The sequence below is a fragment of the Nicotiana tomentosiformis genome, chromosome 8, assembly GCF_000390325.3.
Source record: "Nicotiana tomentosiformis chromosome 8, ASM39032v3, whole genome shotgun sequence".
NCBI lineage: Eukaryota > Viridiplantae > Streptophyta > Magnoliopsida > Solanales > Solanaceae > Nicotiana > Nicotiana tomentosiformis.
The window spans coordinates 126,344,009-126,488,187 of record NC_090819.1 but is presented as its reverse complement, the minus strand read 5'-3'; the positions used below and the strand labels follow the sequence as shown (position 1 = coordinate 126,488,187).

The 144,179-nt window shown below is 36.9% G+C and overlaps 6 protein-coding genes across 6 annotated transcripts; 1 reads left to right on the top strand and 5 right to left on the bottom strand.

The window, feature by feature from the left end:
* Positions 1-18,337: 18,337 nt before the first annotated feature.
* Positions 18,338-20,835, bottom strand: LOC104112154 (bifunctional dTDP-4-dehydrorhamnose 3,5-epimerase/dTDP-4-dehydrorhamnose reductase). The gene is made up of 2 exons (XM_009621997.4): positions 20,180-20,835; positions 18,338-19,061 (listed from the first exon to the last, which is right to left on the bottom strand). The coding sequence occupies exons 1-2, from the start codon at positions 20,621-20,623 to the stop codon at positions 18,609-18,611; spliced, it is 897 nt and encodes a 298-aa protein (XP_009620292.1). The 5' UTR covers positions 20,624-20,835; the 3' UTR covers positions 18,338-18,608.
* A 40,988-nt stretch (positions 20,836-61,823) lies between these two features.
* Positions 61,824-68,537, bottom strand: LOC104089914 (phospholipase D beta 1-like). The gene is made up of 10 exons (XM_009594930.4): positions 66,925-68,537; positions 66,322-66,438; positions 65,009-65,203; positions 64,548-64,796; positions 64,402-64,470; positions 64,162-64,309; positions 63,692-63,840; positions 62,794-62,967; positions 62,481-62,678; positions 61,824-62,347 (listed from the first exon to the last, which is right to left on the bottom strand). The coding sequence occupies exons 1-10, from the start codon at positions 67,873-67,875 to the stop codon at positions 62,054-62,056; spliced, it is 2,544 nt and encodes an 847-aa protein (XP_009593225.1). The 5' UTR covers positions 67,876-68,537; the 3' UTR covers positions 61,824-62,053.
* Positions 68,538-79,134: 10,597 nt separating this feature from the next.
* LOC104110066 (homeobox protein HD1) lies at positions 79,135-85,406 on the bottom strand. The gene is made up of 5 exons (XM_009619487.4): positions 84,468-85,406; positions 84,086-84,206; positions 81,017-81,207; positions 79,731-79,862; positions 79,135-79,633 (listed from the first exon to the last, which is right to left on the bottom strand). The coding sequence occupies exons 1-5, from the start codon at positions 84,783-84,785 to the stop codon at positions 79,493-79,495; spliced, it is 903 nt and encodes a 300-aa protein (XP_009617782.1). The 5' UTR covers positions 84,786-85,406; the 3' UTR covers positions 79,135-79,492.
* Positions 85,407-91,561: 6,155 nt separating this feature from the next.
* LOC104110065 (uncharacterized) lies at positions 91,562-103,622 on the bottom strand. Its single transcript, XM_009619486.4, has 12 exons — positions 103,280-103,622; positions 98,419-98,537; positions 98,187-98,293; positions 97,954-98,041; positions 96,528-97,545; positions 96,273-96,327; positions 96,087-96,168; positions 95,867-95,947; positions 92,930-93,034; positions 92,797-92,846; positions 92,038-92,167; positions 91,562-91,847 (listed from the first exon to the last, which is right to left on the bottom strand). The coding sequence occupies exons 1-12, from the start codon at positions 103,440-103,442 to the stop codon at positions 91,770-91,772; spliced, it is 2,076 nt and encodes a 691-aa protein (XP_009617781.1). The 5' UTR covers positions 103,443-103,622; the 3' UTR covers positions 91,562-91,769.
* Positions 103,623-108,443: 4,821 nt separating this feature from the next.
* LOC117280014 (uncharacterized) lies at positions 108,444-113,078 on the top strand. The gene is made up of 2 exons (XM_033659670.2): positions 108,444-109,581; positions 112,774-113,078. The coding sequence occupies exons 1-2, from the start codon at positions 108,478-108,480 to the stop codon at positions 112,807-112,809; spliced, it is 1,140 nt and encodes a 379-aa protein (XP_033515561.1). The 5' UTR covers positions 108,444-108,477; the 3' UTR covers positions 112,810-113,078.
* Positions 113,079-137,095: 24,017 nt separating this feature from the next.
* On the bottom strand, positions 137,096-138,274 carry LOC138898113 (uncharacterized). The gene is made up of 2 exons (XM_070184150.1): positions 137,905-138,274; positions 137,096-137,295 (listed from the first exon to the last, which is right to left on the bottom strand). Exons 1-2 carry the CDS (start codon positions 138,272-138,274, stop codon positions 137,096-137,098), a joined length of 570 nt encoding a protein of 189 aa, XP_070040251.1.
* Positions 138,275-144,179: the final 5,905 nt, after the last annotated feature.

The following is a 144,179-nucleotide window of genomic DNA, read 5'->3' as shown; positions in this document are numbered from 1 at the left end:
TTGGGCGATTCTTTGTGGGTTTTTCAAGCAAATCAATTGAGTAAGTGTTCTTCACCTAGAATTTATTATATTCCATGATTCTATCTTTATTTTTATCATTAAATTAGTATTTTGAGTGAGGAAAAAAGGGGATTTTGAAGAAAACATTCAAAATGTAAAATGATGATTTAAGGGACGAAATGGTATCAGAATTTGATAATTTTAGTATGGTTGAAATTATATAATAATGGGTGTTTGGGTTTTGTAAAATTTATCGAGTTCCGAGGTGCGGGCCCGGGGGTCGATTTTTGGGTTGATTTTTAGTTTTTGATAAAGATTGAAGCTTTATTATCCGGAATAGTGTCTTATGAATTTTATTTATGCCTTGAAGTTATTTTGGCTAGATTTGAGCCGTCCGGAGGTTATTGTACTCGAGGAGTTCATTTTAGAGTAATGGTCTATCTTCTTTGAGGTAAGTATCTTATCTAACTTTGTGTGGGGGAACTACCCCTTATGATTTGAGTCTTTGGTGCTAATTGTGTCATGTGAAGTCCGTGTGCGCGAGGTGACGAGTACGTGCTCGGACTTATTTGTGAAAAGTTGACCTTTTAGGGCTCGTAGGTCCTTATGTCCACTAGATATGAAGTTGCTTTGTTATGTTAAGTTCCCCATTACTAGCTTCACCTCTACGTGTTTTTATTGCAATTTATTTGCTTTATGTTCCCCCTTATTTCCTATTTGACTCTTGTGTGCCTTAATGGAAGTTGTTGCCTCTTCAAGTGCCATGCTATCCTTGTCCTAACTGCTTATCCTTAACTGAAATTATGGTTATCCCTCTTATAATTGTTCATCCTTAATCGAGGTTATGATTATCCTTCCGCTGCTTACCCTTAATTCAATTTGTTGTATCTCTTTTGTAATTGCTCAACCTTAAAAGAAGTTTAGTTGTCCTATATCTTAGTTGACTTATCCTGATTTGGAATTATTGACTCGTGTTATCTCCCTTGCTTTTGAACTGCACTTTGTGGGATCGTTGTTACATATTGTTGCTCCCTTGTTGAGCTATTCTTATTATGACTTGTATTCTCTATTATGTTTATTCTTTGTGAACTCATTTTACCATTTCCTTGTGATCGGAAGCTCTTGAGTTGATTTACTTGACGTACTTTTGTGTTATTGTCATTGTTGCTTTTGTACTCAGTGTTGTGTTGCTTGAGGTGTCTGCCATGCGCTTGTTGTTGTGTTGCACGAGGTTTCTGCCGTGCTATTATTACTATGGATATATGTACATGCGGCGTGACAAGGTGGACTATATATGTGGGTTGTGCATGTGGCGAGACAATGTGGGAATATCATTATGCACATGTGGCGAAATAAGGTGGGAATATCATTATGCACGTGTGGCGTGACAAGGCGGACATTTACTTTATTATTGTGCACGTGGAGAGACAAGATTTGCTATGTCGGGGATTGATTTGTGGTTACTTGAGATGGCCTGAGAGCATTGTTGTTGTTGTTGTTGTTATTGTTGATATTTGTGTTGTGGCAAGCTAATTTTTGTGAGTTTTACCTTGTGCAAATTGTGGGGATCGTTTCTTATATGTCATTCATTTCCCTCAACTCTTACTCGTTGGCCTGTGCTGTGTTAGAACACTTGCACAAGCATACACACAATTAATCATCCTTATCCGTTTGAGAAGATGTTTCCTGATATTATTGAGCATTTATACACGCAATTGTCTACTTGTCTTCTATGTGAAAATGGTTCTATTGGCACGTGCATCGTCTGTACGGTTACTAGTTGAAATGGGGGCACAAGATGCCAAGTGTTTTGGGTTCACAAGGTGGGACCCATGACTTGTGGATATTCTGAGGGTTGGTACGTCGTGGTGATTATTGGATAAAACCTGATGTGAAAGTGGTTATTCTCATGTAGTTGCTACATGTCTTTCTTTAAATTGTGTTTATAGGATTTAGACTGTGTTCAGCTTACTCTATTGTGCTATTACGTATTGTGTTCCGCTGCTAATTGTTGTTTCTATTTCTTATTGCAAGTACTATATTATCATTGTCATTATGGGTAGTATTATAGAGACATCGTATTCTATTAGTTCTACACTTATAGTTGTTAAGGTTAGCTAGTCCAGTATGTATCTTGACCGCCTCGTCACTACTCCACTGAGGTTAGTCTTGATACTTACTGGGTACCGCTGTAATGTACTCATACTACACTTCTGCACATTTTTGTGCAGATCCAGGTAAATTCAGAGTCAGTCGATCGTTAGCTAGTTGTACAGATCTTGCTGTGGAGACTCAAGGTAGATCATTAGCTAGTTGTACACTTCTGCACATTTTTGCTCTATTGTTGTACATGCACTATTTTATCTCTATTTCAAAATAGTTGTATTTATAGGTTTATGTAACAAACGTTGTAGAGCTTATGACTTGTACTGCCGGATTTTGGATCGTAAATTGTATAGAGATTTCTATTCCTTATTGTCAGATATCGGTGAAATATTGTTATTAATTCAGTTAATGTTAGGCTTACCTAGTCCCTAAGACTAGGTGCCATCACAATATCCTACGGAGGAAATTTGGGTCGTGACATGTATATATAAAATAGACTCCAAGGTCTAGACCTGGTAACTCCGAGGAAGTGGAGCTTACCAACTGAGTTGTTGTTTGGCTCGGTCTACTGGGAAGGTCTATCCAACTGTCTATCAGGACCTGCAGGCATGAAATGCAGCGTCCCCGGCAAAAGGAACGCCAATATGAAATAATGTACCGAGTATGTAAGGCAACAGAATAACTGAAAGCTGAAACTAAACTGATAATATAATAACTGAAAGTAACTAGGAGTCAAAGACAATCTGAAGATATGCTTACCTGTTGATACTAACTCAACTCTCTTAATATAGTAAGTAAAATAGTTGTCCGGCCCTATAAGGCTCAGTATGTGTAACTGCTCTGCCGTAGTAGACTCGCTCACAGGCGCCGACCATACTAGGCTCTGTATCTCGGCCATTCTGGGCTTTCTCATAGGCACTCGGCCACAGTAGACTCGGTATATAACTTAGCAATTGATCAGAAGTTACCCAATAGGAGCCTGCCCACCGATTATAGCTCGGTGGTGGTGAAAATACTACAATACTTTATATATATAGACCATCTATTCTCTTGACAGAAAGAAGACAATACTTAACTGAATAGATAGTCCTAATAAGGGAGAATACTGTAACTTATGATACTAGGATAAAGTGAATAAATTTAGGAATACGAACTTCTCTTTATGTCTCGTTACCAAACACATATAGTTACGAGATCATGCTAAAATGAAGGGAAGGTTTAGCCTTAACATACCTTAACTCCGTTGAGTCTTAGTACCTTCCAAGCAACTCTTCAAAAAACCCAACTCAATCTACCATAGCATAAGGAGATTCAAAATCAGTGTTGAGTAAAGGCTAAGTCCGTAACTTAAGCTATTAGCTCGTTAACGTAAATTCGGTAGCATCTTCCCCTTGTAATAAGGGCCTCCTCCAATATCATATACCAATAATAACTACCAGAGCAATACAATAAGAACAACATCAATAATAGGGTACAAAATAATTCATTAATAAGTCATCAACATATCACGACGAGCGGCAAACTCGGATTAAATCCCTTTAGCACCCTTCAACCCCATTATCATTCATTATTAAACTCATTAATATATACAGTATAATAACCAATATATTTTAAAGGATTTCCAACCTTGTACTCAATTTTAAGTTACCCGAAAAGGCCCGATACAAGATAATATCACTGTCGACAACTTCTAGGTGCTTTATAGCCATTTCCTTTTCTAGTTACCAATTTCCTTAAGAAGATTGACATATAAACCAACATAATCATAATAACAATATCATAGCCAACGTATTTTCCATAATTTTTAGCCACTTAAAGTTCATAAGAGCAACTTTCAAATCATTCCATCAAGAACAATAACGTCTCAAGCTAATCTAAGTATCATCTTGTAGTTTATCATTCAAAATACTTAACAAACATATAAGAAATCTTAAGAACAATTAGTAGGTTTTTATACCCACCTTAGACAGTAGCAACAACTTGAAATTTCAGCCAAACACAGCCCACAATTATCCTCAATGACAACACAACCTCAGAGAGGTGTTGTTTTTCGCTAGAACTAACTTTTGATGTTGAAATATGGTGTAATCACTTCAAAACCTTATGGTATATGTTTAGGAGAGTTAGGAGGAGTATAGGGACGAGTTTGGGTCCAAAAATGAGAAATAAAGATTGTCCAAATCATTTTTAAAGTGAAGTAGGTCAACCACCGCCTAAGTGGATCCCATTGGGAGCTACTGCGTAGTCTCGTAAAAATGCGAATATCTCTCTACTCCGATGTCGTATTGACAAACAGTTTAATGCATTAGAAACTTGACTTTTAGATCTTCAATTTAGTAGATGAAACATCTCGTAATTCCAAGTATATTGAGAGAAAATCTCTACTTTATTTGACCTAATTTTCAGCACATTTATGAATGTAACTTGTGATGACCTTTGTCAACTTTTCTTCCACAACTTGCTTGACTTCAAAACATAACACTCGACTATCATTTGAATAAAGTAAATCATAAAATAACCTCCTTGTCATGTTAAGCACCCTATTATCACCCCAAAAGTACATGTTATAATATTCCCAACTTGTCGACCTTCGGCGAAACGTATCTTCTTCAATTTGTTTAGCTTCTAAGCCTTCCAACCCTTTTGGTACTTGTTATCTATGATCTTAACTATTTGTAACTTCCAATGTAACATTATTCACTTACTTTATGTACTTTTAAGGGCGATCTAATTTCTGGGCTTTCATTAATTTGCTTACGACGTACGAAAACATAGGGTGTAACAATTTATTTCTTTTTTAGGTACTACCACTACGTTATCTAACTAATTTGGGTATTTAACTTCCCGAATAAAACCTATTTTTTGAAGTTTGGATACCTCATCCTTGATGAACGCGTATTTGATCTCGGACTGTGGCCTTCTCTTCTGCTTGACCGGATGGAACTTTAGATCCAAACTCAACTTGTGAGTGGTTACCTCCGGCGGGATCCCTGTCATGTCTAGATGGGACCAGGCAAAATAATCGGCGTTAGCTTTAAGAAAATCAATAAGTTTTTTCTTGAGATAAGGGGTTAACCCCCGTGCCCAGGTATACCTTTCGATCTGGTAGATGCTCGATTAATATAATTTGCTCCAACTCCTCGACCGTTGATTTGGTGGCGTCGATGTCATCGGGGTGCTATGAATGATCTCGGAACACTGTAATCATCCTCATCGCCCTCTCCTTGTTCTTCCTGTTTCTCCGGTTCGGCTAAGGCCGGTACCATTAATTACTATTTAGTTTCTTCTATTTTGGTCGATTCCGTGCTTCTTGATGTTGAGACCGCGGGCACCGGGATCACTTCATCGACAACAAACATTTTCCTTGAGGTCGGCTGACTCCGTAGACCGTTTTGACTCCCTCCGGCATGGAAAATTTCAGCGCCTGGTGTAAGGTCAAAGGTACCGCCCTCATATTGTGGACCCATGGCCTTTCGAACTAAGCGTTGTACCTCATATCCCCTTTGATTACGTAGAACTTCATTTCTTGGGTTGTCCCAGCAGTGTTTACCGGCAAAATTATCTCTCCTTTCGTGGTCTCACAAGCCATATTGAACCCATTCAATACCTAGACTGTCAGTACGATTTGATCCTGTAACCACAGTTGCTCTACGACACTTGATCTGATGATGTTGGCTGAGCTACCTCGATCAATCAATACACGTTTAACCCGAGATTTATTGGTAAGTACAAATATTACGAGCGCATCATTATGGGGTTGTACGATGCCCTCGGCATCTTCGTGGCTAAACGAGATAGCTCCCTTCGGAACGTAATCCCGGGTGCGTTTTTCCCTCGTAATAGACACTTTGGTGCATTTTATCATTGGCCCTTGGGGGACATCAACTCCCCCAATGATCATGTTGATTACGTGCTGAGGCTCCTCTTGTTCGACCTGCTTGTTGGCGTCCCTGTTTCAAAAATGGTTTTTGGCTCACTCGCTTAGGAATTCTCAGAGGTGTCCATTGTTGAACAATCGAGCAACGTCTTCTCTTAACTGGCGCCAATCTTCGGTCATATGACCGTGAGTGTCGTGATACATACATATCAAATTAGGATCTCTCTGGGCAGGGTCGGAATGCAATGGTCGGGAAGCATCAAATTATGACCGACATGATGCTTGTAGCGTCCATGTTGAAATTGTACTTCAATAATCTTGGTGCTTCCCTACTCCCGAGCGACCTGTCAAACCCGCTCTTGCTCATCAGGCCCCGACCGCTCGGCCCTCGATCACTTCTCTTCTCATTCCTTGTTGAGTGACAACCGGATCTGTTTCCTTTCCTATCCGCGCTATATGGTTGATATCGATCTCGGACCGGCCTTGGCTCTTGATCAATGGCTTTCTTAGATCTATCATCGGTTCTGATGGGGTAAAAAGATCCAGAAGGACCCCGAGTTGGTCGTCTTCGACCCTAATCTTCGATTGGTACCTGTTGTGGACGTCAGCCTAGGTTACCGCTGGGTACTCCACCAAATTTTGTTTTAGCTGTTGAGAGGCTACCGAACTTCGGGGGTTGAGCCCTTGAGAGAATGTCTGAACGGCCCAATCATCCGCAACTAGTGGCAGATCCATCTGTTCCATCTGGAATCTTGACTCGAACTCCCTAAACAATAAGCATCTTGTTATCCCTTTGTTTGACTTTGAAAAGATCCGACTTTCTGGTCTCGACCTTGATAATTTTAGTCGTCGTACAAGTCTAAGAAAGGTAAAAAATTTCTTTTTTCGGTAATTGTTGATCTATAATTGATACTGAACGGGATTCGCTCGTAATATCCGGTTGAGGGCAGATATTTCGGCTCCATATACTTAGTTTGGGGTGCGTCACTTTACCGTGTCCGATCTCAGATACATCGTTTATTCTTCTTGGGTTTCGATACAAGGGGTTCCCGGCCTCGATTATAATCACGTCGAGCCGTGCTTCCCCTTCGTGCTCTCATCGAAAAATCGGGGAAAATTTTACCCCCAATTTTTCACGTACAGGAGGTTCTTTGCCCAAAGAGAGGAGGGTGGACAAGCAGTGTTCTGTTTATACAGTGTCATCCTTTTTTTTTAATTCTTCTTAATATTACTATTTAAAGTTCTCACACCGGGTATGTTATTTTTGATATATCGATATTTAAAGTTCATTAACTCGGTTAATGTGAATCCATATGGGGTAGGCGCACCATGGAAAGTAAAAGTACTCCGTACCTAAAAAAATAATTCCATTATCAGAACTTAAACTCAAGATTGTGGGAACTGGGATCCCAACAACTCATAATGTGAATTTCATGGACTAAACGCAAGTAGACAGAAATTGGCGATACAAATATGTGGCTCGTACAGCAATTAGTTTGATAATTTTCCTTTCTTTCCTATAATTCATATTATCTGTTTTTTTTATTAAAAAAAATCACAGTCCTTAAAATAGACACTCAATAGACTTAATAGTAAGAATATTTGTCAAATTATATTTTATCTTTCTCTTAAATGTCGGACTTGATGAACACTCCACCAATTTAAGCAGGAAAGATAAATTTGAAAAAGAAAGGTAGTAATAGAAACTTCTTTTATAAAAATGAGAAATACTTTGGAATAAATTTAATTTGTCAAAATGACAAAAATATGAACGGAATATAGTATCTTTTTACATATTTCTGTAAGAGAATTCATGATAAGGGAAAAGAGAAGAATGTTGACGAGGGTTGATGAACTCATGATGTTTAATACTCCCTTCGGTTTGGCCTTTTTTTTTTGTGATCCAAAACAGTGATTTTTATAGATTTCAAGAATGAAAGAATTATTTTTTTCTTGAAGTAAATAATATTGGAGTATGTGTTAGGGGTGTTTATGTGAAGAGATAGTAAATGTTAATATGGTCAATTTCATTGCTAATTACTGTTAAAATGTGAATTTCTTAATCTGTGTGAAAATATTAAAAAAAAACAACTAATGTGGACAGAAGAGAATATGTTATATACTTCGTTAGATACTCTTAAATTAAATATGGTCATGAGATGCAAAATTTTCAGCTCTTTTTAACGCTTAATTACCATTTTGACCTCGTTTCTGTGTTCTGGCACTTCAATTTCGATTGTCTTCTTTGCTCATTTCAATTTACAGCTGGGTACACCAATTATTATTCAAAGCGGAGCTATAATCGGCGAACTAGGGTCAATTGAATACCCTTTTTCAGAAAATTATATTCACATATTACTTGTTCGACCTAAATATTAAATTTTGAACACTCTAAGTTAAAATCTTAATATTGCTGGTGATGTACCAAATATGTATCTTAGGCCTCATTTGTTTGCATTTAATGGTGGTCTGAATTTTAATTATTTTGATCTCAGATATTAAGTGCATTTATTTTTAAAGTCTGAATCTTAATTATTCAGATCTTAATCGTTAAGTGTTTTTTTTTTTACTTCACAACCACTTAATAAGTCTGAATATACTGTATGATTAAGATCTATAACAGAGACTTAATTTCATTAAGATGTTATCATCCATATTTATTATTAATTGTCGTCATCACCTACCATTATCAACTACCACCATGCCACCCACCACCACCACTATCATCCTCATCATAGCTGCCATCATTGTCGACTACCACTACCCACCATCAGAGGCGGAGCCAAGATTTGAACCTTGTGGGTTCAGAATTATAATCTTTTTAAATTACTGGGTTCTAAATTAATAAGTTGTACATAATCAATAAAATTCTTAAGACAAATACATGGTTTGAACAAAAGCTACTGGGTTCGGCCAAACCCACACTCTGCACTCTGCCTCCGTCCACCATCCCCACCACTCCCAACACCATTATTCTCAACAACAACCAACACTCATCCACTTCAACTACCATAACTAACCACCCATCACCATCAACAACTATAGCTGGCACTGCCCATTATTATAAACTACCACCACCCACCACCATCACTCGCTATTATTAACGATCAACACCCACCACCACCATCCTTAATCATAATAGCTACCACTACCAATCACCACTAGCTACTACCCTAAACTACCACCATCAACCAAATCTACCACCAATCACCGCTTTTGGTCGGCATTCACAAGCACTATCATTAGCCATCACCACCAGCAACTATCATATTTTAAAAAATTATATATTTTATTGCTGGAATATTAGATTAATTAGTATTTTATTTGAATTTTATGCTTATTAATTTTCAAATAAAGGTAAATTTTATACATTCAAATGTTAAAAATGAAACAGTCTTAATCATTTAGTATTCAGATCTTAATACACATCTTAACATTCAGATGTGTATTCAAATTCAGATGTCTTAATCTTAATACACATCTTGATATTCAGACGTGCATTCAGATTGAGACATCTTAATCTTTAAAAAAAATGAGGCCTTAGTGACCTTGTAGCATGAAATTCCCTCGAAAGTATTTAAACATTTAAATCTTCAATTTTTGCTAATTTGTTTTCCTATGTAATTTACGAGAAGGGGAGCCTCAGAGTAATAGTATTGTCTCCGTATGACTTATAGATTACGAGTTCGAACCGTAGGGTCAACCATTGATGATTGCATCAGGGTAGACTGCCTACATCACACCCCTGGGTGTAGGGGTGTTCAAACCGAACTGAAAAATCGCACCAAATTGGAAAATCAAACCAAACCGATTAAAAAACCCGACTAGGTTTGGTTTGACTTGGTCTGGTATTGAGCAAAAAAATCCGAACCAAACCGACATATAAATATATATATATATATATATATATATAAATATTAAGACTTTATATTGAATTTTCTTTTAAAATGTTAAAATATTTGGGATCCTCTCATGTGTTAACCTTGAAAGCGTACATTAACGAAAATTATTATTACGCGACTAAGAAAATAACTATCATGTGTTACTAAAAATATTCTCTCATTAGAATATTTTAATAAATCATATATTTGTCAATTTTTTTAATATTTACTAAACATATATTCATTTATCAAAACTTTATCTATAACTTTAACAAAGTAAGATTGGAATAAAATTCATGTAACAAAAAAAATCTAAAAACCCGAAAAATCTGACAAAACCTAACCAATTCAAGCCGATATAGTTAGTTTGGTTTGATTTTGATAAAAATCGAACCAACACGGTTCATGTACACCCCTACCTGGGTGTGTGGTCCTTCTCCGAACCCTATATGAATGCGGGATATTCCGTGCATCGAACTATTTTTTCTATTTATCTGTTAAGGGGAAAATTCGATAACACTGATCACTTGGTCAGTAACAGCAGGGGCGGAGGTAGCACGCTGATTATGGATTCGGCTGAACCCGGTAACTTTGGTCAAAATTTGTATTTATTTAAAGAAATCTATTAAAATATATAAATTATTAATTTAGAATCTAGTAACTTAAAAATTCTACAATCCTGAACCCATAAGTTTCAAATCATGGTTCTATCTTTGAGTAACAGTGCAAATACTACATTGGTCATCAGTCAACCCCTGCATGCATTTAGTTTGTGTAGCAATCCCAAACTAATTTCATTTGAATTTTTAGGCCCAAATTATTCCCTTTACCCATGAGCTTTTTAAAAGATGACCCAAACTTTGTCCTATGACCATAACATTATTATCCAATGCATTGACCCGATGCAACAAAAGATCACGTTTGGACATTAAACAACTGCTGATTTCAATATATCAAGTTTGATATGCAACAAAATAATCACAACTTAAGTATTATATCTTTACTTCCGTAGGCCGATCAATAATCTGAAAAGAGTTTAAAGTAACATTACTTATTAAGTGGTCAAATATTTATAACGAATATGAAAATAATGTTGGTTCAATGATTGATTATGAGATATTATCAACTTGTAGATGGTTAAAAGTTAAAACCATTGTTAAACCTTAAGTGCGCGAAACGTTTAATTGGTCAAAGTCCATTTAGTTTAAACAAATGAGCCATGCGGTTGGACGAGTCAATGAATTCTATTTTAAACCCATATTTATCATCTGGGTTACAATTGGGCCTGGTTCGGGTCAACTTCTCATAAGCCATGCCTAATACTACTAGTATATAGGGATCCATCTAAACTCTTTTCTATTTATTGTTTTATCTCTCCAAAATATTGTTACACAATCAAATTAATTAAATCATGTAACTATCTTTTTACACAATCACATTAATGAAAAGATGTAACTATTATTGGTTACTTAGAAAAGATGGTAGGTGACATGCTTCGAAAGGTCAAATAATATTGAACGTGCAACTAAGAAGTATTGGGAAGGGGTGATTAGACAAGACATGACGATGTTTCAGCTCACCGAGGACATGACCCTTGATAAGAGGGTTTGAAGGTCGAGAAATAGGGTAGAGAGTTAATAGATAGTTGTGCGCTTTTTTCTTTTCAGTACTAGTAGTATTAGGTTAGTATTGTATTTTCTTATTCGTAAATTTCTATTATTACTTTTTTTTGCTTTGGTCTTTTACCAAAGAAAATCGACAAACCGTACCAAACCGATAATCCGAATCAAACAGAGGATAAAAAAACCTAACTATGGTTTGGTTTGACTTGATTTGGTGTTGGGAAAAAAAATCCGACCATAATTGGTTTGGTTTGGTTTATCTAAAAAAAGTCAAACCGAACCAAACCAACATTACATGTATAGAAGTTTTACATATATTTAATACATAATTCTTTTTATTGTTGTGTAGTTTATAAATATTTCTTAAACATTTTCATAATTTTATTTTTTAACGTATCATTTTAAACTTAGACTTATAATTTTTGAGTGCTACAATAAGTTTTATAGTCAATATTAATGCTAATAAAAGACATTCAACTAAATTGTACTAGGAATGACATTAGAGTTGGATATCTATTTTTTTTTAGTTTTTTCATGGTTTAGGTAAAATGCACAACTGATTTTTTTTAGTGTTTAGTCATGTAAAAATAGTACTTGCTAGTCGTACTTATTTTAGTAACTTGGTAATTTTAGATTATGTTTATTTTCATTATGGCATATTAATAATATTTTTTTGTAGTGTTTAGTCATGAAAAAATAGTACTTATTAGTCGTACTTATTTTAGCAACTTAGTAATTTTAGATTATGTTTATTTTTATTATGCCATATTAATAATATTTATTTTATGTAATTTTATTATTTTTATTGTTGAATAGTTTGGTACAATGTCATAGCTCATCTAATATTTTATGTTATTTTTTAGAAAACACCTTATATAGTTATGTGTTACTAGGATCAAATAAATATTTGGAGCACAAATTCTACGTTTTGTGCTATGAAGACTTTATAAAAAAAAGCCCCGAAATAACCCGAAAATTCAGAAAAATCGAGATTAAAAAACTCGACTTTTATTAGTTTGGTTTGGTCTTTAAATTTAATAATCTAATATAATTGGTTTGGCTTGGTAATTGAAAATTCTGAACCAACACGACCTATGTATACCCCTAATTGAATGTATAACATTAGTTACGTGTCAGTGGAGATAGAAGCTACGGATAGCTAGCTACACATAAGTTTTACGAAAAAGGGCCAGCAATACCCCTAACGCATTGAAAATGGCTAAAAAATACCCTCCGTTAACTTTTTGGTCCGCAAATGCCCCTAACATTTATTTTTGGGCTCAAACTTACCCATATATCTAACAGAAGGGCCAACAATACCCCTAACGTATTGAAAATGGCTCAAAATTTTTCTCCGTTAACCTTTTGGTCCGCAAATACCCCTAACGTTTGTTTTTGGGCTCAAACTTATCCCTATATCTAACAGAACTAACCTGGTCAATTTTTTGACTTTAACTTCGCCATGTGGTATTTTCTTAATCTGCCACGTATATTATATGTATTAAATAAACCCACCTATATATTTTAAAATACCCAACGACCCTGACCCGCTCCTATATATTTGGACGGTCGGCTAAAATTAATTATATTCGCTAGTTAAATATAAAAAAAAATACATGGATTATATATATATATATATATATATATATATATATATATATATATATATATATATATATATATATATATATATTATACATTAATGTTTTAATGTATTGAATTTTACAAGACTGTTGGTGGAGGTAAAAATAGGTGATCAGTTTTCGGAGATAGTCTATTTCAAGAGTGAGAAAGGGACAATTGTAGAACAAAAGGTTACATATAACTGGAAACCTTCTGTGTGTGATGTGTGCAGTAAGTATGGGCATACAGGGAAAAATGCAGGAGGAACAAGGCTAAAGAGATCGGGAAACCTACACAAGAGAATGACAGAATGAGGGTAGTTCAAGTGGAAGGAATTACAGGTAGTCCAAGCAGGCAGGCAGAACAGTTAGCTCAAACAGAGCTACAAAAGCAAACTGAAATAGGCAGGGATAACAAAAATGGTAAAGCTACACAAAACCCAGTGATGCAGGGTGATGGGAGAAATAGGAAACAACATGGTACAAGGTGGAATCAGCCACAGAAACATGCTAATGTTCCTATAGTTATTAAGGATGTGGTGACTGTTACTAATACATTCCAAGCATTGGAGAAAGTTCGAGAGGAGAAGGAAAAAGAAAGTCAGGGAAATGTGGGTAGCCAAACACCTCTCCATGTGAGAGATGGTTAATATCTTTAGTTGGAATGTTAGGGGACTAAATGGCCCTACAAAACAAAAGGAGGTCAAACTTCTCTGCAATGAGCTGAATGTGGGATTAATTGGTCTATTTGAGACTAGAATTAAGCATAATAAAGTAGAAGAAGTAGTTAATAAAATGTTTGGTGGATGGCAGTTTCATTCAAATCATGCCTCACACTACAATGGTAGGATTTTGATACTATGGAGAGCAGACTACTATAAACTTAAGTATCCTCAGTGAGAATGCTCAGGTTGTCACATGTACAGTAATATTTGTGCCAATGCAAATGGAATTTCTAGCAATATTTGTGTATGCCTACAACTTAAGGGAAGAAAGAGGAGAGTTATGGGAATATCTCTGTCATATATCTGGAATGGGGCACAAGCCATGGATGACTATGGGAGACTTCAACTTTGTACTACATATAGAGGATAGATAAGGAGGCAATCCAGTCATACTTAATGAAGTAATTGATTTCCAGTCATGTTTGGATGTAACAAGTTTAACTGAATTGCCAAATAATGGATGCTCATACACCTGGAATTATAAGCATGAGAGTGAAAGAATTTTCTCTAGAATTGATTGGGTGCTTGTAAATAGTGAATGGATGGACAATGTGGTAGACTGTAGAGCAAAAATTCTGCCTGAAGGAGTGAGTGATCATAGTCCTATTCAGATCACAATAGCACAGACTAACAACCAAGCAAGGAAAACATTCAGATTTTGTAACATGTGAAGTACTCATCCAAAGTTTAAGGAAATTGTGGAAAATGTTTGGTCTCAGAGTATTGAGGGGTATAAAATGTTCCAAGTAGTTAAGAAGTTAAATCTGCTTAAACAACAATTGAAGACCATACATATGAGCCATTTTAGTAACATTGTGGAAGAGGTAGCAAAGGATAAAGTCAATCTACTGAGAAGTCAGGAGGAACTTCAAAAGTTCCCATTGAACACTACTCTGCAGCTAGAAGAGAAGGCTATGGGGGCAAAATTCAAAAGGTCGAGCCATTTAGCAGAGATATTCCTTCAGCAGAGAAGTAAAGCAACTTGGATTAGGGCAGGGGATAGAAACACCAGATACTTCTTCTCAGTAATTAAGCACAGAAAGCTAATGCATACAGTCACACAATTACAAGATGATCAAATGCAGTATGAACCAGATACAATAGCAAACATTTTTGTTGATTACTATAAGAAGTTATTGGGTGAACAGGGAGAATGTAGAGGAGGTATAGTCCGCTGGTTCTTGGAGAATGGGTACAGGTTAACTGCCACTCAACAAATGCAACTGTTGGGATCCTATACAGATAAAGAAGTAAAAGAAGCTATGTGGGGCATCAATGTGAATACAAGTCCAGGACTAGATGGTTTTGGAAGTAGTTTTTTCAAGGAAGCTTGGGATATTGTGGGCTCAGATGTGACTGAGGCAGTATTAGAGTTTCTTAGAAATGGGAAACTCCTCAAGCAAATAAATGCTACTATAATTACATTGATCCCAAAGGTTGCCAATCCTTTAAATGTTGGCCAGTTCAGGCCCATCTCATGCTATAATGTAGTATATAAGTGCATTTAAAAGATATTATGCAAAATATTAAAGCAAGTACTGCCACACCTAGTCACTGAATCACAGGCTGTATTTGTGCAAGCTTCTGTCTTAATGAAGATAGACCTAAGGAAGGCCTATGACATGGTTAGATGGGATTTCTTAGCAGAGATGATGCTAGGATTTGGTTTTCCGAGAAGTTTCACACAGCTAGTTATGACATGTGTAACAACTACTACTTTTTCAGTCAAAGTGAATGGTATAGGGCATGGGTATTTTGAAGGGAAGAAGGGCATGCGTCAAAAAGACCCAATCTCTCTATTGTTATTTGTCATGGTCATGGAGTACCTCTCAAGAATTCTAAATAGGATGAGCCAGCTACCAGACTTCAAATGTCACCTAATGTGTAAAAGACAGAAGCTTTCACATTTGATTTTTGCTAATGATCTAATAATCTTCTGTAAAGCAAATGATAGCTCAGTGAAGAGGGTCATGGAAGCATTGCACCACTTTTCAGAGGCATATGGGCTAGTGGCCAACATTGACAAATCACACATATTCATAGCAGGAGTTGACAAGGAGACAAAAGCAAGAATAGTTCAAATGATTGGCTTCATCCTGGGAAATTTTCCTATCAGATACCTGGGCCTTCCCCTATCCCCCCAAAAGTGGAATAAAATGGAGTGTCACCAATTGATTGTCAAGATCACAGAGAAAATTAGGGCAACTTCTGCAAGACATCTATCCTATGCTGGGAAGCTACAGGTAATAAACTCTGTGCTATTCTCAGTTCATAATTTTTGGGGTGCAGTATTTGTGTTGCCTCAAAGTGTGTTGAACGAGGTAGATAGGAAGTGCATGGAGTTTTTATGGGGAAGCTCAGAAGAGAAGAAGAAATTGTCTTTAGTTGCATGGGAGAAAATTTGCAAACCTAAGAAGCAAGGTGGTTTAAATGCAAAAGGATGTAAGAACTGGATTAAAGCTTCTGTAGGTAAAATGATTAGGTTGATTATGAAAAAAGTTGATAATCTATGGGTAAAATGGGTACATGGTCTCTATATGAACAATAGAGTGGATTTATGGAATCACATACCTTAGGCTGATAGTAGTTGGTATTGGAAGAGGCTACGCAAACTGAAGTTGTGCATGGTGAATTGGTATAGGGATGGAAGATATAGTCTGAATGCAAATGGTAAATATTCAATCATGCAAGGATACCTAAAACTGATTGGGGACACACCAAAAATAGAAATTGCAGAGTTAGTGTGGAACAAAATCAGTCTACCAAGGTTCATCCTGTGGTTAACTGTTCAAGGTAGGCTATTGACAAAAGAAAGGATGTTGACAATGGGACTACAATGTGAAAATACTACATGTATACTGTGTGATGGAGCTGGAATGGAGAATGCTATACATCTTTTTTCTAATTATGTATGGTTTACGCAACTATGAGAGATGTTGAACCAATGGAGTAGTACCAGACTTCAGTAGCAAGATGCTCTACAATCCTTAAGCAAAATACAGGGTAGGAGATGGGGTGTGATGAAGAAGAGCATTATCGCAGCAGTGTATGAAGCAGGCTTATACCAGATTTGGCAGGCAAGAAACTGGAAGATGTTTAGGGACTCTACTGTACAGAGCAATATCATAGTGCAACAGATTCAAAGTGAAATTAGAGAAAGAGTGGACATGATAAAGAATTCAAAACGAGTTAGGAAGGCTAAATACATAATAAATAGGCTATATAGCTAGTGATAAATACTAGATGTCGTAGATGAATTAATTTGTTTGATTTTTTTCTTTTACTGAGGCTTTTCCTGGAATCACCAGGTAAAATGCTCTCTCTTTGTAAATCTGAATTTGTTTGACGGACCGGTAATACAATTTCACATTTATTACTCCCCAAAAAATTAATATATATTTTACATGATATTATTTTTAGGAGAAATTATACAGTAGTTTTCCCTTCAAATTTTGCAGATCTTAACAAGTTTAACAAATATAAATTTTAATTTGCAAACATAAAAATGATAATGTTCTATTTATATGATTCTAAAGAAGAAGCACAGAAACTTATGGAAAGAAAATCATTTAAAACCTTTAATTATATACATATCCAACTGCTTAGCACATTAATGGACTTCACATGATCTTTTCATTGGGAACTAATAGTGTTTTAATATATAACGATAGAGCTAAAATATTAGCAAAAACTGTCGTTCCATTGTCAGATTTGCTTAATAAATTTGAGTTGTAGATCATAATTAATAGGGAAAACTACACCATATAATTTCTCCTAAAAATAATATCATGTAAATATTAATGTATAATAATACATAATTTTATATATAATCAATGTATTTTTTTATATATATTTATATAATTATTTTTAGCCGACCGTCCAACTATATAAGAGCGGGTCAAGTTCGTTGGATATTTTAAAAGATACATGTGAGTTTTATTTAATACAAATAATACACGTGGCGGGTTAAGAAAATGTCACATGGCGAAGTTAAAGTAAAAAAATTGATCAGGTTAGTTCTGTTAGATATAAGGGTAAGTTTGAGCCCAAAAACACACGTTAGGGGCATTTGAGGACCAAAAGGTTAACATAGGGTATATTTGAACCATTTTCAATACATTAGGGGTATTGTTGACCCTTCTATTAGATATAGGGGTAAGTTTGAGCCTAAAAACAAACGTTAGGAGCATTTGCGGACCAAAAGGTTAACGGAGGATATTTTTGAGCCATTTTAAATACGTTAGAGGTATTGTTGGCCCTTTTCCGCAAGTTTTATGGTGTGCCTCACACAACTAACATTAGTTGTGTGAGACCTCTTTTTATCTCACAAATGTGGACCCATATCTTATACTTTTGGGTCCACAAAACTTTGATATAAAAAAGAGGCCTCAGACAACTAATGTTAGTTATGTGAGACACAAAATAATTTTTTTCCCTTGGCCCGTATAAGAGTAACTAATTTGTACAAAAAGACGACAAACTACAAAGTATATTCTTTGCAACATTTAATCATCCAATTGGCATATCATTTTCAATTTATTCGTGAAATAAATACCATTACAGCATTCAATACAACAAAAAAGGAAAAGAAAAGAAACAGGAAAAGGTTGCACCTCCACCTCCTATGATAGGGAGTTCACATCTTCCCAAAGAAACTCAAATCAGAAAATGACAAGACAAAAGACAAGCCAACCCCCAGAGCTATTAGAACTGAAACATAGTTGATTCATTCAACAAGGCAAAACAAAAAATAAAATGGAGTTTTTCTCTAAGTTTCAAGCTACTAGTGTTTTCCTATTCGGCTTGAAAACATACTCAATGAGGGATTCCTTAATTGACTTCATTTCAGGGAATTCCTTGCTCAGTTTTGAAGCATCAAGCTCATTGTTACTCCTAGGAGCAACAATGACCTTTGCTTGCTCCTCAAGAGTGAAATTCTTCCAGCTAAAGCTCGGGTCGATATAGTCACGGTACATTTCAAGAATCTCATTATGGCTAACTACTCCGGGATTTGTGAAGTTCCATATGCCAGTCAAGTTTCTCTTTGCCATCTCGAGGGATATCGGGAGAAGTTCATCTAAGATTGTCATTGAGTTTGGGATGTCGACTACCTTCTCATATCGAGTGATCTTGGTGATGAAGTTTCGGGGGTTGGTCAAGTCAGCAGAGATGGGCATCCTGACTCGTAAAGTACAGACGTTGTCGTAGTTCTTCAGCAATTCCTCCACCTGAAATGATGATCAGCCGAAATAAGAATAAGGTTGAAGGTTTTAATCACACTCCAAATAGGTACAATAGCTGGTGAATCATCAAGACTGGATATCTTTTTCCAGGATGAACAAGACACACATTAACGACCAAAAACATAATATTTCCAACAAGCTAAGTAGCACAAACATTGACACAGCCCTAGGTCAAAAAGTTCCAAGAATTACCAAAGGAAGGTTGTAGACCAGGATATGAAACAACCCGAATGGAGCTCAAAGACAGAGAATGAATCAATGACATAAGAAAGCATTAAACAAGAGAACAAAAACAAATACTGCAACATCATATAAGAACAATGTCTAGTAAAAGGTTGCGTTTGGAATTCAACTCTGCCAAATTAATCATCTTTCCTCTCCAAATCCAGAGCAACATGCACAAGCATAACTACACATCTAGAACATAATTCAATGTTTTTTATCTAATCAGTAATAGCAAGAATAACTGCAAGAAACTGCTTTAACACATTATCGCACACCTAAATTTAGCAAGTAGGTTCATCACAACAAAAACATGCATTCCATATAGGATCTGGCCCCAGCATGTATAATACTAAACAAAAGCTCTAATCTTTTTATTATGTATTGGCACTCTACACTCAAAGAATCAAGACCTACTTCTACTTCTCTTAGATTAGGGAAAACACTACCTATATGCAGTAGATCATTAATTCAACAATCAAATAATTACGTCTCAGCTCCAAATAAGTTGAGTCAGCTACATGAATCCACACAATATCCATTCTGCTCTCTTCATATCCATTTCATTCCAATGCCAAATAATTTGCTCGCCAACACGGTAACTAGCTTAGCTCCAAGAAGTTGGTATCACCCATATGGATCCACATTAGATCATTAATTATTGCATTACACAAATTTAAACAATCAGGTCATTAACTCATACAGTACTTAATAAGCATTCATTAGTAACCAACAATAAATGGTAAGTAACATGCTATTAAGAGGTTAAATCAGTGCATATAACTTAAATCCATTAGATCCATACAAGAAAATGCAATAGCTAATAGATCTCAAAAAGCACAATAAGATCAAAACAAGAAATGTAACACCAGTGACTTCACCATAGCTTTAGTCTTGGAATAATAAGATCCAGTGAAATTAGGAGTATCCTCTTCCTTGAACCCGATACCCGACCCTAACGGATGACCCGCATCGTATTCAAATATACATCCAGTAGCATAGTTGATAAGGATCAAGCCCTTCTCTCTACAAACATCAGCAAGCGTTAAGGTACCGACCACATTAGTTCTGATGGTCTCCACCTTATGGGATTCGCACCAGTCAACGTTAGGCCGGCCAGTGACTCCAGCTGCGTTGAATACATGGGTCGGTTTGACGGTGGATATGTCGGATTCCAAAGAGCTCCGGTTTTCTAACCGACCCGACCCGTATACGTAGTCTATACCTTGAGCTTCACAGAGCTTGCCGAGTATGCCACCAATCCAGCCGGTTCGGCCATAGATCAAGAACTTGAATGGCTTTTCGCTGTTAGCTGGGAAACCCATAATATATGGAGAAAAAGAGAGAAGAGTGAAGTGAATCTTGAAAGAGAAATAAGAGAGAGGAGCGATTCAAAGGAAGGAAGAACGGTGTTAAAATGGAGTATTTATATGCAGACAAACATATGTTAGGAGTACAGATTACATACAAGAAACAGGTGGATGGACGGAATAGAGACAAAACTACTACTTGGTACGTGGTTAAAGTTGTGGAGAGCAAGTTTACTACTATTAATACCCGTATATTATAGGTAAAAATTTATGACCAAATAAATAGATATATGATATATATTTGTATTTATAGACTTTTCTCATTTAATGTATCTTCTTTTACTTTAATAAACCACTTAACCATGAAGCTAATATAGTTTTAGATAAAATTTGAGCTTGAGACTATAGATGCATATACATTTACCGTTCATATAGTGGAACCGGATATGAATCCACATCTATCAAGTATTTATATCAAATCAATAAATATTAAAAGTAGAATAATCTCGTAGACACTTGTACTTATACCACTTTGATATCCTGATCTCTTTATTTTGTGAAGTTTCATCTAAGTACCTGTACTTATCCAAATAGAGTATTTTAAATACATCTGACCATTGACTGAGCTTATGTGTCATTTATATGGCTGAGTTGGACAAAGCACGTGATTTATACACACATATGATACGTGAATTCACTGAATTGGTAATTCTACTTCAATGAGAATAAGAAAAAGACAAAACCAAAAAATAAACAAAAGAAAAAAGGAAAAATACAATCCCCTCCCTTATCCTCCTCCTCTAGTTTTTCATCAGATCTATCCCCACCCCCTCCCCTTTCTCTTAATGTTTCTTTATTTCTTTCTTCCATAAGATTTTCTTCTTTGTACATACAACTTTGCATTCAATCTCTTCAAATCAATATGTACTCCAACAAAATTGTCAATACATTTAACCCTTCAAGAACACCAAAACAGTTTGTAATATATAAGAAGGGAAGTTCAATTTTTAACATGTTCAGAAAGAGAAGTACTAGCAAAGGCATTTGATCAACAATTTAAATAATTTGTAATATTCTTCTAAATTGAATTTATGGGATAGGTTGGAGGAAGATTTGGCTTGTCCAATTTCTTTAGCCTCAACAGAGTTTCTAGAACGATACACGCCAACATTATTGTACCGAAAAGAAATTTGTAACCTTCCCCTTCCACTTTTTCCATCAATTCGTCTCCAACCATCTTCTTCCCCTTTCCCCTTTCTATGGTTCCACCATTTTTTTCAGTGGTTAAAGTTTCTAAATCAAAACTTTTCTTCTACCAATATTCTCCAAAACAAAAATATATTAAAATAAATAAATAAATAAATTGTATTTGAGTTTCAATACTTCTTAATACTAAGCTTGTTGGGTATCTTTTCTGGCGAGTGAAGCATTTCAAAAATTTGGGCTTGATGGTTATCTTCTATGGCTACTATTTTCTTATTGCCGGCGGAAGGAGTGGTGTCGTGATGGTCACTAGTGGTTCTAAAAATGGGTAAGACTGGTGAAAGTTGTCTGTGAGCGGTGAAGTAATTGTGAATTTGTGTGTGAGTATCAATTAAAATTTTGTAAGTTCTGTCTGTTTGGATTTGGGGAAAATGTGCAAATGAGCCATTGTTTCCGGTGGGTTGACTAAAACATGGTTTAAAGGAACCAAAAATGGGGGAGAGCACGTGAAACTAGGGGTTTTAATTTTAGTTTTTCAAATAGAATTTTTAATTGTCAAAGATAAAAAATGACGTGGCAAGTGATGTGGATCTGACGTGTCATTCCTGTCAAGCAAGTGAGAAACATGTATCATAGTCATTACAAGGAGGTGTTTAAAATACTCTATTTGAATACGTACAAGTTCTTAGATGAAACTTCGCAAAGTAGAGGGACCGGGATATCAAAGCGGTATAAGTACAAGTGTATACCAGGCTATTCTACCAATATTAAATATGCATCTTGCTTCAACATATTTATCACTTAATTGATATTTATAATTAGGACTATCATTTTAATTTTAATTCTACAATTAAATTTACCTGATTTGGTATAAATAATTCAATTAGTGTGCATGTAAATATATGTAAGTAATAGACAAGAGTAGGGGTGGCAACTGGGCCGGGCCCGGTCCTAAGTGGGCTTCGCGGGCCCGGTCCTAAGTGGGCCGGTCCTATACGGTCCGGTCCTAAACGGTCCTGGGCCTCGCGGGTTTATTGCTGTAACCGGCCCGGGCCCGGGACCATGAACTAACGGGCCTGGGTTTAGTGGGCCGGTCCCGGTCCGGTTCCGGGCCTAAACGGGCCCAACAGAAACTTTTTATTTTTAATTTTTTTTTATAGAAGTTAGAGAAAAAAATAGTAATAAAGATATATAAGCTATATTCGATTTATATACTATATATACATCTTAATATATATATATATATATATATAGTAAGATTAATATATATATATACACATAGTATACATCTTAAGATATACTATATATATATAGTATAGTATAGTAGATCTTAATATATATATATATACATCTTAAGATATATATATATATATATATATATATATATATATATATATATATATATATATATATATATAGTAAGATGTATATATAGTATATCTTAATATATATCTACTATATATATCTAGTAGACTATGTATATATAGTATATCTTAAGATGTATATGTAGTATAGTATATATATTATATCTTAAGATGTATATATAGTATAGTATATATATATATCTTAATATGTATATATATTATATCGAATATAGTTTATATATCTTATGAGATGTATATATAGTATAGTATAAATATAAGCTTATATATATATGTGTGTGTATACTATACTATATTATACTATATATACATGTATATCTATTATATATATATCTAGTATATCTAGTATACTATGTATATATAGTATATTTTAAGATGTATATATAGTATATCTTAATATGTATATATAGTATAGTAGATCTTAATATGTATATATATAGTATAGTATATATAGTATATCTTAAGATGTATATATAGTATATCGAATATAGTTTATATATCTTATGAGATGTATATATAGTATAGACTATAGTATAGTATAAATATAAGCTTATATATATATATATATATATGTATACTATACTATATGTATAGTTTAAGATATACTTTATATACATGTATATCTACTATATATATCTAGTATACTATGTATATATAGTATATCTTAAGATGTATATGTAGTATAGTATATATAGTATATCTTAATATGTATATATAGTATAGTATATATAGTATATCTTAAGATGTATATATAGTATATCGAATATAGTTTATATATCTTATGAGATGTATATATAGTATAGACTATAGTATAGTATAAATATAAGCTTATATATATATATATACTATACTATATTATACTATATGTATAGCTTAAGATATACTATATATACATGTATATCTATTATATATATCTAGTATATCTAGTATACTATGTATATATAGTATATCTTAAGATGTATATATAGTATAGTATATATAGTATATCTTAAGATGTATATATCTACTGTATATATCTAGTATACTTAGTATATCTTAAGATATATATATAGTATATCTTAGTATACTTAGTATATAAGCTACATTCGATTTATATACTATATATACATCTTAAAATATACTATATATACATGTATATCTACTATATATATCTAGTATATCTAGTATACTTAGTATATCTTAAGATGTATATGTAGTATAGTATATATAGTATATCTTAAGATGTATATATAGTATAGTATATCTACTATATATGTCTAGTATACTCTATATATATAGTATATCTTAAGATGTATATATAGTATATCTTAAGATGTATATATAGTATAGTATATATAGTATATCTTAAGATGTATATATAGTATAGTATATATAGTATATCTTAATATGTATATATAGTATAGTATATCTACTATATATATCTAGTATACTATGTATATATAGTATATCTTAAGATGTATATATAGTATATCTTAAGATGTATATATAGTATAGTATATATAGTATATCTTAAGATGTATATATAGTATACTATATATACTATATCTTAAGATGTATATGTAGTATAGTATATCTTAAGATGTATATATAGTATATCTTAGTATAGACTATAGTATAGTATATATATATATATGTATACTATATATAAGCTATATTCGATTTATATACTATATATACATCTTAAGATATACTATATATACATGTATATCTACTATATATATCTAGTATACTATGTATACTATATGTATACTATACTATATGTATATTATATCTAGTATACTATGTATATATAGTATATTTTAAGATGTATATGTAGTATAGAGATATTCAAATCAATGCGTTATATTTTTATTATAGCATTAAAAATCATGGCAATATCTTTCTTAGTCTTCCTCCCCCTTATGGAATGAGTACAACAAGGTGCTAATACCACCATTGAGAACAAAAAGAAACTAATCAAGATGTGCCAAAATACAAGTTACATATTAATTTACATGGTATCTCTTACAAATTTCATAAATCCTTCAAGGTTCGGAGGAATTTCCGTTGGTGGTGGCGGAAATGAAGCTTGCTCATCACCGCTTCCAGGCGAAGCATCATCCTCCGCAAGTTCAGCTAGCATTTCTTCATAAGCTTCGTCTACCTCTGGTTGTGATTCAGCAAGTCCAAAATTTCTTCTTTCCGAACGGATCCAATCTCTGAAAAGTACTGATTTTTCCAAGCTCTCCCTCATAGACGCTCTATAATCACCGAGTTGAAGTCTTGCTTGACTGAAAGCGCTCTCTGATGCCACTGTTGAAGCTTGGATAGTTAAAATATCTAGGGCCATCCTTGAAAGAATTGGAAAGTGTTTTTCTTTGTCCTTCCACCATTCCAAAATATTAAAGGAGCCGTCGGGATTCACTTCCTCAATTCCCTGTGACAAATAAACTTCAAGCTCATTTAGTTGTGAAAAATCACTAGTACTAAAACCTTGAGAACCCCTGAACCCTGCCCAAGCACTAAGTGCTCTTACTCCCGCAGTTCTTTTAGATGATTGAGAACTAGAAGAAGAAGGAGTTGGAACATTTGGTCTAGCATGATCTAATACAACTTGATAAGCATTATAAATAGTTTGAACATTTATTTTAATTGAGGTTATTGCGTTCGGAAGTTTAGACAACTCCTCATCTTCAAGTGCTAAACCATTATAAACAGTTTCATACCAAAATTGAGGACCTCCTAATTTCATAGTAGGATTTAACAATGCAGCAATACCATAAATAGGGGGAATAGGGAAAAAATATTTTTTAAACTTTTTTCTCATGGAATCAATAGCAAGTTGATAAATTTCTCCCCCATCTGAAAAATGATCAAATAAATTTGCAAGTTCTGCAATATAAACTAAACAATTAGAAATAGTAGGATAATATTGCCCAGAAAATTTATTTGTAGCAATATGAAATTTTTCTAAAAAATCTACAAGCATTTTAACATTAGCCCAATCCGCATTTGTAAGGTGCTCATCATCATCACTTACATGAGCATTAAACGTTGAGTTTATGGGGTTTCTATATTCATATGCAATAACTAAACTTTCATACATGTAATTCCATCTAGTTGGACAAGGTTTAGGAACCTTTCTTTCTCTTAGGCCAAATTCATCGCATCTTTTAAAATATTCTCTAAGTCTACTTCTACGATTTGAATAAAAAAGCCAATTAAGAGCCATTTTAACTTTTTCCAATTTCAACATTTAAAATTCGCATGCCATCACCCACAATTAAATGGTAAATATGACAAATACATCTAACATGAAAAATATTACTAAATACAGGACTTAGTATCGTGGTAAGCAAGGCTACAACATTTGTGTTACTAGTAGCATTATCCATTGAAACTGATATTATTTTATCACTAATGTAAAAATATCTACAAATATCCGCAATCGTGCTAGAAATAAACTGCCATGTGTGACGTGAATTAATTATTCTATAAGCAATAATGCGCTTTTGTATTATCCAATGCTCATCAATCCAATGACTGGTAACAGTAAGGTAATCACAGTCATTACCACTTCTACCAATATCAGTTGTAATAGCAAGACGACAATTTATATGAGTAAATAAATAGCGCAAATATTGTTCATATTCATGTTTATATTTATAAATATCACTCTTTACGGTTGTGCGAGGAAAACCTTTATAAGTAGGATTAAATTTTTTTCTAATATAATGCACAAAGTGGGGGTTAGAAGGAAAACTATAGGGTAAGCACATAACAATGACCATTTTTGCCAATTCTTCCCGATCTTTTTTTGGATCATAATATAAAATACCACCGGTAACAGTGTTAATTCCCGGTTGAAATTGATTTGACCCGGTAGTAAGGTCAGCCTGACTAGGTGTACTTGTCCCCTCAGCCAAAGTTTTCATACAAAAATATCTAGTTTTATCTTGAGGGTGTAGCAATATATGTCTAGCCAAACTTCCCGTACCCCCCGACTTCCAACATATTGAAAAACTAACTCTTTGCCACAAGTTTTACACTTAGCCTCATTTTTTTCTCTTAGTTGAGTAAAAAATTGCCAAACAAGAGATGTTTCTGCCCGTTTAGGATGTTGTCTAGAAAAAGTAGGGGCACTAATAGGAGGGTCAGATGGGAGATCATCTAGATTATTATTAGTTGGGTTAACTTCAGGAGCAGGACTAGTGGGTGTATCATCATCCGGTTGCGTTTCATCAAAATCTATTTCTTCATCATCATTTTCATTAATAGTTGGATTACCATAAAGAGCATTCATATATTCATGGTTTAATTGTTCACCGGGTACTATATTATGGAAAAATTGACTCTCGGTAAATTGTAATAAACTATTATCGCTATCAAGAATAGGAGGTGTAGGACGGGTAACATGTTTGGGTCGTGGAGCCGGGGGAAGTGGAGGAGGAACATATTGGCCACTAGATTCACCACTCTTCGATTTTCCCTTATTTTTACTAAACATATTTTTTAAGGAATAAGCCATCTTAATTAATCAAGCAAAGTAAATAAAACAAACAAAATTATAATATTAAAACTTAAGAGTTGGAACGAGTTTACCGAATTGACGAACAACTTGTTGGAAATTGATTATCGTTGAAGACTTCAATTCACCAACTTCACAATTGTTTCACAAATTGTAACAATAAAGTAAGCAATAGTAGAAGTAAATTAGAGAGAGATTGATGATTTTGTAAGAAAAAATGAAATAATGATGGGGTATTTATAGTTGAAAATAGGGAAAAAGTGTAATTATAAAAAGTTTGGGATTAAAACAAAGTTGAGGGATTAAATGGCTATTTCATAAATAGCCAACGGCTATTTTTTTTACAGTCAAACGTTTTAAAAAAATAAAAAATAAAAAAAAATAAAAAAAATAGCCATTGGGCCCGCTAAGGGGACCGGGCCGGTCCCGGGCCCTGGCGGGCCAAGCGGTCCTGGGCCTGCGGGCCAAATCAGAGGACCAGGCCCACTAAAACCGGACCAAACGGTCCTGGCCCGTTTAACCATTTGGCCCGCGGTCCTGGGCCGGTCCCGGGCCTGGACCGGCCCACTTGCCAGGCCTAGACAAGAGGGTTTGGGTGGAGTAAAATAATTTTGTATGTAAATATGGGAATAGACGTAAGAAATAAACAAAGACCAAGATTGGATCTATGAATATAGGGAGGCGGTCACTGAGATGCTTGCTTGTAGGGGAGGGGTGTGTGAGTGGGTAGGCAGTGGGAGTCATACGTTTTCATTTGAAAAATGGATGCGTGGGCGAGACATGAGCACTAGTCTTTAGAAAATTTTATATGTAAGAAAATATTTGAGTATTCAATTTTGATTCGTAGAATTCTATGAGCATCTTACTCTTGCTAATAAACCCAGCGAAGGAGTTAACAAAATTTGCATAATTATTGTTTTAAAAAAGAAGAAGAGAAAATGAAGTCGATATCAATGGTAAAAAAACAGTCTTGTGTACAAGGTATCATGAGTTAACGCCGAAATCTACCCTAATGCAAATATTAATGATTATTTTTACGGTTCGTATCCGTGGAGAAAATTTTACTTTTACTCCAAGGCTCCCCTTCACGATATCAATTGTAATTTTATAAATTAAAAGAAAACAACTAAAATGTTGTTGGCTAGTTTTATCAAAGATTGTGAGCCCCAATTAGGTAATCAATTGTAGTAGGCTCATAAAGATCAATGAGAGAAGAAATAATATAAATAAAACATGAAGTCCAAATTGGCAAGAATGAAAAGTCAAAAGTTCAGAAATTTAAAAACCAAAAACAAAGAAGTTTAGAAAAAAGAATTCTGCACCATTTTTCAGTGAAAGTAGTTTATCATTGTTGGATAACGTCATTCAGCTAAAAATATGCGTGAGAGAAGATGTTTGCATTTTGTGAAAAGTAAAGGATGACTTGTATTTGTTCGATTATTACAAGAGGAAGTCTGCCAATGTGATCTTAGTCTTCCTTTTTTCTTTTCAGCCTACTTCATTTGTGCTGATCAATTTACTTTCTAACTTCGAACTACATGTTGGTGCGGTCCGACGAATTTTGTGGTCTAAAGCTAAATTTTATGAGGGCTCTTAATTTTTTTTAAAATAAAATTATTATTTTTTATTTGAAATCTATTTTTCTACCTTCTTTTAGATACAAAGTTATTAATAATTTTCTTATAATTAAATTTTCTTAATAAGTCTTTCTCAATTGATAGTATATCTAATCCATTTAACCTCTCTTGATACATTGTTGATTTTAATGTAATATTTTATCAATTTTAATTTAAAAAAATTTCTTTCCACTAAAGCAACTGTAACATGAGTTATTAACATTATTTTATAAGGAATATAGGCATTTGAAAAAAACTAATTTTTTTATTTGTTGGAGTATATCAATTAAACTGTTATCTTCTAATTATACTATTTTTCTTAACACCTTTAATTCAGAAAATAAACTAAACCATCAATATCAGATTGATTATTATGATTTTCTGAACATTCAAGATTAAGTTAATATTTTTTCAAATTTTCTTCAACTAGTGATCTAAGTTGTTTACGCTAAAAGAAAATAAAAAATATTGTCATATGCTTCGAGTTGTTCAAATTAATTTTGAAGTGAAAAAAAACAGTCTTGTCTATTATGTATAAAAAGTAATCAACTCTAAAGGACACTTCGAGAGATTTTGAGATATCATTCTCATCAAATTATTTGTTCTTATACATCACACGTTTCTTACGAAATTTGGGTTCAATATTCATTTCAAATGCAATTTCTTTGGCAGAAACCTTAACAGTTGCAAATCTTTCTTCTTTATATTTTTAAAGAAAGAAATCAAACTTTTCCACACAAAACTTTTTTTCTAAACTTATATATAACCTATTAAGTATAACAAAAAATAGGACCCCCATAAATGTGGGGCCTAAAATAGTTGTTTTACTTGCTTTACGGAAGAGCCTCCTCATACTGCATGTTAACAATTGTGATTGCCCAAATAAAGCAAAGATGATTACTCTTATTGACTTAGATATCAATTTTTATTTTTATTTTCTAAATTTATTAGTATTTGATATTTATATCAAATTAAGTAATTTAGCTTTAAAAGTCAATTCGAAAGTTAACCTTTGTCAAAGAATCGTACATACATTACTATATAATAATATTAGTACTAGAATTATTATCAAAAAAATTGTGAAAGATGAATTTTTTTCTTTTTCTTTCTAAACATACCAAAGACGTAAGTATTGCAAAAATAAATAAAAAAAACAGTGAACACTTCTTTATAATTAACCGAATTATATTGTCCCTTCTTATTTGGTTGTTTAGATTTTAGTCGATTATACAATGACGAGAAATAAAAGGAATTCAGGTATATGAATTGGGAGAATGATTTTTGGGATATGGCAGTATGATAAGATATTAGAAAGTTAAAACTCCTAGAAATTTTATTAAAAGAATAAGAATTCGTATATTTTATTTCATGAATTTTAAACAACTGATTTTATATTATTGCACAGATCTCTAGAGATTCTTTTTCCTTTGAGTAATATATTAACATCATTTTTCTATTCTAGTTCATCCAATCCTAAGCAATGCATTTAAAACTTCTTCTTGTCTGGTTTTTGTTTTTGGCTGAACAAACACATCATGAATTAAATGTCGGTCAAGAGATGATAAATCTGAAAAATAATTTACTACTACTACTACGAATAAAAACCAACTCCGAGTTTTTGTTTCTCTTAAGAAATTTGTCCTTGGCAGACCAGCTAACAATACATGACTACTACTTAAAAGTCTTAGAATACTTTCACGGTAAAGTTTTTTTTTGTGACCAAGTTACGGGTGTGAATAGAGGTGGCAAATGGGCAGGTCGGGTTTAATATGGGCGGGTAGAAAACGGGTAATGCAAAAAATAAATAAATTATCCGACCCGACCCTTGTTTAATACGGATAAAAAACAGGTTAACCGACGGATAATATGAATATACATATTATCCATGGCTTCTTGAATATAATCATTTTTTGGAGAATTACTAGTCTCCTAAACTTGAGAAACTCCCAATTTGAGGCTTTACAAATGTAAAAGTTAACCCCATTAGTTATCCATTGGTTATCCATTGGTTATCCATTTTCTAAATGGATAATATGGTTCTTATCTATATGTGACCCGTTTTTAAAAAGTTCATTATCCAACCCATTTTCTAAAGGATAATATGGGCGGATTACTGTTTTCTTTTAACTATTTTGCCATCACTAGGTGCGAACCTTAGAAGCAACGACTAATGCTTACGTTATGGTAGATTGTCTACATCACACTCCTTCGGGTTTGGCTCTTCCCAGATCATACGTGAATACAGAATGCTTTTGTGCATATGACTGCCTTTTTTTAAGAACACTTTTGTGTACGGGTAAAGCCGAGCCTATTGCATGACTCGTCTCCCCGATAAGCCAATTGGAGCAGGAACATAATCGTATTGTATCAGAGTCAGAACGAAGAACCTCTCGTATTAGGGCTCGGGCAGGACACTTGCACTCGGGGATATCGGGGGCATATCCTCTAGGGCCGATCTGAAGATTGAAGACTTCGGAGAACATTACCAAGTAGATGCGCACGACTAACAAAGGGTCGTGATGTCCGTGCCCAACCGGATATCACGACGCGAATCTCGGCTCGTATCATTGACCGGCAAAACGAAAGATTTTTACCTTTTATAAAATTGTACTTGGGATAAAACTCTCTTACTATATAAAAAAGGAAAGATTATTATTCATAGGGACACATTGTAACACGCATATCAAGGCAATATACTCTTATTTTCTATGTTATTCAAAGTTCTTACTTTTGTTCATCAGTTCTTCATTATCGTGAGCCCAGGATCGAAGGTAGGCATTTCATTGAGCTGTTACTGAGTCCGGGATCACTCCCCTTATTTGGTTTGACAATTTATTGCATCCTTTATCTGTTTAATCTAACGTTATTTATCATTTGTAATGAATTAATCCGCAAATCCTTAAAACCAAATATAAATTCAATTGCTATCCGTTTTTTAGGGTAAACAGTTTGGCGACCACCATGGGGCTAAGGATAATAGTGGCAATTTGATACAAATTTCCATAACACACTTTATTTTACAATTGTTCTTTGAGCTTTTAATATCATGTCAAATTAAAAATGTCAAACTCCCAATCTGCCCATTTGAACGTTGATGCTGAGTCCGGCCACCATGGCGAGAATAACAACGTGGTCTCCAGCGGCGAGGTGCCCCTTGTTGACCCCAACGGAGTCCTAGTCGCGGATCCAATCAATGCTAACTCACACGTGGCTATTGAAGCAAACTTGCCTACTGACACCAAAATCGGTATTCGCGGGGGAGCCCGGAGTACACATGATGGCGAAGGTGATGGGTTCAACTTGCGGGTGATCTTCAAAATGTTACAGGCTCAACAGGCAGTGATAGCCCACATGCAGAACCAAAGTCGCTCCCCCAACAGAGTTGAGCCTGGACCATCCTAGGAAAACGCTAGCAGAAATGAACCGAACACAGAAAGGCCGGGTGAAGCAGAACCGAGGACCAACCCCGAGATAATAAAAATGCTTGAGGAACTGACAAAATGGGTGGAATCGGGAGAAAAAAAAATCGAAGCCAACGATAATAAAGTGGAGACCTATAACTCTAGGGTCGATCAAATCCCAGGAGCACCACCTATACTGAAGGGCCTGTATTCCAAGAAATTTGTCCAAAAGCCTTTCCCTCTGAGCGCAGATCCGAAGCGGATCCCAAAGAAGATTTGTATCCCCGAAATTCCGAAGTATAATGGAACAACTTATCCAAATGAACATGTGACCTCCTATACGTGCGCAATCAAGGGTAACGGCTTGGAAGATGACGAAATCGAATCCGTTCAGCTGAAAGAGTTCGGAGAGACCTTATCAAAAGGAGCTATTATATGGTATCAAAACTTACCCCCTAATTCTATTGACTCATTTGCTATGCTTGCAGATGCCTTTGTGGAAGCGCACACCGGGGCAATCAAGGTCAAGACCAGGAAGTCAGACCTTTTCAAAGTAAAGCAAAGAGATAACGAGATGCTCATGGAATTCGTGTCGAGGTTTCAAATGGAACGGATGGATCTACCTCCGGTAGCAGACGATTGGGCCGTTCAGGCATTCACCAAAGGACTCAACCCCCAAAGCTCATTGGCTTCGTAGCAGTTGAAACAAAATTTGATAGAATACCCGATGGTAACTTGGGACGACGTCCATAATAGGTACCAATCAAAAATTAGGGTCGAAGACAATCAGTTTGGGCCCCTTCCGGGTTTGTTTATCCCGTCAGAACTAGTGACAAATCCAAAAGAGCCATCGTTCATGAACCAAGAGCGTATAGAGATTGATATCAACCATACAATAGAGATCGAATGGGTAATGGGTCCGGACACAACCCTACGATGAGTGAAAGAAGAAACGATCGAGGTCATAATAACTGGGGACACATGAGAAAAAATGGTTTTGACATACCCATCGGGTCTAAGGAGACACCAAGGTTTTTGGAGTATAACTTCAACGTCGATGTTGTCAGCATTATATAAGCCATCAGACGCATCAAAGATACTAAGTGGCCTTGACCATTGCAATCCGATCCTGCCCTAAGGGACCCTAACCTAATGTGTAAGTATCATGGTACTCACGACCACAGAACCAAATACTGACGAGAACTGAGAGAAGAAGTAGCCCGGTTATTCAATATCGGATACCTCCAAGAATTTCTGAGTGATCGAGCCAAAAATCACTTCAGGAATAGGGACTCCAACAAGCAGATCGAGCAAGAGGAACTTCATCACATCATTAACATGATCATTGGTGGAGTTTACGTCCCCCAATGGTCGATGTTAATGCGCACTAAGGCGTCAATTACAATGAAAAAATAGACTCGAGATTATGTACCAGAGGGAACCGTATATTTCAATGACGAGGACTCTAAAGGCATCGTGCAACCACATAATGATACACTGGTAATATTTATATTCATAAATAAATCTCGAGTTAAGCATGTGTTAATTGATCCAGGTAGCTCGGCCAATATCATTAGATCGAGGGTCGTGGAACAACTGGGTCTATAAGACCAAATATTGTCTGCAGTCCGAGTTTTAAATGGATTTAACATGGCATACGAGACTACTAAAGGGAAGATAACCTTTCCGGTAAACACTGTCGGAACCGTTCAGGAAACAAAGTTCTATGTGATCGAAGGAGATATGAGATACAATGCTCTATTCGGAAGGCCAGGAATTCACAACATAAGGGCAGTACCCTCGACACTACATCGGGCATTGAAATTCCCCACACCGGGAGGGATCAAGACTGTTTACAGAGAATAGCCGGTCGCAAAAGAAATGTTTGTTGTCGATGAGGTGACCCCGATATCCGCATTCTCGACATCAAAGAACCCGAGTTCGACTACTAAGGAAGAAACCAAATAGCAATCACCGACACTGGCCCTGACCGAACCAAAAAAAGCAGGAGACATGCGAGGATGATGATTAAGGAGTCCGAGGTCTTTCATAGCCCCTGCCAATTCTGATGCCACCAAGTCAACGGTTGAGGAGTTGGAGCAAGTCAAACTGAACAAGCACTTGCCCGATCGGAAGGTATACCTGGGCACGGGGCTAACTCCCGAGCTTAGGAAGAAACTCATTGAATTCCTTATAGCTAACATAGATTATTTTGCTGGGTCCCACCCTGATATAACAAGGATCCCGCCAGAAATAAGCACTCACAAGCTGAGCTTGGACCCGAAGTTCCACCCAATTAAACAGAAGATGAGGCCTCAGTACGAAGTCAAGCATGCATTCATCAAAGATGAGGTATCCAAACTCCTTAAAATAGGTTCCATTCGGGAAGTTAAGCACTTTAATTGGTTAGCAAACATAGTAGTAGTGGCTGAAAAAGGAAATAAATTAAGAATGTGTGTAGACTACAAAGGCTTGAATAAGGCATGCCCTAAGGACTCTTTTCCTTTGCTTAACATCGACCGCATGATCGATGCGACATCAAGCCACGAGATACTCAGCTTTCTCGTCGCCTATTCCGGGTACAACCAAATCTGGATGAACTCGGGCGACCAAGAAAAGACTACCTTCATCACTAAATATGACACATATTGTTTTAATGTAATGCCGTTCGGACTAAAGAACGTCGGTGCCACTTACCAGCGCCTAGTAAACTGGATGTTTGATCACGTCCAAAGCACACCTTAAAAGAGATATGAACGGTCGTATGCAATAATAAAAACCCAACTAAGAGTCGGGGTCGAATCCACATGGAGCTAAGATGGGAGTTAGGGGTATATATTTCGAATTGGGCAATTGGATTATCTAGATTGCACTTCCGCAATAAGGAATTATTTTCTATTTCTATTTTTACTCTAATGATTACAAATATAAAGACAGAAGACTAGAGATAATTATTTTTAAGGTTTTTCCAAATAGATAAAAAGCCTAGGGTTGTGACCATAACCTAGGTATTTGCTTAATGGGATAAAGACTTTAATGCTTGTTTTGTTGATTGAGGTTTATTATAGCTATCAACTCTAAATTATCCACTCAATACCTCTCGGTCAGAGAGTGATTTTGTCCAATTTGGTTTTCTCAAGACCAAATGGGTATCACCCAATATAGTTGATAAGAGCTCAAGTTGGGTTATTACTATCTCTAGGTTGAACCCTTTAATTGGGTTAATCAATATCTCGATTGACCCAATTCCTCGTTATCCTAGACTATGTCCCTCTTTCTCATGTAGAGACTAAGTCAAATAGGTATGAATTAATATTTGCAACCATTAATTCTACAATTAAATAATTAACTAAGCTAAATAATCAATACATACTCATAAACAAGCACTACATTAGATACCCATAAGGTTTACACACTAGGGCTGGGTCACAACCCTAGTAAAAGACAGCTACTCATAATGGGGTTTGAAGAAAACATGGAAGAAAAACTAACTAAACTCATAATGGAAGCTTAAAATGATTAAATCTATTGTAAATACACCAATGCAAAGTAAAACCTCCTAAAATAGTAAAGAAAAACAGCTACAACAACTTCAGAGGTTCAAACTTGACCTAATTTTGTGAAACTCGTCTATTTATACAAGGCTAACAATTCCGAACAAAAATACCCCTCGGGAGGTTCTGCGGCCGCACAATTCCATGTGCGGTCCGCATATTTCCTCATATGGCAGGAGCTGGAGTTCTGCGGTCGCACATTTCTGAATTACGCCCGAGATGCATTCTTCTACGGTCACTCATTTCTGGACTGCAGTTGCAAGGAAACTCTTTCGCGGTCCGCAGATTTAGGACTGCGGTCGCACAATTCTTATGCGGTCTGCAATTCACAGAGGCTCCTGGACTTGGTCTTTTTGCATACTCTCTGATCTTCGACTCTTAGCCCAACTTTGCGGCCGCACAATTCATGTACGGTCCGTATTTTGTGCAAATGTCTGCTAGATTCTTCCTCTTTGTTTGCGGCTGCAGATGGAATTCTACAGTCTGCAATTTCTTCTGCGGACCGCACATTTGTGCTTCTGCGTCCTTTATTGCCTTATGCTTTGAACTACTCCTTTTTGAGTCGAATTTCATCTCGGGAGGCCAACTTCCAGAATTCCTGCAATTTTACATAATTTCATTAGTTTCGGGAACACAATTCAATGCTTTTAGACTAAAACTAAAGCTAAAAAGAGTTAATAAGCAGTCAAAATCCTCACTTATCAACTCTCCCAAACTTAAGTCTTTGTTTGTCCTCAATAAAATAAATTGGTTCCCACCTCCAAACGTTAAGGATCATTTCAAAAAGGCGACAAGTTAAACATTCATGAACATATAGTTCTAATATGACATTTGAGCTTCACGAATTGACCTTACTCATCAAGGACTCTTGCTCTATCATGTAGGTCATGGTGGACTTCAAACTCTCCCTCTTTTACTATCCATTTGCCTAGATTACTCAAGAAATTTAGCACTCAATTCAAAGATTTATGAAAGGTTCACTCATCTATCTCAAGAGAATGTCGTAAGTACGGCTTCAAGTACCATAGGCTCGCCCCTTATGTAGATTGCCACTAATATAAGCTCACTCGGCTTGAAATCAAGTAGGACTTCTTTCGGTATGTAATGAAGGATTTTGTATTAAGGTTGGAAACAGTATGGGTTAGTGGTTACACCTTTCCTTAAGCACTCCATTTTTTATTTCTCAGCTCACACTTCGCCAATTCTTTGAGGCACTTTCTTTTCCTTGGGGAACTAGAGGGACTTAACATCACTCGTTCTTGATAATTACACTTATTTTCTACCTCTTTGATTTCTTCATGTTAGGGATCATCACCTCTCTTTGAATCCCTTCAACTCTTCTACTTATTCATTTTTTCGCATTTTTCTTTTTGTTCTATTCTTTTCTTGCCTTTCCTTCTCATCATTTTTTGTGTGCCTTGGTACCCTTTTCAAGTTCCTCTTCTCTCCCCCAAACTTACGTTTTTAGCCATTTGTTTCACAAGAGTGTTAAGGAAAGCTCGGTTTCCAAGAGAGGGCCACGACAAAACGGGTCAAGGCTTGTAACATGATTGTCAAATGAGAAAGGCTCGAGGCTCAAAGGGGTTGACTAGGGATAACGACATTGGTAGACAATAAAAAACTCAAACGGGCCAAGAAAAGCCTACAATCACTTCTCAAGCCAAGCAAAACTTAAGATTTCTCCTTAAAATACATTCAGGGCAAGTTCTAGACCTTTCGCACGGGTACTTTGACTAGCAAAAAAATATCTCACCCTTCACGCAACTAGATTGTTAAAGAGGATAGAGTCGAGGGACCACAACGACCACATTCAAGATTGAAAATTACTATGGTTAAATTAAACCACTCGATGGTTGCTAAAGTCAACACAAGAGTCACAAAGTCACTAACTAGAGTTATTTCTTTCAAAAACCTTATTTCTAACCATAAGCATGTAGTTAAGTGTGTTGGTATCAATTGAAGCATGTTTGACTCTTTGAGCATGACTTAATTAGGTCTTTTTATTCATTACTACTACTACTATTACCTAAATACTAAAAACGGACTCATTCCCTTAAGGAGGTTGTCACATCATCCATTGTTGGGACGAGTCACCCGGTTCACACAACAACTACCTTTGGAAAGAACCGTGGCATTAAGAAAACCAAAGTCTTATTATATACTAAAACATAAAAAGAAGCTACTAAATCAAACAAAGAAGCTACTGAATCAAACTAAGAACTAACAAAGGAACAAAAATAAAGAAGTTAATAAACAAAAACTACTGAATACACATAATGATAGAAAAAGAGAATATATACAGAATAAGAAAGAAAAAGAAAATAATATCAAGTTATTACAGGCCAAATGTCTCAGAATGTACCAAATATAATTAAAATAAAATCCATCCCCTGAATAAAGATAAACATTGTCACAATGCTTAACAAAATAAGAGTAAAGGAGGGGAAAAAGTGAAGAAAACTCCCTAGGGATTCTTGGACATCTTTGTGTCCTCACCAATGTCACCGCCCTCAGTCTGATCCAACTGAATCTCATCATCCTCAACTCTGGGTGTGACTGGGTTGGTGAACATCTGAAGCACTGTCTCGGCAGTGTCGGCAATAGAGTCTGGCTCCTCAGACCCAGCTGGTGTCACCGGTGCTGCAGGAACTGGGTCTGAATGGTGTGGGACGATCAACATGTCAAAGGGGATATCTCCAGTTGCAACAAGCTTGGTCACCTGTCTCTGGAGCTAGTCCACTGAATTCTTGCTGGACAGGGACTTTCTTATCTTCTTTACTTCTTTTCCTAGCTCTTCGATCACTGACCCGTGTTGTGCCAAGGTAGCCATGATGGTGTTCTGGTTCTCTAAGATCTTCTTCAATGTCTCATCCATTGTCGGGAGAAACTGATATTACACCCCATGTTTTCGTACGTGAAAGTAAGCCATAACTAAATTGATGGAAGCTCGGAAATGAGATGTTACATCCCGCATTTTCGTACGTTAAAGTTTCAGCGTAAGTTAATCGACATAAATTTGGGAATGAGATTATTTTGGGATTATAAGTATTACGCTATTTCAAACAAGTGATGAGTAAATTCATGAAGGTGAGATGGAAAGAAAATCAAAGAAAATGAATTTCATCAAAATTTGACATTTTGGGACAAAATACGATCTAAGCTATAATACCCGGTAATTATGGACTAGTGTCATACAATGTACCACATGACCATGATAGTGAAGTGTATAAGGTGTGCTAAAAATGAGCAATATTTTAAGCAATTTAAGATAATTCTTAATTATGTGGACAATTGGTTAATTATTAAATTAGTGGGGGATAAATAAACTAATTAAGGAAAGGGGTGAATTATTTTGGATAACTTGATAAATTTAAACCCCCCCTCCCCCCCAAACGTGGCTGGTCGAAGAGGCCATGATAATGAGTCTTTAACTCACAAGACAAGATGGCACATTTTGGAGGAGCTTTTGGCTTAGTCATCTTTTCAAAGTGGGGTCCACACCTAAGGATTTAATACTTCTCTAATTCACTTTGTCTACAAGGTAATATTGGAAAGCTTCGGCAAGGATAAACTTTGCAATAACAACGTTATCAATTGTTCATCTCATAAGAAAAAACTTCAAGCAAAATCAAAGTGGGGTCCACACCTAAGGATTTAATACTTCTCTAATTCACTTTATCTATAAGGTAATAATGGATGAGCTAATACGTGGCAGCACAAAGAGGCTATGATAGTGAGTCTTAACTCACAAAGAAAGGTGGCATAATTAAGATGACTATGTGGCTTAGTCATACAAAGAGTGGGGCCCATTCTCTTTAATAAAGACTTCAACATAATTCATTAAAATACATATGATACATTTGCACATTTTCAATTCTGTATGTATTGAATTGAAGGCAAACGGATGGAGCTCACAACATTTAAATATCTCTTTACTTCATTAAAGAGAGGTATCTACTTATTTTCAATTCATATAAACGTGACTACTTAATGATTTGCTTCAAAATTTCAACATTCTAGTAAAGAGATGTATCATACAAAGAGAGGTATCATACTGATAACCTCGTTTTCTTCAACAAATTCATACGGGACTCCGTATTATAATAGCAACGAGATTTTGCGATTCTAAGAGAGTACGGTATAATATTTCTCAAGAATATCATACGAATTTTCCCTACTCCAAGTATTTTAAGGCTATCCCTTCTCTCTTTTTGGCATGATCAATACGATACAAACGAAACGAGCAAATGCACAATTCCATAAATGACTCTATTCATAGAAGAACTAGGAGTTTCTATATTCTTGATTACCCATGTGAATTATTATTATATCTTCTGTTCATGGGTCTCAGAAAAATACGTATTTGATAAAGTTTATCCGAAAGGCATATTAATTTTATGACATTCCGAGAAATCTTATTAACGTATTTCTTATGTATTTCATGCATTTATACATGTACATTGACCCATGACCAGATGGAGTTATATACGCGTATATTATATGTATATGGGATATGGGAAAAGGTTATGGCATTATATACGCACCACCACCTGATCAGCTGGTATACGTTGATGAATTGCCCACAGTGGCTGAGATGATATGATGGGATGCCCTCAGAGGCTTGATGATGTTATGAATGCATATACCTATGCATGGTATGACATTTATACGCATATGCATGGCATTGTAAATATTAATGATTCACAGAGTTATTCAGACATACATGTCGAGTCTTTTACTCCATGTTTTTCTCATGCCTATTGTTTACTGATTTTTATTCCTTACCAACTCGGTGCATTATTTGTATTGACGTTCCTTTTGCCTGGGGATGCTCCATTTCATGCCCGCAGGTCCCGTTAGACAGGTTGAGAGTCCTCAAAGTAGACTATCAGCTCAGCAGAAGATATCGGTGCGCTCCATTTGCTCCGGAGTTGCTTGTTTTGTCGGTATGATTTAGACGTGTATTGTTTGGTATGGCGGGGCTCTGTCCCAACCTTTATGACAATTATGTATTCTTAGAGGCTTGTAGACAGATTTCATGTACGTAAAAGATTGTATGGCCTTCTCAGCCTATGTTTAGTGTACGAGTGATTATTTTGGTCTTATAGGCCCGTATATCTTATGTATAAGTTGGTATTACATGTTGTATTCTACTTATCTCACGACAGCCTCTCCGACTCAGTTATCTATGACAGTCTGATACAAAAAGATACGTTATATTAGTACTCAGTTGAGTAAGGTACCGGGTGCCCATCGCGGCCCATCGGTTTGGGTCGTGACAAATGAGGTGCCTGAACAGTAAACTATGTTGCAACAACACTGGATAAGTCAGACAACTTTGCAGTTGCTATCTGCATCCAGTTGTTGAGTCTCCCCAATGTTTGGGAGACTCGCAATGCAAAAAGTGGAGCAGTTGGCATGGGCACCGGCTTCGAAACCGAAGTGGAAATTGTTGCAGGAGTTGCAGAACAGGTTGTGGATGATGGTGTAGCATAGTTGTGGCACTAAAGGAAGGCTCGACCAAAGTGGATGGAACATCAACTGCCTTTGCAACTACCATAGTTGGCTCATCAGACTGGCCTGTGGTGGTAGACGACTGACCTTTTCTCTTTGGGTTGTTCGCATCCATAAGTGAGTACCATCAGAAAGTCTTCTTTGACCTCACATTTTTATAAAAATCTCTTGGTTCCACCCCCGCATCCATAAGATACTCTGTAATGATGTTGAGGTCCGAGTAGGAAGAGTCAACCTGCCAGGCGATCACTGAGATGTTGGCCGACATCACGACACCCACATTGATAGGGTACCTGGCCATAATAGAGGCAACTAAGACTGCCCTAGGAATCGGCAAGTGAGTCTCATTTTGACTTGGGTCCAGTCTGCTGCAGACAAATGATTGCCACCCTTTTGCTTCGAAGCTTAGTGTGCTCCGGTGGATAGGAACCCCATCAGTGATCCATGGTGGTCCTGGTGCAGCTAGAATCTCCTAACCAAGGACGAACTGTATCCCCAAGTGCATACTTTTCCAGGTATTCTTTTGGCCCAACATCATCAAAGCCCAAGTACATGTTCAGTGTGTGCTGATCAAATCTCACTTTGAGGTTTCTCACTTTTGTCACCTTTGTTCCCTTTTTTATATGCGCAACATTGGCGTAGAATTCCCGAACAAGGTATTCCTTAACATCCACCACACTTTGGGTAAACCACGTCCACCATTTGCGTTCTTTAAACTACCTCATCACGGCCAGGTTGTACCTCTGTAAATCTGTCAGTAAGAACTGTCGCTCATGTGTTAGCGACCTCGCCGTCCACCATGTATGGAAACTAGTGAAAATTTCTATGTCTATGAATCGGTCCTCCCAAAACTCTTTCTTATTTTTTCTTTCAATCCCAACAGTTGTGGCATCTCCCCCTCTACCATAATCGGGTATGTCTTGAATGGGTGTATCCTTTATCATAGGGACTGGTGCTACCGAAGGCTCAGAAGCCTGACTAGCTCTTTTCGATCCCTCGAAAGTGCTTTGTGATGAGGATGGCTCGTCCCTAAGTTAAAATCTCTATGATGGCCTGGACTATACTGCATGTTGTTCCCGAACAGAGGCTGAGTTGCCCTCTGATATATTCCTAGACAAGGCGTATGAACTCGTCTCGGAAAGATCTGCACCTCTGCCTCTCCCGGTTGTTGTCTTTTCCCAAGAAGGTTCACCCCTCCCTTTGGAAGTGTCGCCTATGCCTCTAGATCAAACCATTTTCTATATCTAGCAAAGACGGTTGTTATTTGCAATTCAATGTTAAGGCATACATAGGAGATAGGCAAGAATACACCAAAAAACACAGTGAGGGTCACATACACAGTATGTTTGCATGGTAAGGATCTGCGGAACACACAAATTTATTGTGGCCGCAAATGAGGCCTTGCAGACCGCATACGTTAGCTTTGTGACCGCAAAAGTGAAGTGTGGTCCGCACAATTTCACTTGCGATCGCATCTTAAAAACCCAAAATATGCCAATTCTCTGATGACAGAGAATTGGCTGATGTGTGGCCGCAACATGATTTCTACGGTCCGCACAATTAGATATACAGCCGCACATTTGAGTCGCACAATGCAGACTCTCTGATAACAGTGAAAAGTCTATTCTGCGGCCGCAATGGGAATTATGCGGTCTGCACAATTTCAGATGCGGCCGTAGAATTCAAAATATACGAATAGTCCAGTATTTCAATCTAGGGCTTGCAATTTTTGTGCAAATTTTGACACTGTAACAACATAAAGGCATGAAATATGTTAACCCAGTCCCCATAGAACATGTACTAGTTAACCCACTATAGATTTACCCCCACATAAATGCATAATTGAATTCTATTGACAAATGGCCTTAAAATAAACTACAAATTAAACTAAAAAAAAGAAAAATTCTAACAAGGAATTTAAGCATACCACATATGAATGAGTGCAAAGGATGAGTGATCACAATTATTGGGCGCGTGGGCAGATGATTCACCAAGAAATTTCAATATAGTACAAGTTTTGTGATCAGAGAGGAAAAAGTGTAACGGTTGCCCTGGTCCTCTATTTATACTATTGAATTTCTAAGGGAAGGAGGAACGAGTGCGGCCGCATAGTTTTAGTTGTGGTTCGCACTCTATTACCTGGTGGTCTTAAGTTGGTACCTTGTTTGCGGTCAGCAGAATTTTGCGTGTGGCCGCAGATTCCTTGTTGCGGCCGCAGATTTCCTGTTGCGACCGTAGATTGGCTATTTTTTTGATAGACCAACTTCAGAGAGTTGGCATTTTGAATCCTCCATTTGTGCGGTTCTCAAGGTAATTACGCAGCCGCAATGCTCTTTTGCTACAAAACTCTAGATTGTGCGGTCCGCACAAATTAACTGCGGTCCACACTTCTTTAAATACTTAGCCTCATTTTTTCCACCGTTCATGTAAGTCACACTCAGCCTTGTAGCACACTTCAAATCAAGTTAGCACAAAAATAACACCTAACTACAGAAGAAAAAAAGAAAAAAAACATGGGTTGCCTCCCAAGAAGGCTTGATTTAATGTCGCGGCACGATGCATAATATCATCACTTGAAATGAATGACCGCCACGACGTAGCTATCTCCAACTTTTCCCAAATAGGGCTTCACTCGGCGACCATTGACTCGGAATACTTCATCGTTTTTGTTTTTCAAGTCCAATGCACCAAAAGGTGTCTCACCCACAATTTCAAAGGGACCACTCCATTTAGACTTTAGCTTTCTGGGGAACATCCTCAACCTTGAGTTGAACAACAATACGAGATCGCCCACCTTGAACTCTTTGTTCCAAATGTATTTCTCATGAAGATATTTCATATTTTCTTTGTACAAGGACGAACTTGTGTAGGCATGGTACCATAATTCATCCAATTTATTCAAATGTGCAACCCTCAAGTTAGTGACTACATCCCAATCAGCATTCAAGTTCTTTAGATCCCACATAGCCTTGTGCTCAAGTTCAACTGAAAGATGACAATCTTTTCCGAACACCAACCGGTACGGCGACATTCCAATGGGTGTTTTGTAAGCCGTCCGATAAGCCCATAATGCATCATCAAGCTTCTTGGACCAATCCGTCCAGTTAGAATTCACTATTTTAGACAAAATACTCTTTATCTCCCAGTTGGAGACTTCCACTTGACCGCTAGCTTGTGGATGATTGGGAGTTGTGACTTTATGAGTAACACCACACTTGATAAGTAAAGTGTCAAAAGCCTTGTTACAAAAATGTGACCACCCATCTCTTATAATAGCCCGTGGAGTACCAAACCTTGTGAAAATATTCTTCTTCAAGAACACCACCATACTTCTCACTTCATTGTTGGGTAGAACAACGGCCTCCACCCATGTGGACACATAATCCACCGCGACCAAGATGTAGGTGTTTCTGCAAGAACTCACAAAAGGACCCATGAACTCAATACCCCACACATAGAAAATATCAATCTCCAAAATGGTGGTGAGGGGTATTTCATTTTTTTTTTACATTCATCACATATTTTCACTAGCTCACTAGCATCCTTGTAAAGAGTGGGCCAATAGAACCCGCAACTTAGCACTTTATCCGTTGATCTTGTTCCACCATGGTGACCACTATATGCCGAAGAATGAGAAGCCCCAAGAATTTCACCTTGCTCTTATTCCGGTACACATCTTCTAATCACCCCATCCATACAAATCCGGAAAAGTTATAGTTCATCCCAATAATAATCTTGACAATCCCATTTGAGCTTCTTCTTTTGGTTTGAAGAGAACTCATCCGGGATGATTCTACATACAAGGAAATTTGATAGATCCGCGAACCATGGAACCTATTTTATTGAAATAGCCAAGAGTTGCTCATCGGGAAATGAGTCATTGATTTCAAGGTCATCTTGCGGCCTCCCCTCCTCCTCCAAACAAGACAAGTGGTCCGCCACTTAATTTTCACTCCCTTTTCTATCTTGTATGTCAATATCAAACTCTTGCAACAAAAGCACCCATCTCATCAACCGAGCTTTGGAATCTTTCTTGCTAATAAGATAACGAAGTGTCGCATGATCTATGTGGACAATAACTTTTGCACCCATCAAGTATAGGCGGAACTTCTCAATTGCAAACACAATGGCAATGAGCTCTTTCTCCGTAACGGTATAGTTGACTTGGGCACCGTTCATGGTCTTACTAGAATAGTATATCATATGAAAAATCTTGTTTATGCGTTGCCCCAAAATAGCCCCAACTGCTACGTCACTTGCATCACACATGAGTTCAAAAGGGACAGTCCAATTTGGAGCGGGGATGAGGGGAGTAGTTGCCAACTTGAACTTTAATAATTCAAAGGCTCTCATACAATCATGATTGAAGTTAAACTTAGCATCTCTCTCAAGAAGCTTGCACAAAAGGTTTACCACCTTAGAGAAATCTTTGATGAAACACGGTTATAACCCCACGTGGCCTAAGAAACTCCGCACACCCTTCACCGAAGTTGGAGGTGGAAGTATAGAAATCACCTCAATCTTTGCCTTGTCAACCTCAATTCCATTCTTTGATATTTTGTGTCCAATGACAATGCCTTCCTCGACCATAAAATGACACTTCTCCAAATTGAGCACCAAATTTGTTGCTTCACATCTTGCCAAAACTTTATCTAAATTTACAAGACAATCATCAAAAGAATCTCCAACCACCAAGAAGTCATCCATGAAAACTTCAAGATAGTCCTCCACCATGTTCGTGAAGATAGCCATCATACACCTTTGAAAGGTCATCAGTGCATTGCATAAACCAAATGGCATCCGCTTGAAGGCGAAAGTACCATAGGGACATGTAAAGGTTATTTTATCTTGGTCCTCCGGAGCAATGAGGATTTGGTTGTAGCCCGAATTCCCATCAAGAAAGCAATAAAAAACATGACCGACCAATCTAACAAGCATTTGATCTAAGAAAGGATGTGGGAAATGATCATTCCTAGTGACTTTGTTGAGCTTGTGATAGTCCATACACACTCTCCAACCGGTCACCGTTCTTGTAGGAATCAACTCATTCTTTTCATTTGTGACCATCATCATGCCCCCCTTCTTTGGGACACAATGAACCGGAGAAGTCCACGAACTATCATAAATGGGGTAGACAACCTCGACATCCAACCACTTGATAATCTCCTTTTTGACAACTTCTTGCCTAGCCTCATTGAGTCTTATTTGATGTTCAATAGATAGTTTGGAGACTTCCTCCAAGTTGATCTTATACATGCAAAATACGGGGCTTATCCCCTGAATATCCGCCAATGTCCACCCAATAGCCTTCTTTCTCTTATGTAGCACCACCAATGTAGAATCTACCTGCACGTTAGTCAAATAAGAGGAAAGAATAACCGGTAAAGTAGAACAAGGGCCAAGAAATTCATACCGATGATGTGGAGGCAATGGCTTCAACTCCAAGATAAGAGGCTCTTCAATGGAAGGCTTTGTGGGAGGAGTTGTCCAATTTTCAAGATCCAAAGATAGTTTCTGGGGTGCATAATTGTACGACCCCATTCCTTGCAATGAGTTCACACATTCCATGAAGCCATCCATCTTGTCATCATCAAAATTGAGCAAGACAGCCTCTAACATATCATCAACATTAATTGTGGTAATTGTATCATCAACAATAACATCGGTCACCAAGTCCACAAAAGAGCACACCTCGTTGCTATTTGGTTGTCGCATGGACTAACACACATGGAATACTATTTTTTCATCACCCACCCAAAAAGTGAGTTCTACGGCTTCAACATCACAAAGAGCCTTTCCCATAGCAAGGAAAGGTCTTCCAATAATAATCGGTACCTCATAATAAACTTCACAATCTAGAATGACAAAATCCGCCGGAAGAATGAATTTGTCAACACGAACCAAAACATCTTCAATCACTCCCAAAGGTCTCTTCATGGTACGATCGACCATTTGCAATCTCATAGAGGTGGGTCTTGGTTGACCAATTCCCAAGGTCTTGAAAATCGAATGAGGCATCAAATTGATACTTACCCCAAGATCTATCACAAAGAGCTTTAGTAAACTCGGCACTTCCAATTGTACAAGGATTCGTGAAAGCACTAGAATCCTCCAACTTATGAGCCATTAAATTCACAATTACATTCACTTGATGAGTGGCTTTGATAGTTTCAAAATTTATTGACCACTTCTTCGTCACGAGATCCTTCATAAACTTTGCATAACCGGGCATTTGGCCAAAATCTTTAACTAATGGCACACTGATTGAGAGACTCTTCATCATTTGAATGAACTTTTTGAATTTATTCTCGCCATTTTGTTTGGCAAGTCTTTAAGGGTAAATAGGTGGAGGCTTAGGCAACGGTGCCTTAGCCTTTTGCACTACCAGCTCCGGTATGTCAATAATATGATCCCTAGACGGGTTCACCTCCTCTTGAGTCTCTTCCACACTATCATCAATATCAATCCGAACTTCATCATTTGATTGCACCACATTTTTCGAGACCTCTTCTTCTTGTACCACTTGCTCATCATCCACAAGTTACTTTTGAATTAGGGTGGGTGCATTCTCACCTCTTCAACTTCTTGTAGTAACGGCCATGTCATGCCCCGTATTGTTTTCACCCTTTGGGTTTACCACCGTGTCACTTGGTAGTGCCCCTTTAGGACAAAAATTTAGAGCTTGGGAGATTTGCCCTATTTGAACTTCTAAGTTGCGGATGGATGTGTTATGTGAGGCAAGTTGGTCATCCGAATCGACATTCTTTTCCATCATTTGCTTGAACATGTTCTCAATATGCCCCATTTTATTATTTGGTGAAGTAGGACTATAGGAAGGATAAGGAGATGGGTTGCTCAGTTGTTGATACATCAGGGGCCTTTGAAAATCCGACCCCCGGTTGCCTTGATTATTGTTCCATCTGCCTTGATTGTTACCCCCTAATTTCCTTGATTATTGCCACTCCAATTTCCTTGATTGCTATTGTTATGCCAATTCCCTTGATTGTTTCCACCACTCCAATTTTCTTGGTTGTTAGAATTACAATTGTCGTGATTGTTTTGAGGTCTCCATTATTGTTGGTTTGGGCCTTGGAAGTTGTTTCGTTGCCTTTGAAAATTGTTCACAAATTACACTTTCTCCTCTTATTCATTGTAAGAATCGTCTTGATCAAAACCACTATCCTCTTGCACATACGTTTCCACTTGATGTTGCACTTGCGGACCCTTGGTCCTCCTTTTGTTTACCATCATGTTCACTCCCTCCATGACATTGACTTGTTTAGGATTTTGCACTTGTTGAAGTTGAGCCTTTGATAATTGATTCATAGTGGTTGTCAATTCGGCGATGGCTTGCCTAAGGTCATGAAACTCTTTGTGAAGGTGGATCACGTTGGGATCACCTTGTGGAACATTAGCTCGGGATTGCCATGCCGATGATATTTCCAGGATTTCATCTAAAATCTCACACGCCTCCGCATAAGGCGTAGTCATGAAGTTCCCACCGACAAATTGATTCACTACACATTGGTTGGTTGTGTTGATCCCACGATAGAAAGTTTGTTGAATCATATTCTCCATCATACCGTTGTTGGGACATTTCTTAACCATTGTTCTATAGCGTTTCCATATCTCGTGTAGTGGTTCATTTGGCTATTGATTGAATGCCAAAATCTCATCCCGAAGTATAGCCATATGCCCCGGAGAGAAGAACTTAGAAATAAACTTTTCCGCTAACTCATCCCAAGTGTGAATGGAATGGTTCGGCAAATATTCCAACCAATCTAAAGCTTTCCCCCATAGAGAGAAGGGAAAAATCCTTAGCCTCAATGCATCCTCGGAGACATTTGTTTGTTTGTTTCCCCAACAAGTGTCCATAAACCCCTTCAAATGTTTGTATGCATTTTTACTTGGAACACCGGTAAAGAAACCTTGTTGCTTTAGCAAAGTGAGCATCACATTGGTGATTTGAAATTTGCCGCCCTAATATAGGGAGGGACTATTGCACTAGCATATCCTTCATTGGGTAACACCCGGTGTGGATCCGCTCATGGTGGAGGTGGGAGTGGAGCGGGAAAATTGTCATAAGGCACTAGGCCTCTTATATTGGCTTGAGGTAAAAGAGGAACCTTATCAATTTGCTCATCCTCGAAGTCCACATCCCCCAAAGCAACATTTCCAACCTTATCCATGATTGTACATACGATTTCTCAAACAAGTTAGTAACACGGAAAGAAAAGAAGATATTCCAAAAACACACCCAAATATATATCTAACACAATTTTTAACTCCCCGGCAACGACGCCAAAAATTGATCACGTCCAAAGCACACCTTAAAAGAGATATGAAATGTTTGTATGCAGTAATAGAAACCTAACTAAGAGTCAGGGTCGAGTCCACAGGGAGCTAAGATGGGAGTTAGGGGTATATATTTCGAATTGAGCAATTGGATTATCTAGATTGCACTTCCACAATAAGGGTTTATTTTCTATTTCTAATTTTACTATAATGATTGCAAATATAAATAAAGAAGACTAGAGATAATTATATTTAAGGTTTTTCCAAATAGATAAAAGGCCTAGGGTTGTGACCATGACCTAGGTGTTTGCCTAATGGGATAAAGACTTTAATGCTTGTTTTGTTGATTGGGGTGTATTATAGATATCAACTCTAAATTACCCACTCAATACCTCTCGGTCAAAGAGTGGTTTTGCCTAATTTGGCTTTCTCAAGACCAAATGGGTATCACCCAATATAGTTGATAAGAGCTCAAGTCGGGTTAGTAATATCTCTAGGTTGAACCCTTTAATGGGGTTAATCAATCTCTCGATTGACCCAATTCCTTGTTAGCCTAGTTATCCTAGATTATGTCTCTCGTTCTCAAGTAGAGACTAAGTCAAATAGGCATAAATTAATGTTTACAACCATTAATTCTACAATTGAAGCATGAACTAAGCTACATAATCAACAACCACCCATAAACAATCACTAAATTAGATACCCATAAGGTTTACACACTAGGGTTGGGTCACAACCCTAGTAAAAGTCTAGCTACTCATAATGGGGTTTAAAGAAAACAAGGAAGAAAAACTAACTAAACTCATAATGGAAGCTTAAAATGATTAAATCTATTGTAAATACATCAAGGCAAAGTAATACTTCTTAAAATAGTAAAGAAAAATGGCTACAACTTCAGAGGTTCAAACTTGACCTAATTTTATGAAACTCATCTATTTATACAATGTTAAAAATTTCGGACAAAAATACCCCTCGGAAGGTTGTGCGGCCATACAATTCCATGTGAGGTCCATAGATTTCTTCATCTGGCAGGAGCCAGAGTTCTGCGGTCGCACATTTCTGAAGTGCGATCGCGAGGCATTCTTCTATTGTCACACATTTCTGAACTGCGGGCACAAGGCAACTCTTCTGCAGTCCGCAGATTTAGGACTGCGCACGTAAGGCACGCTTCTACGGCCGTACAATTCTTGTGCGGTCCGCAATTCACTAAGGCTCCTGGACTTTGTCTTTTTGCATACTCTCTGGTTTTCCACTCTTAGCCCATCTTTGCGCCCGCTCAATTCATGTGTGGTACACACTTTGCGCAAATGGAATTTTGCAGTCCACAATTTCTTCTGCAGCGCAGAATTCCTTCTGCGGACCGCACATTTGTGCTTCTTGCGGCCTTTATTGCCTTGTGCTTCGGACTACTCCTTTTTAAGTCAAATTTCATCTTGAGAGGCCAACTTCGGGCATTTCTGCAATTATACATAATTTTATTAGTTTCGGGAACACGATTCAACGCTTTTAGGCTAAAACTAAAGCTAAAAGGCATTAATAAGCAGTCAAAATCCCCACTTATCAATGTTCGAAGAACAAATAGGAAAATCAATGGAGGTTTACATTGACGACATGTTAGTTAAGTCCCTGCGAGCAGAGGACCATTTGGGACATTTGCAGGAAACGTTCAACATACTGAAGAAATACAATATGAAGCTGAACCCGGAGAAATGCGCATTCGGGGTCGGGTCCGAGATGTTCCTCAGATTCATGGTGTCCAACCGTTGAATCGAGATCAATACCGACAAAATCAAAGCTATAGAAGACATCACCATAGTGGAAAATGTCAAGGCCATTCAAAGGTTAATCGGGTGTATAGCCGCACTGGGTCAGTTCATATCTAGGTACTCCAATAAGAGCCATCGGTTCTTATCATTGTTGGAAAAGAAGAATAACTTTTCGTGGACCCCGGAGTGCCAACAAGATTTGGAAGAACTCAAACGGTACCTTTCGAGTCCACCTTTGCTTCATACTTTGAAGACAGACGAGCAGTAGTACATGTACTTAGCGATATCCGAGATAGCAGTAAGTAGAGTCTTAGTCGGGAAGAGGAAGGTCGCAATTTCCTATATTTATGTTAGCAGTACTAGACGAGGCCTAAACAAGGTATCCTCACCTGGAGAAATTGGCACTCGCTTTGCTAAGCGCATCCAGGAAGTTAAAGCCATATTTCCAATGCCATCCCATATGTGTCGTAACCACTTACCCATTGAGGAACATAATGCACAAACTCGAGCTCTCGGGATGGTTGACCACATGGACCGTGCAAATTAGCGGGTATGATATCGAATATCAAACCCGAACCGCCATCAAATCTCAAATTTTGGTAGACTTTGTGGCCAACTTCATGCCAACCTTAATACCCGAAGTCGAAAAGGAATTTTTGTTAACCTCGGGGACCTCCTCAGTGATCTGGACCCTCTTTACGGATGGTGCCTCAAACGTAAAGGGGTCTGGACTCGGCATTGTGTTGAAGCCGCCCACGGGTAACCTACTTAGGCAATCTATTAGAACTGTGAAATTGACTAACAATGAGGCCGAGTATGAGGCCATGCTTGTAGGTCTCGAATTGGCTAAGAGCCTGGGGACCAAAGTGATCGAAGCTAAATGTGATTCCCTCATTGTGGTAAATCAAGTCAATGGGACATTCGAATTGAAAGAGGAACGAATGTGAAGATACTTGGATAAACTACAGGTAACGCCACATCGATTCAAGTAATGGACTCTACAATACGTGCCCAGGGATCAAAATAGCGAAGCCGATGCTATGGCTAACATGGTTTCATCGGTTGATGAAGATGAATTCAGCTAAGAAACGGTCGTACAACTCATGAAATATAAAGTGGAAGAAGACCATGACGAGATAAACTCGACAAGTTTAACTTGGGACTGGAGAAACAAGTATATAGATTACCTGAAGACCATGAAACTGCCCTCGAATCCTAAAGAATCAAGAACTCTGCACACGAAGGTGGCCAGGTTTAGAGTCGAAGACCAGTTTTAAATCAGAGTCAATGGTCGCATCAACAGTATCCTAGTCCACTCGAAGATCGACCTCGAATACTGGAGGCCATCACCCTCGGGTCATGATTTTTATGATTTTTAGCAAGGAAGAAAACTTTGTACTCGAACAGTCTAGGCTCGATAGTTAGGATTCATTGTAAGGACCAAACGGTCAAATGAACCGTGCCAGGATAGGTCACACCGACCGCAATAAAATCTTGTACGTTACGCACATAAATAAAAGAAAGTTTCTACTTTGCCAACAAATATTTTTTGCTTATTAAAAGTATCGAGCCTAAGGGCTATTCCTATCTGAGAACTATCGAGCCAAAGATCCACCCCTATCCGATCCTAAAGGGCTACCACCACTCGGGGACTGTTGTCTTTGATAAATTCAGACGACTCGAGTTATCGAAACCCGGATGCATAAAACCTATTAGTCACTGCCCAAATCTAAAAGGCTACGGCCACCCTAAAAATGATTCGGAGATGTCCGAAGCCCGTAATCAAAACATAAGGCCTTCAACAAAATTCAAACCCTGTTCAAAGGTTACCCTCGGCAAAATTATAGTCTAAAATCATTAAAAACAAGCATCTTGGGGAAAGCTTTCGGTCACTCTGAGCCCCCATAGGTTTCAAGCAAAACTTTGTTTTAGGCGAGCCTCGGCTGCTTCGACATCAACCCTATACTGGGCCACCATCTCTTCAGCATCAGCCCTGGTTGCTTCCGACTTGGACCTCGTTATTTTGAGCTCCTTGCTAAGGGCATCCCGTTCAATAATGGTCGACCCCAGTTGAGCTTGAAGGTCCTTGTTTTATCTATCCCGTGCATCGGCCTTGTCTTTTGCCACTCGGAGTTGAACCTCCGAATCCAGCAGGTCCATTTTGCCCTTCCAAACATCGGCCATGGATTGGACCGCATTCATTTCAGCTCAGAGTTGGTGGATCCGGTCAATATTCTGTTGAACCTGCGAGGTTTGGTCGTTAGTTTCCATGGCTAAGTCTTCATTGCTAACTTTGAAAACCTTTACCTTTTCGATCAAGTCGGCATGCTCATTTTGAGCCGCATCCAGCTCGGCCTGGAGATTCTTGACGACCCTTTTGTGTTGCTCGGTCAGAAGCTTATACATATCTCTTTTCTCAGCAAGCTCCTAAACCTCATCCTCGTGATGGTTAACCTCGATCCGGTACCAAAGAAAGATTTTGTGATGGAGTATCGAGGTCTGTGAAAGGGTAAAGAAAGAAGACATGAGAAATATCAAGGACTAAGTCAAAGGTCGAAAGGGTGTAATGATGCCTTACCCGATTCAGTGCATGTTACACCTCATTGAACAAGCACGGTACATCCACCTCTTTTATTTTTTCATGGTCTTCTTCGGTCACCAGGCATCAAAGGTGGCTCGCTACTCCCATGGGAGCAGAAAGAAGCTGGACATCCTCCGAGACAAAGATGTGTCGAGCCCCTTTTTCTCGCGAAATCGGGTTTCGACATGCGACAACTCTTTTATGGAGGTATTAAAAGAGGTGAGTCGCCACCTAATGGTTTAAGGTGAGTTAGGTCACCTATTTGCATATAACTCATGTTTGACTAGTTTGCATCACTAGAGATCGGGTAAGGGCTCGAAATTACCTCGAAGAGAAGGTGTTAGGCACTCTTCGAGGTCCACAATTGTGGGTCCCGACCGAACTTGAATTATATGAATTAGTCGAATAAATAAAGACGGAGAAAGTAAGAAGTTTGAGAAATTTTATTATTAAAAGGCTTTGAGGAAATACAAACACTTGATTCAAATATAAAAAGGGAATAAGATGGGGGGTCCTAAGTTTTTTAGCCTAAAGAATCACCCTGTGCAACATAAATAATACTTCGTAACTCCCTCAAGATGGGGTGTTACTCATATTATTTAGCGGGCACAGACTATCATCTCCTGCTACCCGATTACTATCTTTAAGTTATTACCTAAAGTGCACTAGTTCAATTATAAGTCGTACCTTATGCGTGCACTACCCGTCCCATACCTATGATCCAGGAGGCATTGGACCTCTATTTTGGGTAGTTATAAACTTTACTTAGAATGCTCAGAAAATGTCAAAACTAGGCGACAATTCAAAACAAATAGGACTGTACTTAAGGACAGTTAAAGGCTCAAGTTAGCCTCCGCAATTAGACAACAAATGCACGCAAACAGATTTCTACATTAGGCATTAGACAGTTTCATAATTCAGGAAGATTGAAGTTATTAAGCTCTATAGATATGGTTTCTATATGATCTGATCCAAATAAGCAAGCAGTTTCAGATGCAAGGCGCCAATTTAGACCTATGTTTTTTAAATTACCAGTTTGAGAGTATCTGATACTGCTAAGTTGTTTATTGAGATTACAGATTATAAGTTAATAAAACCTATAGGCATGATCTCTAAGTGGTTTGCACAGTAAGGGATAGTAAATATTATTGGAAATGCTCAGAATTACTCATGCTTTCTAATAGTTTCATGGCTAAGCAATAAACAACATTTGAAGAGTCCAGTATCAGCACATTAGAGCAAGTAGTAATACCCTATAGGCAGGATTTCTAAAGATTGGCGATTGGAACTGATTTTTTTAATATTTAGCGCCTATAGGCATATTTTCTAGGTGCAATAGCGAATTAAATAATTAAAATCCTGTAGGCATGATATCTAATGAACATGGTGCAGTTATGCAAATTGAAGGGCAGTTATTGGCATTTATTTCCTATAGGCATGTTGTCTAGAAACACATAGTAGTAAACATGGGAATAAATAAAGCACTTATGCTTTGATAGCATACAAGTTGTGTGCGTGTGTGATTTCCCTAATGGTATGATTTCTAATAGTGCACGTAGAAATTTGAATGACATATATAGCAGGTTGGATAACAAATAGATCATATGAATCCTATAGGCATGATTTCTACCATTTTCATGCAAACATTAGAATATACCCATTTTCCAATTTCACTAACACCTCAATTATTTATTACAGAATTATTACAGACCCAATAATGAATATAATTACAAATGTTGTACAAGCAATAACAGTAGGCCCAAAGCAGGGCCAAAAGAGATACTCAGGTTTTAGTAGTAAAGAGAATGGCCAAAGAACCTCAAGTCCTAGTGTGTCAGAGTTTACAAGAGTCTCAAATGGACCCCGAGCAGTGCTCACACTAGAGAGGTCAATAGAGAGGGTCTTAGTGGCCATGGCTTTTAGCCGGCCAAGAGTGATAGATTCAGAATAATGTAGGTAACAAAGAGAGTGAGAGAACTACAATTAAGAGACATACTTGTATTTTAAAAAACATGCATAGCAAGGTTGTCTAAACACAGAACATGTTAATTAAGAGGGTCAACAAGACTTAGAAGCAGGTTCAACACTTAGCAAGAATTAACATGTTGGTAGAAACACATTGAGAATTAAAGAAGAGTCAAGTTTCCTAGGGTTGCAAGATTAACATACAAAGGTGAGTAATACCAAACAAGTCGAAGTAGAGTACCAACTTAAAGAGTTTAGAGCCTAAGGATCCCAATTATGTTAAGTACCCATTACAGTGTCAAAGGAAAGACTTGCTAACAGTATCAAACATGGCAGGAAAACACAAGTTAAAATAGCTACTCTAAAGGTTTGAACAATTACTAAGGATATGGAATTAAGCAAACAAACACATGTTGAGTGACATAATAGCAAGGGAGCGGGCCATAGTTAATAGTGAAGGTCTTAACACAGATTATAACACATTACAACTATGAGGCATTCATTACAGAGGTTTAGAACAAAGTAGGAAAGCATACTCATGCCCAGCAGCAAATATGAACATTCAGGCACCAATACATTAACTAAACCAACTTAAGAGAGTCCAAATTATTCAAATTAGGCAAAGACATGTCCCAGAACTGGTAGCATTATGTGAAATCAAGTGCTAGGAGAGGTTCATATTACAAAACAAGTTCAATGCTAACAAGGTTGCACACAGAGAGAGAGCCCGGAAACACACTAAGTCATGAAAATTTCAGAGGGGTAAATATGCAAGACATAAATACAAAAGAATAAAAATCATAAAGCCAAGAGACTTACCAGTTAAACAGACAACAAGAAAGGACAAATTCCACAGCATTTCTGAATATCAAAGAGCAAGAATCCAGAATCTTAGTGCATCAGAGTTCCCAAGGGTTTCAAATGAACCCGGGCCGTGCTTGCACCGAGAAAGGGGTTAAAAATCGAATCCCATTGGCCTTGGATTTCAGCCGGCCAAGAATCAAAATATAGAACAATAGAATGAGAGAACAATAGAATAATAACTTCAATTTTTAGTGAAATTTAACGATTCATGGTCCGCCTCAACGAGGGATGGGGAGGGATATATATAGCAGTCAAAAATCGAAGCACATAAGGAAACAGAGTAAATTAAGCAACAAATAAATGAAGGCAACATGAAAATTAATTTGAAATCGATTTAAGAGAGAAATCCGGTAAAGCCTAGTTTTTTAGGGAAAGTGTAAATCAGCATAAATCCAAACGAAATCGGACTCACACAGTGTAAAATCAGACCTATGTAGACGAAATACGGTCCAGATTCAAAAAATAGGACCCATTCGGACATAATAAGAGCGGTAGTACTTTCCATGTTTATGAAAGTACCAAGTAACACCATAATCTTGAAAGTAACAACGAGGTAACGCGTAAAAGGCAAATAAATCACAGAGGGAATCCATGATTTACTCGGGTTTGGAGAAGATTGGGGAGGCGACATTTAGGGTTTGTGAGGAGAAGAGAAGCTTCAAGAGGATTTGGGGGAGGCGGACGGGTAAAATGATGTTAGGGTTTGGGGTTGAGGGGTTATAAGGAGAGGTAAGGGATTATTATGGGTCGTTGCTCATTTGATCAACGGCCAAGATCGAAAGATGGGTGGGGCGGGTCGTTTAAAACGGGTTGCGACCAAGTTCATTAAAGGGTTGGGCTGGTTTGGGCTGCTGAGAGGGGAGAGTGTGTGGGCTTAGGATTTGGGCCAAGATTGGTCCGAAAATTAGCCTAGAATTGGGCAAAATTTTAAATAGGAGATTAAAAGGGAAATAATTTAATAAAAAATAATATAAAAAAATATATAAATTCTATTTATGCAAAGTAATACTTTAAAATAATAGTAGGAGGTTACAAAAATGTAAAATATTATTTTGACCCTCACGAAAATGACAAATGCAAAATATAGGTTATGCTTGCAAGATTGTGCAAATAACTTAAAATACCACCGTAATTACAAAAATAAAGTGAAAATATTTGAAATATGTATTATGGATGCAAATAATAATTTTAGGTACTTAAGACATCCCAAAATAATTTTAAAGGATAACTATTAGATATTTATATAATAAAAATATAGAAAGAAATTAATTTTTGAGCTTTGAAAATTATGGAAAATTATAGAAAATGATTGTAAACTAAGTAATGACACAAAGTGATATTTTAAAAATATATATACTGTGTGAGAAAATTTGAGGAAAAAATTGGGTATCAACAAGATGATTATCGACCTCTTACGGCCGGGGTTCGCACTCGGTAGGGGGAACTGGTTGACTAACTTTGGGCTCGAGTTTAGCCTTCCGACCTCTAAAGACGGATCCTTTCTCGGCACTTCCAGGTCGCCCAGCCCGGAAAATACTTCCAAGAGAGACGAGTCCATTCCATCAAAAAAGGAACGAAGGGGATCGTCCACGCCATGAGCCCCTTCGTTAGATTTTTCCTTCCTTGCCTGGGTTTCTTTAAGCATAGACTCGGTGTAAGCGGGCGTCCCCGAGATCTCAATTTTAATGGGCACTTCCTTCGGTGCAGAACCAGCATCCTGGGAAGTTTTACCTCGGGGATCCGCATCGGCTTTCTGAGTTGGAGGGGGGTCGGTCTCACGAGTCTCCCCTTGGGATGCCTCCCAATCCCCGGGATAGGTGGTCGGCCCATGAGTTACGAAGAAAGACTCATCCTCCGGCTCGTCCCTAAGCTGGAAGAGGGAGTCGGAGGCAGACGCACGAGAACTGGAGCCCCTTCTGGGCTTGCGGAGCACCTGTTTCTTCGGTTTCTTCGCCTCGGAGCTCGGGGAGCCCGAGGGTTTTCTTTTTCTATTTTTCTTTCCCTCCATGGTAGCAACAGAAAGATCAACGGGCGGGGGCACATCTTCGTCCCCTTCCGAATGCCTAAATTCGGTAGTCTTGGGCAAACTTACAATGATAAAGACAAGGGGTTAATATAATATAAGATGGAGACGTAATGATGACTATTTGGAAAGGGACCTTACCATGAGAACGAGCATCCCATCGGCCCTTTGAGAGTCCGCTCCATGTGCGCTCGAAGTAAGACATATAAGTACAGATGCCCTCGATCCACTCCTTTAACCGGGGGACCGCATTCGGAACTCGAGCAACAGCTGAACAGTCACAAATATAAATGGGAAAATCGAAATAAAAGAAGAAGAAATTTTGATGAAGGAGTTGTACTTACGAGACGCATTCCATTCCTGAGGGAATGGCATGTTTTATGGGGGATCAGATCCTTGGTCTTCACTCGGACGAAGTGTCCCTTCCAGCCACGGTCTCGGTCTTCGTCGATACTGGAGAAGGGGACCTTGCTGGCCCGGTGTGTGAGCTAGATCAATCCCCCTCAGAACATCCAGGTACTGTATAATCGGAGCAGGTGGTCGATCATGAACCGACAATATTCGGTCTTGTTCATGAAGTAACGGAGGAGGGTCACGATCCTCCACATTGACGGATAGATTTGACAGAGGCACACTTCGTACCTCTTGCAAAAATCTAGGATGATCGGGTCTACCAAGCCCATCGTGAAGGGATAAGTGTAAAAACTTAAGTACCCCTTCACATGGATAGTAATGGTGTTTTCGGGCCCGGGGACTACTACGCCATTGCCTTCCCAATCGCAGTCCTTATGGACTATGGGAAAAACATCCTCGGTCACGGAACATATATATCTCGAGACAACTTTGCCTCGGTCCTGTTTGTGCCAAGGCTTCTCGACCTTGAAGTCGTCATCAATTGAGCAGCCCCCGGGGATAAATGCCGACAAAAGAGGCTCAGGGGCCGGTTCGTTAACAACCGCAACAGGAGAAGCCATTTCGAGGGCCACCACCTCGGGCGCAACCGCTTCAGTACCAGCGTCCGGCTGAGAAGATGAAGAAGAAACTTATTGAGGAACGATTTTCGATGTTTTGCCATTGTCATTTGAGAGAGTTTGAAAATTTGGAGAATAAACACAGTTTTGGAGAAATGGGTTTTGAAGATGAAGAACAGGGTATGAAGATTTCAAGAAATTTTGGTAGAAATCTGGAGATTGCTATGAAGATTGAAGAACAAGGATGAAGATATGAAGATTTGATGAAGGTTCTAATAATGGTTGATGGCTCGAAGATAGCGGTTTGATCGAAAGTAGAAAAAAGGACAAAAGGAATGAAGCTTTTATAGAGAAACAGTCGGCGCTTTGCATTCGAAGGCAACCAGCCGGTGAACGACACGTGTCCAAAGTCAGAGTGACGTGATTGATGGGACGCTTCGGCTCCCGATCGAAACGTATGAAGGAGTCAGAGTCATCTGTCGTTTCCCATCGTTTCGGCAAGCATGCTCTCTGAGAAACTAGGGGACTATCTGTGTACGGGTAAAACCGAGCCCGTTGCATGACTCGTCTTCCCGGTGATCCAATCAGAGTAGGAACATGATCTTATTGTATCGGAGTCAGAACGAAGAACCCCTCGTATTAGGGCTCGGGCAAGGCACCTATCCTCGGGGATATCGGGGCCATATCCTCGAGGGTTGATCTGAAGATTAAAGACTTCGGAGAACATTACCAAGTAGTTGTGCACGACTAACAAAGGGTCGTGATGTCCGTGCCTAATCGAATATCACGGTGCGAATCTCAGCTCGTATAGGTGACCGGCGAAACGGAAGATTTTTACCTTTTTTTGAATTGTACGTAGGGTAAAACTCTCCTATTATATAAATAGGAAAGATTATTATTCATAGAGGTACGTAGGGTAAAACTCTCCTATTATATAAATAGGAAAGATTATTATTCATAGAGGCGCATTGTAACACGCATATCAAGGCAATATACTCTTATTTTCTCTGTTATTCAAAGTTCTTACTTTGTTTATCAGTTCTACATTATCGTGAGCCCGAGATCGAAGACAGACATTTCATTAAGATGTTACTGAGTCCGGGATCACTCCCCTTAATTGGTTTGACAATTTATTACATCATTTATCTGTTTAATCTAACGTTATTTATCATTTGTATTGAATTAATCCGTATATTTTTCAAACCACATATAAATTCAATTGTTATCTGTTTTTTTTTTTTTTTTTGGGTAAACAACTTTCACAAAACCATTTTCTTCAGATCGTATCTTGAAGCTTAAATGAAATAAAACTATTTAATCAAATAGTTTCTGTAGTTGCAAGATTCTTTCTTTGTTGTTGAGATGTTGGTTAGTGTTTAATGTACCCCTTATCTAGCCTATTTTTACGCGAACATTTCAGTGTCCAAGATAAAAATAAGGGAAAAGGATCAATGAGGCTGAGTGCTCTCGGAGAGAATTGGATGAGATGCTACTTAATTATTTAATTAATTAATCAGAAGAATCATAAAGACTTTTTTTTTAACCAATATTATTGCATTTCTAGGCAAAAACATCAGAATACAATGAAACCTTTTCTCACTCTAGTTTGTAAAACTAACACTAGGCAAAAGATGCAGAAAAGAATAGGAAAATCTACCAGTGCATAATGGGATTATAAGCTGGAAATTATGGCCTATCTGAAACATGGTGCAGAAACAATACAAAAAAATTACTCACAGACAGACTGCAGAATGAGGATTCTTGAAAATTTTCAAAAGCTACACTAGGGCAGAATTTCCTAGATCAGATAGTGAGATTTTCTTGAACGCCGGTGAATGTACCTATAATCTTCCCTCCGATATCTGGAAAGGTTTCACAGCCAGGTAGTGACTTGACCTTTCCCGTTCGATCAACTTCAACAGGATACTTAAGAAGGTGGCCTCTCATCTCAGTTACTTCATCAGCCGCGTATTGTAGCCAGTTGTGTTCGCCAAATACTCTTATCCGTCTCACGCATTCAAGACTCTCTGGATGCTCGAAACATTGCTCAAGAGTTCCCGTGTGCTCTGCCCACAGAGACATCCTATAGCCGTATACCTGCAAGTCGAGATACAATAGCAACTGAGTCACACAATACAACTTCTTGAATAGGTAACAATGGTCTGAATATCAGTTCATAACATCAATCCTAAGCAGATATTTCAACACAACAATTTCCTTCAAATTTAACCTGTCCATGTGGTTGAGAGTGTTTGGTTGCCCATGTATGATGAGGTTGATATGAACCCATTGCAATTTCAGTATCTCTGGTGCCTTCCAGGGAACGTTGATTAATGTTTGCAGATCCCAATATAACATATTCATCGTCCACTATCATTCCTTTTGAATGTACATATATCATAAAACGTCGACTTTTCTGACTGAGTTCCTGAATAAGGAGAAATTATATTTATAATGAAGATCAGAAGCTGATAATTGCTGAAGAATGATGAAAACAAGCTAGCAAGATAAGATCAATCATTAATGAGAGGAAAGTGGAGTACTTGAGGTGTAGTTGGCTTAGAAATTTTGACAACTGTATTGTTTCCATCTTCCTGAACCTCGCGATTGCCAAGGCAGAAGAAATTCAAATAGTCTTGGGGTTCATATGTGTTTTCCAGCCCTACCTCAACTAAAGCTTTGTAAATTGTCTCATACATCATCTGCATGGTATTGTGCTGCAAATACAAACAAAATTGCATAAAATATGCAGCAAAATCATAACATTAGCATGCAATTAGGTCCAAATGCACGCAGATTAACATAGGAATTTTGAAAGATTTATTGCATTATGGAGCAGCTAGTGACTGTTCAAAATACAGCTAAGTGAATACGTAGATATCTTCCTGTAGTCATAATACAAGGTAAAAATATCATCACGTCGTGATTATTTTTATTAATTTGAATTGGTGCTGTAGCGTAAAGGATTAACTAAATTGTGATGGATTAAGAAAAACTTGAACCGAGTAAATAGGAAAGACGGGGAGTATACTTTATGTGTTGTTAATCATCCTTCTGCACATCACCCCTAACCTATACCATCTAAGAAACACAACTACATTATTCTGCTTATTGATTCTGAAGTGCCCGATAATTACCAAGCTAACTCATTTCACCATACATCTCAGCTGAAAACCTTGACAATAAACTGAACTAGTCAAAAGGAAATGACATCAAACAAATTAAACCAGTGACATCTATATGTGGAAATGGTATGTGTCACCTGTTTAAGTTGGGTAAAGAAAGATTTGAAGAGACAAAGAACTACTAAATTGCCTTATGACAAAAAGAAGAACAACCAATTAAAAGAAAAAGGAATCAAATAACTAAATCGTCTCAGATTACTGTAATCAGATTTTGTAAAGAAAGATTAAGTCACTGAGACAATGGACAAAAATTTACCTGCCAAAAAAGTATTCTCTGAGTAGCAGTACTGGTTGGAACACCTTCTGGCCACATGGGAACAACTATATATACTGAAAACCTCTCGTTTGCCCGTATTTTGTTGGCAATTTTTAGAGCAATCTCCATTGGTATCAAGTTATTTGCACCTAGAGATAGAAAGCAGATTTACACAATCATTGTATAGTAATTCTTACTTTCAAACATGTCATGGTGATCAATAAAAGAAGATTTTTGAATTCACAATCGCCATACAAGAAGTGGGCTTGACTTCGGCAGTTCAAATATAACAAAGAGGAAGAAAACTAAACAAGATATGAAGCAATTATCGCAAATCTTTTATCACATGGACTTTCTAGTCAGTTGTGACATCAGACTGAATTATGTTGAAAGTATTCCAGACAGATTCAGAGTTCATTAAAAGAAAAAGAAACTTGTTTCCCCTTAAAGCAGTATTTTAGAGTCCTCACCTAAATTTTGGTAGCTACTCCAATTGTAAGAGGACCCTAGGAAGTACTGGTTCTCAATGTAGATGAAATGTTGGGCAGCTCGGATTGCCTTTACATAGGCAGTATGTATGCTCATATCTATCAGAACATTCTTACCACAAACTAGATTCTGTTACAGGAAATGGTCAACACATTAGTTAGCTTACGGCATATAGATAGCATGGGTTTTATAGAAGAAACATTTAGAAGCAAACATCTTGCCTTGTTAGTGGCTTCTTTAGGATCTTTGGGGAAACCTTTAACAGAGTTGGAATCGATTGACCGAAAAATCTGCATGTGTAACAACATTAGTCAGAAGGAAACAAAAGGGAACTTAACAAGCGATGTTAGATTCAACTGTTGAGTACCTGGACGTGCCACGTATCTGCATCATCTTCTCCTAGACAAGGGACATCAGCTATTTTTAAAATGTCGGGAATCCTGTCAAGTTGGAGTAATGCATCATCTTGTGAAGCTTTCATCTTTTGAAGTCCATGGCGCTTTGAAGCCTTCAGCCAGCGCTCCTCGAAGTTAGTTAGGACATCATATGCAGCAGGCCCCTCGATCCGACTATGTAAATCATGCCAAGGTTCTCTAGGACAACCGGTAGTAGGGCCCTGTCAAAGTTCAAGAAAAGATAATATGAAACAAACAGATCACGATGACAAAGATCAAATTGCAATTGCTTGTTATAAGAAGCTAGCCTACACCTTTTCCTGAGGGACTTACAACGTTATGTAAAAAGACAAAATATCAAAAGTTGCCACTTAATTAGTCACACAAACAGGAAGTTAAGTAAAAAGTAATGCATCATAGACTCAAATATTACCGTGTAGTTAGGCTGATGATAGTCATCTTTGTGCACATTTTTCAATGTTTTAAAGATAGGGTGTTGTGGAGTATCATAACGCCCTTTGCACAAATCAAGGCCCCCAACGAAAGCGATAATCTTTCTCTGGTAATTACCAGCATCCGCATCCACTATTACAGTTTTCTGATGATGTGTGTATATTGTTCCAGTTTCCTGATGACAAAAATCAAAGCGGCTCAATACTTAAACCAATCTCAGAAGACACAAGTACTTCAGAAATAACTACTCCGACAAGAAGAAGAAACTACATAACGGAATATACGCATTCTAGAAAAATCTTTCAGTCCTAGTTAACCTGGCACCTAGGGGCCAAGTGCATTTACTAGATGTTTACTGCGTGAGGGTTGACCATTGCTATGGTCCAAAGACAGATCCAACCTCAACTTTCTTAGGAAAAAGGTTAGACCTCAGCAGTAATGTATATTGTGCACCTGAACCTATATACATGGACTACGAGAGTCAGGCAAGAACACAGGTACAATATGGAAATAAGCTTTTTGGATGTTAGAGTAAAACAAAGTCAACGATATAGTATTGCAATATGAGGTTATAAACACGAGAATACCAAATGAACTGATTGATCAAGATAGAATATTTTGTTCATACAAGAAAAGAATGATGAAGATGCAGATGTTATTCAACGCACTGCTGGTTCCATTCAAGACGGTATAAATCAATCAGGTCCTGAACTGTTAGTGTACTTCCTGCTTCTTTTTGGTTGAAATATAGACTATTTTCAGTTTATTCTAGCATACACTTGCGGCTTTATTATTATCTTCTATTTTGACCCTTCTCCTTCCTCTGTGTTTTCCTGAACACTACAAATAGTGCATGTATACACTACTACTTTGTTTCAATACTACAATATTGGCCTCAGCATTGTCCAAAATATTTATCAAGCAGGTAATGGTATCTTCTAATTTGTGCAAAATCTTGAATTGGGATTGGATACCTCATCATATGACCGAGTCATTTGTGTAGGTGTTTGTGGTCCTTTGACTAGGGAGATGGCCCCCAAGCCATATCAGAGAAAGAACATAGACACATACATCGAACATGAGAAGATATAAGACAACATGAATATACTTGAGCAAATATAAACTTCGGAAACTTCACCAATTACCAATCAATCTATATTTCAGTGCCATGAGAACCATGAGAATTGGAGATGCAAGTACAGCAGTTGCTAACATAATATGGTTGGGGAATACAAGAATTTCAGAAATGGTAATTAAATATAGTAATGCAAAAGTCATATGTCAGAAGTGAACCTGCTTTTTGACCCAGCTGTGTCCTTTTCCAGCAGAACGGGGACAAAGTAGCACGTGCACTGAAGAATGCTTAAAATAGCGACGAGTTTCTTCATCACTAGTTCCCATGATTCCTTCCTACAAGTCACAAATAACTCATACTGTTAAGGCTTCCTTTCATAGAATAGACATCATAGAACAAGAAATTCACTACTTGAATCACTGAATAAAGTTTCTGACTTAGAGTCAATAGGATATTGCTTGCAATATTTAACGCCACACAATTAAAATATAATACAATCTGGTTGTTCACTCTTAATGGCACATAGACTCATAGAGTAAGAATTCATGCTAAAAAGTAATGGTACATGATTATGCAACCCATCAACTCGAAATGTAGGTCGAATCTATGTTAGATGATACTAATTAGTTGCTTATTCCTGAATGGCATACATATAAAAATTAGTCAGGATTATCAATTGGTTGAGTTAAGCATTCTATCAATGTTTCTCAAGTACAGTCAAAAAAGAAAGTGATTACCTAACTCATACTGCTCAACGAAAACAGAGAAAAGAAATAGAAATTTTGGTAAGCAAAAGAGAGAACTGTTTTGTAGGTACTTACACTTTTGTATCCCAAAATGCTCTTAGAAGAAGTAGGATCATCCCATATAAGCAGCAATACTCTCACACCTTCTTGTGACTTCCTCTTGAGAATTTCCCCCAACATGCTCTCCTCAGCTTTGCCATTATCCCTAACAAGTGTAACTAGGTGGTACACTGACCATCCTGTAATGTAAATCAACCGACGAGCCTGATTGATGGCATTGAACATATCCTGCCAACACTGTCCATGCTTATACTGCACTCCATTTTCAAGCCACAAATTTGGAAGGCTGCCTTCGGGTACATGAGCATCTTGATAAAGTGTTACTTTTCCGCCTCTTCTGAGAGGGAAATAAGTCCCGGGCACGCCCTTATACTCGTGATCTCCTCCTACACCACCATAATAAAGAGGCACCCTCTCCATTGGAGTGAATTGAATTGATAAAGTCAAGACAGCTCCTTCCTTACAAGGCTTCCCACTAGCATTAAGAATTGGAAATGTTCCCTCAATCAGTTCACCAGAACAAAGCTGCTCCACTGGAATTCCAACAGCACCTATAATTTGAGATCCTACAACATCGTTGTCTTTAACAACAAAGTGAACTTCTGATGCATAATGTGCTACTGGTACATAAAAGTGCTGCATCCAAACCGGATTCTCGCTATTGGTAATCACATATGTTCTAGCAACCACAGCATTAGATACTGAAACTGTAACATAAGGATCACTAGTAATTTTTGCGGCGCCTTCCTTTTTACTGCCAAGTTTTGCCAAACCTCCAATCAAGTTATCCAATTTCTTATGAAATAAATCCATGTTTGGCAAATTCTTGGCTTCTCTCACCCAAATATCTAAGTTTCCGTGCAACAACAACACCCTAAGTGATCCTGTTGATGTCTTAAATGGGAGAACTTGGATACCTTGACCATGTTGTGAACTCAGAGAATCAGAATAAGACAAATGAGCCATATAAATACCTTCTTTCTAAATCCTTACCCCCTTCAAATTTAAACCCCTTTATAACAAAACTGACCACAAAAGTCAAAATTCTAAATTTCAGCAATGGCAGATCATATACCAAACAGGTGCTCTCAAATATTAGTTACAATAAACGTAAAGATCTCAACTTTAACACAAATTACCAAAAATTAGAGTCACAAAAACGAATCTTGGTAGAAAAAATCCCAAAGAAAGAGTAAAATAACAAGAATAGAGAAAAGAGATCAGTTTCACAGGCCAAAACAAGAAGAACCCCAGATAGGAAATAATGAGCAAATGTTGTTTCAGAGGATATATAAAGCAAGCAAACTGAAATTGGAAAATGGGGTTTGTGTGAAAACAAAAAGAAGGAGAAATTGACTTGGTAAATGGCTGCTGGACTGAGAAAACAAAGATGCAGAAGAAGAGAGAGTTGAACAAGTTGGACCACTAATGGTCCGTTAGACTTTCGTTGTTGTATAAAAATATAAATCAAGTAGGATAACTTTAAGAGAAAAAAAATAGTAGTATTAAATTCCAAGTAGGAGAATTTACTTGAGTAATCCATTTTGTGATTTTTCTTTGGAGAATTTGGAACTTTTAAAAAGTTGAATTAGGCAGCTATGAATTACTACTAAAGGTTGGATTTTTTGTAAGACGTGGCATGAGAGAGATTCGAAGGGGAGGCTGCTCATTTCAACGGAAAAGGCGTGTCTTGGAAACTTCTTATATTTAGTTCGGCAGCCATTACTTTTCTGCCGGCGAAGAAGACAACTAATTAGATGGATCCAAGACGTTGGTTGGAAAGATTCAAAAAAGTCCTTTATTTTTATATATTCCTTTTAATTTTTATAACAATTAATATTCGAATAAAGTCCATCGACAGGAAAGACTCAAATTTTATCTATTCCATCATATTCTTTTGGTGGTAATTCTTTTTTTTTTTTTGGGCAACTTGGCAAATGGCTATAGTAAGTTACATAAATCCTACTATATGTTCTCAATCAATTGCCTTTAAAATCTCATGAAAATCCCTGACGGTAAAGGTTTACGCATATCTCTACTAGTTCTTTAATTGAATATCTGGTAACCTCCCTTGCATCAGTATAAGGCAACTCACATAGATTTTGGTACGATGGATAAGTAAAAATAATTTTGAGATAAAAATTTAGTACTATCTTATTCTTTGTTTAGTTGCTAATTCTAGGATAAGTTATCACAATATTAAAAATAGTACCGCGATAACTTATATCTGCTATATTCTTCATAGTAATTCTAGGATAAGGCAGTAAAATTGACCAACATACCAAACAACCAATAAACAATAATAACATGATAATTATCTCAATATAACTAATCCTAGCATAACTTGTCTTCAAACCAAACAACCTCTTAGTTAAATAGAAAAAGTCACTTAACTACGGAATGTATAGGATGTTATTGTGGACGTACACTTTGCTACAACAATAATAATAACAACAACAAATTCAGTGCGATTTCACGAAAGAATCTGATTATATATAATTTGTATACAATTTTTGTTAGTCCCGCCAATATTGATGTATATGTAAATAATAATTCTGCAAAATATAAGTTATCGTAATGAAACAGTAAATAATTCGAGCCCACTGAATTCACAGTGTTTCCTTAAAGAATTTAATCCTCTCCTAGTACCCAAGGTAATGGATTATTTCCTCCCAGGATAGAACGAATCACACACTGGTGTAGCGGTACTTCAAAACCCCAGTGTTTCAGCGAACACAAAGTTCGGTAGCAAATCACACTTACAGTTGCTTTGTTTGAAGTTAAAACAATGAAGAACGAAGGAGTAGAAACTCAGAAAATCGTATGAAAATGCTGAGAGGAAGGAGTGCAATGTATAGCCAAATCTGTTGAGCGATTTCAGTCTTGTGTATTGTGTGTTGTGTGTCTTTCTTCAATAGCTGCTGCACATATATATAGCAGCCAGTGTTGAAGAAGAACAATCGTCCACCCTCCATGTTGGAGCAAGCATTGGCTTGTTTGTGGAGCAAGCACATTCATGGTGGGAAGAGCATTAGGCGGCTGCCTTATGGTCAATACACGGATTGGAAAATATCCGTTACAAATGCGGATAATCTTACGTTAATATTTACTATTAACAAATAAATTTGGTCCAAAAAATTAATCAATCAATCATTTGACCAAATCCGAATCCGAATCCGAAACCGAAGCCGAAGCCGAACCTGAACCCGAAGCCGAACCCGAAGCCGTAGCCGAACGAGCGACGACGACGACGGCGCGAGGCTTACTTTTTTCTTAACTCTTTAAAAGCTACAAGAAAGAGCAATTATATATATACCCACCAAAAATCTTTTCCTCTTCTAATATGGGACAATGTCTCATTGTCAAGAGTGGGAAACTTAAAATTTTACTCAAAAAATTTCATTTTCTCTCCATTTCCCATTCACCCTCATTTTAAGACTATTTCATCTTAAAAATAAAAAAACCTCAACAATCCCCCACATGAATGGGGAATGACTATATCACGGAAGTATGCATGGAAAAACTGTGTGATTTACAAGCAAGGATTAATCGCATCTGAATAAGTAGGTTTCCCTTTGAACTTTCCGTAGTAAACTTATGTCGGATATACTCGGTCAATCGGTAGATTTGATATCCTTGAACCGTCGATCTTTGGTGTATACCTAGACAACCATAAGTCACACAATCAACCCTTAACCGTCTTTGGTTCTCATTGTTGTGTTCGAGCCATGAACACCGTCTGGTTTCATAAGTGCGTAGAGAACTGGCCTTACAAAGTTCTCCTTGAAGCAGCTAACACTTCACACTTACATAAGTGATTCCTAAACGTGTCATCCTGTAGATACACTATTTGATATACCCCGTATCAAATTTAGAAATTATTAAAAAGCCTTAATGCTTTATCCTTGGTACTGAACATTGTCTCATCACGAGAACGGACTAAAATTTTATTTGACAATGTTGAACCGTCATTAATGACTTTGTTTGATCTCCTTGAACCTAGATCTTGGGATCTCTAGTCTTCTAGGTAGAGTTACCGCCACAATGACTTGTTCTCGGCCATAACCCTATTCCCCTTGATGATTTCTCAACTACCTCTCTAGTTAGGCCTTTTGTAAGTGGATCCGACACATTATCACTTGACTTTACATAGTCAATCGTGATAATTCCTCTAGAGAGTAATTGCCTAACGGTTTTATGTCTTCGTCGTATATGACGAGATTTACCGTTATACATAACGCTCCCAGCCCTTCCAATTGCCGCTTGACTATCACAATGTATGCATATTGGTGCCAACGGTTTGGGCCAAAATGGAATGTCTTCCAAGAAATTCCGGAGCCATTCAGCTTCTTCACCGGCTTTATCTAAGGCTATGAATTCAGCCTCCATTGTAGAGCGGGCAATACATGTTTGTTTGGACGACTTCCAAGATACCGCTCCTCCACCAATAGTGAATACATATCCACTCGTGGACTTAGAATCAGTTGAACCGGTGATCCAATTTGCATCACAGTATCCCTCAATCACCGCAGGGAAATTACTGTAGTGCAATTCAAAGTTCTGGGTATGTTCTAAATATCCCAAAACTCGTTTCATTGCCATCCAATGAGATTGGCCTGGATTGCTCGTATATCGACTCAGTTTACTTATAGCACAAGCTATATCTGGTCGTGTACAATTCATGATATACATTAAGCATCCCAACACACGAGCATAATCCAATTGTGATATGCTTTGGCCTTTATTCTTTGCTAATGCAAGATTCACGTCAATTGGAGTCTTTGCAACTTTAAAGCCCAAGTGCTTGAATTTTTCAAGTACTGTCTTAATATAATGAGATTGTGACAATGCCAGACCTTGAGGAGTCTTATGGATCTTAATTCCCAGAATTAAATCAGCAACTCCCAAGTCTTTCATATCAAACTTGCTATTGAGCATACGCTTAGTAGCATTTATGTTGGCAATGTCATTACTCATTATCAGCATATCATCCACATATAGGCAAACAATGACTATGTGATTTGGAACATTTTTAATGTACACACATTTATCACATTCATTTATCTTAAAACCATTTGACAACATTGTTTGGTCAAATTTCGCATGCCATTGTTTGGGTGCTTGTTTTAGTCCGTAAAGAGACTTAACAAGTCTACATACCTTCTTTTCTTTACCTGGAACCACAAACCCTTCAGGTTGTTCCATGTAAATTTCTTCCTCCAACTCTCCATTTAAGAAGGCCGTCTTAACATCCATTTGATGAATTTCAAGACCATACACTGCAGCTAATGCTAGTAACATCCGTATGGACGTAATTCTTGTAACTGGAGAGTATGTATCAAAGTAGTCTAGAACTTCTCGTTGTCTATACCCTTTGATTACGAGCCTTACCTTGAATTTATCAATAGTGCCATCATCTTTGATTTTTCTCTTAAAAATCCATTTAGAACCCAAAGGTTTATTTCCAGGAGGAAGATCAACTAATTCCCATGTATGGTTGTTCAATATGGATTCTATTTCACTATTGACTGCCTCTTTCCAAAACAATGATTCCGAAGAAGTCATAGCTTCTTTAAATGTTTGAGGCTCATTCTCCAATAAGAAAGTCACAAAATCTAGTCCAAATGAAGTAGACGTTCTTTAACGTTTACTACGTCTTGGATCCTCCTGATTACATGTACTTTCTTTTGTTTCTTCCCGAGGTCGTTTAGATCCTTCACCAAATGACTCACATTCCTTTTTATATGGATATATATTTTCAAAGAACTCAGCATTATCTGATTCTATAACCGTATTATTATGAATGTCGGGATTTTCTGATTTATGAACCAGAAATCGATATGCTTTACTATTTGTCGCATATCCTATGAAAACGCAATCAACGGTTTTCAGTCCTATCTTTACCCTTTTGGGTTTAGGAACTTGCACTTTTGCCAAACATCCTCACACTTTAAAATAATTCAAATTGGGCTTCCTTCCTTTCCATTTTTCATATGGAATGGATTGTGTTTTGCTATGGGGCACTCGATTTAATATTCGATTAGCCGTAAGAATGGCTTCCACCCACAAGTTCTGTGGCAAACCAGAATTTATCAACAACACATTCATCATCTCCTTTAATGTGCAATTCTTTCTTTCCGCAATCCCATTAGATTGGGGCGTGTAAGGGGATGTTGTTTGATGAATAATTCTATATTCTAAACATATTTCTTCAAAAGGAGATTCATATTCACCACCCCTATCACTTCTTATCATTTTTACTTTCTTGTTAAGTTGCGTTTCAACTTCATTTTTATATTGCCTGAATGCGTCTATTGCTTCATCTTTACTATTCAGTAAGTAAACATAGCAATATCGAGTATCATCGTCAATAAAAGTTATGAAATACTTCTTTCCACCGCGAGATGGTATTGACTTCATGTCACAAATATCTGTGTGAATTAAGTCTAAAGGATTTGAATTCCTTTCAACTGACTTATAAGGATGTTTAACATACTTAGATTCCACACATGTTTGACATTTTGATTTTTCGCATTCAAACTTAGGCAGTACTTCCAAGTTAATCATTTTTCGCAAGGTTTTATAATTGACATGACCCAAACGTACATGCCATAAATTATTTGACTCAAGTAAGTAAGAAGAAGCTGAAATATTATTATTGTTTTCCACAACCATTATATTCAGATTAAAAAGGTCCTCAGTGAGGTAACCTTTTCCTACAAATATTTCATTCTTACTTATGACAACCTTGTCGGATACAAAAACGCACTTAAAACCGTGCTTAACAAGAAGTCCAGTAGAGACTAAATTCTTTCTCATTTCGGGAACATGAAGGACATTGTTCAAAGTCATGACCTTGCCAGAAGTCATTTTCAGAAATATCTTCCCATATCCTTCAACTTTTGCTGTTGAAGCATTTCCCATATAAACTGTCTCTCCGGGTCCAGCAGGAGCATAAGTAGCAAAAGCTTCTCTAACTGCACAAACATGGCGAGTGGCTCCTGAATCAAACCACCACAGTTTAGGATTTCCCACCAAGTTACATTCAGAAAGCATGGCACACAAGTTATCAACATCATCATGGTTTACTACCATGTTTGCTTGACCCCTTTTCTTGTCTTTCTTCGGAGCACGACACTCCGTAGATTTGTGTCCGGTTTTCTCACAGTTGTAGCAGTTTCCACTGAACCGCTTTTTGCTTGGGTTGTATTTCGGACCAGAAGCCTTCTTCCTCTTTTTGTTATCTTTAACAATATTTGCTCTCATTATTGTTGAATTTCCACGGCCTCTCCTTTCAGCAGTTTTATTGTCCTCTTCGATTCTCAACCGAACAATGAGATCTTCAAGGGACATTTCCTTTCGTTTGTGTTTCAAATAATTTTTGAAGTCCTTCCACAATGGAGGCAACTTCTCAATCATTGCTGCTACTTGGAATGCTTCATTGATGACAAGAACTTCAACCAATAGATCATGAATAATCACTTGCAATTCTTGGACTTGGGTAATAACAGACTTGCTATCTACCATTTTGTAGTCCAAAAATTTTGTGGCAACGAATTTCTTCATCTCGACATCTTCAATTTTATATTTCTTTTCAAGCGCATTCCACAATTCTTTTGACGTCTCCATGCTACTGTATACATTATACAGATTATCATCTAGTCCGCTAAGAATATAATTCTTGCATAAAAAATCAGAATGCTTCCATGCTTCAATCACGAGAAAGCGTTCATTCTCTGGAGTTTTATCTGGCAGATCAGGAACATCTTCCTTGATGAACTTCTGTAGACATAACGCAGTTAAGTAGAAGAACATCTTTTGCTGTCAGCGCTTGAAATCAATCCCGGAAAAGTTTCCGGGTTTTTCTGCCGGTGCCAACACCGGTGTTCGGCTTGTCGATGTGTTGGCAGTCACCATCGGAACAGCTTGGTTTTCGCTTTCAGTCGTCATTTTTTTTTTCTGAAAAAAGAAATGACACAAACAAACGTTTAATACACGTTTTCAAACTGGAGTAAAAATCACGTAGATTTTAATCTCCAACAAAACGTTACGAAGGCTTTACTCTCCAAAACGAGAGTACACAAAACCACAAAGGTTTTAGTTTGCAGAATAATAAGAATAACACAAATACATAAATAAATATTAAATTTCTTAAGATTGTTAGTCCCGCCAATATTGTTGTATATGTAAATAATAATTCTGCAAAATATAAGTTATCGTAATGAAACAGTAAATAATTCGAGCCCACTGAATTCACAGTATTTCCTTAAGGAATTTAATCCCCTCCTAGTACCCAAGGTAATGGATTATTTCTTTCCAGGATAGAACGAATCACACACTGGTGTAGCGGTACTTCAAACCCCAGTGTTTCAGCGAACACAAAGTTCGGTAGCAAATCACACTTACAGTTGCTTTGTTTGAAGTTAAAACAATGAAGAACGAAAGAGTAGAAACTCAGAAAATCGTATGGAAATGCTGAGAGGAAGGAGTGCAATGTATAGCCAAATCTGTTGAGCGATTTCAGTCTTGTGTATTGTGTGTTGTGTGTCTTTCTTCAACAGCTGCTGCACATATATATAGCAGCCAGTGTTGAAGAAGAACAATCGTCCACCCTCCATGGTGGAGCAAGTATTAGCTTATTTGTAGAGCAAGCACATTCATGGTGGGAAGAGCATTAGGCGGCTGCCTTGTGGTCAATACACGGATTGGAAAATATCCGTTACAAATACGAATAATCTTACGTTAATATTTACTATTAACAAATAAATATTTACTATTAATAAATAAATTTGGTCCAAAAAATCCGAAGCCGTAGCCGAGCGGCGACGACGGCGCAATGCTTGCTTTCTTCTTAACTCTTTAAGAGCTACAAGAAGAGCAATTATATATATACCCACCAAAAATCTTTTCCTCTTCCAATATGGGACAATATCTCATTGTCAAGAGGGGAAAACTTAAAATTTTACTCAAAAATTTTTATTTTCCCTCAATTTCCTATTCACCCTCATTTTTAAGACTATTTCATCTTAAAAACAAAAAAACCTCAACAATTTTACCCTTGTATTGTATTGTAAAAGTAGAAATCTGATCGACCTCAACTTGAAAAAAGTATAGTCACGGCATTAAAAAAAAAATACACTACATTTTGTACGTTGTGCTGATCTATGGTGCCTAGCTGTTGGAGCTCATTGATTGGTTAAGGAAGTCATTGAATGCAACTAGTTCTCAGAAGTTTTATGATTGATTCAATTTAAGTCCCTGTCATGTTAGTGTTCGTGCTGATGTCATTATAGGCACGTGTGAGTTAATTTCTCTTGATTTTAGAAACATATATATATATATATATATAGTTCTCCATCTCGTTCAAAAATGGACGAGAGACGGGTGTGTATTCCCCAATGAATACAGATTAACTTATAGCCAGATTTAGAATTTGAAGGCGGTGGGTGTCATAATTTTCTTTAATGTACATCTTAAAATAACTAATATAGAGTTTATTCGAAACGTTTGTTCGATTTATTTATTGTTTAGTTTATTCATCAATTAATGGACATTTTTTATTTAAAATTAGAAAATTACATCTCTTTCTCAGAAAATACTTATGAGATTTTATTGGGTATATTGTTGTTATACAAAAATTACATCTCAGATATCAAAAAGCAAATATAATCAGCATTTTTAAAGAAGGAATAACACCTTTATTATTAACGATACAAGTAAAATCAATATTTTTTACTAGGGAACTGCATCTTTTTTTGCATGCTAAAAGTAAATTTGCACAAGTAAAATAACATCTTTAAGACCCAAGTTTTTTTTATTTTGAAAAAATAAATTAAAAGACTTGAATTAAGAGAAATTATTATTTTACGGTATTTTAAATATAGGAGGCTCTTTTTGAGTGTCTTTGCTAAATATCATAGGTAAAATAATAGAATAGAGGAAAAACATATAAAAAATAATAAACGACAAATAGAAAATTGGGAAGTAGCCAAAAAGGAAAATGGCTGGGACAAAGGAAATAAAAAGCACAACAAAATAGGAAAATCAGACATGGTACAAGGTCTACCAATCATGGCACCTTTGTCTAGTTTGCGATTGGGGGTGGCAAGATCAAATATTTAACCTAGTTTAAGAAAATTTCTACATAAATATATGATAATTTTAACAATGTAGCAGTTGTCATACCACTCCCACCCTAAAGGGTGGATCCGCCCCTCAACCTATTGTATCAGGTCTAGATATAACTAGTCCGGTTCAAACGATAGCCGGTAAAGACATATCAAATCCGTTAATGACTGACATTTTGCCAAAAAGTATAAATTTAACTCCCGAAATTAAAGAAAGAAGAAGACTGCTAAGATCCTATTACTCAAGGAGAGACATCCAGAGGAAGACAAATAATTTCAAGAAAAAAGAATGTTGAAAAAAATAGAAAATATCATTATGCACAAATAAGACACATTAAAAAAGTTATTGACAAAAGATAAATACGTATTGGAAGGAGGACCATAAAAAGAACAAGCAATTCCACAACATTTAGAAGAGGACAATACAGATAAAGACTCGGATATGAGATATCACGAAAATGAAGATGATGACTCTGGAATGAGCTTTGATTCAGTGGCTCGGCATAATTTAGATACATGAAAAAGGAAAGAAGGGACATAAAGATGAAAAATAGTAAGAGAGAAAAGACATAAAGATAGAGAATAGTTGCAATGAGAAAGACATAAAGATGAAGACTTAAAAATGAGTGTGTATATATATATATATATATATATATATATATATATATATATATATATATTGATTTGATAATTTGATGAGCTTTTGAAATATTGCTTTTAAGAAAAATTGTATTCATGAGTTCAAATGTTGGCCTCTGAAGAACAATGCTATTTCAAATATTGAGGCAAGTGATAAGGCTTCAACAAAGTCTCTCGACGTCAAACTCGCAGTCAAATCACAAGTGCAGTTTATATTTCCGACATGAAGCTACGTATAAATGTAAACAAATAACATCATGACGTATGGTTGAACTAATCAAACACGAGATCAAAAGTGAATTATAAGTTGAACTAATATGCGTATGATTGGATTAATAATTCTACGGATGACCCTTTGTATCCAATAATGTAATTGTAAACCTCTCATTCTAATTTAGGAGGATAATGATGCAACAACTTCTTAAATTGGTTGATAGAACTCGTCACAACATGGAGGTTGAGTTTTTTCTTTTGTTTTTGTTTTTTGTTTTTTCGTGTTGAATGATTCAGAAATTTAATGTACTTCTTAGAAGAAAGAGACATTTTGAAATGGCCATTGGTTAATATACTATCTTTTGAAGCATGTCTATCTGTTGATTAAAGAGTGTATTCATTTATGAAAGAGAATACATTTATTCATGAAATGAAAGGATGCATTAGTTACGTTTCACTCTCAATAAACACTTAGCCCTTAGAAAATTATCGCTTGAGTTTTCATAACTTATCTATTGAACTATCTTTTCATTCAACTCTAAATTTCTAAGAAGCCAATTGAGAGATTTAAGAATTCGTTTAATATTTTATTTAGTGCAGATTAAATGGCTAGCGAGTTGTTTATTGTACCTTAAAAGTAAGATGTAACATTGCTATTTAATTATACAAAAATAGTGACAAAAATCTACTTGCCTTGAACTAGTTTTTCACATCTATTTCTCTCTTTTTTAATTATTGATTGTTGCATTTTATCTGTTGATTAACTTTTCTTATCCTAGTTAAGACTACATTTTTAATATTTATTGAACAGAGTACAGACGGTTGGAATGCAGAGGTTTTTCAAACCTGGTATGTTGAATTCATTACTTGCTAATTGCTATTTCGACTAATGGGATGTTTCAATTAAAGCCCAGTTGATGCTTCGACCTGTTTGATTAAAAACTTAAAATAACTTAACCTTCTGTGAAGGAAAATATTTTATTATAAATCTCTTGAAAGATCTCTATAATTCTCCACAAATTTTTTATATATCTCTACACATAAATTAAGCTAGCAATGTGAAACCTATTTTAACTAAAAAATGAAAATATATTCCTATATTAATTTGATTATAAATCCTATCTAGACATGAATTAATTAAACTAACTATCAAATCCTAAAGAAATTGCTACTGTAATTTTGAATTAATTTTCCAACATTCAGAGAACAATAGCAAGTGCTAATAAACAAGAAACAAACATAAATGTTTTCTGCAGATAATAAAACTCTTCCAATTTCATATGTCTGTCAATACAGTGGTACTCAAAAGTTAATATCAGCTTCAATACTCTTATCTGTTTGTATGATACCTTTCTACTTAGAAAACATAAACAACTAAACCATTACAATTACAAGAAACAGTGTCATTCCACAGCTCAAAAGTGTTAGTTGTATTTGAAAAAACAGAATTACTCCTACCATTCCATATATGTATACCATTCTGAGTACCATATATTACAATCCGGCCTAATCTAAGTGACTTTTCTAAGATTTTCTGATATTCATATGATAACCATCACCCTATATATGTTCTTGATTTCAAGGGATGTTTTCAAATTTTCTCTTTATCTCTTGCGCTTGGACTTGAGAGATGTCACAGACTGTGAGTTGCTATGCCAATTGCGCTTTCTTTGATTGATGAACCAGTTATTTATTTGTTTCAGTTGTAAACCTGTTTCCTCCACAAGTTTTGCCTTATCATCTTCCTGCATATTGGAAATCTTGATTATAAACAATGATGATAAAATTTAAAGGTGCATGTAAAGATTTTCAGAAATGATATAAATTAGGTGACAGACTCACAGTTGGATAAGGCCATTTGGAGTGTTGCTGCCACCAATTCTTTAAAACAGTAGTGGTATCACCAGGTAACTTCCCTGCTCTTCTCTTTCTCAATATCTCCTCCCTCACATCTTCAATTCTTGATCTAAATCCCTGCAAGAACCAGTTGGTAGCTAGGGTGTCAAATGGGCAGCTTGGGTTGAATTTGGGTGGGTCAATATGGGTCGAGTGATTGATCCGCCCAAAAATTATTTCTACGGAGACCGGCTAGGTCAAAATGGGTTAAAATTTGAGTTATAGCCCAACCTTTCCAACTCTTACCAAGCGTTAAAAATGTGTGTTATTTTCTTATAAATTGTTTAATTACCAAATAAGAGTCTTTTCTTTTGTTATGGTCATATATAACATATCAAATAAAAATAAATTATATTTAAGATATTTTAGCAAAGTTACTCATGGATCAATTTGGACTAAAAATCAGCCCAATTTTAGATGGGCTAAGATGGAGCGGGTCAAAATGAGCTGAGTTCAATAAATGATCATCCTACTTTAAACGGATCGGGCGGGTTAAATGACTTTAAGCTCGAATTGCCACCCCTATTGGTAGCTATGATATGAAAAAGCTACAAATTAAGACTTGTGTGAGCTACTAGTATTTACTTGGCTTCCTATATATTTCACCAAAGCTCAAAAGAAATACATGTCAACTGGGCAAAGTCAGTCCACAACTGGCCAAGGTCCATTTGATAAGTGGGGCTGCAACTAGCCCAACCCCTAGAGGAGGACTAGACCAGCCCTCTTCTTCTTCCAAAGCATCAAAAAGGCCCTTATAGCCCAATGAAACTAGACGGAAACATCATAAATACTCAATTGACTTGCTGAAGGGGCTTCAGCAGATGCAGGGTAAGGCTGCGTACAATAGACCCTTATGGTCGCATAACGGGAGCTTAGTGCACCGGACTGCCCTTTTTACTCAATTGACTTGCTCATGTTTTTACAAAGATTGCCAGGTGACCAGGAGGTCACGGGTTCGAGCCGTGGAAACAGACTCTTAGAGAAATGCAGGGTAAGGCTGCGTACGATAGATCCTTGTAGTCCAGCCCTTCTCCGGACCCCGCGCATAGCGGGAACTTAGTGCACCGGATTGCCCTTTATGTTTTAACAAATAATCTATATTATTTTTCATGTTACTAATCTCAGACAATAACCTGTAATTATCTTTCAATGACTTGACAATGTAAAAATTATTTTACACCATCATTAAAGTTAAACTCTTTTAGGGGAATGATAGATTTTGAAGAGGTCACCTGTTTAAGCTCAATCTTTAATTCCTGTCTGACTCTCTCCATAAGGGACCTTTCAGATTCAGTTGGAAGACCAAATCCCATACCCATTAAATCATGTGCATCACCTCCTGATTGATCTAATGAAAAATCCATCTGTAGCTCATCCTCATCATCAGACATTGTTGCACCTGATCCTTCTCCAAGTGTTGCTCCTGAGGTAGAAAAAAAAAAGGGGATATACATTTCAGAAAACTGGAAATAAATTTGGATGCAGTTTTCTGACTTGTTGAACTTGGTTAAAGCACATTCTTAAACAAGTAAAAATACTTTGTAGCTATTAGTCTCATTGATTTATTGCCTTTTACATGCACAAAAGCTTACCTTTTTTAAGTGGAATAATTATAACTTATAATCTTCAATTATTGGTAAACATGCAATGGAACGTGTGTAGTTCCTCCTTTCATATCTTTATGAAGGGACAAAATGGATAAGATGTAACGATATCCACATTTTTTTTTGCAGCAGTACTCTTCAAGTAAATTAGTTATATCACCAATACATTACATGTTGGTCTGGATTTGACAGTTACTTCATTTTCAGGCATTATCTATAAGGAAAAAAACTTATCAATATCGAGTGTTTATATATATCAAATAACTTGCATATATTTATTGATGCAAACATTAGATATGACTATGTCCTTTTCGTCTATGAAAGGGTCATAAGTATTCATATGAACGTACTTGACATATGCGAAGTTGTTTTACATTTTTTTAATAAACGTTATTTTACTACATTAGGAAATAAATAATGATGTTGAGCATACTTCTATGTGTCTTCTTGACATATATTTGCAAGGATATGTCAACTGTCATGCCAATACTTCTACCACATGAAACCGACAGTTGTAGCACTGTTTAGATGTATTCACCTAATTCTTGCTACATGTATGTATGGAACAGTCCCCATGATAGGAAAACTGTTGCAGTTAAAGATATAGAATTAGAAACTTCTAATATGGCATTCTTTCCTTTCAAAAAGTTTGATATGACAGGTTTTAGGCCACAAATTTCAAAAATTTTACGGTTATACAAATGTTATAACTTATTTAAGGCTACATATCTTAGAAGTCTTCCCTTTTTATTAAAATTTGTGACAAGTCAAACTAAGACAATCTCTTCGAAACGGAGGAATATTATTTTTTGATGTTCATATTTTTATTTTATACTTTACAACTGGTCTTCTTAAAACAAGAACAAACATAAAAATTTAGAAAGAAAACTGAGACATCATAAATATGCAACATGATTAAAAGAATAAATGTGGCAGTAAAAAGGGAAGCCAATTGCTTATAGAATGACAAAACAAATGAGGTTAAGTTTATTTCATAATGGGGTTAAGGAACAAAGACTGTGACTCTTGTCTCGAATGATTTAATTCAGTAGTTAGAGAGCAATCAGCAATGCATGATGTATAAGTTAGATGCACATTCACGTGTTTGAATCACGTGTATTTAAGTGGAAAAGACTAGAAAGACAAACTCATTATCTACCAAGATTCATGCACTAACTAGCCTTCGCTAATTTCTTGGTTTTTAAAAAAGGACTTTGAATCCTATCTTATGCAAGTCCTTGACTTGCTAAAAGGAGATTAGAAGAAAAGTGGTGATATTTACCAGCTATTACACAAGTCAGTTGGGTGCTCTAGTCTTTCTTGATAAGAAATAGTATCATACTGCAGACTAATAGCTATATCCGCTTAAAGATCGATGTTATGGATGTGTTTAGATACACCACTTTTCTCAACCAATATGGGACGTAACACACTCTCCGCCACCCCACCCTCCTACACACCCAAGACATGAGCATAGATAATATAACATGGAGATCCCAATATTGGGAAATACAATAATAAGGGCTCTATGGGTTTGACTCTGATACCATATAAAAAAATACACCTTGCATGTGACTCAATCTCAAAAAGCTAATTCATGAAAAGATACCTGTCATACTATAACAAGTTCTCTCAGTTAATGTAAAACTTTACTATTCTTTTTAGAACGGACAAAAAAATATCATATAACATAAAAAATATCAACTATTCATGTTATGAGCGTTTTACCAAATAACTTAAATTATCAAGCAAGTATTTCACAAGTTCTTTAAATGGATGATACTAATGTTTGTACAATAACTATATCATATACATAATCTCTAAACATGATTGGAAAAGATGTTGGAGGAAAAAAGAATTAAGATCCCATATCTTCTTGTTGTTAGATGAATCCTATGCAGTGAATCACAAGTCACAAACAAAGCTAGAAAAGTGGTTTGAGAAACCAAATATTCTAAAGCAGCCTCTGATCAATCATCAGTTGTTAGTAGTGTTGTTGGTTTGTTAGCCTATTCTAATTTGTTCCTTCCAGCACCAACCAACTAAACGCTCCACCTACAATATAAATAAATATATATATATATATATATATATTCTAGTTCCATTATTGGTCCCATTACCACCCAGCTCTCTAACTTGTATGGTTGCACAAACAAGAACCCCAAATTGCTTTAATAATCCTAAGCATCAAATCAGAATAATAAATTCACTCAATTAATTTTACCATGCACTTTAACACGTAAGGTTCACATATTTCCCTTGATTGTACTTTGGTATAACAAGACTCCTTATGTACACAAGTATTCGTGCTTTGATGCAATATGCATAATGATGTAAGGATTTAACTTATATATATATCAACAATATATAAAGAATTTAACCTATCATGACATGTAATTAGAATTTGAAGTTTATGGGTTCTTATCTACTACCAAACTCATTGTTGTTTAGTTACTGGGTTTGCAATTAAATATTTATACAAATTTAATTATTTTTCTAATATAAAGCATGGTGTAAGCAAAAACTAACTGGTTCGTGTAAATAATACACTACCTCCGCCCCTATGACATGTTGTTTATTTTAAGTAATAATTAGCTGTAATTATCTATCCGGATGATCTGATAATGTAAAATTTCTCCTATACTATAGAAGTTAAGCTAAAAGATTTTGGTTAAAAGTTAAAAACACTTTACATACCTGTAAGAAGTTGTAAATTCTGCTCAATTTCACGGCAGGCCATGACAGCTTCAACAGCATGAACTCTGACATGTTGCTGAAGCTGTTCTTTAAAGGAACATAAAACTAACAAATACTGTGCCTGTTCAAAAAATAACACACCAAACACACAGTCAAGAAACATAATCATCAGTAAAAGGGAAAAAAAGCTTAAATCTTTAACAAAAGTTGAATAAACTAAGTTCTTGGCAAAGGATATTGCAACAACAACAAACCCAGAGTCATCCCACTGGGGTTTTAGAAGTGTATTACGTACGCAAAGGAGATAAAGAAGTTATTTCCAATAAACTATCGGGGTTCAGTGATAATTAAAGGATATTGAAGAGGAAAAATTAAAACATACCAAGAAATTGTCAAGTTCTTGTCTTTCATGTGGAGAAAGAGAGTGAGAATGATGTTGAGAAGCATAAGAGCGCAAAAGATGATGAGACTGAGAAAACTGAGCTTCAATAAGTGGTAACTGATCAATAGGTGTAGCTACACGAAGACAAGCTACATGTGCTGAAAGTAACTGTTCATATAAAGGATGTGTAGCAATTTCACCCTTTAACTGTCTCTGATTATCCTCAGAAATCACCATTGAAACATCACCTAAAGGTCCTAAACCACCAATTCCTCCTCCAGTACTTGACCCCATTAATCCAACTCCTTGTTCTTGCATTTCTAAAATAACCAAGATCCTCTTTTTACAACATATAAACAAAAGGAGTTGTGTGAAAAAAGCTAAAAAGGTTAAAAAAGAAAGAAATATTGGGTTTTTAGGACCACCACTGAAGAGAATCTTGATGTACTTGATAATAGACAGTGATAATATGATATGATGATGTATACTTTTGGACTGTTTGGTTTCAGAGAAATATGATCAAAGAAAATATGAGCAAAATCATAAAGCAGACAGTTTTCTTACTATTGGTTGAAGAGAGAGAGAGAGAGGGGGAAAAAGATGGCATATATTTTGGGATCTGAAGCAACAAAACTTTCTGCACCTATTCTGAAGAGCTACAGATTTTAACACATACAGAGAAAGAAAAAGAAAATGAAAATGAAAAACTTTTAGTTTGCTTTTTGGTTTTCTTGGAAAAAGTGTAGTAATTGATACAGAGGAAAAAAGAGAAAGGGAAGAAGAAGCATCAGAGTGGAATCATTACTATGAAAGGGAAGCAAAGAAGAGAGAAGATGATGGTAATGAGATCATAGATAAAGCTGCTTAGCAGCTGCAGCTGTGGCCTGACATTTTGAGGAGTTTTTTTGTTTTTTATGTATATAGATTAACTTCTTTTTTTTTTGGTTGATTAAGATGGCTAATATTTAAAATAGAGTAAATTGACACTAATCTTGCTTAAGATAAGGTTATTGGTAGGATTAGGTGATAGAACATCAGAAGTATTGGGTATTCTCTAAGCATGATATTTAAATTGAACCTAACTTTAGAACCTTATTTAATTCTTTTGGTGTGGGCATTCTTGCTCTAACTTCCTACTCTTTACAAATTACAAGTATTTCATTTTTATGTTTGACTTTGGTATAATTTTCTTTAATAAATTTAAGGCCCGGTTGGCCATAAAAAAAATTCACTTTTCTCGAAAAATCTTTACTTTTTCTAGAAGTAGTGTTTGTCCATGAAAATTTTAAGTTTTACTTAAAGTTAAATTTCGGAATTTTTTGAAAATTTAAAAAATTTAAAAAACTATTTTTCAAATTTTTAATTTCAAATCACTCACAAAAATTCAAAAGAGTTTCAAATTATATTCATGTCCAAACACAACTCTAATTTTCAAATACAATTTTCACTTGAATTTTTTATTTTTATTTTTTTCCGGAATTTCACAATTCTTATGTCCAAATACCCACTTAATGTCAAGGAAATTTTGCTTTCACACTACAATTAATTAATTAATCCCTCATCTAATGCACCAATATACCTTTTTTTGGTGTATGGTAAAAGCAGCAATGCACTTAAAAATCTTGTACCCTTAACCTTTATAGTTTATTTTATTGTTCACTTTATCCCAAAGAGACGTCTAGCTATTAAATTATTCAAATTCTCTCTAAAAATCACTTTAGGCAATTGAAATAAATCTAGTTAATCTCATTGTTCTCTTTTTCTACTTGAAAGGAATGAATCGCGAAAGGTAATTTATATCATGATTAACTTATTTTCAGGCCTTTTAATATTTGAAATCAAGCAAAAGGAATTAGCTAGCCTTTGTACGGGAAGTCAAAAAAATGTATATTTAACATTCAAACATATATTAATTAGGAAGAAGGAAAATGCAAAAAGGAGTTGAAATGTCACATTTCCTTGGCTGGTGTTTGATTTTGCTGATTTAGTCTATTTTCTACGCTATTAAGAACTTGTGTACCAACAGGTCCATCGCAAAGGAAAAACAAAACATGTGTTAGCTGTTTGTTAGGCAACACATGACCCCCTACCTACTAATTACTATGTCGCATACACACGTATGTATGTCACCTATGTTTAGAAATATATATAATTTTTAGCTTTTTCTAAAAATAATAACCGATCAAGTATATATATATATATATATATATATATATATATATATATATATATATGGAGTATTATACTTTTCAACCAGCAAATATAATTAGTTTCGACAGACAATTTTATATCTTTCCCTATTTTGTATTCCCCTTCCTCGAATCATCACGTTTGTTGTCTTAATTCATCGACACTATGAAAGAAATTTTATTGTTTTAAAATTTTAGGAAAAAAATTAGAAAATAAATATTTAAGTCCCTAGCCTTGTCGTTATCCCTAGAAAGGTTGTTCCAAAAGATTTATTGTGAATTAAATATGAACCTGAGAAAAAAAAAACTTTTGTTATATTTCTAATAAGGTTCTTTTGGGGTAGGTGTTGAAGTATTCACCCCCACCCTCCAACTCCAAAAGGTTAGAGATATAGATAATTAATAACGACAACAACAAAAATTCAATCGAGTTTTATAAGTGGAGTCTGAGAATGAAAATATATATGCAGATCTTATCCCTATCTTGAGCATATAAAGAGACTGTTTTCAATAGATCCCGGCTTAGTTGCAGCAACAAAGCAAAAGAAATAAAATGATGAAAAAGACAGCAAAAATAGTACAACGGCAAAATAGTAACAGAAGCAAGGTATTGATTAATTAGATAAATAATATTTGAGATTTTCACTATTGATTTAGGAGTGAAGCAACAATATGAAAGCAGAAAGTGAACTAAAACCTTTTCTTCTGCTTCTTTTCTTTTTTCCTAATAATTAATTGTCTTAGTTTGGTTTATGTGGTGAAGTAGCGGAGCAAGCAAGGAAGAATAGTTTCTGTCAAGATAATGTTTGGTAGTAAGAAGATGTCTCTCTAAATTATTCATATAATTGGAAATATCAATATTAATAATATACTAGAACCAAACAAGCTTTCTAGACGTTGGTTGGTTTATAACAAAAACCCGACATCAATCAATAATTTGCCATGCAAGCTTCTATTGTTTAAAATTTAAATCAGAAAAAAAAAATAGTCTAGTGAACAAGCCATTCCGTAGTATTAAGGTAGGGTTTGTGGAAGAGCCGCATCCAGTGACGGGGCCAAAATTTTTATTAAAGGGTGTCAAAATATAAATAATTAGATACATCGAAAAGTTAAGGGGAGTCAATGTAGTAAATATACATAAAATAAAATAAAATTATCTAGCAATATAATATAATTTTCCGGCGAAGGAGTGTCGTTTGACACCCCTTAGTTCAATGTGGCTCCGCCAGTGGCCACATCCTAAGAGGTGTAATGTTGACAGTCTATCCTAATGCATGCATTAGTGACTGTTTCCACCGCTCGAACCTATGAATTATAATCACACAGAGATAATTTTATTATTGCTCCAAGGCTCCCCTTCAAAATTTAAATTATACAATTACAATAAACAAAAATTCTGTAAATGGAAATATTAAACTTTTGAATGCAATAAAGATAACTTTCAATTTCTAATTATTTTAAATTTGGATGCTCCTAATAACTAGGTTCTAAATTTAATATTTTTATATATATTCAATAAATTTTTTAACATAAATATATTGTATAGGCAAAATCTACTGGGTTCGACTGAATTCTAACTCCTCACCTGCCTATAGACAGTGGATCAGATTTATCCGCTATAAATATGAAAAATAATTTCGTGCAGAGAATAAGAAGTAGGATAATGTCTGTTTATAATTTCCAAAAGTGTGCAAACACTAAAATTCCGTAGTTAAATAATGGTCAATCCAAAAAGGCCGTGATCAATAATTAATAAATGATTGATGTTGCAGCTAGTATAAAGTTGTTACTCTACAAAACCAAACTTCTCATCAATAGCCTTCCAAAACATAATTGTATTCCCTTTTTTTTTATAACCCAAAAACCAACTTATTTGGGTTAATTTCACCCATGATAATCAAACTTATTATTTATTTCACAAAAGTCACTTATCTATTTTTCATCACTTAAAAGTCACTCAACTTTACCTTTGTAACTTAAAAGTTATTCTAGTTCAAAAATTATAAAAAAATCCAATAAAAAATATGACATGACATTACATTTAATTAAAAAATCTAACAATAATGTCATATAAGCTTAAATAGACCATATCTACGTTAGACTCATTTCTTCCTCAGCCCGATTTCAGTCATTTTTTTAATATTAGTTTTAATTTATTTTATATGAAAAATCGACCGACTTCAATCCCACATAACATATAAATGTACCACTAACAGACAAGAACAACAAGCTAATAAGAACCTATTTTCACATTTATATGTTCTTATTAGCTTGTGAAAATAGGTTCTTATTAGCTTGTTGTTCTTGTCTGTTAGTGGTACATTTATATGTTATGTGAGATTGAAGTCGGTCGGTTTTTCCAAAATATTTTATTTTTAAATTTTTTTACGAGACCGACCGACTTCGGTCGGGTTTTTTTTTTGCGCAAAAAGCGAAAAACTATTTTAGAATCCCGCAAAATATATTTTTTAAGAAACCGACTGAAATCGGTCCGTTTTTCATATAAAATAAATTAAAACTAATATTCAAAAAAATAACTGAAATCGGGCTGAGGAAGAAATTGGTCTAGCTTAGATATGGTCTATTTAAGCTTATGTGGCATTATTGTTAGATTTTTTAATGAAATGTCATATTTTTTATTGGATATTTTATAGGTTTTGAATTAGAATGACTTTTAAGTTAAAAGGGTAAAGTTGAGTGATTTTTAAGTGATGAAAAATAGATAAGTGACTTTTGTGAAATAAATGATAAGTTGGATGACCTTAGTGAAATTAATCCAACTTATTACTTGATTTTAGATAATACTTCCATATTACGTGGCATTTGATTGAAAATAATGTTCAACAATTAGTTTGCTTTTTGTCTTTATTTTTGCCACTTTTATTTGTTTATGTCATTTTTCAGAAAAAAAATATTTATACTTTTAAACTCAATTTATAAGTTTTTGCAAAAATTCAACACTCGAGTTTAGTCCCGAATACAGAAGGAAGGTGGGTTTGTCAATGCTTGAACTGATTGATCAAAAGTAATTCACTTGTCCAAAGCTGCAAAAACAACGAGCACAAACAAGAGTTAACAAAAATTGAAAAACAATATTTGCAAATTATATTTTACATTTTTGAAAACACTTTCGTAGAACAATTTTTTATTTTGTAATGTAAACACCGTTCTCTTTTCTTTTATTTTCTTTTTTTAAATTTTCTTGGAATAACTTATCTATAAAACCTAATCAAAACACACGACTTATCCCCAAAAAATATTTCCAAAAATAAACCAAAGCTAAAGTCATTGCGATATTGTCAATATGGAGTCATTTCGAATATTGCATCAAATCATGTTTGATCAAGTTTCTATAAAAGAAAAAAATAGTAATTTGGTACACAAAACAAAAATACTTTTGATATTACTACTACGCATATGATACCAGAAGTACTTTTGATATAGATTATTGCAAATTGTAACAAAATTTAAAGGATTATATAGACATAGTCAGCCGAATTTACTATTTAATTTTTTAGTCTGTATACATCAATTATAAATATATTATACATATATTGTATGTCAGTCGATTATTCTTTATTTTAAACAATTAGGTAAGGGATTATTTAGGTTATTATATCCAAAAAGAGGATTACGTAATTGAAATTTGAAAGCAAAATTTGTAAGAAAAAGAAAAGGAAAAAAAGCCTAGTGCACAGTGAACAGTAACTGTTAGTTGAAAGAGAGGGTGGTGGGGTCAACATCATAGCTGTAGGCTTGTCATATTCCCAGTCCTAAGATTGAGACAAAGGATTAGTGTGGTCCCCTCTCACAATAAATTCCCTTTTTTAGGAAAATAAAATAAAATTTGATTTTGTAAAAAAGGGTTTTTTTTTTTTTTTTTTTGAGAGGGGGTATTGTCCCTTTCATTATCCCCACATATCCTGACTTTTCTCTTTCTTTTATCTGCCCTATGAATTTAATATCTTCCCTTTTGCTTTCTTCAATTAATGACAACCCTCAAAGTCAATAAACCTTCTAATCATCTTTAACCAAAATCATTTAGTTCCTTTAATCTTTATGTTTCAAAACAAATACAAACCTTGACTTATTAGATTCTATAAAAGTAGTTAAAGTTGCACTCTAACTTGTAATTATGTGACACGAGTAGTAATCATGGTGTAAAAAAGGGTAAAAGATGCATCCACCACTTCAAGATTTTATTTAAATGATCAATTTGAACTTGCAAAAACACTTTAACTTTACAAATTTCTCCACCACTAAGTTCTCTGCATTTTCTACTTAGTATAAAATTTCTCTACCACTAGAGTTCTCTGCATTTGCTAATAACATAGTGTAAATCTTTAACAAACCTAAAAGACTTGTAACATATATCAGACCTTAAAGTAAACGCACTGAAATGACAACATTCGCTTTGGTTTCTTATATTTTGTTTAAACGCACTGAAATGACAACATTCGCTTTGGTTTCTTATATTTTGTTGTTACTGTTTCCTTTCATCCATTTTCTGGCTTTGGCTATGTGATTGTTGTTACTATCTTACTGACCCTGTTTGTTGATAATGCATGTTTCTATTATTTCTTTTTATTTTTCTTGAGCCGAAAATCTATCAGAAACATCTTTATCTTCCCCGGATAGGGGTAATATTACCGAACACGCTATCGTTCCTAGACCCCACTCATGGGATTCTATTTAACAAAAACTTGACCCTAACAAATTAGTATTGCCTTGCATATACGTGCCCAATATTTCGCTACCTCTGTCTCAAATTAAATTATTTGTCAAGCTAGCCAACAAACAAGGTAAAAGTACCTATTGACATAATTGATGAAATCGAAATACAAATCATTGGCTTATTAGCCAACAGGAAAGTGCACAGGTTGTAACAATGTAAGTAGCCTAATGTTTCACCGACAAAATAGGGTCATTCCATTAAAAAGGAAAGATCTTTGACTTTTTGTCATTAACCAGAAATGCCCTGATATATACCTTTTATACAGAAAGTTGAAAACTGCAACTTAAATTAAAAAAAAGTGTTGTTTTGATTAACATGAGAGTCATTAGGAAAAGAAGGCGTTTTCTACTTTACAAACAAACTTAAAAATTGCAGTCTTTACATCACAATACACTTGTCTTTTGATGACTTTGGCTCCGGCCTGGCTGACGAAGATGTAGGTTTGCTCCTTGGTACCTGTATAAAAGTAGTTTACTCTATTAGATTATTATGAAGCTGGTTGTATACATTTTTCACATATCACTTCATTTCGTGACCTAATCCACTAGTCGAAAGTACTTCAAGACAGGAGTTATCGAATATATGCAAACTCAAAACAGGAAAACCTGCTCAGAAGAATGAATATCAGAAAATTTCAAGTGCCTACCTGAGGACCAGTAATCAATCTCGACGCACCATTTACAGCTTGTTGTTGGGGGTTTTGATTTCTCTGTGGTGCCTGTTGCTGTTGCTCAAATTCCTGTTGCTGAAGAGCTATTGCCAATTGTAAATCAGAACTGCCAGGCCAACAATCAGCAAAAGTTAGTGCTAGCACCAAGTAGAGATATATTCAATACTATCAAATTAAGGTTGCAAAATTGAGCATATCAACTTTAAAAAGTTAAATAAAGTTCCCGTGTTACAATTAAAACCTTTTTTTTTTTTGGAAAAGGTAAAGTAAATTTTATTAAAAGAGTACCTATCACGCTATCCTTACACCAAAAATATTAAAAGAGTTCTGCAAACATCTGTTTTTGCAACAGAAATGTGATGACTTTGACCTTCAAAGCATCTCTTATTCCTCTCTAACTAAATTAATGTTTCACTACATTGTAACCGAAACGCGCCAGCAACTTCTCCATACACAACATATTTGGTGACAGAGAATAGAATGGCTTTGATGCTAGAATAGGAAGACAAAACAACCTTGCCCAAATATCTCCATCTAGCTTTAACTACCAATGAAGGCAAAAGTTGAATATCAACAGACGGACTGGTCGAAACCGATGTTTGTCAGTTAAAAGACAATGGGAGAGCTAATGAAAGAGAATAGATCCTGATGCAGTATATGATCTGGTAATGTTCCAGTCTCATGCTAATATATGCAAAAAGAAGATGATTAAATATTAAAGTATTAGATAATTACTTGAAAGTTGGATGTCCTTGTCCTGAATTGTCCATGTTTGCCAGATAGTCCTGGGAGTAACAGCTGAAGTCAGTTTCAAGAACGTCATTGGTACAAATCCATAACATTCTATTACAAGCAGAGAACTACATACTGCAGTACTGGCCATAGCACTCTGTTGATCCCATGTGGTGTTGGAATTATCTTCGACCTTGAACTCCTTGAAGTTTCCAGTCACATATATCGTGTCTCCATTCACCTGGAGAATATTGAGAACTCAAGAGTTAAAAGGCAATGCAAGCAAGTAATAACACACTAACTTCTGCAAACAAGACCAAAAAATTTTTAATAGAGCTGCATTATACTGTTTGTCCCTTCTAAGAGGCAACAAGACGTGCAAAAGTCAAGAATAGCAATCACATCGGTAACAGTATAGTACACCAAATTTGATGCAATTTCGCACTAAAAAACATAGCAAACAACACATGCTTAGGAAAAAGGGAGAAGATTTTTTTTTTTTGCAGATTTATGTCAATTGTCTAGCTCTATCGCAATAGTTAAAAGCCTAGCTGTTCCTTACCTGGCTAACCAACTTTGCTTCATATCGCAGTTCGAGTGTCATAAGATAATATTCCATTTGTTCCAAGTAAGGAGACCAACTTTCCCTTCTGCCTTGCTTCAGAATGTCTAATTTCCTAATAGAAAAAACTTACTCTTCCAATGCTTTTTCAATATATTATTCTCAAATGGGTTAATGGGACTCACTTTCATGCAAAAAGTTCAAATGTTAGCCTCATTTTTGGACCTACATCTATTTTAGATACAAAGGCAGTTTATGTTCACCAAATAACCGTGTTCAATCTAATGTACCTAAAACCGGAAGGAAAGAGTACTAAACTTTGGAACAGCCTAAGATAGAAAAGCAGAAAACTCCGATAGCAAGAGACTTGTTGTAGAACATGTTGCGGTTGTTATTATCATATTACCAGTTTACCTTATAATAAGTTATTATATTACCAAATTTTGCTGTTCTAACTTAATAACTTAGATCATTGCTTGTGATTTTCCTTGCACACTACTGGAAAAGGTTACTCCCCAAATCCTTACCGACTGACCTACTTCTAACCTGCATGAATATCAGGGGGCAAATGAGGTTCATTATCTCTAAATGGAATCATGTCCAAAGTTGAAGTCCTGAAGATAACATATATCTTCTGATTAATTTGAAATTTCCAGTATACAGAAGTGGTCCCCGTTTTCAGTATTATGATATCTAGAAAGCATTAATAATGGTCGACGAGTTTATCTCTCGAGAAGGTAGAAACATTATTGGTACAATTGCAAAAATTTATCAAAGTAAAGGCAGGGAAATTTTGAAGTAACACCTGATTAGTATCATTCCTCTCATATGATCTACAATTCCGTTCTACAATGCTGTGCATAGCACAAAACGGCTCTCAACCTTCAGTTGATCATATAGGATTTACAGAAAGAGAAGTTCTCTTGGTTGAGGGAAAAACCCTGCTAAGTTTCAAAAGTATACATGGACTAGCTGATATTCGGTTTCTAAAGGCCATTGAATCTGTGGCAGAATTGTGTGACTACTATGATCAGGTGCTACTTAGAGCTCAGAATTAAGCTTTCTGCAGCCACAAGTGGAACTTACAAATCGACAGGTTACAATGAGTTTCTAGTGTACTACACATGATACTGCTTCTCTGCCCCTGAAAATAGAGGCTAACCTTTGTTATGACTTTGGATGATTTTGTAGGTAGTAAGAAATTAATGTTAAGATTTGTCTCCAACTTTGTATGATTTGGTAAATATGAATTAAATAGGCTAGGTACAGCTTTAATTAAATTGCAACGATATAAATTCCAATGATACTCAAAAAACAAACCAAGCCTTCAATATATCTTCTTTCCTCTTTTATGTCTTCACAACCTTGAATCTTGGATTTTGGATATAGCGTAAAACAATCAGAAACCTATAACTTACTCTGTGCTAGTGTGTCAGATACATTGCCCGGCCTCACCTTAATGAGTCCTATACATTGCCCCACTAAACTATCAATAGCATCATTAAGCTCCTCTACCAAAAATATCTAATTATTCTCGATTCAGATAATTAAACTCAAGGAGGAATTATGTCTTTCAGTCCCTTGGTTTTTCGTCTTTTGGATAAGGGACAAGTTGGCCTCCACATTTACTAATAACAGAGATAAAATTGTGGTTGGGGTTAGAGAAAGTATAATATGTGCTCTTTCCTGTGCATATTCAAATAGCCTCTCCATCCGGTTTCTCCATATTATCCCTCATTTACAGTCACATACTGCACCATCAACTTATAAAAACTTCCATCCCCTTGACATGAAAGGAAGGGAGAATATTGATATTTACCATTATTAGAAACACTTACAACTTTAGTTCAACAATATATCCACACATAGGGAAGCAAAGACTACTGAGCAACTTGCTAGGGAAGTTGCATGTACATGCAACATCAGAGTGACAGGAATTTTGAGAAGCAAGATGCAACAGCTTCTCTTCTGACAACATCAATCATATAGACCAGCTAGCTTGATATTAGTTTGAAGAGTAATGTACTGCAAGTAGGATAGTTTGAGAGATAGAATTATGTATTAAGTGTAGCTAGCCGAGGATGACTTAGCTTGTTTTGTAATTGTTGCTCTTGGTGATTAATGAAATACTCTAATTACACACAACAAAAAAAACATGCACACATAAACCAAGCCTTTGTTTCATTCCATTCAAAGTGAGAGTGACAGGACTCTTAAATAAGTGATTGGATTTAAGCATATGAAACCAAGCATTTGTTCAATGCCATTAACGGAGTAAATAAGGACTCTTGAAACAGGTGGTGGATTTAAGCATATGAAACAGCATACTTTCTACTCTAAAAAGTAGTTAACCACAAGCAGAATGTAGTGGAAACTACCTGTTGCAAATGTAAGCTAAAACAGAGATTCAACATACCTTTCTAGTATGAAATTCCCAAGTTAAAAATGTAAACTCAGTTTTACCCAATTAGTCAAATCCAAGGTAAATATATGAAAAGACACACTTCTTACCTCATTGAGTTTCTCCCATACTAAATCAGACTGATTTATATATCCCTGGTCAGTGGCCAAAATATATAGTTCGCCTTCAAACTGCACATAAGCTGACATCAGTGTTCTATTCCCAGAAAACTTGAGAAGTGGAGATATAATCATATCCACACAGGAAATTATTATACCCCAGTACAAATAATATAAAAATGATAATAGTAACAGAGCAAGCACATCAGACCTTAAACATGGTGTTGAAATGATTATTCCTGAAGAAAACACAAAGTTCCCGCTCTTTCAAACCCTCTTGCAAGGAAAATAATCTGCGCAAAAGAGAAAGAAAAGAGTATTCGCTTACTACTAGCAAAACATAAGTATTACAGTTCTGAACAGGAGAATGAACTTATAACAGGGAATGATAGCATACCCAAAGATTGTTAATTGGCTTGCACTGTTCTTCAGAAAGTTCCTCACCAGTTCCCCTAATGTGAATTAAGAAGAGCAAACATAGTGTTCTACTTAAACTGTCAAGGTAGTAAAATTACATGAAAGAAAGGAAAATACAATTAGATCAAGGAGAAATTCATCTTTTCCTTTTTCTTTGATAAGTGTCAAGGAAGACATTCATCCTACACAAGAGCACCTGAGTTGTCTGATTCATTCATATTAAAGAATTTCTCACCTTCTCTCTGTGTGATTTCATCCTTCACAATTGTCTCAGGCACATCTGTACTGCCTCCATTCACTTGTTCAGCAAGAACCACCTCACCTTCATACATAGGCTCTCGACTTTGGTAACTAGTGGTTGCTGACTCCAATATGCAATCCTCTCCTTCATAAATGGGCTCATCATCATCGATGGAAGAATTAAAGGTTTCAGGTTCATCTGTGTCATGTCGTCTGCCACCCGATGAACCTGAGACTGTAGATGGTATTGAGGAACTAGATGAATCAAAGGCATCACAACCAACTTGATGATTAGGTTCAGCTGCATTCGCATTTCCAGCAATAGTGTGTGTTCCCTGAATGCCATTCATACCTCCAAAAAGATGCTCATGATTTTCACAAGCAGATGAAGAAACTTGTCCTGACTCAAGAGGTACACTCTCATTTTCAGCCAGCAGTTTTGCATTTCCAAGTTCTTGGGAAGGGGTTTCCTGATCAATTTTCAGGGATGAATTAATCGCTGCTCCGGAGACTATTTGGGAACTATTTGGATCGGCATCACCAGATATATCTCTATCGTTAGATACTAATACTTCTGTCGGTATCAATGCTTCATGCTGCAAAACTGGTTGTGTCGTCTCAATATCATTTCCTTCTGATGTCTTGGTAAGAACCATCGGCTCTGGACACTTTAGATTTGCTATCTCACCTAAGGAATTCAGTCCATCAGTTTCTACTAATGAAGTTTCAGATAATTGAAGGGCTCTCAACAGCTCTGCTTCTTCTTCAATATCTCCTTTTCTGGCTGTATGGTTATCGGTAATAGAAACAGGAGAATCTTCAAATGATCTCCCTCTCGAAAGGCATGGAGAAGGTACCCCTAGTGCTGCAGTTGTAGCAGCAGCAAAATCAACATCATCATCTTCAGAACTTTTCTTATTCCCAGTGTCCATATTTTGGGTTTCAAGGGCAACAAGCTCCCCCATCAAAGTATTATACGACTTTGATCCAATTGCATTTGCAGTATCATGATCCTGGAACAAATTGATAACTCAAAAAACAATTCACTTTAAACAAAAGTTGCAATAAGGTCTTCAATCTTACAACTAAGAAACAACTTTTAGGGCAAAATGGTCAAAATAATGCACAGCCTCATCATTAAAACTTCTACGGAAAAAAAACTTATCCTCGATGCAACCTCAAACTTCATTACCATCTGTTATACACATCTGAGTAATAAATTTTAGAAGGTTTTCGAAGGCCAAAATGAGTTGTCCACCATTCGACCAAACTATAGGACATCAAGAAGTCATTTAATTCGTGGATAAAATAGAGATAAATTATAAATATAAAACGAATATTGATTTAGCAATTAGAATCTGCGACAAGAATGTCCTCGGACATTCGCGAGTGAACTCAAAGAAAGTAGCCAAAACTGATACCTGTGGATCAACTATCCAACCGTGATAAAGTGGAATATCCAAAAGATCAAATATTGCACATTCACGAGTGAACTCAAAGTCATCAATTCTGCCAAACAAGACATGTATTTCATCAGAACCGCAACTGGAAACATGCATGTTATTGCATCGTAAAGATATACGGACCCATATGTTAATAAAATGAATAAAAGCAATCAAAAAGAGGAAAGATAAAAAGAGGAAAGATTGTCTACCTCCTGAATTTTATATTTACATCAATACCAGTGGCAAGTCTAGGAAGCAAATCAATCGCATCAGCAATATTCTGTTGCTGATTTTCAACATACCCTTCATCTTTGTCCTGGACAGCAATCAAAAATACTAACAATTACCTCAAATCCAGTAAAGAGAGAACACGTGTATGGGTATATTAAATAGCACGAATGAAAGGAACAAAAAACCTATCCATAAAGGCAATATAATTACATTGACATTACTGTTTGAATCTATCAGCCGCTCAGCAACAAGAGAAAGCAATTTCTCCTGTGAAACCTCAGGAATATCAGGACTCAAGTTCAAGTTGTTCTTCAACAATAGCACGTTACCTATCGAACAGATAACAAAGATTCATATCAAATACACAAATTGATCCTTAAAAAATAAATCAAAGCATTAACATAGATTTTAAAGCAAACTGGTTAATGACACCATAACCTTCTTCATGAGCAAGAAATGACTACATACACAATAGAAATACATCCCATTGATCACGAAAATGTATCCTTTTTTCTATATTTTTACCCGCAGATGAAAGTAGCTGAAATGAGAATGTTGAGATGAATGTGTGGGCATACTAGGTTAGATAGAATTAGGAATGAAGTTATTCGGGACAAGGTGAGAGTGGCCCCCGTGGAGGATAAGATGCGAGAGGCGATGTTAAAATAGTTCAGGCATGTTAAAAGGAGAAACACATATGCCCCAGTCAGGAGGTGTGAGAGGTTGACCTTGGGGATAAGAGGAAAAGTAGAGGTAGGCCAAAGAAGTCTTAGGGAGAGGTGATTGAGCGGGACATGGCGCAGCTTAAGCTAATCGAGGACATGACTCTTGACAGGAGGGTGTGGAGGTTGAGAATTAGGATAGAAGGTTAATAGGTAGTCGAGCGTTTTCCTTTGTGTTCCTTAGTTCAATAGTATTAGTGTTAATATGGTATCATTTTTATCCTTAGTTTGCTATTACTACATATCTTGTATTGTTATTACTTGTTATCAGAACTTCTTTCATCTTTTATTTTGCTATCTTGGTTTTAGTTTTCTAAATATCTTGTATTGTTATTACTTGCTATCAGTGCTTCTTCCATCTTTTATCTAGCTGAGGGTCTATCAGAAACAGTCTCTCTGCCCTTCCAGGATAGGGGTAAGGTCGTGTACATCCTACCCTCCCCAAAACCCCACTTGTGGGAATACACTGGGTTGTTATTGTTATTGTTATTATAAATGATTTTTCTGACAGCAAGGAACAACGTCAACCCCTAGCTTATTTCCTCTTTAAAATAAGCGAACTCAAGTTGTTTTATCACCTTGAATATGATGAGATGTATTAAACGTCAAGAGAATTACTAATGAATATGTCAGAATAATTAGAAATCCCCAGAAGTAGAAAGCTTTTCTTATTTCATGCAACTTAAACTCATATATTTCTTTAAATTAAAAAAAAAAAATCCTACATAAGGAGCTCTCCTGAATGTGTTAACTACCAATTATGGCAATTGGCAAGTATTTTTTCCTGTCTTTTCTTCATTCAGAAATTACCACAGACCTTGGTAGAGACATAAGCACCTTCTGCGTACGGCGTACCTATGGATGGCCTTGTCTGGCCAGAATTTTCCTTCCTTTTTCATAATTTCACTATCTTGCTTCTTTTAGATGACCATTCTGGCAACAAGATTTTCATTTCTAGTGACTGCTTCGATGGCGCCACATATATATCCACTCCAGATGCCACACCTCTAGGCACTTTTTTTTTTTATGGACCTCTAGGCACTTTTTTTTTGGAGAAAGGTAACATCTCTGAGCACTTCTTTTGAGTGACCAATTCCATGGGGGCTACCTTTTTCCAGCCTCTTTTTTCTCTTCCCATTTTTGTAACTTTTTCAACAACTTTCAACCTTTCTTCAGGCAAATTATTATTTTACTTTTTTTAAGAAAGCTATTCAGGCAATTTCTTAACTACTCTTTAGCTGCCAATTCAAGCTACTCCAAATTTTTGAAAGTTTGTCACTGTACCTTTTTCGGTGATTGAGAATAGATTCTTTTCCATGTAAATTGCAAACCATAGTTCTTCTTGCATCATACAATTACCAGCTATTCTTTGGAGAAAACAACACCACCTTCATTTTGGATGATTGTTCAATATTCAGCAACACAATCAATGTGTATCTACTTAAGCGATTCCAGTAACTTCTTTCCATTTCTAGTTTGCAAAATAAGCATACTCGATGTGTTTCAATACCTTTACTTTGCTGAGGCGGGTTGAAAGACAAAAAAATCAGTAACAAATTGTTACACTATAATACTAAGTTGCTCGGACACGGGTGCGGGTGTCTAACACGGGTGCGGATCTAGAGGTCGGATCCTCCGACATGTAAATTCTAAGATTCGGGGATACGGATCCTAGTACGGATATGGGTGCGGGGATTCGACTACAAATAATTCAAAAAATTAAAAATATAAAAATATCTCTAAGTTATGAGAAATTTTGTGGAATACTTACGTATAGCTTGTGAAGTGTGGATTTTCTTTTTATTCTCAAATTGTAGATAAGTAAATGATTGATTTACTAGATAAGGTATGCTATTTTTTTCAAATTTACCCTAGTTATGGTTCTTATTTCGGAAATCAAATTGTATCTCGTCTCGAATTTTTCCGTCCGTCGTGGTCAAAGTACCCAAAATTGTTTGACCAGATCCGGTACGGATTCCATTCACACACCCATACTAGTGTCGTGTCGACACGGGTGCGACACCTAAACTGCCGTGTCGGAGTAACTTAGCTATAATATTCTTAATAATTAGTAGTCAATAAAGTGGGTTGAGAACCATGAGGTGTCAGGTTGAGATCCCTGAGATCCCAACAAAGGTAAAATACTAGGTGATTTCTTCCTTGTGCTGGTGGGAGGTAGCAGGTACCGCGTGGAATTAGTCGAGGTGCATGCTGGCCCGTACACCACAATTATAAAAAAATCTTAATAATTGACATAGCACTTCATTGACCACTAGGTCACACCCCTACATGTTTCTCTCGCTTTTTTCTTTCACATGGTACCAGACCTCTTTGCATAAATGCAAGGGAAAGCTATATACCGTATATGTCCACTCTTCCTCGCACTAGACAGGAGACACCCTTGTACGGTATAAGCTTTTTTAATGATGTAATAGACTTGACGAATTTGCTAGACTTAAAAAGATTCCGCCAACGGGGGCACTCTTAAGCCGCTACTCGGTCAAAGTTTCCTTCCTTACAATTTATACTCTTTCCTCTTTCTGATGGCTATTCCTGTATTCCAACAACATCACATCTCCTTTTGGTGATCATTCGGACAAAATTCGAGTATCAATCAACAACATAGCAAGTGATCAGGTACTTGGATACTTATGTGAGATGTACCACTAATCAGAAACCTGGGGAGTGCAAGAAATAATTTCCACGGTTCTTTACAAACAATCCTTCTGAAGCCCGGTATAGATTCCCTCCTCCCCAATCTTTGATACAGTAGCTCAGTCAAACAAGCACAAATGATAGCTCAGAAGCAGTAGGAGAACTTGGAGAAGGCTCATGAAAGAGTAAAATTTTATGCACACTCAGAAAAATTGAAAGGGTGTTTGTAACAAGAGATTGGGTAATCTGAAATCGCAACCCTAGTTACTGAAAGTTATTTTACCTTATAAAAAAAAACTTAAAAGGTTTGTGACTCGCTAAATTTTGACTTTATATGGTAAAAAAGAATGCGGGGTCTGCTGCCTATACTTTAATTGCCTCTAACAGCTAAGATATATCCAATGTTCCATGTGTCACGGTTAATTTAGAATGTAGCAGCCCAAGTTACACCTTCAATTGACCCACCAACACTTGCTGAGGATGGACAATGCTTGACTGAACCTGTGACTAACTTTTACAAAAGCATGGTAAAGGGGCAAAATTCGACTTTAACAGAGATTCTAGCACAATGCGCAATTCTCTTGCTATAAGAAGCTAATTGGGCACCTAAGGTTATACGGCACATTCCTCAAGCTTCAATTGTATGCATCAAGTTCTTTGAAGGGGGTAAATGTAACGTGCAAGGGTTGTACCTTGAGGTTTAGGTGAGGATGGTAACTGTTGGATCACTGATTTTCATATTTACGTTTATGAATATTTACAGCTTAGTCCCTCCGTCAGCAGTTGCTAATAACATATCACATGCAACCGATTCCCTAAGATCATATCTCTACAGATTGCTATAACCATAGATCAGTTAGTGCGAACGAAACAAGTTTCTGCCTTTTTCTACTTTATTTCCTTTTCTTTCTGAATTCTCTTTATTTCTATTTCCCTTTGCATCTTTTTGGTCTCTCGTACAAGCCAGAGCAGAAAAAACTACAATTCAGATTCGATACCACAAAATAAAACAAAAGGAACAATTCATTAAGCATCACAATAAGATGCAGACTTCTATCCTAAAGGCCATTACAGGTTTAGGCTAAAGTATAGTCAACTCTCATAGTAAATACTCCCTTTGTTCCAATTTATGTGATGTTCTTTCTTTTTAGTCTGTACTAAAAAAAAATGATATCTTTCTACAGTTAGAAATTATTTAACTTTGAACTTCCTATTTTACAGTTGCACAAATTTCTACAACTTACTTTAGAAGTTTCAAGAAGTCTTTTTTTTTCCCTTAAAACTTTGTTCCCGATCAAATGACATCAGGTAAAATGGGATGAAGGGAGTAATAGTTCAAGAAAACTATACTGCCTTTTTACGATGACGACAACAACAACAACAGCTACGCGTCAATCCAAATTAGTAAGGATTTGCTATATACGACCTCTATATCTTTTCTCTCTACATGGTTCTCTAAAACTAAAGATTCTTTACTATTATAAAAATCTCTAAACAACCTAAAAAGACTACTGGCAAATTTCATCATAAAATACTCCATTTCATATATAAATTAAGTAAAAACATGATCTTTATCAAAACAAGTAACCAAAATAACAGAACTAAGATAGTAACAAACATTTTCCATAATATGTCTCAATCTCAAAGTATACATACAACTCAATAAAACCCTACGGAAGAGAAGGGGGGCTTACAGATAGCAAGGAGTGGACATGGGCCATTGTCGTTTTGGAGAATAATTGGTGTGGTTCGGCCCAAGAATTGAATAACCTTAGTCTTGTGCGCCATTTCTTTGGGTTCTGCCTCCTCCTCTCGCTTCCCCTCTTCCGATTGAGAAGCGGGTATTGCAGAATCCATCTTTTTTATTCAAATTCGATTACTTTGAATACCCAATTACACAATTCAATCTGAATCTACTTTTCTTCAACTTATAAATATGGGCAGAAAAAATATAATTTGCTTAAAGGATATGTTGTGAAATTTTCAAAGGGAATCAGAAGGGGTGTAAATGGGAATGACGGAATCAAAGGGGAAATCGAAAGAAGAACTGATCTCCTAGTAGTACTATATTACATTTTCATTTTCCATTTCGCGGGTCGGTGCAGAAAATTAGTTAAAGTTAAAGGGCTCGTTGACAATTAAAAATTCACATAGGCATAATCGGAGACGAGGAGAAAATGATAAAAATATCTTCTAGGTTTGGGGTAGGTTTAAAATGGTCCCTTAAATATACTTTATACAGTCTTGGTCCTTTAATTTTACCGTAAATTTTTTATTTTTTTCACATGTTTAACAAACTTTGGTTATTAGATTAAAAGAAAACTGTAATAGAAAAAAATTTAAGTCGACAAATCTCATAAACTACAGTAGCAAAAACTAGATATAGATTAAAAATAGCAGAAATTAGACCTCAAAAAGCCATACAAAATTCAAAATATGCCAAAAATAATAAAAACTATGTAAATCGTATCTCCTAATATGAGTTCATGTTAACTCCTATTTTTTATAGTTCCCATTAAATAAAATAATCAGAGTTTCTTTAATGTTTGATAGAGATTAAATGTACGCAATTTAGCAAACTTAAATGACTAAAATTGTTTAGAATATAATAAAAAGAGCACTTTTGAACCAACCTGAGAATTATTATCATTTTCTCCGCATGATCACATAAGAAAACACTTTTATTTTAAATATTAACTAATATGTTCTCTCATATCCAAAGGGACATTAAAGTCATGCCAGTGGCAAAATGAAAATGTGAAGTTAAATGATTTTGGATATAAAAAAGTGTGAATCTTTTAAGTGAAACGGAGAGTATATTATGTCACAAAATTCTTGGGTTGATGCAGTAAATTATCTAAATTTTAAGGGCTCATTTGAAATTAAGGATACTTTCTTTTCACTATCTTTATTACTTCCTTTCTTTAGAGGGGAGAAGAAATAATTCTCGAGGTCTAAAAACGAAGAGAAGAAATTGGAAATTCGTAACTGTTTTGTTTCTTCACTGTTTTCCCCAACTTCTGTTTCTTTAGAAATAATTCTCCTTCTTTTTCTTCTCCCAAAATATATGTTTGGCAATTAGTTATGGAAATGGCAGACTTGTTTGGAAAAATTTGTTTGCGAAGGACAAATGTGAAAGTGAATAAGTAATATTATTTTTTTGATTTTTTATTCAGTGTCAGTTATTTACTTTGGAGCCTAATTAACTTTAATTTGACATCAAAAAATCCCATTTTGAGAGTAAAGTGCTCCATATCAAAAGCGACTTTCGCTAAAACCCGAGATTTTTGCTTAATTGAAACAATTAACTCAATAAATTGCAGAATTTTGAATTGTTATGCCAATGAATAAGCAATGAAGGTTCATTCCAAACTTTTGCCTCTTGGTTAGGAGGTTTCTAATTTGAGAAATCTTAATTAAGTAAATAATGTAACTAAACTGTCTTTCTTTTCGAGACGTGTCGTTGTCCGCTAGTCCAAATAATAATAATAACATTCTTGATGGTATTTCTTTTTTCTTTCTTTTTTTTGCATAAAAAATAAAATGGTATTTCCTGATTTTTAAAACTATATTGTGAATTGTGATCTACCTTATGTGGTATCTTTAATTTGAAGTATTCGTTTATGTGAAGCACTCATCTTAATTGTTAAGGTAAAACAGTTGATACTTGTGTATACTTTCTTTTCATAGTTAAAAGTATACAAGGTTTAGCTAGATAGAGAAACAACTAAAATTCAAACTTGTGAAATTAAAATTAAAATTTAAGCAGTATGTAGTACACTAGTAGTAATTGTTTTCGTTTCTTTCGGCGTTCATGTGTGTTTTTAGTCCCTTGTCGCTAATTATTGTTTCATTTTTAAAATAAACATTTTTTATAATCAATGTCCACCCTACGTAGAATAGAAAAAGCAGATAAACATATTCATTATTTAATTTAGGAAATCCTCAAAGAATATCAAGATACTAACAAATTGGTATGGGTTTTATTTTAAAGGATGCTGCAAATTTCATCCATGTCCAACCACCCACGATAATATTAGTTGTTCATGTATTCTAGTAAGTATTTCTGTGCTATTAGATATATAATCAAAATACAGCAAGCTATTAATAATTATAGTAGTTCTACTTTTCTCAATTTTTGGTACTAATAATTAGTGTTACTTAGTAGTTGGCTCTTTGATCGATGTATTTTGAGGCGAAAATAGCACGGTCTAGCCAGTTTTTGGAATGGTAATCGAAAAATAGCCAGTGTTTGCAAAGTCATTGAAAAATAGCCAGTGTTTTGCCGAAACACGGGAAGTTCCAGCATAATATGTTGGATTATGGAGCTCCTGCGTATAAACTTCCATCATATTATGTTGGAACTCTTACACGGAAAATTCCAGTATAATATGCTAGATTATGGAGCTTCTCTATTTAAACTTCTCGCATATTATGTTGGAACTCCAGCACATTATAAATTCCAACATATTATACTATCTCATATATAAAAAAAAATCGAACTACAGCATATTACGCTAGAATTTTTTCGAACTTTTAAGGGTGTTTTTGTTCAGATTACATCTTTACATGAAAAAATAACTAAATTTCGATTACTTTTGAAATTGTGACTATTTTTCAAATATCAATTGTAAATCTCGCTATTTCTGATTTTTCCCATATTTTGAGAGGTGTTAGAATGGCTTATTGGTGTTTTTAATATTCAATATTTGACGAAGTTAACAATGAAGCCAAAAGGTAGTATTTATTATAGGTTTAAACCTTATAACCTACACTGATATTGCAACAACCCAAAACAGTAAGTAATTTAATGTTGGTTCATGGAAGAAAACAATAGGACGGTGCTCAACATAAAGTCGTCATTAAAACCCTACCAATCCAACTTTAAACTAATTAAATACATGACACCAACTAATCCCACTTTAAACCAATTAAATAAGCCGTTGGTATTCAAACAGTTTGTCTTATTAAATAATGAAATATGCTTTGGTTGAAAAGTTGTGCGCTTTCTTTTCATAAACATAGAAAACAGGAGGGTGATCTCACTCTAGAAAATTTTCTCTGGCCTCTCACTAAACAAGCTAAGTTTATCACACTTGCTATAACCTACTCAAGTTGCTATGGAGAATCAAGACCAAATATTTCAAATATCACCCAAACCATTAGATATAGTAATAAAAATCACTAGCATATACCACAATAAACCTGATTCGAGTTTTAAAGACAAATTAATTAAATATGTGCAAAATTCCGTAATTAATATACACACCCTTCCATATGATAGTCTTCCTTCAATGTCACAAGAATCAAGTCCGACATCTTTAAACTCAAGTACAATTGGATACCACAGAATCCATCTTTTTTTGGAAGAACAAGAACGTATCTACCAACCATGGAAATAGTCTATTATTATCAAACTCCCTGGTAAAAAAATCCAACACCGTCTTCTCAAAAAGAAAATACAAGAAATTTGAAAAATCCTTGAAAATTTTTCTTTAATCGATCTGGAAGCAGATTACTACATTACCAAATTCAACTGTGAGGATCACATGTTCAAGGTTTTACATCATGGCCCATGGTTTATTTTTGGCCACTTCCTTTCAATTCAGAGATGGAAACCAAACTTTGTAGCAACGGAAGTAAACAATTCACTCAGTTTTGTATGGGTCCGTCTACCACAATTGCCAATCGAGTTCTACGATGGTATTACACTAGCAAAAATTGAAAATACCATTGGTAGTTTATTAAAAATAGATGCTTGTACATCTTCTACTCTAAGGGGTCGTTATGCTAGACTGTGTATTGAACTATCACTGTAAGAGTCTGTTATTCCCTTCATTCATATTGAAAATCACAAACAATATATCCAATATGAGAGCGAAAATCTTTTATGTAAAAATTGTTGGGAGACAAAGCCATGTGGCTGTAAAGTGCCAATATAGAAAAGCTTCGCCAACAGTGACAAACACTTTACCGAGCAACCCAACTCTATACCCGTATGAATGCAATAATGTCCAAGATACCATTGGTGAAGTGTGGCAGACGGTTAAGTTCTCCAAGAAAAAGAGAGCCATTGGAAGGGGAAACGAAGCAATCCAAAAATCAGGTACAAACAAAAAAAAATCACATGGAATACCAGGTAAGTTTTCTACTCAACACCCTAACACTAGCAATAACTCTCCTAGCAATCAAAGCATGAGCAGAATAAAGATCTACACTAATTATAACGATCTCTCTACACTAAATCAAGTTACCAGTGAAAACAAATTTACTATCTTGGACAATCCGTCAATGGAACTAGATGTTAAAGAATTTCCTAATTCAAAAATAAATTTAGACTTTAGGGTTAATGACGTGGCCCCAAAGAATACTTCAAAAGACAATGTGTTTTGCATGAAGGAAACTAGCTTATTTAACATGCAAAAGTTTAAATTTTCTACTGACGATAATAATGAGGCTAATTCTTCTAAAAGCACAAACCTACAAAGTGGAAAAGATCAGTTAATATCTGGAATTAACTATCCTAATATCATCAATAATATTGATAATGATAATATTTATTGTATGGAGGAAGATGGTGTCCCACAACACTTGTCCCACAAGACCATCTCAGTTGCACAATTGGCCAATAAAGACCAACACGTGCCTAACCCTACTACTACACCAAATCCCTTTAAAATCTTATCTCCCACAAGCAACCAAAGCATGCAAATAGATTCAATCATTACCAACCTATTTAATTATGTTACTCAAACCCCTTCCCCTCCCACCAACTTAACTTCTGGAGTTAATATAAACCACCACTCCGGTAACAACTATGCCAAGAATACCTATTTCTCAAAGGAGAAGATTCCGACTAGTGAAAATTCTAAAACATCAACGAGCCCACACAATGGTCAATCCATCACCAAATTTGAACAATCAACCAGAAAATCAAACGATCTTCTTCATTCAACCACCCATACCCCAAGACCACCAACCACTATCATGGATAGAACAAGCTGTGATGGGTCATGCAATCACATTCAATATGATACTGGATGGTCAGAAGACAATGATCATCCTCCATAACTTACACTTCTTAGCCCAATTAGTATCCGAGGGGATGCACATGGCCATGAGCAACTACCTCAACCATATTTGGTTGAACAATATTCTCCACCCACTAGCCCCCACAATGAATGCAAACCAAGCCCAGGCAATGAGGAACCATTGGAACTTGCCTCCACACTTCAACCCTCTACAACCACGGAATATGACAATCGACCTTCCTTTCTTCCCACCAGGGGAGATCTCGAATCTAAACCCAATCTTCATACCCTGGACAACAACTCCACATCATACCCAGAGTCAAGCTCATACACCACCTCCAGTAAACAATGCACCACCTCAAGCACCCAATCCCAATGTGCCAGAACCAGAAGGTCATCAAGTAGGGAATGTAGAAGAGATGAATTTAGTAGAATCAGGGGAAATAATAGAATTTTCAAGCCTAAACGAAGTAAAGATGTATCTCTTCAGGGAAATGCAAGAGAAGAGGTATATTCTCAGTTGCCCCCCAGCTTTGTACAAATGCTCAATGGATATCAGGCCACCACAGGACCCAACAGTGGGGAGCCATGCAATGATACTTGTTCCCTCACTTCGGAGGAACCCAATACTCCATGCAAGAATGGAGAATGGCTCAACCAACAACCATGCACCGATGATGTATCGACCAACTAATATCATTATCTGGAACATACGCGGTGGTAACAACGATAACTTTCGTGTCAATTTTAGGGAAATGATTGATACCCATAAACCTTGCATGGTTACACTGTTAGAAACACGTATGGAAAATCATATTTCCCTCTTGAGTGACTCTCCATTTTCGGAAATGATTGAGGTTCCAGCCGAGGGTCAAACTGGTGGAATGGTGATAATGTGGGATGCTAGTATAGTGAAAGTTCACAACTTTGTTAGGAGGAACCAAGAAATTTACGCTACCGTTGAGGTAATCCCTACTCAAACTACTTGGTTATTTGTCTCTATCTATGCTAGCACCAAATTAGAAAATATACGTGAATTATGGAATAATATTGAAAATATTCACAAAAATTACAAGGGCCCTTGGTTATTAGGAGGAGACTTTAATGACATTTTTAGTGTAAATGATAAATTTGGTGGAAATCCCATAAACCGTAGGCGTAGTAACTCTTTATGGAATAGCATTAACAATTGTAACCTTATGGACCTAGGATATTATCTCGGGTAAACGGGATCCAATCTTCTCCATCATACCAAATGAGTTTTTTCTTGCAAGACTTAGAAACTCAATTACAACTAGAGTACAATAATATTCTTAAAATGGAACAAGATTTTTGGAAACTACGCTCTAGAATTTCTTGGCTAAATGACGGAGATGCCAATACAAGATTCTATCACTTAATGGCCTCTAATCGTAAACGTCGTAATGCTATTATGTACTTCATTAATGATAATGGTGAATGGATCACAGACCTAAATTAATCCTAGATCATACCCTCACTTTCTTTCAAAACGCTTTTACAACTTCCAAATTCATAACCCACAAAAATGTCATCCTTAAAGACCCCACATGCCACAACACTATAGATTTAATCAGCCTTGGCATACCTTTATCAAATGTGAAATCACTAAGGCTATTTTCTCCTTCAAACCTTTCAAAACCCCTGGTCCAGATGGAATACATACTTTTTTCTATCAAAAATATTGGCACATTATTGATAATTCTGTCATAAATTACTACCACGATGTGTTTGAAACCCAAGTATTGCCTACTGGTACTAATGAAACCTTTATATGCCTCATGATGCAAACAACCTCAAAAACTTTAGGCCTATTGGTCTTTGTAATATGTCCTATAAAATTATCACAAAAATCATAGCCAATAGGGTCAAGACTTTCCTTCCATATTTTATTAGTCCTCTTCAATCCAGCTTCATTAAAAATAAAAGAGCTAGTGATAACGCTATTATTATTCAGGAAATAATGAATAATCTCTGTAATTCAAAAAATTCAAATCTTGACATGTTAATTAAGATAGACCTAGAAAAGACTTTTGATAGACTTGAATGGTCTTTTGTTTATAGAATTCTGAGATATTTCAAATTTCCTCCAAAAATTTCTAAATTAATTATGCATTGTATTAGCACTAGCTTAATGGGGATCCTGGTAAATGGTACCAGAACATATTTCTTTAGTCCTAGTCGGGGCATTCGCCAAGGAGACCCATTATCTCCCTATATTTTCATCATTTGCCTTGAGTTACTTTCAAGACTCATTAATCATCAAATAGACATTTTGTGTTGGGATCCGTTTAAAACCAACCATAAAGGTCTCTCCTTCTCTCAAGTTCTATTTGCGGATGATATTACACTAATGGGAAAGGCTAACAAAAAAGCTGGTCAATGAATAAAATCTTGTATGGACCTTTTCTGCCAAGAATCGGGACTTTCCATTAATTATCTAAAATCCCAAATCATCTTCTAAAAAAAATGCTCCCTAGCAATTTCCTCTTATTTCACAAACCTTTTAGGTATAAAATTGAGTCATGAATTTGAAAAATATCTTGGCTTCCCAATTTTAAACCACAATTCAAAACCTAGAGATTTCCAATTTTTATTAGACAAATTGCGTAATAGACTGTCTCATTGGAAATGTTCCTTCCTAAATATGGCTGGAAGAACAACTTTGGCCACAAGTACCTTAAGTGCTATTCCCACCCACTCCACGCAATACACTTCACTCCCAATAAAAATACTTAAACAAATAGATAAAATCCAAAGGGATTTCATTTGGGGATCTACCAACTCTTCTAAGAAATTACACTTGGTGAACTGGCAAATGTGCACGAAAAATAAAGTTGAAGGTGGTCTTGGCATACGCACAGCTGCTTTCAAAAACATCGTCCTATTAACAAGCCTCAATTGAAAACTCTTGCTAAATTCTACTACCCCGTGGGCACAACTTATTTCTCACAAATATGCCAGAAAAAGGTCTATTATCAACACGTCTTTCATTTGGAAGGCTATTCTAAAAGGTTAAAAAATTTGTAATGAAAGCACTTTATGGTATTCCTACATTGATTCCAAAATTAATATTTGGACCTCCAAATAGATATACAATTCCAACACCCTTAGAAACTCCATATATGGTCCTTTTAGTAAGGATGACCAAAACTTTTTCATAAAAAATATTATTAAGCAAGGCAAATGAGATGTCTTTAATATTTTTTTTGAATTGCCTTCTAATATTATAAACAATATTGCCTCAACGCCTATACTTAATAAGGTCTTAAAAAGGGACATCATGAGTTGGAACCCTAATACAAATGGATTATTTACTACCAAGTCCTGTTACAACCTCTTAAATCCCAATAACACTTCGATTTTCATCTTTAACTGGATTTGGGACCTCCACTGTCCCAACAAAATCAAAAATTTCCTTTGGCAATGTATGCATAACCGTATATCATGTCGAGCCTTACTAGGCCATATTGGCATTAATATTTATGTCATCTGCACGGTTTGTAGAGAAAATATGGAAGACATACAACATATTTTTATACACTGCCCCGTTACTAGGTGATTTTGGAACGGTATGGGTATTCCAACCCAACCTATCGAGAATAACCCTCACTGACTGATCAACCCAAAAGATTTATTCATTCAGAACCATTCTACAAACTGGAAGACCATTTTTCCTTTCTTTGTGGAATATTTAGAAAAAAAAGAACAACAACAACTTTAACAACCTAGACCTTGATCTTCATGCCGCTAAAGTTATTCAACAAGCTTAGGAATTTAACTTCTTCACGAAAAAAAAACTCTTTCAAGGTAAAGAAGATCATGATTGAGATCAAGTGGGAAAAACCTTCGGCGAGAACTCTTAAGTTAAACATTGATGGAGCCTTTTCAAAAACCACTTTAGAAGCTGGATTAGGTGGAGTATTTAGAAACATCAATGGAGATTGGATCGTCGGTTTCCATAAATCAGGCCATGCAGCATCAGCCATGCAAGCTGAGTTAATGGCTCTGCATGAGGGTTTAAAGATTGCAAAGTAAATAAAGTTTCTCAAACTAGAGATAGAAACAGACTCAACGGAGATCATTAATCTCCTTTATGAAAACAACCAAATCCTTTCTAACATTATATTTGAATGCAGGTTGTTAATGCACTAGTTGAAGCTCCCAACTTTTAGACATAACTTCAGAGAAGGAAATATAGTCGCGCACCTCCTGGTGAAGGAAGCAGTAAAAATCTTTATCCCTACTAAATATTTTTACCATGCTCGTCCACCCCTTTTTGTTGATCCTCAATTAGCGAAGGACAAGCACGGAGTTAGTAATAGTACTAAGTATCTTCTTTCTAGTGTTTGTAATAGCCTTGCCAAGTTAGGTAATGATAACGTTCTCGGGGACTATGTAATCTTTTGTTTAGTAATATTATTTCTGTGTTTTCCTTAAAAAACATTAAAAACAGAAGTGGGATTACTCTCATAATTTATTATTTGATAGGTGATGATAGTGGATGAGCCATGAATTTTAACATTGAGATTCAAAAAAATGTTAAAGAGTGCCTGAAAGTTGAATCTACAAATCAAATTACCGAGTGCTTTATCCTCAAATGTCAAATTTTTGGGTGCGAATTCAAATTTTGTCAGACTCCATAGATATTGGACACTAACTAGAAAATAAGAAAAATAAAAATAAACCAAAGTAATTGTTGAACCATATTTATTACTACACTAGTGGTTTCCTCCTGTCAAAGAAATCAAAAAAAAAAAAAAAAACGTAATTCGTGAACCATATTTATTACTACACTAGAGGTTTCCTCGTGTCAAAGAGATGGAACAAACTATTGATGAGTTTGTAATACTCTTTTTTTAAATAGTTGTTCAAGTATCCGATGAGCTTTTGTAATAGTAACCGTGTTGTAATAGAAACTCACTTGTTTAATTCTTTGAAATTTTTGAGTTGTTTATGATTAAGAAATGACAAAATATTAATAATAATATAAAGACATGTACTTCATATTCAAGGTGCGGCAAGAATACACATAACAAATAGGTAACGAATAAATAGTGAGTACCATTAATAACTCAATCTTAAACATGCAAATTCTTCAATAAAAAGGATCAGTAGTGACCCGGAAGTTGGTTGGATGAGTGGTTTTTCACATGAGAGATTTGTGATCGATTCTCCTCACCATCAACCTCCTCAATCAGAGCTCGCGGTTTACTTTTTCTATATGATTTGCGAGCTATTACATAGTGAGCGGGTTATCAATGTATTGACTGTGGGTTCCCTAAAAATATTCAAAAAAAAAAAGGATCTGTAGTGACTATCATTATTGAAATTACAACATAGGACAATAAGTTGGTGATAAGCCTATAAAAATATTGGAGCAAACGAAAGAACTCAAACTATAGAATAGCAACAATTACAATTTAGTATTGAAAGTTCTAAGCAACAGATTGCGATAGAGAAGTATATAGTGCAAAATGTTGCCCAAATATTGGCCCAACGCCCCAACCCTTGGCTACACTACTACGAGTGTGTTTGGTATAACGGAAAATGTTTTCCGTGGAAAATATTTTCCAAGAAATGTGTTACACCCCATATTTTCGTACATGAAAGTACATCATGAGTAAATTGATATAAGCTCGGGAATAAGATTATTTTTGAGGTTATAAGCATTATGTTATTTCAAACAAGTGATAAGTAAATTCGTGAAGGTGCGAGGGTAAGCAAATCAACAAAAATGAATTTCGTCAAAGTTGACATTTTGAGGTAAAATACGGTCCAAACTATAATACCCCGTATTTATAGACTAGTGTCATACAAGGTACCACATGACCATGATAGCAAGGTGTATAAAGTGTGTTAAAAGTGAATAGCATTTTTATGTAATTTGAGAGAATTCTTAATTATATGGATAATTGGATAATTATCGATCAGTGGGAGATTTATAAGATAAATTACTAAATAATCATGATTGGAATAAGGCCTAAAAGGCCCAAAAATGTGGCAGCCCCTAAATCTTTTGACTCTTAAGTCATTGTAATATAGGTGGCAAGAATAAAATCATTAAGGATTATGTGGTGGCTGCACAATCACTTAAGAGACATGGATGGATAAGCAACTTAAATCACAAACACATTCTCATATACATCTGATGAGGATTCAAACGTAAATATTGTGTGTTACAAACGAAAGTCATGTAAGCAACGCCCAAGACCTTCAACAATTCAAATTAACGTGAGATTTTGCAATTTTAAGGGAGTACGGTATAATCTTTCTCAAGAGAATCGACTCAGGATGTTAAGGCTAACCCTTATTTCTTTTGGCATGATCCATACGACACAAACGAAACGAGCAAATGCACAATTTCCATACATGACTCTATTCATAGAAATATTAGAGATGCTTATGTTCTTGATTTCCCACGTGTCATATTATTTTATCATCTGTTCATGGGTCTCAAAAATACGTAAGTTGAAAAGTTTATTTCATGATATTAATCATAGGCATAATGGTCTTATGACGTACCGAGAGATTTTATTAACGTATTTCATATGCATTTCATGCATTTATACATGCACATTGACCCATGACCAGATGGCGTTATATATGTGTGTGTGTATATGGGATATGGGATATGGGGCATAATGGTCTTATGACGTATCGAGAGATTTTATTAACGTATTTCATATGCATTTCATGCATTTATACATGCACATTGACCCATGACCAGATGACGTTATATACGCATATATATATATATATATATATATATATATATATATATATATATATATATGGGATATGGGAAAGGTTATGGCGTGGCGTTATATACGCACCACCGCCTGATCAGCTGGTATACGTTGATGATTTTTCTACAGTGGCCGGAATGATATGATGGGATGCCCTCAAATGCTTGATGATGTTATGAACACATATACCTATGCATGGTATGACATTTATACGCATATGCATGACATTATAAATATGAAATGATTTATAGAGCTATTCAGACATACATGTTGAGTCTTTTACTCCATGTTTCTCTCATGTCTATTATTTACTGATTTTCATTCCTTACATACTCGGTACATTATTTGTACTGACGTTTCTTTGCCGGGGGATGCTGCGTTTCATGCCCGCAGGTCCCGATAGACAGGTCGAGAGTCCTCCAAGTAGGCTATCAGCTCAGCGGAAGATGTTGGTGCACTCCATTTGCTCTGGAGTTTCTTATTTGGTCAGTATAATTAGGACATGTATTGATTGGTATGGCGGGGCTCAGTCCCGACCTTTATGATACTTATGTACTCTTAGAGGCTTGTAGATAGATGTCATGTATACGGATACGTGTATGGCCTTGTCGGGCTATATTTTGAGTTTACAAATGACCATGTTGGCCTTATAGGCCCGTATGTCATATGTGTAAATTTTTATATCAGGTTGGGTCGTCCTATATGAAGTACTCCCCCATGTTCATTCTGATTAGCCCATGATGGCCCGTGTGGCTCATTTGCCATTGAAATGTACGATAAGAATGATATGCTATATTGGTACTTGGTTGAGTAAGGTATGGGGTGCCCGTCGCGGCCCATAGGTTTGGGTCGTGACAAAATATTTTCTTGAAAAATAAATAGTAATCTTACTCATTTTTTGGTGTTTGGTACGTAAATTAAGGAAAATAATTTCTCAAGAGTATTCATAAATAATTTAGATATAATAAACATGAAGCCATAAACTTTTGAACCGACAACCTTCTGAACCTATAAATTTCATAAATTCCTGAACCGCTAAACTTCCGAACCCGTAAACTTTATATTTCTACACCCGTAAACTTCCAAACATATAAACCTCCGAACTCATAACTTTGAAAATCGTAAAATTTCGAACATGTAAACAGAAAAATAAAAAAACCATAACTGAAAATATAAAAATAATTGCGGGGGGGGGGGGGGGGGGTGCAAAAATGTAATAACCCAATATTTTAAATGAGAACATATTGAATATTTGATCAATAATTTAAGTCCAAAGGAAAAAAAACTAACTAATAAATTTTTTTTAAAAAAGAAGGAAAAATGCTAAGGAATTGAAACAAGAGGGCCGAAGCCCATTCTTTAGCCTAAAGACAAAAAGAAAAGAAAGGGATTAAGGGAAAGGGGGGAAAGACTCACGGCTGGGAAAATAAGAAGAGACAACATGATTTTGCCATTCTCCTTGGAATTTTTTTATGAATTATACTATAGATTTGGGGTTATAAACTTATATATTTCTGTATATACCAACAAAAAAGGAATATTAATAGGTTTGGGGTTATAAACTTATATATTTCTGTATATATCAACAAAAAAAGGGAATATTAAAAAAGGGGATAAACTTATATCTTTCAGAAACTTTTCCATTTCGTTAGTGATTGGTAATCAACTATGATTGCTATTAATATTGGGAATATTGGAAAAGGTTACAATGGAATTTTAATAGCAGTGAGTTGGGATACTTAAATAGATCTTGATATTTCAAGTAGAATTAGAGGGATTTGTTAGGTTATTTTAATTCGGCGAATTAAGAGCCAAATAAGAAACTCTGAGGATTTGGGTATTCTAAATTAGTAATGAATTTAACCTAAATGAAGCAATTAACACGAGATGGATGTTGATGTGGTTATAGATTGATTGAAGAAAGTCATATGGATCGCTCGAGGTGACGAGTTTGATATTTCACACGAGTACTGTGAGTAGTAATCTTACCGCAATTTGCATTTTCATAACTTGCATGATTTACATATAATTTTTAATATGAATATATTACCGATTATTTTGAGTTGCATGTGAGACAAGTCTTTTACTCGATATGATACCGAAATAATTATTTGAGATAATTACCGTTATTTTAAATATTCTTGTTGTCACTAGATATGTTTTACCGTTACTTGAATTTACGGTTATCGAAATAAAATTACATGATATGATAAGAACCGAAATGCCCTATATTGTTTTAAAATATTTTCTTATGAGTATATACGGATTACAGAGATAAGTATAAATGGGAGTAGACTTTGAAAGATCCCGTAGCTAACGGCGGGTTCGTTAGACCTGTTACACCTTGTAATTACCGATTACTGTTATAGCCCTCGCTAGTGGGAAGGTAGAACTAGCATACCGTTACTGATTTCTCTCGAGTAGGGACTACCGTTATATTTGACTTCTTGCGAAGAAGTCCACAGTTATACCGATTACATGATCCGTTCATTGAAACCTCCCAAACATGAATATTGATATTACACAATATTTACCGAGCTTATTACCGAATTGTCAATTGATTTATATTAGATGAAAAACATGATGAGACTGATTATTGTTTATTATTTCTGAAAGGGCATTCTTATGATATTTTCTGTTTAATATATATACTAGCATATTTTCTGACTTGTCCCCAATAAAACGGTTGTGGTTAAGTGCTATTACTCACTAAGCTAGCGACTCACTCCCCGCTATTTTTTTCCAGAGACAGCAGTTGACGCAAGAGAGGATTTCGTTAATTAGAGCGCACATGTTGATAGTTCTTGGTGAGTCTCGCACTTGTTCGCGTAGGCGGAGATTTTATTTATTGTTATGGTCTTTTCTTTGGACTCTTAGAGTCGCTCCATAGTCATTCTTTTAGTGTCATAAATATTTTTTCGTTATTCTAGACTTATGATGAGTATTGCACTTTCTTATCGAAATTGGAGATAAATTAGTATTTCTCGTTGTTAATGGGTTGATTAGTAGTGGTGGAGATTTATTTTGGTTAATTGATAAGTTGTTGATTGTTTGGTTTGATATTAGGATAATTGGTTGTTAATTTTGAGACAGGATATTCTTTTGGATAGTCCAAAAATAGGGGAAATTCTGTTCGTTTTTCTGTAAATTACCGATAAGGCGTACTTGGGAGCACTTGCTCCTAAGCACCGGTCACGATCCTAAATTGGGTCGTGACAAGGTTGGTATCAGAACTTAGGATTTAAGTCCCGAGTCATGGAGCAATGTTTAGTAGAGTCTTGCTCATGGGCATGTAGGCGCCCATACTTATGATCTTGAGGCTACTAAACATCTAGGAATGTTTTCCCTTCTTTCATTCTTTGATCGTGCGTTGAGATAACTTGAGATTGACTTTGGAGTATTTCTTTCGCAGATGGCTAGGACACGCACGCCATCATCTGCTAGACGTGGTGCTGGACGTGGTACTAACCGAGGTGGCGATCAAGTTGGGGTTCATCAAACTATAAGACATGCGGCTCCTCAACCTAAAGTTGGGAACATGGGTCAACCCCAAGCTACTATGCCAGATCAAGTGCAAGAACAGGGGGTTCAGGACGCTCCATCACCAGTGCCAACTATTGTACCTATTGTCGCCTTACCTGCAGATGCAGTGGCAAGGTTATTGAATGTGTTAGAGGCATTGGTGCCTACTCAGGGTGGAAGTTCAGCTCCTCATGCTACTTTACAGACGCAAGCACTTGCACAGACTCAGACTTTCGGGAATAAGTAGGTATCCCTACAAGAGTTTCTGAAATTGAAATCACCAAAATTCACAGGTTCTGATAATTTAGCAGATCCTCAAAGTTTCTTGGATGGGACACTCAAGGCATTATGTGCTCTAGGATGTTCTAGTGAGAGAGCCATGGAGCTCGCAGCATACAAACTAGAGGATATGACCAATGCATGGTATGAAATTGTGTTGCTAGGAAGGCCAGCAGGAGCAACACCACTGACATGGGACGAGTTCACTAAGTTGTTCATGAATCATTTTCTTCCGGACAACCTGATGCAAAAATATGCTAGAGACTTTGAGAGATTGGTTCAGACTCTAGATATGGATGTGTTAACATATAACACCAAGTTTTGTAAGTTGGCTAGATATGCTCCTTACTTAGTGCCTACCGAAGAAACTCGAGTTTAGAGGTTTGTTGATGGATTGGTTGGTCGTCTATACACTGTAGTAGCCCCATATATGAAGACTTTATCCTACTCTGATGCAGTCGACCTTGCTAGAAACATTGAAAGCAAGGGACGTGATGAGCGTACAACTAGTGATTTATGTAAGAAGGCTAAGACAGAAGGGTCTTTCAGTGGCAGTTTTAGTGAAAATCGAAGAGCAGGAAATCAAGGACAGCAACAACAGGGTTCTCAGACAGGGACACACCTGCCTTCACAGCCCACATACAGACCACATTAAAGACAGGGTACTAGGGGACCATCATCATCTGGACATCATAATTTTGGGCAGATATATGCCACTACTTCAATTTGCTAGACATGTGGTAGATCACGCTTGGGCAAATGTCGTGTTCTAACTGGAGAGTACTTTCGGTGTGGCCAGTAAGGACATCACTTGAGGGATTACCTTCAGCCTCCAAGAAATTTCAACCAGGCTTCTACTCAGTCAGTTGCACCTACTCAGACTACTCGTAATACCTTAGGTGCTAAAGGAAATAGAGGTCGAGGTGCTGAAGATCGTGCTACTGTGACCTTATTGTACTTGATATGATTGACTTTGACATGCCGATGGGAATGGATTGGTTGTCTTCTTGCTATTCTATCATCGATTGTCATGCAAAGATAACTAAATTTGAGATATCAAACGAACCCAATTTTATTCTAAGAGGGAGTCAGGCTCCAGAGATTTGCAAAGTTGTATCCTTTATGAAGGCTCAACGACTTCTAAAGAAAGGTTGCTTGAGTCTCTTAGCTATTGTAAATGACACAAGAAAGGAAACAATTAGTAAAGAAAATGTACCAGTAGTAAGAGAATTTTCTGATGTATTTCCTGAGGATTTACCAGGATTGCCTCCAGTACGAGAAATAGATTTTGGTATTGATTTGCCACCGGACACATCCCATATCAATACCCCCATATCGGATTGCACCAGCAGAGTTGGAGGAGCTAAAACAACAACTGCAGGATTTGTTAGATAAGGATTTTATCAGACCGAGTATATCTCAATAGGGTGCACCAGTACTGTTCGTAAAGAAGAAAGATGGATCCCTGAGAATGTGCATTGACTACAGGCAGTTGAACAAGATAACAATACGCAATAAATATCATTTGCCTCGTATAGACGACATGTTTGATCAGTTACAAGGAGCTGCCCACTTTTCAAAGATTGACCTTCGTTCTGGTTATCATCAGCTTAGAATCAAAGATGAAGATATTTCTAAAACTGCTTTCAGAACTCGATACGGGCACTATGAGTTTCTTGTGATGACTTTCCGACTAACTAATGCTCCAGCTGCATTCATGGATTTAATGAATAGGGTGTTCAAGCCGTTTATGGATAGATTTGTAATAGTATTTATTGATGATATCCTGATATATTCTCGTAGTCAAGAAGAACACGAGAATCATCGCAGGACTGTGTTGCAGACATTGCGAGAACATCAGTTTTATGCTAAGTTCTCGAAGTGTGAATTTTGGCTAGACTTAGTAGCATTTCTGGGGCATGTTGTATCCAAAGATGGAATTATGATAGATCCTAAGAAGACCGAAGTTATGCACAAATGGCCCAGGCCTACTTCTCCTATAGAGATTCGCAGATTTTTAGGCTTAGAAGGCTATTACAGGCGTTTTGTACAGGATTTCTCCAGAATAGCAGTGCCATTGACTAAGCTAACACCGAAAAATACAAAGTTTCAGTGGACAGAGGAATGTAAGAAGATCTTTCATATACTCAAAACATATTTGACAACTGCACCAATATTAGCCTTACCATCAGGTTCGGTAGGATTTACAGTATTCTGTGACGCCTCAAGGGTGGGATTAAGATGTGTTCTCATGCAAAATGGTCGCGTTATAGCTTATGATTCTAGACAATTGAAAAGGCACAAGCAAAACTATCCTACATATGATTTGGAGATGGTTGCAGTGGTATTTGATCTAAGAATTTGGAGGCATTACCTATACGGCGAAACTTGTGAGATTTATACTGACCATAAAAGTATGAAGTATATCTTTCAACAGAGAGATTTGAATCTTCGACAGCGTCGGTGGATGAAAGTACTCAAAGACTATGACTGTTCTATTTTGTATCACCCTGAAAAAGCCAATGTGGTGGCTGATGTATTGAGCAGAAAATCTATGAGGAGTTTGGCACATATAGCTCCTAAAAAGAGAGTTTTGGCCAAAGATATTCAGAGACTATAAGTTACAAGTATAAGATTTTGTGTCGGAAATTCAGATGCATTGTTGGCTTGTGTCCAGGCTAAGTCTTCATTAGTTGAGCGCATTAAGGCCATCCAATATGAGGACGAGCTATTATGCAAATACAGAGATGAGGCCTTAGCTAGTAAAAGCAAAGATATGATTGTTGGAAGTGACAGTGTTCTTCGAATGGGTAATAGGTTATATGTAGCAAACGTAGATGGGTTGAGTCATGTTATTCTTGAAGAAACCCACAACTCTAGATATACTATACATCGTGGATCCACAAAAATGTACCATGACCTGAAATAATTTTATTGGTGGGAAGGCATGAAGAAGGATATTGCTAACTTTGTTTCTAACTGTTTGACTTGCCAACAGGTCAAGGCAGAGCATCAGCGACCCACAGGACTACTACAACAAATTGAGATTCCAGAGTGGAAATGGGAAAGAATTACTATGGATTTTGTCACTGGGCTACCACAAACCCTTAGAGGTTATGACTTTGTATGGGTGATTGTAGATCGATTGACAAAATCAACACACTTTTTGCCAGTGAAGACTACATATGGTGGAGTGAGGTATGCACAAATATTTATGAATGAAATTGTCCGACTTCACGGAGTTCCAATATCCACCATCTCTGATAGAGGACCACAATTTACCTCACACTTTTGGAAATCTTTTCAAGAAGCATAGGGTACACAAGTAGATCTTAGTACTGCATTTCACTCACAGACAGACGGACAGTCTAAACGTACTATACAGATCTTGGAGAATATGTTGAGAGCTTGCATTATTGAGTTTGGAGGTAGTTGGGACACTTATCTACCTTTAGCTAAATTTGCTTGCAATAATAGCTTCCAGTCCAGTATTCAAATGGCACCATACGAAGCACTGTATGGTAGAAGATGTCGTTCTCCTATCGGATGGTTTGAAGCTGGTGAGACTAACTTATTGGGGCCCGACTTAGTACACGAAGCTATGGACAAGGTCCAGTTATTCAGACAAAGATTGCTTACAGCTCAAAGCAGACAAAAATCTTATGCAGATAAGAGAAGAAGATACTTAGTGTTTGCAACTGGAGACAAAGTATTCCTACGAGCCTCTCCTATGAAGGGTGTGATGCGATTTGGGAAAAGAGGCAAGTTGAGCCCATATTTGTAGGGTCGTATGAGATACTAGACCGAGTGGGAGCTGTGGCTTATCGTTTGACACTTTCTCCTGGGTTGTCTTTTATTCATCCAGTATTTCATGTATCTATACTTAGAAAATGTATATCGGACTCCTCTCCTGTGCTTGAAGCCCCGACTATACCGCTTGATGAGAAGTTGTCTTACGAGGAGGAGCCGATGGCTATTGTAGATAGGCAAGTAAGAAAGCTACAATCAAAATGAATTGTGTTCGTTAAAGTCTTGTGGGGAAAGCATACAGTTGAAGAATCTACTTGGGAAGTGAAAAACGATATGCAAGCGAAGTATCCCCATTTATTTCAGTTAACACGTACGTACTTGAGTTAAATTCAGGGACCGAAGTTCATAAGGTAGGGAGGATGTAATACACCAATATTTTAAATGAGAACATATTGGATATTTGATAAATAATTTAATTCCAAAGGGGAAAAAAGAACTAACTAATAAAACCAAAAAAAAGAAGGAAAAATGCTAAGGAACTAAAACAACTGGGTTGAAGCCCATTCTTTAGCCAAAAAGCAAAAAGAAAAGAAAGGGATTAAGGGAAAGGGGGGAAAGACTCACGACTGAGAAAATAAGAAGAGACAACATGATTTTTCCCTTCTCCTTCCATTGAAGAGCACAACAAGAGTTCAACACACAGAAAACCAATTAAATAGAGAAGAAGAAGAAGAGGAAGGTAAGTTTTTAAACCTAATTTATAGATTTGATTCATAAATTTCATGGCTATAGAGTTGGGGGTTAAGAATTAGTTGAAGAAATAATATTAATGAAATAATGTAGTCCATGGAATCTTTTATGAATTGGTGAATATACTAAAGGTTTGGGGTTATAAACTTATATATTTCTACATATACCAACAAAAAAAGGGATATTCTTTCAGAAATATTTTTGTTTCGTTAGTGATTGGTAATAAACTATGATTGCTATTAATATTGGGAATATTGAAAAAGGTTACAATTGAATATTGATAGTAGTGAGTGGAATACTGAAATGGGTCTTGATATTTCAAGTAGAATTAGAGGGATTTGTTAGGTTATTATAATTCGGCGAATTAAGAGCCAAATAAGAAACTCTGAGTATTTGGGTATTCTAAATTAGTGATGAATTTAGCCTAAATGAGGCAATTAACACGAGATGGATGTTGATGTGGTTATAGATTGATTGAAGAAAGTCGTACGGATCGCTCGAGGTGACGAGTTTGGTATTTCACACGAGTACTGTGAGTAGTAATCTTATCACAATTTGTGTTTTCATAACTTGCATGATTTACACATGATTTTTAATATGATTATGTTACCGATTATTTTGAGTTGCATGTGGGACAAGTCTTTTACTCGATATGATACAGAAATAGTTATTTGAGATGATTACCATTATTTTAAATATTCTTGTTGTCACTAGATATATTTTGCCTTTACTTGAATTTACGGTTATCGAAATGAAATTACATGATTTGATAAGAACCGAAATGCCCTATATTGTTTTAAAATATTTTCATATGAGTATATACGGATTACAAAGACAAGTATAAATGGGAGTAGACTTTGAAAGATCCCGTAGCTAACGGTGGGTTCGTTAGACCTGGTGCACTTTGTAATTACCGATTACCGTTATAGTACTCGCTAGTGGAAAGGTAGAACTAACATACCGTTACTGATTTTTCTCGAGTAGGGACTACCATTATATTTGACTTCTTGTGAAGAAGTCCACAGTTATACCGATTACACGATCCATTTATTGAAACCTCCCAAACATGAATATTGATATTACACAGTATTTACCGAGCTTATTAACGAATTGTCAATTGATTAATATTACATGAAAAATATGATGAGATTGATTATTGTTTATTGTGTGGTTTGATATTATGATGGTTGGTTGTTGATTTTGAGACAGTAAATTCTTTTTGATAGTCCAAAAACAGGAAAAAATTTGTTCGTTTTTCTGTAAAATACCGATAAGGCGTACTTAGGAGAACTTGCTCCTAAGTGTCTGTCATGATTCTAAATTGGGTCGTGAAAAAAAAATGAAAATACAAAAAACAGAAAACAGAAAATTGAAAATACAAAAACAAATTGCAGGGATGGGGGGTTGGGATGGGTGGGTGGTGCATAAAAACGAAAATGTGATATCTAAGAAAATATTTTCCTCACTTTTTCTAGCGAAGTCATTTTTCTCCAATTTCAAGAAAATGTGATATCTAAGAAAATATTTTTCAAATTATTTTGTGCAACCAAACATTGGAAAATGGGAAAACACTTCTCGGAAAATATTTTTCGTCATACCAAACACACCCTACATTTCTTCATCCCAAAAGAATTAAATTCGTGTCTAACCTTTTATTATTTCGTCTTTTTTTTAACGTTATATTTGCTTTTTTCTGAGGTGAAAATGTTACAGCTAATCTTTATGAGATCAGTTTCACAAAATAAATTCTTAAGAGTGAAAACAAGATAGAGCCAAATGATAATCTTTGAGTACTAGCATTCTATCAAAGGTAGCAAAAAAACAAATCTTTCACGTATAAAAAGAATAACAAAGCATGGATTACCATATATATTCATTTTTCTTGTGTTTTCGGTCATCGATATTTAATGGTAATGAAATAAAGTTTTCATATATAGGGAATATATTAGAAAAGATTTTTATTTGATTAAATTAGAAATACGATGTGATGACCCAATAGGTCATCTAGAGTTTTAACCCTTAATTATGTGTTTCAAAACCTCTAATAGCTCCTTTTAGCCTTTCTCGATTTGCATGCACAGTTCGTGTCTTTTTCCGGAAGGCTTTTACGTGAAAAATTAATTAAAATGTGAATTCGTGCCTTAAGAATTTATTTGAGTTGACTTTGGTCAACGCTTTGAGCAAACATACCCGAATCCATATTTTGACGGTCATGGTGGATCTGTATCATGATTTGGGACTTGACGTATGTCCGGATTCGAATTTGGAGGTCCCTAGCTAGAGTTATCGCAATTTGCTAAAAATTTGAAGTTTAAAGGTTTAGAGAATTTATGAATTTGACTGAAGTTTGACTTTGTTGCTACTGGGTCCGGATTCTGGTTTCGGAGCTTGGTATAGGTACATTACTATATTTTTGACTTGTCTGTAAAATTTGGTGCAAAACGGAGTTGATTAGACATAATCCAGGCGTCCGGTTGTTAAAATAGAAATTTTTAAGTTTTATCGAAACTTTCATTCGTTTTGTTATCCTATTCGTAGTTTTAGGTTTTATTTTGGTATTTTGATCGCGCGATCGAGTTTGTATGATGTGTTTGGGCCTGTGTGCATACTTGGTTAGGAGCCCCAAGGCCTCGGGTAAGTTTCAGATAGGCCACAAAGTGATTTCAACCTTGGTAGCATAGTTGATGCCCATTTTGTTACTGTTGTTCTCGTGCAGGTCTCGCATTTGCGAGACAATCATTTGCGAACAAGGATTTGCATTTGCGAGCATGGGTAGATTGGGGGATCCTCGCATTTGCGAGGTAAAAGTCCACATTTACGAACTTGCCATTTTCGCTTTTGTGAAGGCAGAGTCGCATTTTGCGACTCAGCTTGGTCCTTGGCAATCTTCTCATTTGCGAAGAATTGGTCCGCATTTGCGAGAGCTGGGGGTTCGCATTTGCGACCAAAAACATCGCATTTTCGATGACTGGGTTTGTGAGAGGAGTTCGCATTTGCGACCTCTCTCTAGCAATTGCGATGTTTGCAATTGCGACATCCGCAGCTGGGTAAAAACTGAGATAGACGGGATTTTGCTCATTCTTTCAAATTCTCAAGCCTAGAAACCTTAGAGGCGATTTTCCCAAGAGACTTTATTCCTCAATTCATTGGTAAGTTATCTTAATCTACTTTCATTTATTTACCCCTTACATTTCATAAGTTTTCATCATTAAACTTAGGATTTTCATGGTGAAAATTGGGGATTTGGGTAGAATTAGGTATTTTTGTAAAATTAGAATTTAGACCTCGAATTGAGGTCGGATTTTGAAATAAATTACATAACCGGGCTCGAGGGTAAATGTGTAATCGGGTTTTGGTCCGAATTTTGGGTTTTGACTAAGCGGGCTAAAGGTTGACTTTTGTTGACCTTTTGTGTAATGACCTAAATTGAATCTCTTTCATTCGTGGGTGAGGCTTATTTTGAATCGTTTGGTTAATAATTTGTTAGATTTGGGTTGTTTGGAGGCTTGTTCGAAAGGCAAAGCCGTGGTTGGACTTTGAGTCGATTGCGGAGCGAGGTAAGTGTCGTGGCTAATCTTGACTTGAGGGATTAGGACTTGATTGCCTATTTGCTATGTATTTAAATATGTGGGTACACCGTATATGTGATGTGATGAGTACCTATGTGTTGTTGTTAGGTTAAAGCATGCAGGTGGGACTTGTTTCCTTGTAATTTATTATCTTCTGTGATTATGATATCTATGCTTAGACTAGTTTATTACTTAATTGATTGTTCTTTCCTCATTTATGAACTATTTGTGATGATTGAGTATTTTTTTAGAAGTTGAGGTTCAGTATTTTGGAACCGTTGTTGACGTAAAGTTTATTCTTGCTTATTCTATCTCCCAAATATTTATATCCATTGCTACATGATAAGGGGGAGTGTTAAAGCACGAAGGGTAATGTCGTACCGTTTATTGCTTCATTTACAGAATAATACATGGTAAGAAAGAGAGTTAAAGCATGAAGGGTGGTGTCATGCCATATTTATCATTTCTTAGAGAGATTAAAAGTAAAAGCACAAAGGGTGATGCCGTACCATTATATTATTTCATGGTGAGGTTGAAAGTAAAAGCACGAAGGGTGATGTCGTGCCATTATCATTATTTTATGGTGAGGTCGAGAGTAAAATCACGATGTGTGATGCCGTATTACCTTTATTTATTATGTTTATTCATTTTCATTGGTTGATGGTTAATTTGAGTCTCATATTGTCATTTTTGGTTGTAGTTATCGTATCTTGTACTCTCTTTCGCATGTCCCCTCCCAATCGTACGTGTTTAATCTCTATTTGTTGTTATGTTGCATGAATATCTTCGTTTGTACAGGTTTAATTACGTGGGTGTCCTATCATAGCCTCGTCACTACCTCGTCGAGGTTAGACTAGACACTTACGGAGTACATTGGGCCGGTTGTACTCATAACACACTCTGCACTTTTTGTGCAAACTTTGGTACTGGTCCCAGTTGTACGTGAGGTACATTAGCTCAGATTGACATATTTGGATACTCTAGTTAGATCTATTGGCGTCCGCAAACCTTGAAGTCCCCTTCATCTTTCCTTATTTACTGTTCATTTCATTCGAAACAGTTGTATTTATTTCAGATTCTATTTGTAGAATCTCTAGAAGCTTGTGTACTTGTGACTTCAGATTCGGGTTGTATCTAGATATCTGGTTATTATGCTACTTCGTACTTTATTTTAGTTTAATCTCAGTTTAATTGGTTTATTTATTTGAACTGTTCTAAGAAATTGGTTTAAGAATTTCTCTAACGTTGGCTTGCCTAGAGAGTGAAATGTTAGGCGCAATCACGGTCCCGAATATGGAAACTTCGGGTCCTGAAAAGTTGGTATCGGAGCACTAGGTTGCCTAGGTGTCACGAGTCACGAGCATGTTTGGTAGAGTTTAGAGGATCAGTGCAGTGACGTCTGTACTTATCTTCTAGAGGCTATGGAGTTTAGGAACAGTTTTACTTCTATTCTTTTCTGTCGTGCGATTTTATTCTATCAATGATAATTGAACTCTTCTATTCTTGTTCTCTCGCATACGGCGAGGACACTACTATATCTTCAGTTGAACAGTAACCGTAGCCCCTAGTGGCAACTTCTACGAGGGGCAAGGGTCGAGGCTGAAGTCGCCCCAAAGGCCGAGGCAGAGGTAGAGCTCAGCCTAGAGCTCGAGCACCAGCAGTGGAGCCTAAGGTGGATTTTGATGAGGAGGTTCCAACTCAAACTATACCTGCTGGACCGGCTCAGGTTCCCAAAAGGGTTCATAGTCACTCCAGTGCTTTAGGATGCTCTAGTCCGTTTGGTGGGCCTTATGGAGAGTGTGGCCCAGGCCGGTACATTTTCGGTAGCACCCGCCATCTCTCAGGCTGGGGAAGGAGCATAGACTCCCGATACTCACACTCCGGAGCAGATGGTTCCCTAGTATCAGACTCCAGCAACCCCGCCGGATGGAGCAGTTCAACCAGTTGTTGCGGTACAGGCCGGTAATAGGCCCGCCATGTCTTCCGAGGCTTTATTGAGATTGGACAAGTTTACAAAGCTCTTTCCAATTCACTTAAGTGGTGAACCTTTTGAGGACCCATATGATTATCTTGATTGCTGCCATGAGGTGTTGCAGAACATGACTATAGTTGAGACCAATGGGGTCGATTTTGCTGTGTTTCAGATGACGGGTTCCAACAAGAGGTGGTGGAGAGATTATATATTGAGCACACCAGCTGAGTCGCCTGCACTTACTTGAGATCAGTTCTCTCAGCTATTTCTAGAGAAGTTCCTCCCTATCATACTACGAGAGGATTACTGCAGGCAGTATGAGCGTCTCCAGCAGGGCAGTATGACTATTACTCAGTACGAGACACGTTTTGTGGATCTAGATCGTCATGCCCTTATCTTGCTTCCTACTGAGAAGTAAATGGTGAGGAGATTTATTGATGGACTGCACTATCGGGCTATAGATTGTTAAGGAGATCGGGGCTATATTTCCTTGCACACAGCTACAAATGTTGCTAGACGGATCGAGATGGTACTTGCTCAGGAGAGGGAGCATGGGTCTGATAAGAGGCCTCGTCATTTCGGTGGGTTCAGTGGTGACTCGTCTAGAGGTAGGGGTACTTTTGGTAGAGGCCATCCTCCCAAGCCGTTTCAGTCAACGCCCCAGGCATCTCACAGTGCTTCCGGTAGTAGTGCCCCTTATGTGTCTCATCCCGACCAGCTAGCCTACAGTGCACCATCAGCTCCTATTAGTGAACCTTCACTCCAAAGTTTTCAGGGTAGTTACCCAGGTCGGCAAATTTAGTTCCAAGATCAGCAATCATAATAACCGATGGCCTGTTATACTTGTGGTAATCCGAGGCACATTACTCGATTTTGCCCTCGGGCACCGAGCAACACACAATAACAATGTTCTCGTGCCATGGTTCCTGCACCGGTTGCTTCACCGCCTGCTCATCCAGCCAGAGGTGGAGGTTAGGCCGTTAGAGTGGAGGTCAAGTCGTTAGATGCGGAGTCCAGCCAGTTAGAGGTCGTCCGGGGAAGTGGTTCAGAGTGGTGGGGCCCATCCCCAGTGTTATGCTTTCCCAGCTAGGCCTGAGACTAAGTCATTTGACATTGTCAATAAAGGTATTGTTCCAGTCTGCCATAGAGATGCTTCAGTTCTATTTGATTCGGGCTCTACTTATTCCTACGTGTCATCCTATTTTACTTCATATCTGGTTGTGCCTCATGATTCTTTGAGTGCTCCTGTGTATGTGTACACACCTGTGGGAGATTTTATTATTGTAGATCCTGTCTATCGCTCGTGTGTGGTTAGCATTGTGAGTCTTGAGACTAGCGTAGATCTACTATTTCTTTACATGGTAGATTTTGATGTCATCTTTGGTATGGATTGGCTGTTACCTCATCATGCTGTATTGGATTGGCACACCAAGACGGTGACCTTAGCTTTGTCGGGGTTGCCTCGATTAGAGTGGAGAGGGACTCGTGGACATTCTACCAGCAGGGTTATCTCTTATGTGAAAGCTCGACGTATGGTCAAGAAGGGGTGTATATCTTATTTGGCTTATGTCCGTGATTCTAATGCGGAGGTTCCTTCCATGGATTCAATACTGGTTGTTCGTGAGTTTCCAAAGGTATTTCCTGCAGATCTACCGGGGATGCCACCCGGCAGAGATACTGACTTCTGTATTGATTTGGCTCCAGGCACTCAGTTCATTTCTATTCTGTCATATCGTATGGCCCCGCCAGAGTTGAAATAATTGAAAGCGTAGTTGCAAGACTTGCTTGATAAGGGATTTATTAGACCTAGTGTCACACCCTTGGGTGCGCCTGTGTTGTTCGTGAAGAAGAAATATGGGTCAATGAGGATGTGCGTAGATTATCGGGAGTTGAACAAAGTCACCATCAAGAACAAATATCCATTGCCGAGGATTGATGACTTATTTTATCAGCTTCAGAGTGCCAAGGTGTTTTCGAAGATTGATTTACGATCTGGCTACCATCAATTGAAGATTAGGGCATCCGATGTTCCTAAGACAGCTTTTAGGACTCAGTATGGGCATTATGAGTTTCTAGTGATGTCATTTGGGTTGACAAATGTCCCAGCATCATTTATGGATTTGATGAACCGGGTTTCCAAGCCCTACTTGGATTCCTTCATAAGTGTATTTATTGATGATATATTGATCTACTCCTGCAGTCGAGAGGAGCACGAGCACCATCTTCAGATTTTACTCCAGACTTTGAAAGACAACCAGTTATATGCCAAGATTTCAAAGTGCGAGTTTTGGTTAGACTCAGTCGCCTTTTTGGGGCACGTCGTATCAGCAGAGGGCATAAAGGTGGATCGTAAAAAGATTGAGGCAGTTCAGAACTGGCATAGACCCACTTTAGCTATAGAGATCCGGAGTTTCCTGGGTTTGGCGGGTTATTACCGCCGGTTCGAGGAGGGGTTTTCATCCATAGTAGCTCCATTGACCAGATTGACCTAGAAGGGTGCCCCGTTCAGATGGTCAGACGAGTGTGAGTTGAGATTTTAGAAATTCAAGACTGCTTTGACTATGGCGCCAATGTTGTTGTTGCCCACAGGTTCAGGATCTTACATAATGTATTGTGATGCATCTCGTATTAGGATCGGTGCAATATTGATACAGGATGGCAGGGTGATCGCTTATGCGTCGCGACAGTTGAAGGTTTATGAGAAGAATTACCCTATTTATGACTTAGAGTTGGCAGCTAGTGTTCATGCACTGAAGATTTGGAGGCACTATCTTTACGGTGTGTCGTGCGAGGTATTCATGGATCATCGGAGTCTACAATATTTGTTCAAGTAGAAGGATCTCAACTTGAGGCAGAAGAGGTGGTTGGAGCTGTTGAAAGACTATGATATTACCATTTTGTATCACCCTGGGAAGGCCAATGTGGTGGCTGATGCCTTGAGTAGAAAGGCAGTGAGTATGGGTAGCCTTGCGTACATTCCAGTGGGTGAGAGGCCGCTTGCATCAGATATTCCGAGCTTGGCCAATCAGTTCGTGATGTTAAACTTTTCAGTGCCTAGTCGTGTTCTAGATTGTATAGTCACTCGGTCGTCCTTGTATGAGCGCATCAAAGAGCGGCATTATGATGACCCTCGTTTGCTTGTCCTTAGGGATACAGTGCAGCACAGTGGTGCCAAGCAGGTTACCGTTGGAGATGATATAGTTTTGAGGATGCATGGCCGTATTTGTGTGCCCAATATAGATGGACTTTATGAGTTGTTTCTTGAGGAGGCCCACAGTTCCCAGTATTCTATTCATCTAGGCACCGCCAAGATGTATTAGGACTTGCGGCACCATTATTTGTCATGCCCCAACCTCGGGGAACGCGACCGGCGCTCAACCGAGTGAACCCAGTCGAGCAAGCCTATTAAACCTTTCCTACCCGACTCATTTATAATCCAAAAAGGGATCGCATCACCATTTGTAAAACAGGGGGGAGATCAGTTATATAAATATATAAACATTGTAAGTTCATTTTTCCTGATATACATTATGCCATAGTTGAGTTCCCAAAATATAGCTCGATCCAATGACCACCCCAACATACATACATGACCCACATAAACGTCTACGGAGCTCTAAGAGTACAAAAGAGCAACATGACAATATCGGCAACAATGCCCCGGCTATACCTCAAAATATGAAAACTTATACAAAAGAAGGACTACATGACCCCTGGGAGAAATGGGGCTCACCAAGACAACTGTGAGGAGAGAAAGAGAGCACCACTAACTGCGATCGGCACTATCTGCGACGGAACCACCTACGTTCATTCAAAGATGTAGTGCCCCCGGCAAAAGGGACGTTAGTACTGTCGAATAGTACTAGTATGTAAGTCAAACACCAATATTAGTAGAATGAACAGTGAAACAAAGAGAAGGCAGTCATACTAATCAATAAGAGCTTCATAGAAATACGAAGAAAACACCAAGTAAGGGTCACATAGTTTCCAATTCAATCTTTCCATCCTTTTAGATTAATAATCTTTAGTGTAAGAGCCACAACTCACAATGCCACCGTGTTATTACACGGAGTCCGGTCTCGGCCCGACCGGCTAAGCCATATCAAGTGAGACATATCTATATCCACAATGTAAATCAATAATTCCAACACAAATGCTACCATGTGTACAACATGGCATCCGATCTCGGCCCGATCGGCTAAGCCATCTCACTTGAGACATAACCTCTTTCATTTGTTCACTAAATTCACATTTCTTTCCCATCTTTCGTTACATGGCACAAACAACCTCATTTATTAAGTAGTTCTTGGCACTTGAGAACATTTTACAATTCAAGTCTTTTCCTTTTTCATCCGTTCAAATAACATCATCATTCATGTCGATAAGTACCATCACATAAAGCATTGCACACATAAGGGAATGAGCTTGGAAACAACATAATTACGTTCTCAAATAGCATGATGACATGGTAACCATCTAAAACAATTAGGGAACATGAATCTTTCAATCCAACACACTAAGGCAAACAATTCTAGTATGACCAAGTTAGAACTTACACCCATTATTCGGACACCAAGAGTTCAATTCTAGGAAGAAGAGAGTTAGCCATACACACCTCAATTGCGTTTCTTTAGACTCTACAATTATTCGAAACCCTTACCAACCACAATCTATTTTAGCAATATACAAATTGAACCCAGAATTAGGAAAACGTTCTTGGTTCTAGCTCACTTTTTCCCCACACTTTTTATCACACATACATTAAAGATAAACCACCCTCACACCCATGAAGTATCACCCTAGTACCCCATTATAGCTATGTTTGAAATCAAGAGCTGGGGTGATGAAGTCTTACCTTTTAGGGTGAATAATTTTGGTGCTCTACTTGAATATTTCCAAGGCTTTGAGTGATGGTTGAAGATCGATTGATGGGAATTAGGCCCTCCCTCTAGAACCCTCTCTCTCTTACACTAGAAGTATCAAAAATGAGCTTCAAAATATACCTAATGGGTGTTGTAATGAATTGAGAGTCGAGTTTTAAATTAAGAAAAATGGTGCCCCGACACAGGTCTGCGGTCGCATATGCGACCGCATAATGGTTATGCGGTCCGCAAAGTGACCGTAGAAATGGCCCTCAGGGGCCTAAACTTTCGGCTCAGGTATGCGACAATTATGCGGTCCGCATACTTGTTCTGCGGTCACATAATGTACCGCAGAACTCCCTCAGTAAAAACATAAGAGGGATTTTGCGATCGATATGCGCTCCGCATATCGATTATGCGGTCGCATAATCGACCGCAAAACTGACCTGAAGTTGGCCAAACTTACTGCTTCACTCTACGGCCATTATGCGGTCCGCAGAGTGATTATGCGGCCGCATAATGGGCCGCAGAAACACTTTTTCCTACTTAACATATTCCTCTAAGTCCGTAGGGTACTGTTCAGTCCAAAAAGTCCGAACCGCGACAAGCTTGCGAGCCGTGAAAATTTCTACTATAGTAACGCAGGAATCTATCTTGGTACCACAAAACCCCGAGCTTTTGGTTAAAATTTTTACGGGTCCTTACATCTTCCTCCACTTAAGATCATTCGTCCTCAAATGAGGATCAAGGTTCACTTAACATAGTTTCAGTTATGCCACATACCATTAGCCCCAAATTTGCCTAACTTCCTAACTTCTTGAAAATTTCGCCAGAGTTTCCTTTGTATTTAGGCCTATCCACCTACCAGAGAGCCCCCGAAACACACCTTAGCAACATATATATAATCAAATGACACAGTAAAATGCAAAATGACACCAACCGAAGCCTCATGGGTGACATATAGCTAGAAAGGAGTGTCTTTATATTAGCCGAACAAGCGATACAAACTTGAGTGGAAACAACTTCATAGAACTATTACATGGCTATTCAAACAAATGAGGGTACTTTTCTTTCATTTCATTATCGGCTTCCCACGTAGCTTCTTCGACTTGTTGGTTTCGCCATAACACCTTCGTGGATGCAACTTCTTTGTTCCTTAACTCCCATACCTGTCTATCAAGGATAGCAACCGAAATCTCTTCATACAGAAATTTTTCACTAACCTCGACGATCTCAACCGACATGATAGCGGACGGATTACCAACTACCTTCTTCAACATGGACACATGGAACACCGGGTGCACTAATGATATCTCAGGTGATAGATCAAGATCGTACGCCACCTGCCCTATCTTTTGAGTGATTCTATACGGCCCGACATACCTCAGACTTAATTTCCCTTTCTTTCCAAACTGCATGATCCCCTTCATGGGAGATACCTTCAAGAACACCCAATCATCTTCCTTGAATTCTAAGTCTCTGCGACTCTGAGCAGTTTTCAACCGCTCTTTTATGATTTTAACCTTATCCATAGCCTGATGAACAAGGTATGGTCCCATTAGTTCAGCTTCTCCAACCTCGAACCATCCAATCGGCGATCTACATCTTCTACCATACAAGGCCTCAAACGACGCCATCTTAATACTGCATTGAAGCTGTTGTTATAATCAAATTCTATGAACGACAAATGATCATCCCAGCTACCCTTGAAGTCAAGCACACACGCACGCAACATGTCCTCAAGCGTATGAATAGTCTGCTCTGCTTGCCCATCAGTCTGTAGATGGAAAGTTGTGCTAAGATTTACCTGCGTACCCAAACCTTGCTGAAATTTCTTCCAGAAATTAGCTGTGAATTGGGTCCCTCGATTGGAAATGATGGAAACTGGAGTGCCATGAAGCCTGACTATTTCCTTGATATACAATTGAGCATATTGTTCCGCAGTGTCGGTGGATTTAACTGGTAAGAAGTGTGCTGATTTCATGAGTCGATCCACAATCACCCAAATTGAGTCAAACTTACGCGGAGTGTGCGGCAACCTTACCACAAAATCCATATTGATCATTTCCCATTTCCACATTGGATTTTCTATACTCTGTGCTAACCCACCGGGCCTTTGATGCTCGGCCTTCACTTGTTGACAGTTTGAACATTTTGCCATAAAGTCTGCCACACCCCACTTCATGCCATTCCACCAGTAAACTTCCTTGAGATTATGATACATCTTTGTAGAGCCTGGGTGCACGGAGTATCTAGAAGTATGAGCTTCTACCATGATTCTTTCCCGAAGACCATCTACATTTGGAACACATAGTCGTCCTTGGTACCGTAATGTACCGTCATCCATGCCAAGAGAAAAAGCTGTAGTCTTATGTTTATGAATCCCTTCCTTCAGCTGCACCAGCATAAGATCACTGTATTGCTTCTCCTTGACCTCCGTCACAAGCGATGATTTCGCCCTATTCCACACAATCACCCCCCCTTCATTAGAGTCCGCAAGACGAACTCCCAAACTGGCCAACTGGTGAACCTCCCGGGCCAAGGGCCTTTGACATGCCTCCAAGTGAGCCAAAATACCCATAGATTTCTGACTAAGAGCATTTTCCACCACACTAACCTTCCCCGGATGATACAAAATGTCGATGTCATAATCTTTGAGCTACTCAAGCCACCTTCTCTGCCTTAAGTTCAATCCATTCTGCTTGAAAATATATTGAAGACTTTTGTGGTATGTGAATACATCTACATGGAATCCATTCAAATAATGACGCCAAAATTTTAATGCAAAAACTACCGCCGCAAGCTGTAAGTCATGAGTTGGATAGTTCTTTTCATGATTCTTAAGTTGCCTTGAAGCATATGCTATGACCTTACCATGTTGAATTAATATACACCCAAGACCGATCCTTGAAGCATCGCAATACACCACAAACCTCTGGCAGGGTCAATATCGACGCCGAAGTCAATCTTGATTTCAATTCCTGAAAGCTCCTTTCACAAGTATCGGACTACTGGAACTTAACTGCCTTCTGCGTCAATTTAGTCAATGGAGAGGCAAGAGTGGAGAACCCCTCCAAAAACCTCCTATAATACCCGGCCAAACCCAAGAAACTGCGAATCTCTGTTGTAGTAGTAGGTCTAGGCCAATCCTTTACCACCACAATCTTTTGAGGATCAACCTTAATTTCTTCTCCGGAGAAGACATGACCTAGGAATATAACAGATTCAAGCCAAAATTCACCTTTCAAGAACTTTGCATACAAGTGGTGGTGATGAAGAGTCTGCAGAACTGCTTTGAGGTGGTCGGCGTGATCCTCTCGACTTCGTGAATATACAAGGATGTCGTCAATGAATACTATCACAAAAGAGTCAAGAAACGGCCTTAAGACTCGATTCATAAGATCCATGAAAGTTATCGGGGCATTTGTTAGCCCGAAAGACATTACCAAAAATTCAAAGTGCCCATACCGGGTTCTGAAAGCTGTTTTCGGAATATCCTGCTCCCTTACCTTCAATTGATGGCACCCGGACCGCAAATCAATTTTGGAGAAGAACTTAGCACTTTGTTATTGGTCAAACAAATCATATATTCTAGGCAATGGGTATCTGTTTTTGATTGTGACTTTGTTGAGTTGCCGGTAATCAATACACATCCGCAGCGATCCATCTTTCTTTCTAACAAAGAGAACCGGTGCGTCCCAAGGCAACACACTCGGTCGGATGAAACCTTTCTCTAGCAAATCCCTCAGTTGTTCCTTTAGCTCTTTTAATTCTGTCAGCGCCATTCTATAAGGTGGAATGGATATAGTCTGCGTGCCTGGCATCATATCAATCCCAAAATCAATCTCCCTATCTGGAGGTATTCCAGGGAGCTCATCCGAAAAGACATCGGGGAAATCATTCACAATTGGTACAGATTCAAGGGTAGGCACTTCAGCAGTGGTGTCTGTCACTCGTACCAAATGATAAATATATCCCTTCCTGATCATCTTTGTGGCCTTAAGGTAAGAAATAAATCTACCTTTTGGTATAACATTATTCCCCTCCCACTTAATAGTTGGCTCGTTAGGAAACTCAAGCCTCATAATTCTGGTCCGACAGTCAAGTTTGGCAAAACATGAATAGAGCCAATCCATTCCCATTATTACATAAAAATCAATCATCCCAAGTTCAATAAGATCGGCCATGGTATCCCGACCACGCACCGTGACAACACAATCACTATAAATCTATGCGGCCATAATAGACTCGCCAACCGGAGTAGATACAGAGAACGACTCATGAAGCTGTTCCGATTATATCCCGAAGCTCGTAGAAACATAAGGAGTAACATAGGACAAAGAAGATCTGAGATTAATAAGGGCATACACATCATGAGATTGAACAGTAAATATACCTGTGATGACATCTGGGAAGCCTCCGCACTCTGTAGACCACTCATAGCATAGAATCGGCTGGGTTTTCCCAAACTCTGTGCACCACCCCTAGCTGTACCACGCCCTGCGAGTGCTGAAGAGCCTCGAGCTGGAGGGTGTGCTGAAGATGTGGCAGCTGTAGGATTGGGATGACTGAGTTGTGCCCCTGCCTGCACCCTGACGGGATGCACGAGACTCCCTCTGAATATGGCCTCTCATTCCGCATCCGTAACATACTGGCATGTCCAGGTAGTAGACTCCCGAATGTATCCTCCCACACTTAGGGCATAGGGCCCTCTACTGCTGCTGGAATCTCCCTCCTGATCGACCCTGATGGTGGGACCCCTGCTGCCCTGACCGGGCCTAAAGCGACTCCCCTACTACTGGTCGTGCCCTGATGGCGGGGCACTAGCTGAAGACTGAGAATAAGACTGGGATGGCCTTGATGATCCTCCTCAAAAAGTTGATCTCCCACCTCCGAATGAATCCCCAAGGTTGCCCGCTGATCGGGCCATACTACTACTTTCCCGTTCCATCTTGAGCTTTAACTTTCGAGCCTCCGTAGCTTGGGAAAATGCCACCATCCTTCCACAGTTCATGTCAGAATTTAGAGCAGTTGTGGCAGCCTCATTAATAACCAAAGGGCTAAGGCCCTGCACAAATCGACGCACTCTTGCCTCCATAGTCGGCATCATATGAACAACATACTTCGACAGGCGCACGAACTCCATGTGATACTCCCACACATTCCTACTACCATGTTTAAGGGTCTCAAACTTCACAACACGGTCTGCCTTAGTCTCGGCAGGCAAGAAATGGTCTATGAAGGCATCCGCGAACTTACTCAATCTCGCCTGAGGGCTCCCCTCCTCACGAGAATCTTCCCACATCTCAAACCAGGAATATGCCACCCCTTTTAGACGATAAGAGGCCAAATCTACTCCCTATACTTCAATAGCACACATAACTCGGAGAGTCTTATGCATCTCATCAATGAAATCCCGAGGGTTTGCCCCGGGATCAGTACCTGTGAACACTAGAGGGTCTAACTGAAGGAACCTGTTTACCCTGGAACCAGAAGAATCCTCTTGCGAGCTAAATAAGGTGGGTGCAACATTTGACCTCTGGGCCTGAGAATCTACTAACTGAGTTAGCATCTGAATAGCTCCCCTAAGATCCCCATCAGAAATACCGGGACCTAGAGCTGGGGCTGGAAGTGGAACAGGTATATCGACGGGAGGGATTGTGGCATCCTCCGCGGGTGTAGGAACTGGGGTAGTCTGTTCTGGAGTAGACGAATCATGTAGTGTGATAGTAGGGGGATTATCCTCACCCGCATTATCAAGTAAGGGATCAATAACCACTCCTGGTGTGGCATTGGCTTCTTGGCCAATTCTCGCTCTCTTCTTAGGTGCCATGTACTGAAAGTTAGATCAATGCTCGAGTTAGGGGAAAATAACCTCACGTTCCGCTCTATCGCAAGATATAGAACAACAATGAAGGGTATAATTATAAAATGTCCAAGTACCCCCTAATTATAGATGTGGTCGACAACACACCGATAAGAAGGGCTCTACTAGATACGGCTCCGAGACATCCTAGGACACTTTAAAATCTTAGACTCTGATACCAAGTTTGTCACGCCCCAACCTCGGGGAGCGCGACCGGCGCTCAACCGAGTGAACCCAGTCGATCAAGCCTATTAAACCTTTCCTACCTTACTCATTCATAATCCAAAAAGGGATCGCATCACCATTTGTAAAACAGGGGGGATCCGTTATAGAAATATATAAATGTTGCTAGTTCATTTTTCCTGATATACATTATGCCATAGTTGAGTTCCCAAAATACAACTCGATCTAACGACCACCCTAACATACATACATGACCCACAAAAACGTCTACAAAGTCTCTAAGAGTACAAAAGAGCAACATGACAATGCCGGCAACAAGGCCCCGGCTATACCTCAAAATATAAAAACTTATACAAAAGAAGGACTACATGACCCTAGGGAGAAATGGGGCTCACCAAGACTACTGTGAGGAGAGAAAGAGAGCACAACTAATTGTGATCGACACTATCTACGATGGAACCACCTACATCCATTCAAATATGAACAGTGAACAGTGAAACAAGAGAAGGCAGTCATACTAATCAATAAGAACTTCATAGAAATACGAAGAAAACACCAAGTAAGGGTCACATAGTTTCCAATTCAATCTTTCCATCTTTTTAAAATCCTAGGACACTTTAAAATCTTAGACTCTGATACCAAGTTTGTCACGCCCCAACCTCGGGGAGCGCGACCGGCGCTCAACCGAGTGAACCCAGTCGATCAAGCCTATTAAACCTTTCCTACCTTACTAATTCATAATCCAAAAAGGGATCGCATCACCATTTGTAAAACAGGGGGGGATCCGTTATAGAAATATATAAATGTTGCTAGTTCATTTTTCCTGATATACATTATGCCATAGTTGAGTTCCCAAAATACAACTCGATCTAACGACCACCCTAACATACATATATGACCCACATAAACGTCTACAAAGCCTCTAAGAGTACAAAAGAGCAACATGACAATGCCGGCAACAAGGCCCCGGCTATACCTCAAAATATAAAAACTTATACAAAAGAAGGACTACATGACCCTAGGGAGAAATGGGGCTCACCAAGACTACTGTGAGGAGAGAAAGAGAGCACAACTAATTGTGATCGACACTATCTACGATGGAACCACCTACATCCATTCAAAGATGAACAGTGAACAGTGAAACAAGAGAAGGCAGTCATACTAATCAATAAGAGCTTCATAGAAATACGAAGAAAACACCAAGTAAGGGTCACATAGTTTCCAATTCAATCTTTCCATCTTTTTAAAATCCTAGGACACTTTAAAATCTTAGACTCTGATACCAAGTTTGTCACGCCCCAACCTCGGGGAGCGCGACCGGCGCTCAACCGAGTGAACCCAGTCGATCAAGCCTATTAAACCTTTCCTACCTTACTCATTCATAATCCAAAAAGGGATTGCATCACCATTTGTAAAACAGGGGGGATCCGTTATAGAAATATATAAATGTTGCTAGTTCATTTTTCATGATATACATTATGCCATAGTTGAGTTCCCAAAATACAACTCGATCTAACGACCACCCTAACATACATACATGACCCACATAAACGTCTACAAAGCCTCTAAGAGTACAAAAGAGCAACATGACAATGCCGGCAACAAGGCCCCGGCTATACCTCAAAATATAAAAACTTATACAAAAGAAGGACTACATGACCCTAGGGAGAAATGGGGCTCACCAAGACTACTGTGAGGAGAGAAAGAGAGCACAACTAATTGTGATCGACACTATCTACGATGGAACCACCTACATCCATTCAAAGATGAACAGTGAACAGTGAAACAAGAGAAGGCAGTCATACTAATCAATAAGAGCTTCATTGAAATACGAAGAAAACACCAAGTAAGGGTCACATAGTTTCCAATTCAATCTTTCCATCTTTTTAAAATCCTAGGACACTTTAAAATCTTAGACTCTGATACCAAGTTTGTCACGCCCCAACCTCGGGGAGCGCGACCGGCGCTCAACCGAGTGAGCCCAGTCGATCAAGCCTATTAAACCTTTCCTACCTTACTCATTCATAATCCAAAAAGGGATCGCATCACCATTTGTAAAACAGGGGGGATCCGTTATAGAAATATATAAATGTTGCTAGTTCATTTTTCCTGATATACATTATGCCATAGTTGAGTTCCCAAAATACAACTCGATCTAACGACCACCCTAACATACATACATGACCCACATAAACGTCTACAAAGCCTCTAAGGGTACAAAAGAGCAACATGACAATGCCGGCAACAAGGCCCCGGCTATACCTCAAAATATAAAAACTTATACAAAAGAAGGACTACATGACCCTAGGGAGAAATGGGGCTCACCAAGACTACTGTGAGGAGAGAAAGAGAGCACAACTAATTGTGATCGACACTATCTACGATGGAACCACCTACATCCATTCAAAGATGAACAGTGAACAGTGAAAACAAGAGAAGGCAGTCATACTAATCAATAAGAGCTTCATAGAAATACGAAGAAAACACCAAGTAAGGGTCACATAGTTTCCAATTCAATCTTTCCATCTTTTTAAAATCCTAGGACACTTTAAAATCTTAGACTCTGATACCAAGTTTGTCACGCCCCAACCTCGGGGAGCGCAACCGGCGCTCAACCGAGTGAACCCAGTCGATCAAGCCTATTAAACCTTTCCTACCTTACTCATTCATAATCCAAAAAGGGATCGCATCACCATTTGTAAAACAGGGGGGATCCGTTATAGAAATATATAAATGTTGCTAGTTCATTTTTCCTGATATACATTATGCCATAGTTGAGTTCCCAAAATACAACTCGATCTAACGACCACCCTAACATACATACATGACCCACATAAACGTCTACAAAGCCTCTAAGAGTACAAAAGAGCAACATGACAATGCCGGCAACAAGGCCCCGGCTATACCTCAAAATATAAAAACTTATACAAAAGAAGGACTACATGACCCTAGGGAGAAATGGGGCTCACCAAGACTACTGTGAGGAGAGAAAGAGAGCACAACTAATTGTGATCGACACTATCTACGATGGAACCACCTACATCCATTCAAAGATGAACAGTGAACAGTGAAAACAAGAGAAGGCAGTCATACTAATCAATAAGAGCTTCATAGAAATACGAAGAAAACACCAAGTAAGGGTCACATAGTTTCCAATTCAATCTTTCCATCTTTTTAAAATCCTAGGACACTTTAAAATCTTAGACTCTGATACCAAGTTTGTCACGCCCCAACCTCGGGGAGCGCGACCGGCGCTCAACCGAGTGAACCCAGTCAATCAAGCCTATTAAACCTTTCCTACCTTACTCATTCATAATCCAAAAAGGGATCGCATCACCATTTGTAAAACAGGGGGGATCCGTTATAGAAATATATAAATGTTGCTAGTTCATTTTTCCTGATATACATTATGCCATAGTTGAGTTCCCAAAATACAACTCGATCTAACGACCACCCTAACATACATACATGACCCACATAAACGTCTATAAAGCCTCTAAGAGTACAAAAGAGCAACATGACAATGCCGGCAACAAGGCCCCGGCTATACCTCAAAATATAAAAACTTATACAAAAGAAGGACTACATGACCCTAGGGAGAAATGGGGCTCACCAAGACTACTGTGAGGAGAGAAAGAGAGCACAACTAATTGTGATCGACACTATCTACGATGGAACCACCTACATCCATTCAAAGATGAACAGTGAACAGTGAAACAAGAGAAGGCAGTCATACTAATCAATAAGAACTTCATAGAAATACGAAGAAAACACCAAGTAAGGGTCACATAGTTTCCAATTCAATCTTTCCATCTTTTTAAAATCCTAAGACACTTTAAAATCTTAGACTCTGATACCAAGTTTGTCACGCCCCAGCTTCGGGGAGCGCGACCGGCGCTCAACCGAGTGAACCCAGTCGATCAAGCCTATTAAACCTTTCCTACCTTACTCATTCATAATCCAAAAAGGGATCGCATCACCATTTTTAAAACAGGGGGGGATCCGTTATAGAAATATATAAATGTTGCTAGTTCATTTTTCCT

Bases quoted from the DNA above. Each gene is read 5' to 3' on its own strand.
- LOC104112154 (XM_009621997.4), bottom strand. From the start codon at position 20,623: ATGGGTTTCCCAGCTAACAGCGAAAAGCCATTCAAGTTCTTGATCTAT. The intron at 19,062-20,179 runs GTGAAGTCACTG...TCATCATTTCAG, and splicing joins ATTCCAAGACTAAAGCTATG to GTGGAGGAATTGCTGAAGAA.
- LOC104110066 (XM_009619487.4), bottom strand. From the start codon at position 84,785: ATGCAAGAACAAGGAGTTGGATTAATGGGGTCAAGTACTGGAGGAGGA. The intron at 81,208-84,085 runs GTATGTAAAGTG...TTTCTACCTCAG, and splicing joins GAATTTACAACTTCTTACAG to GAGCAACACTTGGAGAAGGA. The intron at 79,634-79,730 runs GTGAGTCTGTCA...TCCAATATGCAG, and splicing joins CCAAATGGCCTTATCCAACT to GAAGATGATAAGGCAAAACT.
- LOC104110065 (XM_009619486.4), bottom strand. From the start codon at position 103,442: ATGGATTCTGCAATACCCGCTTCTCAATCGGAAGAGGGGAAGCGAGAG. The intron at 93,035-95,866 runs GTAAGAAGTGTG...AATATTCTCCAG, and splicing joins TATGGGAGAAACTCAATGAG to GTGAATGGAGACACGATATA. The intron at 92,847-92,929 runs GTATGTAGTTCT...TGTTACTCCCAG, and splicing joins GTGCTATGGCCAGTACTGCA to GACTATCTGGCAAACATGGA.
- LOC117280014 (XM_033659670.2), top strand. From the start codon at position 108,478: ATGGTCAATCCATCACCAAATTTGAACAATCAACCAGAAAATCAAACG. The intron at 109,582-112,773 runs GTAATCCCTACT...ATTTGAATGCAG, and splicing joins AAATTTACGCTACCGTTGAG to GTTGTTAATGCACTAGTTGA.
- LOC138898113 (XM_070184150.1), bottom strand. From the start codon at position 138,274: ATGGCCGATCTTATTGAACTTGGGATGATTGATTTTTATGTAATAATG. The intron at 137,296-137,904 runs GCACGCAGACTA...TTATATTCCTAG, and splicing joins TGGGATTGATATGATGCCAG to GTCATGTCTTCTCCGGAGAA.
- LOC104089914 (XM_009594930.4), bottom strand. From the start codon at position 67,875: ATGGCTCATTTGTCTTATTCTGATTCTCTGAGTTCACAACATGGTCAA. The intron at 65,204-66,321 runs GTTCACTTCTGA...TTTTGTCATCAG, and splicing joins ACAGCTGGGTCAAAAAGCAG to GAAACTGGAACAATATACAC. The intron at 63,841-64,161 runs GTGAGGACTCTA...TTCTATCTCTAG, and splicing joins GAGTAGCTACCAAAATTTAG to GTGCAAATAACTTGATACCA.